General features: G+C 41.0%; 7 protein-coding genes and 1 long non-coding RNA gene across 8 annotated transcripts in view; 5 read left to right on the top strand and 3 right to left on the bottom strand.

Annotated features, from left to right (window-relative positions):
• Positions 1–1532, top strand: part of LOC142931809 (uncharacterized) — a 1827-nt gene extending 295 nt beyond the window's left edge. The window contains exon 2 of the long non-coding RNA XR_012947411.1: positions 935–1532. This is a non-coding gene — a long non-coding RNA (uncharacterized LOC142931809). The remainder of the gene's footprint in view (positions 1–934) is intronic.
• Positions 1533–11859: 10327 nt separating this feature from the next.
• htr7 (5-hydroxytryptamine receptor 7) lies at positions 11860–14352 on the bottom strand. Its single transcript, XM_076075842.1, has 2 exons — positions 13763–14352; positions 11860–12767 (listed from the first exon to the last, which is right to left on the bottom strand). Exons 1-2 carry the CDS (start codon positions 14350–14352, stop codon positions 11867–11869), a joined length of 1491 nt encoding a protein of 496 aa, XP_075931957.1. The 3' UTR covers positions 11860–11866.
• A 3937-nt stretch (positions 14353–18289) lies between these two features.
• prorsd1 (prolyl-tRNA synthetase domain containing 1) lies at positions 18290–20468 on the top strand. The gene is made up of 4 exons (XM_076075838.1): positions 18290–18464; positions 19131–19256; positions 19370–19459; positions 19754–20468. The coding sequence occupies exons 1-4, from the start codon at positions 18384–18386 to the stop codon at positions 19964–19966; spliced, it is 510 nt and encodes a 169-aa protein (XP_075931953.1). The 5' UTR covers positions 18290–18383; the 3' UTR covers positions 19967–20468.
• Positions 20469–36324: 15856 nt separating this feature from the next.
• usp54a (ubiquitin specific peptidase 54a) lies at positions 36325–65822 on the top strand. The gene is made up of 22 exons (XM_076075837.1): positions 36325–36584; positions 40115–40943; positions 47313–47405; positions 47500–47634; positions 47774–47887; positions 48172–48254; positions 48550–48652; positions 48752–48898; positions 49009–49158; positions 50779–50947; positions 51242–51433; positions 51683–51817; positions 52796–53510; positions 53603–53727; positions 54071–54235; positions 55380–55499; positions 56865–57048; positions 58366–59288; positions 59576–59670; positions 60519–60635; positions 61972–62233; positions 62534–65822. The coding sequence occupies exons 2-22, from the start codon at positions 40755–40757 to the stop codon at positions 63139–63141; spliced, it is 4824 nt and encodes a 1607-aa protein (XP_075931952.1). The 5' UTR covers positions 36325–36584; positions 40115–40754; the 3' UTR covers positions 63142–65822.
• Positions 65823–67151: 1329 nt separating this feature from the next.
• mmrn2a (multimerin 2a) lies at positions 67152–92953 on the bottom strand. Its single transcript, XM_076075929.1, has 11 exons — positions 92730–92953; positions 82682–82804; positions 80860–80966; positions 80262–80342; positions 76469–76753; positions 72295–72731; positions 71752–72009; positions 70730–71194; positions 70208–70571; positions 67948–68469; positions 67152–67819 (listed from the first exon to the last, which is right to left on the bottom strand). The coding sequence occupies exons 1-11, from the start codon at positions 92951–92953 to the stop codon at positions 67416–67418; spliced, it is 3270 nt and encodes a 1089-aa protein (XP_075932044.1). The 3' UTR covers positions 67152–67415.
• Positions 92954–95008: 2055 nt separating this feature from the next.
• LOC142931695 (cytochrome P450 3A30-like) lies at positions 95009–101649 on the bottom strand. Its single transcript, XM_076075752.1, has 13 exons — positions 101496–101649; positions 101261–101354; positions 100983–101035; positions 100188–100287; positions 99208–99321; positions 98666–98751; positions 98100–98242; positions 97866–97990; positions 97648–97732; positions 97069–97229; positions 96737–96963; positions 95965–96127; positions 95009–95847 (listed from the first exon to the last, which is right to left on the bottom strand). Exons 1-13 carry the CDS (start codon positions 101564–101566, stop codon positions 95773–95775), a joined length of 1497 nt encoding a protein of 498 aa, XP_075931867.1. The 5' UTR covers positions 101567–101649; the 3' UTR covers positions 95009–95772.
• Positions 101650–102199: 550 nt separating this feature from the next.
• On the top strand, positions 102200–104498 carry mrpl57 (mitochondrial ribosomal protein L57). The gene is made up of 2 exons (XM_076075753.1): positions 102200–102358; positions 103928–104498. The coding sequence occupies exon 2, from the start codon at positions 103943–103945 to the stop codon at positions 104252–104254; it is 312 nt and encodes a 103-aa protein (XP_075931868.1). The 5' UTR covers positions 102200–102358; positions 103928–103942; the 3' UTR covers positions 104255–104498.
• A 2198-nt stretch (positions 104499–106696) lies between these two features.
• Positions 106697–137442, top strand: kcnh1a (potassium voltage-gated channel, subfamily H (eag-related), member 1a). The gene is made up of 13 exons (XM_076075775.1): positions 106697–106769; positions 109914–109940; positions 112220–112343; positions 117485–117591; positions 118112–118240; positions 119608–119726; positions 119956–120348; positions 125054–125211; positions 126023–126294; positions 130159–130358; positions 132024–132276; positions 134564–134760; positions 136573–137442. Exons 1-13 carry the CDS (start codon positions 106697–106699, stop codon positions 137440–137442), a joined length of 2922 nt encoding a protein of 973 aa, XP_075931890.1.
• The last annotated feature ends 6737 nt before the right edge of the window (positions 137443–144179 follow it).

Below are 144179 nucleotides of genomic sequence, written 5' to 3'. Positions count from 1 at the left end.
GTGCTCTGAACTGATATCCCCCTTACATTACGTTTCACGTAGCAGTAAAATGTCATTAATTCTGTGTACTATCTTTCCAAAATCCACCCAAAAGGGGTTTGCACCTGTGTCTTTGCACCCAAGTGGGCCCTACAGTGCACTCTTATGTTTATTTGATGGTAAATGCTGGGGGTCATTGTTTCCTATTGAACTGGGTCTCCGCCATACAGTTTGATTTTTGTTAACGAGAAGGCAGTTATATTAGCTATTGTACACTGAATAGCTCAGTTATTCAAATGCAATACAACTCAACAACAGGATACAGCTTACTGTATTCTAGTTTCTCTATTTATTTTGCAACAGTAATGTAATTGATTTTAGAGATATTTAAAAGGTCTTAAAAGTCATTGAATTAAAAAAATTAAAACAAAAAATGTAGAATTGATGGAATTAATAAGATGTGCAGATACCCTGGTTGTATCAAACATGATGATTGTCTTTACACTGTGTGCACAATTAAAAGGCAAGTTGTATTTTTGAGTATTAATTGTATTGAACAACTACAGAGCTCTCGGTCAATCCAAAATGTTATAAACCTCAAACCTGAATATTTAATAAAGTAAAAGTGAGGTTTTGGCTTTCTTAGGAGAATATATATGTGTGCACAATTATTATGCAACTAAATGAAAAATGTTCCCATCTCACTTGTTTATTTTTATCTGTTAAAGTGAGAATAATAAACAAACAACTCAAAATTTACAAATAAACGTTATTGATATTTAAAAAAAATAAAATAATCTGTGACACTATTATTTTTTATTAAGTATAAAGTGCTGGTTTCTTCTAGGTCATTGGAGCTCAGTTTAACAGCAGAAGGCAGTAAATGTTTCTGTAGGCATCATGTTGAAGCACTGCATCAATCTAACTTTGCCTTTGTTTCTGTTTTTGGGTGCAGAGAGGATCATTCCAGTCCACAGTGAATACCTGATGGTCAACATACGAGTCCTCAAGCAGAACTGGTGAAAATACACGCTTCATGTTCCAGCTTCCTGAACTTCATGTCCATGTGAGACGCTATACCATGTTGAGTGCCCTCTTCAGTCAAGTCTGGACTCAGTGACTCATTACTCTTGATCAACTCAGGGCAAGTGGCTAATCCTTTCATGTTTATTCATGGTTATCCTTCATATATATATGGACACATGCTGTTTCTTCAAGATCTCAACACTGCTTTGTGAGTATATTGTACAAGATATTGTATCAGTTCAACCTGTTTTTCACAGAGAATGTTAGTTTCTTAAGGTATATCAATGATGGTCTGTACCTTGATTTACAATCTGCTTTATTTGATATTTCCTTTGTAATTTACAATAATCAGAAGTTGACTGAAATCTATGCCAACCAATTGTATTACGTTCTATGTTGTACCGTATTTTTGTACCGTGATGTCTTATACATTGTCACTATATTTTTTACGGTAAAGTTCTGGCAACCACAGCTGCCGGTAATTTACCGTTAAGTTGCATTTTTCAATAAAATGCCGTAATGTATCATACAGTTGTACTGTGTTTTTTACTGAGAAAAACTGTAATTAGCTTCACAATATAGTTGCTGTTTATAAGGTTATTTACCGTAAACACGTTTATAACATGGCTGTTATTTCTAAAGCAAATTACCGTAAACAGGTTTATGAAATCTGTTTTTTTTATAGTAATTTACCGTAAACAAAAAACAGTTCTCAACTGTGAAATCTACGGTTGCAAAAATAATATACCGTGATGTATTATACATTCTCACTTTATTTTTTACGGTGAAGTTCTGGCAACCACAGCTGCCAGTAATTTACCGTTAAATTGCATATTACCGTAAACAGGTTTATGAAATCTCTTATTTTTTATAGTAATTTACCGTAAACCAAAAACAGTTCTCAACTGTGAAATCTACGGTTGCAAAAAATATATACCGTGATGTATTATACATTCTCACTTTATTTTTTACGGTGAATTTCTGGCAACCACAGCTGCCGGTAATTTACCGTTAAATTGCATATTACCGTAAACAGGTTTATGAAATCTCTTGTTTTTTATAGTAATTTACCGTAAACCAAAAACAGTTCTCAACTGTGAAATCTACGGTTGCAAAAAATATATACCGTGATGTATTATACATTCTCACTTTATTTTTTACGGTGAAGTTCTGGCAACCACAGCTGCCGGTAATTTACCGTTAAATTGCATATTACCTTAAACAGGTTTATGAAATCTCTGTTTTTTATAGTAATTTACCGTAAACAAAAAACTGTTCTCAACTGTGAAATCTACGGTTGCAAAAAAGATATACCGTGATGTATTATACATTCTCACTTTATTTTTTACGGTGAAGTTCTGGCAACCACAGCTGCCGGTAATTTACCGTATATTACACAGAATTTTTTTTACAGTGCACTATTTCTCAGCCGCCTCCTCACACGCTGACTCATCGTCATCGACATGTCTTTGACTCATCATATTAGCATAGCTAGTTGGGTCACGTCATAGTAATAACACCGAAAGCCAATGATTAAGTGTTGAGTGAGTTTGACAGTGCATCCGCCGACTGTCTCATTTCCCTCTTCATCTTTCCATTGTTCATTCATTTGCTGACCTTTTCTCCTTGTTCCTCTTCCCATCGCCTTCTTCCTCTCTTTCCATCTCAATCTTATTCTTTCTGTCTCTCCCATCTTCACTCTTTCTCACTCCCCCTCTCTCTGTCTCACCAGACATGCAACACCACTGTTGTGTTTCTCTCTAACTCAGGGAAAGCAAACTTCTCACTTTGTAGCTTACGCAAACTTCGCAAAGTAAATAAAGTATTCAAAAAAACACAGAATCTACTTGTCCTTGTGTAAAAGTACACAAGTTTTCAGCTTCTCCCCTGCGTTCTGCTGTGTTTTGAAGGAAGCAGAGTCCCTATGATACTTCTAAGCGTGAACGTGGGAAGGCTGAATCAATAGCGACCGCTCATGTAAACGCCATGGAAAGGCCCAGGGTGGCAAAGTAAATGAGTCAAACTACAAATTGCGTCAGCATGGACATCAATAACAAGTGCACTTGGATCAATAAACAAAATAAAAAATCAATGCAACTTTCTGTCAGAAAAGCTGAAGTGCACTTTTAGTGCAACTGCTGGTGGGTATTGTGCTGAATGTTTTTTATTACATTCTCCACTGTTCTGGTGAGCCACAGCCCAGTATGCAGAGAGTTGCTGGTTTGAACTCTGCATAACCCTGAAGCTTCACTGGTGTCCATGAGTCCAAAAGGGACGTTTTTTCTTCTTTATCTTTGTTTTATCCTGCAGGCGCCTCTTTGAGCGTGTGTGTGTGTGTGTGTGTGTGTGTGTGTGTGTGTGTGTGTGTGTGTGTGTGTTCAAACAAGTCAAAAAAAAAGATCGTCTTTCAAAGGAAAGACAGTTGTAAGGATCCTATTCATGAAGTTACAGGGGGAAGAGAAACGGAAGTACATGACCCTGTGGCTAACAGTGAATGACCTAAACACACACACACACATACGCACAATACATGCATACAATATAAATACCTAAACCCCCTTTTGCTTTCAGAACTGTCATAATTCTTTATTGCATATATATTCAAGGAGGTGCTGAAACATTCCTCAGAGATTTTGTTCCATATTGACATTATAACATCACGCGGTTGTTGCAGATTTTTTTGGCTGCACATCCATGAACTCATTCAAGAAACCAGTTTGAGATGATTTGAGTGTTGGGACATGGCGAGTTACCCTGCTGGAAGTAGGCATTAGAATGATGGGTACATTGTGGTTACAACGGGACAATACTGAGGCAGGTGGAGAGATGGATAATACTTTTATATTTGCAATATCCCTTAAAATAAGTAAAGTTTTGTTTCATTTCATTTATCATCTTGACATTTGGACCTTGAGAGGCAGCAATGTGCCCCAAGGCATCCAGAGGAAATGTCGTTGCGCTTTGTGAAATGTTATTCTCTTTTGTGAAATGTGTTTTGACCCACAGGGCCTCCGTAGTAATGCTATGGTTCAGCAGTTTCAGACATACTCAAACCAACAACCATGTCACATTCAAAGTGACTTAAATAACCTTTCTTATCCATTCTAGTGCTCTGTTTGAACTGAAGCAGATCGTCCTTACCATGTCTACTTGTCCAAATGCATTGAGTTGCTGCGACGTGATTGGCTGATTAGATATTTGTGTTAATGAGCAGGTGTTCCTAAAAGTGACAAGTCATTTGGACAATTTGTATTTTGATGCTTTGGCACCATTGTTCTTGAAACTTTAACCCCATTGAATTTGTATATAAATATGTTCTTGATGATTAGTATTGCTTTGCATTCTTAGACACTCAATAATATCAATATAGTAATATGTTGATGTGTGACATTTAATATTTGAAGCAGTTTATTATCAGCTGCTATGACTGTTCCTGGTTTAGGTTTTTGTATATCTGCAGCAGCAATGTCGAGCAGCTTTTGGCAGATCAGCATGAATTTTAAATTTGGTTGAATGATTACAACTCAGTTTTGGACATGATGTAATAGAGTGCAATGCTCCGGATGAGGTTGACAGTTAATTACAAAGAAAAATATGATGAATGCAAAGCAGTGAATTAGCATTCTGTCTCTTTATGTCGCTGCTCATTCTCTCTCTCTCTCTCTCCCTCTCTCTCTCTCTCTCTCTCTCGGTCTGTCTCTTTTCACAATATATTACAGCAACCATTATCCAAAATGATACTCTCATTTGATTTAATAATAACACAAGTTAATTATTTTTTTGGTGCATTTATACATCAAAGAGATGATTCATCGGTCTTCTAAGGGAGGCTTGGGTGAAAATCTTCATAGGTGTCTGGGATTCACTGCTGTCAGACAAAAGTGTTTTGTTATCTTCAAAAAGTAGGTCTAATCTTTGACGGACTCATAAATCACTGGAGTGAGTCTCAGCTTTTATCTCCTGGGGGAAACTTAAAGAAATGTAAACTAAAAGGTCACAATACCTAAATACCTAAACCATAATTTAAAACATATTACATTACTCTTAACATTGACTAAAGCCGGGCTCAGAGTACATGAGGTTTCTTTCCACAATTGGAGGAGAAATCTGTTCTGGGACCTTGGTCAGTACCGATGTGAAACCCAGACAGTCTGGTAATATGAGGGGATTACAGGTCCAGTCTTAAACCTCCCGAGTAAAACCTCACTGTAAAACATTACCACGTCTGTCTCCACTTTATTTACATCTGCATCCCCATGAGATCACGTGAGGCGGTGTGTAGTGTGTGGTGCCCCATTATTTTTTCATTTTGTAGTGTGCACATTTTTGAGATCATGTGCAACACAAATTCAAAATCGGTTAGGATTTAATGTCAGCTGATAGTGTATGGATGTTGAATTACACGTTTACTAGTGTTTTAAAGGTTTGTTTACAAGTACGGTAGTATCTGTAGAGAAAGGGATGCAACATTCTTTAAATTATGATAATTTTTCCTCTATCTGGGTGACGTGAAGATGCCAACATGATGCGTGCTTCATTGAAAAGAAGCAACACAAACCAGATGTTACTGTTGAAAAGACTTCCAGGCTAATTCAGTATTTTGTTTTAGTTGTAGATAGTCTACAGAATTAGCCTTTAAGCTTCCCTGACTGCTCCCCATGTCAGAAATGTGTAAATCTGTTTCTTTGGCTCCTTCATCATAGTTTTTTATGAGCCAATTAATTATTTGTTAGTAGTTCCCTTGGTTGTTAATTATTTCTGCCTCAAGTGCACCCCTACTGCACGTAAATATTTGTATAACTTAAATTCCAATCAGCGCTATTCAAACTACATTACCATCTGTGTCTCTTTGTCAAGCAAATCTCTCATATCTCCATCTAAACACCCAGCTTTTCAGCCATTTCCCCCCCCCCCCCCCCCCATGCTTGCAGTTTTCTTGGAGACTAATGTTCTATCTTTAAGTGTGTTTTTAAATGTTTGTGTCATGGTTCCAGGCCACACATCCTCAACATGAAAGACAACTGTTAAATACACCACTTGCTCGAAACAGCTATCACAACTTCTTGTTTAGAGAGAACGTCTCTGGTTAATTTATTCATTAACTGTTCCAGAGCGAGGCCCTGAATCAACACCATCGGCCCCTTTGAAGCATCACAAATAAATGTTGTAGTGGAGATACGAGGCATTTGACACTTATTACGTATTTTTAGAAAGTCTTACAATAGCCTTGAAATGTTTTATTTTTAGTACGGTCCAATCAAACAGTGAGCAGTGATGTACAGTAGGTTGCTGAAGTAGAAAAACAATTTAATTTTCCATTTTTACATGAAGCAATACATTATTTCATTCTGATGACGCCAACAAAGCCACAAAGCCAATGATCTATGATGAAAGGTCAATGGGTTTGGGTGTGAGTTTTGAGGTCAAGAGAAGTGCAGGAAGTCAGTTGATGTTTAGAATAATTTTTAATACAAAATTTGGTTTCGCAGCTCAGCCAGAGAATAACAACTAACGTAGCAGCGGCGAGCTGCCATGCAATGCCTATGGAGAGCTGCAGAGGCCAATGCCAGCTCAGCACTTTGCGTCCGTACAAATGAAGTCAGTACATTTTCATGTACAGCAAATGTGCTTTCTTTAGGCGCTAATCAGAACAGGAAGTCCACTCAGAAAAGAAAGTATTCACACTGAAAGAAGTTCTTTAATTTTTCTAATTCTTTCATTTTTAGGTGTATTCGTTTGAGCAAAAGACGTCACTGCACACATCTTCTCATCACGCACTGCCCCGATAAAACAGGACAGACTGTAGGATATATTTACATTTGACACAGGTCTCAAGCCTTCTCATTGAAGGGTAGAGTACTTCCATCACCGTGTTTAAAGTTGTCCGTTGTCTGTTCGCTACAGTGTTAATAGTAGAACACCACATACAATATGTTACCGTGGAATCCTACAGCACTGCTGTCTTTCTTAGGACCTTTCATATTGATTTATAACTTGCATTTTTCAAAGTTTTTTTCTAGGAATTGAAATTGCCTCATAGGTCACAAAACTTTTTTTTAAAGGGTATTAATATCCTGCAATTCAGGTAAAAACCAAACATTTCTACTACTGGAACAACAAGGGTTCACCGGGACTGCACTAACAACATATTTTACAGTCTTGTCAACAGTAATTGTTTGTGGGTTATTTTGCAAGAAATATAGCAATTTGATTGGTCAATGCATTGCTTCCCTCCAGAGGAATCCCATAAAGCTTGTCTTGCTGTGCTTTGTGGGTCCTTAAGACAAACTGTTGTGGTCGTCGGAGAGCAATGGAGTCAACCCCCTTTCTTTCTCCTGTTTCTATCATAATATACAGTATGCACCTCATTTATCACACAATAAATGTGTGATTAACAGCGTATAAAAGGAATATTTCCCCCCAGGACTGGTCTTTGTTGTGTGCACTTTGATGCTGGTGACAGTACAAAGTCCTGCAGGATCAATGTTGTATTTAAAGAACATCCCCTTTGGTACAAATATCCTATAAAAGGGTGATTAAATACTCTGAAACAGGACTACATCGCGGTGTATTGTGGCCTCTAGGACATTCTCAGGCTGAGCATCTATTGGCACAAAAATCTAAGTTGTAGACATTTCTGGCAGACTTATATAGTATCTAGTAGCAGCAGACATGTAGCAGTTAGTTTAAAAATGGCTCATTTCAATCTTAGGTCTTATGTTATCCATCATCCTTAAAAAAGGCAATACTTTTTATTTAAGTGGTATGTTAACAGTAAGTTTCCTCACATGGAGGATACTCTGGAACCATCTTTTGTTTGACAGCCATCAGGTCTGTGCCATTCAATTATTAGATCTTTGGTTGGTGCGTCATTTTAGCTGCCGTCAACACAGATCTCCACATTTCACAGGCTGTTTATCTTTTTGACCCTCATCACAGGTTGCAGTGTTATTTTTTTGGTGGTATATTTCACAATATTACACAAGATAAAAAGCAAAATGTATGTAGCAATATGTTTTTCTACTTCCCTATACCTTGTTAATCATCTTGCAACTTCTTAGATTCATCGTTGGCCCCCTTTGGGAAGCCCTGATCACCAGCTGACACTTAAGAAAGGACAAACATCAAATGATCATGAAAACAATAAAATGCGTAGTCAGAATAGCTTCTCCACAACATTGAGAGAGTACAATTGTCACATATTATAAATCAGGAAAGACTAAATCATTTTTGAGATATAGGCTTTCAAGTTGCACCGTAAAGATCTTAGCAGCTTGGTCTGGCACCATAGTTCAGTTCCAAAATAATAAATAATAAAAGGTAAAGAAGGCTGGAACCTAAAAAAGATCGGGCTGTTGTTCACTTTGGTACTTTCATCAGTAGATGTGATTAGTTTGATCAGATACATTTATGTGGCCACCAGAGTGTTTTCTGGCCGATCACCGAGTGGCACAACGGAGAAGTTTTTTTTAACTCTATTACTTTCAATGGGAGGAAACATTCAGTCACACTCGTCAGCCTGTCTGAGGCTGAGATGCAGCTGACAACCGTTGAATGCGACAGGTGTCCTTCTATCTTTAATATACCGTTTAACACATCTCTCTCCTCTCTGTCTTCCTCTCTATGTGATGATAACATCACCCGAAAGCCATTTGTATGGTATGAGATGTAAAGACAAACTAGATGTTGTTCTTGCTTTTCTTTTGTGATTATCATGACTGTGCCGTTGTTCACTCCCTGGTTTGTTGATTTTTAGTTCCGTCAACACATGAGCTGATATTGTGTTATTGGTAATATTTTAATATGTAGATATTGTCAACTTCACTTCTACATTAGTTTTCATTGTGAATGTATACCATTGTTGTGCTCACACAAGAGGTTTCGGATCCTCTCTGTTTTGAATGCTCTTCTGTGCCCCTGCTCATATCCACTGGCAAAACACTCTCCAGAAATTCTACGCCAGGAAATGGAGCCGTGCCATGTCGGCACCGAGCCCAGAAAAGAGTACAGTTCAGCGGTCCGTAACCTTTTCAGCTCACAGCCCCCGATTCCTTTACTTAAAATGCTGCAGGCATGAATGTGCAGAACCATGAACTATGGCAGCAAAGGATTTTCACACGGTAATGACCGTAGAAGATAGATAGGTAGCAGCAATAGTTCACTTTTTAAAGAACTTTTGTACCCATAAACAGAATCATGGAAGGGAAAAAGGTAAGAACAAAAGCTTGTGTTAGTCTAGTAGACAGTTTGTATTTTGTTCTTCAGTTTGTAACTTACAATGTGGATGAGAACTTCCCACCAATGATCAAAATCAATGCCAGCTTTCTTTTTTGATTATTTTGGCAAACTGGGTGAATCTACAGCATCGCTGTTGCAGTCCCACTTGGTGATTAAGGCTCAGACGCTGGGTGTGTTTAAGAAATCTTCCACAGAGCAGCTTTAATTAATAATTAGAAGGAGAATTAAATTCAGCAATTACAGTGTTCACACTTCCTCTGTAAAAAGAGATATTTATGAAATTGACTAACTGCCCTCGGTTGCTTCTTCTCAGTTAGTTGCGGTACAAATTCAAGTTAACAAGGACACATTTTCAGCAGCACAGACTATAATAATACTCGTAGTAAAAAGTCCATAACACAAAACCAATACCTCGGTGACACCTCTTCGCTACTAATCTCTGTACACAATAATAATCCAAAACAAATGGTAGAAATAGGACTAAGCATGTCCCAGCTGTCATGTCCAGGGTGCTTACACTCAACATACAGTAAGAACGTATTCCTGTTACTATACACAAGGTATGACATTAACATCAAATGACATTTTTATGTGCATACAGTTAATGCACTTGTTAACTGCTCCAGGTCACTTCCCCAGAGCTGAAGCTGTGCTTTACAATAATGAAACTCTGAGCAGAGAGTCTAATCTCTGTGGGAGGGGCTTGAAAGCACCAATGAGGCACCGGCTATCATCTGCTCCTTCTCTTCTTACGCCCAAATCAGATTTCTATTCTGAGCCTCACCCAAGATTAATAGCCCGAGAGACATCAGATCCTGCGTCTCTGTAATTAGTGTCTGTGATCCCATAGAACTCAATAATAGCTTAACAGGTGAAAAGCATGATAGCCTACTTGCCAATGTTGGAAACGAAAGTACTGAAATGATCAGTGTCTCGGGGTATTTTACCAGGCCACACAATCTTCATTAAGAAGATTATCGTAAATTGTTTGTGTTTAATGTTTAATAAATACCAACTAAGAATGTTTTTTTTTCCTTATAAATGTTTCATATTATAGAGAAATACTCATTTATCAAGCAAAAACGCCCACAAATTGCAGGAATCAGCCTCTCGATTGCAAGGAATTACTGCTTCTGTCTGTTTTCACTGGAAATGAATTGTCTTTGGGTTTTGGGCTATTTGTCAGAAGACACAAGGAATTTGAAGACTTTACCTTGGGGGGTCTAATAAGTCTTGATGGACATTTATTTAATACTTTTTATCAGTTGTTAAATTGATAATGACTTGGTGTGAAAGGGATATGGCTTGGGATGGTGTCACCGAATATAAGAACGTACAAGAGAAAAGTAGGTCATCCTGAAAGCTCAGAGTTTTATCCATGATCCACTCCTCCGTTTGCTTTTGTCTGGATAGTGACTGTTTCACAAGCTATTGTGTGACGTAACACACAACAGGGATAAAACTGAGCCACGATCAGCCCAGAGGAGACTGTCACACATTGTGTGAAATCCAAAGCACAAGGTGCATAGTTTGAACAGAGACTATTATGTGCTGCAACCAAACGGCACAATGGGGATCATGGTTCTCCGTACTTCCTCTCTGGCGTGTTGGCTTCCATCCTATCACCGACTATAGTTCCTTACATCATTTCCTAAAAAAGCTTGTGTGTTCATAAGAGAGCGAGCAGCCTGATAACAAAACATCTGATCTTGATTGATCCATAAATAGTTTTTGCAAGTAAGTAGTGGTCGTGTCTTGAATAGAAGAAATGTTTTGGCACATTCAACACAGTGATATTGACCCCCCAAAAAAGCATCTTCAAAATATATAAACTCATATCAGGTATGATAGATCATCAGAGCGAGCCCTTTTGACCTCTGAATCGATGTGGTGATCTATTTGTGTACTAATTTTACATGTCAGTTGAGTTTTTATCATAACTTGTCCACTTGTTGTCACGCTTGTCCAATGAAGGAAACTCAACGTTTAGACGCGGTGAAAAACAGTGTCACTGTGACGACCAGGGACCAAGGTGTGTACATTTGGTGTTTTAGCCACATGGCCTGCCTGAGCTCCAAGAACTCCTCCATTCTTTGTTTGTGAGGGCAAGTTTTCCTTGGCTCGATCCAAAAATACAAGACACTGGCTACTGAGTTAGAAAGTTTCAACTCGCGGTGGTAGGCGAGTACAAAGTCAGTGTGTAGCACCACCGACTTTTGTAACAATGTCATGTGCAAATGACTGTTTAGTGGGCTAGCAATCAGCTTTGAATGCACCAAGGTAGCAACCATCATTACAATTGTTGTACAGTAGTTACACTGTACAGCACTTTACAAATAGTCCACTGCAGCAGCCACAATTCAGACAATATAAATCTTTCACCACTGAGTTCAACCTTTCCTACATTTTTCCCAATTCCAAGAAAATGAAAAGATTTAAGCTTCTTCAGTGTTCCTTCATATGCATCCATTTCATCCCGCCTCCTCTCGCCTCAGCGATCATTGTACAAATTTGAGGAAATAACCATTTTGGCAGCGTGGTGGCTGTGTGCCACAGTCTAAACCCCTCTGGCATTTTCCCTGGCTGTCTCTGTTGATCTCTGCAGCATCGCTGATACTGAACTTTACATATCAGTGTTCGGCTTCTCCACCAGTTTCAGAGCCTCGTGCATGCCAGCCGCTGACAGCTTCCGATTGATGTTCCGGTAGCGGCACCGCAGGAGGTTACTGTATGTGGTCCTCAGATCACGGTTGAAAAATGCATAAATAAAGGGGTTAATCAGGGAGTTGGCGTATCCCAGCCACAACAGAGTTCTTTCCAGCCAGAGCGGCACGCAGCTGCACTCCACACCGCAGACGAATGGCCTGGCAGTGGACACCAAGAAGAATGGCAGCCAGCAGAAGGTAAAGGCGCCGACCACGATGCCCAGAGTGGCGGCAGCCTTCTGCTCCCGTTTGAAGATGGACTGGTTTTTCCTCTTCCGGCGTTGGTGGTGTTCACCAGTCTTGAGGAGGCGCGAGACGCGCGTGCTGCACTCCTCCTCCACCTCACGCTGGAGCTTCAACGCCGCTGCCACGCAGTCCAAGCTCTCCTCCTCTTCCTCGGCTTCCTGCTCAGCCTCTGTCCCTTCAACACTTCCTGTTTCTCCTGATACCGCTGGCCGGTGGGCCTCTTGCCCTCTTCTTCCCCCTCGAGGAGCCGCGCGCGCACCGCGCTCCCCTTCCCTGGGGAAGCAGGTGATGTTGTGCTTGGCGGCGCTGAGTTTGGCCGCACGGTAGATGCGGTTGTACATGATCAACATCACTGACATGGGGATGTAGAACGCCACAGCTGTGGAGTAGACGGTGTAGCCGAAGTCCTGACTGATGAGGCAGACTCTGCCGTCATTGACGTTCTGTGCCCAGCCGAACAGAGGAGGGAGGGTGATGGAGGCTGAGAGGAGCCACACTGACAGCACCATCTTGGCCATGCAGCAGCCGGTTTGCCGGACAGGATACGTCAGGGGTTTTGTGATACCCAGATACCTACAGAGAAATATATGTCCAGATAAATGATTTCAAAAACAGGCAAACAAATTTCATCTGATTATTTTTTTCCCATTTTTATAAGTTTTACTCCAACACAAAGGTATTTTCTTGCATTTTTTTTTTTTTACCCGTATGTGATGCACCGTCCACCTTTAACAAGGTGCCCTTGAGCAAGGTGCTTAACAGCAATCTGTGGTTGCCATATGCAGCCCCCAGGTTGGAAACTGTTCCAAGCTGCCGAGAAAGACCATGTGTGATCAGCAAACCTTTCAGTTTTAAATAAAGCTTATATGTCTACATGTCTGAGCCATGTGCCACTATTATACAGCTTAAAACAATACATTTACATACTTGATTTAACCCACCAGCCCACAGCAGACATGCAGGTGTGTTAAAGAAACGAAGATAGGAATCATTTATTGCAATAATTTTGACTTCAGATTTGGCGCAGTTTTAGTAATTTACTGTGTATTGCTCCTGGATTTATTCAACTCCCACTTTGACCCTTTTGATTCGATTCAAGTGCTGTGTTCAGATAACAGGAACCTGGTGCAGAGTGGACAACGAACCGAGCCAAAAATGTCGTGCCCTTGAGAAACACCCTCAGCCACAGTGAACCTCCGCGCTTTGACCTCCCTATGCAAACCCCACGTTTCAGGACTGAGCAACAAATATATTTTTAGACTGGGTAAAGACATTTTTGTAAGAACATGGCGAGTGGGATTAAAGAAAATGTTTCTGCTTCTGACAAAATCTACCTGCGGAGAGTTTGGTTCCAAAACTGCGATGCGTAAAAGTTGAATAAATCAATGATATAAAATACGGGTAGCCTACTAATGAACAAAGTTTTTTACATCTGCCTCGTTGTCTTTTCTGCCTTGTCTGAATATTGATCAAGTCGCTTTATATAGTGTGATTGTTTGACATATCGTTTCCCTGCATTTAATACAAACCTTTACTCTATTAAAAAGCATAAAATAAGTTGTTCTCACCTATCAATGCTGATTACGCACAGACTCATGATGGACGCGGTGCAGCACATCACATCCATGGCGATGAAAACGTTACAGAAGAACTGTCCGAATATCCACTGACCACCAATTAGATCCGTGATACTGACGAACGGCATCACGGCCAGGGCCACTGACAGGTCCGCCACGGCAAGCGAAACGATCAGATAGTTGGACGGCTGGCGCAGCTTTTTGACAAAGCACACGGAGATGACCACCAGCAAGTTCCCGCAAATGGTGGACAGTGTGAGCATGGTGAGGATCCCGCCAATCAGGATTTTCTCGGCCCAGCCGTAGCTCAGGATCTGCTCGCCGCATCGGGTCCCGTTCGTCTCCATGACCTGCGGCTGACTGGTGGTGGATGGAGACGTCGTTGCTGCTGCCACTTCCGCTGCTGCTGCTGCTTCTGCAGCGCCTTGTGCAATCTTTAGCAGCCGGGGCGCAAGAGCCTCCAAGATCATCATGTTGGTGGAGCTCCCGGGATCTCCGCCACCAACTCTATCGTCTATCATGTACGACGACCTCATGTTGCCACTACCGACGGTTCCGTTACTCGCTCCCGCAACAACCATTCTGCTGCCTTCTGTTCCTTTTTATCCATTGACTTGGAGACCCGTCCGGTGGTGACATAGATGCGCACGGATGTGCCAATGTTGGTGTGAGAAATGAGTAATTCCTTTCCACAGCCCCCGTCAGGGTAAACTACTCTGACATGCTCTCTTTCCCTCATAGAGCCTCAACGCCTTAATTCTTCTATTTAAATACATACTCGTCATTACGCACGTGGCACACTGCAGGCAAATTCCCCAAATACTTAACCTATAAAATACGATTTTCTTGTTGACCACCCTGCCAACCACGCTACTTGTCATCCTCATGTGTAGAAAGATATACACTTAAAAACTGCAGTGCGTGCCTATACATCTCACAGAAGTTGGCATGTGACGTCAAAAAACATGTTGGATAGCCTATAGGCTGCCGAGGAGCCAATCTAAAAAACGTGCAAAAAATGATCCACAATCTGTTTTGCCTTTTTGGAGTTCATTCTCCTGAATGTCTAGGCAAGGACAAACTGTGTCCATGGATGAGCGTGCGTAATTGCGCAAAATTTTTAGTATTTTGGTATCGTCTGTGTTACTAAGCATTTCACCCTCTACACACACTCACGCGCGCGCACATAAGCACACCCTAGAGAGAAACAAACCTGGATTACACAGAACGTGAATGGACAACAAATGATGGTGTGAAAGAGTGGGCTGTCGCCGGACATTTAAGAACATTGCTACTATTATACAACTAATCCATCCAAGAAAAGAGCATTCTGACATATTTTAGATGATAACACTATAATCTCATAGGGCTTTATGTTTTATTTGTTCCAGAGTTAACTTTTTTTATCACTTTAAAGAGAAACGACACAGGATGATAGAGTTACTTTATCGTGAAGACAGGTTCAATCTTATTATTTGTTGGTTCTTATGTAACCAATGTGAGCTGAGGTGAAGTGAATTTCATTTTTGTTAGTTCAAGCGGAAGCATTAAATTATAAGTGTTAGACAAGAGGTGCATTCTACCTTCATCTCACTTCTGAAACTTATGAAATGTGTGTTGCTGGAGGTGAGAGCAGGAACCCAAACTGCTCCCCAAGCCTTTTCATCATTTTTCAATCTGAGCCCAAATATTGTACTATAACCTCATACGTGGGTATGATACTAATGCTGCGGATAGACACGGATAGTAGCGGCATCAAGCGGTCATAAGGCGCTACTGCATGTTGTTGCAGCTGGCTATTTCTACACTATAGTACAGGAATACTTTTTTTTTCTCAGTATGACATCATGTGTTTGTATATTAACTTACAATTTTAGTTTTTAAAATTGTACAATGTAATGTATTTGCATTTCTCTTATGATGCCAAATGACCTTTAAACATGAGTTATCTTTGAGAAATGTGGTTCTCAGTCTGGGACTCGGGACCTTGTAGAGGACATCGAGGAGTTGCACGGGGCCCCAGGGAAATATGGTTAAATTTCACTTTATTTTGATCAACTGGAAGTTGTTTCTTCAAGGCGACCCTCTAGCTTCACCCTAAATGAATGGTTTCAAGCCTTTTTGGCTTGTGCACCCTCACAATAAAGCAATATCTACATATCACCCCTTTATTGAAATTAAAGTTACTCAGATTGTTTAATTTGAAGGATAAAGGTGTAGTTTAGACTGAAGTATCATGTTATTATAACAGGACAACGTGAGGTCATAAAGTTTAAGATATAGTCTGTGACACAACAACGTATGAGAGATCCTGTCTTGTAAAAGTGAAATCTATGTTCATTGATGAGTTTAACAGGTGATATTGTTGCTTTTGCCCTACAAAGTCACATTTAATCATGGTCGCAACAAAAATAGTGCTTTATGCAAACAAGACTCTTCATTAAACAGGTCAAAGTTTTTGAAAGAACGTCTAACTTCAAACCTCTATTTCGACCCACAGCATCAGCACATGTATGCGTGTAAACCACCAAAGGCAACAGATTCACCTGAGGTCGGTGCTCCTGCTGATTTGACACCATACTATAACCCTTATTTATGCAGCTCTGTACGTATATTCAATACATCCTGAGCAATGGACACAAACCCCTGCATATACATCACATCAGCTCAATTTTATGAACAACACGACAATAATTATGGTATTATTTGAGCAACATGATGAATTGGTGTATTAGGAGTGGGTCACCAAACCTCCAGCATTGTGGGAACTTTAGCCCTGACCTTGAGCGCTCTCCTGATGTTATTATTTTTTAGTACAGTCAGCAACTTTAAAATAGTTTGCTGATAGTTTTTGACAGTATTTGCTCTGAAACGGAGGCCGGTGAGTCAAAAAGTCCCCGTTGGGAAATTACAAACTTTGGAACAAACACTTACGGCCCTGACAAACCCATCCAACACCTCTTGGATGGACTGAGGTAATGTGTTCATATGGAGGTTATCTATCTCAAGTTTCTCTATCTGTGGCTTGCAGACAGGAAAAGAAGCAGACTCATAAGACAACACAAATCACCAAATGTAGGACAACAGTTCACCTTATACCCAAAAGAATGGATGAATGAGGGTGCAGTTCTTTTTTAAAAATCATGGTTGGACAACTGCGTGAAAACCTGCGAGTGTTACAGTCACGTTCATCGCTCTCAACTCTTTGAATCAGTTTATTGTTTGACTGTATCTTATGCAGTTTTTCGGCACCTGGGATTTAATATAATTACTTTTTAAACCCGTTCGCCACCTATCAACTGTGAATAGTGCATTCATTTTATCATCTTTTTTGTTTTGTTTTATTGCCCCGTTCCACGATCCTGATAGCAAGTCTACCCAATGAATATATGAATAAATGAATATGTAAATGACTGAATATCAATCACCCCAACCCACCTCTTGCACAGCTACAACTTGTTTTCCAATCACATGAACTGTATTTATGAAGGTCATATTTTTGTTTCTTTGACATTCATCTTTTTGCTATGGCATTTGTCTGCCGGCTGTTCTGATTGACAAACAAAACTTGTGCTTGGACGCAAACTATTAGCAGCATAGACTATATCCTTTGTACTGGTCACTTCCGCTCATGCTAGGGGAGAGTGGGGGGGTCATTGTAACCATTTTTGGGTTTTGACGCCATCAAATTTTGGTGGGGCCACACAATATTCATACAAGAAAATTTGATGACACAATCCAAACATACCATAGATATATCCCATTGAACCATACTCACTATACTGTGTGCGATCCAGAGAGGGGAGACACGATTGCTGTGACCAATGTTTCACCAACAGCAGAGATGACAGAATTCCAGATGAATAATGCCATTTAAAATCCCCCAATGAAGATCTGACGACACATCTTACCATACAAACGTATAGCACCACCAAAGGACAATGTTAAAGAGCTCTCAACATCAAATAACCTACTCTTGACCACCAACGAAAGGTGCATTTGTCATCTGTTGAGCAACATTATCCTTGTAAACATTGTACATGCAATCCAACAGTTCGTTTGGTGTGTGAGTGAGAGTGTGAGTGCGTCAGTGTGTGAGTGTGTGAGAGAGTGAGTGAGTGAATGATTCAAAATCCAATGTATAAGGCCACAAGAAGTGTCAATAAGGAGATATGAGGACACCCGACACTTCTCCAGTGGTTCGATAACAAGAGGATCAGGTAGGTGAGTTTTCATCAGTATAGTTCACTGCAATGTTCAAAAAGTCAGAAACTATTTTCTTTCAACCAGAGTTCCTACATGAAACTGCTCACAACAAGGTCTGTGGAGTATCTTGAGTAACCAGGTTAGGATTTCTGGGAAAAAAAACAAAAAAAACTGTGCTGTGGAGTTTTTCAAATGTATTTATTTGAAACTCGGAGGAACAATATTAGTCCAGAAGATGGCAGTAATGCAGCAGTAAAGATATGAGCTGCTGTAAAGCTCAGTAAGGAAGAAGAGTAGTCTTCTTCTTCTTCTTCTTCTACGTGCAGCTGTTTCTCTACATTAGACCTTGATGTCTAGTCCGCTGCAGTTTCCTCTTCGTTGATTTTTAAAGACATATTCATTGAAAATGGCAGAAGATCTGCGGTCCGAGCTGGAGAAATACCTGCAGAGTTTAAACATCCAGACGACGTGCGTGGAGCACCCGCCGGTAAAAACAGCTCCGGTTTTCTGTTAACTCAGCTAACGTCAACGGAGTCTACACTTTCAAATCACAAACTATATCGCGACTCTTTTAAAGCAAAATAACTTTTATGAAATACGTCATTGAAGCTGGCAGAGGAATACAATGCTGGAAGACTATTGAATCTATTAGAATACGACACATTTCTACGTTTCCTTTACTTTGCCTTCTCTAGAATCTTTAAACACCTTAATGCATATGTGGACGCACTGCATGAATCATTAGGAATTCACACTTCTAATCGAAGTTATCCAATACACTAAGTTGTACTTACTGTAGTATACTTTTAGCGTTGGGAATGGGCTTGTGTTCTCTACAACATTGATGTTAACTTGGTAATGGACACGGACATCATTTTCAGATCCATGTCTACAGATTTTGTAACACGTTTCTGCTGCAATAACTTGCTGTGACCTGCAGGGGGCGCGAAATGATCACTTTTGTCGCACACCTTTACACGTAGCGTCATTCAGCTTCATGCTGAGGCCCTCCACACAGGTAGTTTATATGTCCTGCAGCAAAAGACTGTGTGCGATGTCAGTTCTTCTAAAATGATTTGTAGATTCAGCAGATATCAAACCTCAATGTGTCTTCAGAAAAACAGAAATGTTTTCCCTCGTCCCCCCCCTGCAGGTGTTCACCGTGGAGGAGATGATGCCTCACCTGCAGGACGTGAGTGGAGCCATCACCAAGAACCTCTTCCTGAAGGATAAGAAGAAGAAAGGCCTGTGGCTGGTATCGGCTCGCCACGACCGCCAGGTCAGCTCACATCTGTACATTCACCCTCGCATCCGTCTGAACCTCTGAGCGGTCGTGTTTCTCTGCTGCGTCCCGAATGCACCGTCCCATAATCCTCTCTGTTCCCTCTGCAGGTGAACCTCAACGACCTCGCCAAGAAGCTCGGCGTCGGCAGCGGCAACCTGCGCTTCGCAGACGAGGCGGCCATGTTGGAGAAACTCAAGGTGACATCAAAACAAATCAGCTCAGAGTCAAATGAGACGGAGATTATACATTTAACTTGAATAGCAATGAAAATGTTCATGTATAGTGTTTGTGATGTTTCTCAGTCTGTAAGTGACAATTATTTTTTTAACTTTAGACAGCCGTGACAGCTGCTATTACCATCACAAATACTTTCCATACATTTATTATGCCATTACAGACTGGTCTGGTTTCCAGTCACTGATTAAGACAGCTTTCTTTGCAGTCTGACTTCTACTTTCTTTGGTAATTTCCCTCCGTCCGTCTCCTCTCAGGTGGGTCAGGGCTGTGCGACAGCTCTCGCTCTGCTCTTCGACAAGGACCAGAGTGTGAAGTTCGTCCTGGACCGGGACCTGGTGGAGGGAGGCCACGAGATGGTCAACTTCCACCCCATGACCAACGCCGCCACCATGGGGCTCCGACCGGACGACCTGCTGCGCTTCCTCAAGGAAACGGGACATGAACCCGTCCTGGAGAGCTTTGAGTAGGACTAAACCTGAGAACGGAAGAACTGGACCTGAGCAGCCTGCAGGGATTAAACTGGCACATGAAAATAACCTGCAGAGCCAAATATGAACTTTATTCTGCTTCAAAGATTTTTAAAAAAGGATAACAAATAATCAAATTAGGGCTGTCATCTGATTAATATGTGTATTATTAACATGATTATCGTCAATACTGGTATATTGCAACACCACGAGAACATGAAAAAAAGCTTGTAACTTTAATTTAGTGACACGTGAATTCAAATAGAGCATGAACATAAAGGGAACATTTTTAAAGCTCTGCCGAAGCTCTTTTTATAGAATTGTCAAAAAGTGAAGATTTCTTTAAAGACTATTAGTTGAAGACATTAACTATTGGTTGTTGAATGTCTCTCTGTTACTTTGTGAAGCTCAAGTCTGTTTGTTAAAGGAGCAGACTGTGTTGTTTTCCATGTTTAAGCTCAGTAAAGAATATGCTGTCGTTTTCAAATCAGTTTTACATTCATGCCGTCTCCTTTTGTGAAAAGCAACTTCCAGAGACTCTTGACAAAATAAATGCTTCATCAAGTTTATCTGCTGATGTAGTTATAAACAGGGACTCTTATTGATAATGTGCCATAACTCCTGTTGATATTCCATATTGTGGCTGTAAGGGACACTAGCGGGCGCTATATACACAGTGGGGAGGAATGTTGTACCACTCGCATATAACGCACCGTGTTTATGAGCTCTGACTAATGGATATATTAATGGTTAATAAATCATTGAATCATGATTTATAGACAGTTATGTGCCATTAATAACAACTTTGGAGTTCCCTAATGCAACAATGTTTTACTGTGCAATGAATATTTTATCTTATAATACTTTAAGTACATTTAGTTGAAAATACAAACCTTTACTTAAGGTTTTGAATGCAGGACGTTTACTTGTAGTGGAGTATTCTCACGTCATTGGCCTTTAAGTACTTTTACTTAAATAAAGGGTCTTAAACAGCCTTCTTCCAACAATGAGTAGAAGTATGAAGTTGCATACAATGTAATGAATAGAAGTACCTTGAATTTGTACTTAAGTAAAGTGGTGTACTTGAGTGACTGTACTAGTGATATTCCACCTTTTCTACTACATAACATAATGTAGTCCAAGCTACAACACCATCTTAAAAAACAAAAGAAAATCTCTCTCAGTGGACCAAAGGTGCGTCGTCATTCCTGTGCTTTAATTTTGAAAGGACTACCGGACGTGCTCGGTGTTTGTTGACAGCAGCTTGATCGGTCCTTCAGTCCTCACTCAGCCGTCCCTCAGAGTCTGAAGGTAAGCAGCTGGCTACTGGGGGGGGTGACGCAGCATTAGTGTTTATCGGACTGTTCACTCTTTAACCCGCACCTGCTGCGCATTTTCTTTGTGCATGCGTGCGTGCACGAGTGTGTGCGTGTGTTTGTGCGTGTTGCTACTACCTGCGTACACAGTGACGCTACACGTGCACATCGCATCCGTCCATCTTCCTGCTGGTGTGAAACAGATGCTACTGGTTTAAAGCTGCAGGCAGACAAGCTTTTCTCTGTGGATGTCTCAATGTATGTGTGCCCGCGCGTGTGTGTGTGTGCGTGCGTCTGGGGGGGTGTATGTGCATGCGTGTGGGGGTCATGTGTGGGGGTGTGTCGTATTTCCTGTCAGAATGCTTCTGTTTGCTGTTGTTTTCTGACTTCAGCTAAAAGTGCTAGCATTTTTGCCTCTTCACTGTTTTCTGAATGTAAAATATTTGTGTTATGAAAGTTTCTGAATTATTACATATTGTATATAAACATTTAGAAATGTGGACAGGAATCAAACTTTAGGGTTAAACTAAAGTTAAGAAACTAAAACTAAACTTAAAAAGAATGTCATGATTTACCATTTATTAATATTATATCAAATTGTATGTATCAAATATATATATATATATATATATATATTTGATACTTTATTTATTTAAAAAAAATGTAATTGTAGATATAGTAATAATAATCTATTTGTAGATTCAAAATAAAAATGATTTGATTGTAAGAATATAGTTATAACCTGAAATTTGTAGTATCTGTACTGAGTACTTTTCACCCTGATTAGGTGCGTGTGTTTGGTTGTGTGTGTGTGTTTAATTAAAACCTAACTTATTTAATACATCAAGATCAGTTCAGTAGTCAGAAGGAGCAGAGGTTCTGGATTAATTTAACTTTCTCTTCAGGGCTGACTGACATACACTCTGATGATGTCATAGTTGTGTCCCCTCAGCCTGAGCATAGAGACGTTACAAACTGATGCTGTGTTGTTTGAAAGACGGCGCTGTTTACCAATCAGGGAGGCTGTAATGAAAGACACTATCCAGTTGCCTTATGGGTATTGTAGGAGCCAGTGTTTTAGATGATCATAGTCAGGACGGCACAGATTTAGACTATTCTTCCTTTTCATACTGAATCACTGGAGGACCATTTAAAGGAATCAAATTGATTCAATTTGAAGTTAATATCAGCGGCTTCAGAACAAAAGTGACTCATAAACACAAACTGTGTGTGTGTGTGTGAGGCTCTCTCTCTCTCTCTCTCTCTCTCTCTCTCTCTCTCTGCATTCCTAATGACAGTGTGTATTGTTGCATTGTTGTGTAAAATTAGCAAATGAATAAAACATCACATACTGACACTCAGTTCCCACGCTGAGTTTGTGGGTGTGTTGGTTTGTGTGTGTGTTTGCCCCCCCCCCCCCCCCCCCCCCCTTCTTTAAAATACATTTGTTGTTAAGATTCTGTGTGGGAAAATGTATACATTAGCTGCCACTGTGCCACTGAGCAATTCACGTTTAAACATGTTATGTATTACATGAAAAAAATCAGTACTGCTAAGAAAGGATCAATCCTGATTTATCCTCAGAGTGGAAATGAAGTTGTTGCAGGATCACAAGAACAGAAATAAGTAAAGATAAATAGAGAAAGTAAAAAGAAAAGAATAAGAAGAAGCTAAAATAGAATAGGAGTAAAAATAGAAACAAGGGCAATTAAAGACAAAGTTACAAGGTAAAATGACAGTAATGTGGTTATATTAGTAGTATAATAGTATATTTGTAAACAAGAATCATAAATATAAAATAGAAATTTACAGTAAAAATATGTAAAATATTAATGTTTTAAAAATGATAAGAGCTGTACAGTGTTTAAAAGGAAGAGGAACTTAAGAATATCCAAATATTCACAGTATGATGAATATGTGAAATGTGTGAAAATAATAATTATAATACTTCAGACAAGAGAATTACACAATTTTAATGTGTGTGTAACGTTATCAGGAAAATTAACTTAAAGTATTAAAGTAAAAGTACTGAAGATGCAACCGAAACAGGTTCCATCATATTATGACTTTAGATTATTATTGTCATTGATGCAGTAACATATAAGATGCATTCTGATACATAGAGGAGCTTATTATGAAGAAATTGTTTATTTCTCACTTTCTACACAGTTAGTGGTTTGATTCACTGAATAACGATGTGTTGTGTTTTATATGTTCATTATAGTTTTATTTTAAATCCTCGTCTGCATATTAAAGACAGGTACCTGATAGAAGTAGCAGTATAAAGTACAGGTACCTCAACATTGTATTTAAGTACTCTCTCTCTCTCTCTGTGGTCTCTCGACTATTACTGTCTGTCGGCCGTGGTCCTGAGCTGCTGCTCTATCGCCGTGGCGACAGAGAGCAGCCTGGTCGCCATGGGAGACGAGACAGAAATAAGTGTGTCATTACGTGTGTGTGTGTGTGTTTTCATCTCCCACATATAATTACAATGACACAGAACCCAAAGTTAAAGTGCTGCTGTCACACACATATAACTGAGACTGTGTGTGTGTGTGTGTGTGCGTGTGTGTATACGTGTGTGTGTGTGTGTTAAGCTGCACCATCATGACGTAATTGTTTTTCTGCTGTTTTTTAGTTTTCTGCCTCGTCACAACTGAAGAGTCTTCACAAAACACTAAAGGGTGGTGTGAGTAAAACAATACTGATAACAGCAGTACTAGCTGTACTGTAGTACTAGCTGGTGTGCTAGCTTCAGTACTGGGCAGTATGGCTGCTCTAGTAGTAGTACTGTAGCACTTTCTGCAGTTTTAGTAATACAATGTTTTAGACACACATAAGAAAAGCAGCCGACTTCGACTACATGAGGCCCTTAAAACCTCTTAATGCAGGACTTTTGCATTGTGATATTTGTACTTTCATTCAGATCTGAGTACATTTTTTAAATTGTTACTTTTGCACATGGGAACTACTGCATGCTTGATGGACTAGTTGGACATTTTAGGGAAATGCAGTTAGCTTAGCTTAGCACAAAGACTGGAAACAGGGGGAAACAGGTAGCAGCTAGATGTATAACGTGTGAATCAGGGAGCTTTAGAGGAGCCGGTAGGTGGATTATTTTATTATTGTTGGACAGAGGCTAGCTCCTTTAATTACCCCATGATCTTTTCTCTACTGCCACCCTCAGGACACACATTGCATACGTAGCTGCACTATGGAAGGTATTCAGACATTGACTGCGGTTGTTTTTGTTCCTCTCCCTGCCGGCGTTTCATCTCCAATATGAAATTACCCAGAATATAATCCTCCTCTGTTTTCCGCATTTGCATATTTCATTAATTGGTTGGTTCATCCTGTGTGTGTTTACAGCCCCAGCAGGGTTTCTAGAAATAATAACGTGGATCACATTTAGCTCCCGGAAACACGCAGTCTCATTAGATACAGACAACTATGCAGGAAAAAAAAGAAGTGTTGTCTTGATGTGACGCTCAGATCAGACCAGCACCCAGAGGTGGGAGGGGGAATTCAGACGGCACTACATGTTTGTTTGAAAATTCATTATTAGTTGTAAATGTTGCAGGTGCCTACTTTAATGTGTCCAGCTGTGATTGGATGAAAACTTGAAATAGGGCATCGCATTGGAGCACAAGGACCCGCAGCTGTAACCATCATGTATTACGTGTGACAAATTATCCCTCACACACACACACACACACACACACTCACACAGAGTAAATGAGGTGGAGGCCTCCTGTGGTGAAGTGTCTGATGTGCTTTAATGGGACTCTGTGATGAATGTTGGCCTGTTGGTTCGATTCCAGCCAAAATGTATTTTCCTGTCTAAAACCCAAATATGTTCAGTATATAATAATGATATATAATATATCAGGTTTTATTGTATAATTTGTAGTCTGTCCGTGTTTTCACGCATCTTTAAAAAACCTGTCTGGCTGACGCTTCCCCTTTAAGAGATCCAGGAAGTGCAGGGGAGCAAGGGGGCGGTGGCTGAGGGGAGGGGCTTATTGAGGAAACAGGTGTGTGTGCTGACAGGGATGATGTCATTCTCTTGCTGAGTCACCTGGGAGACAGCTGCTGAGCTTAGTGTGGACAGAGAGAGAGAGAGAGAGAGAGAGAGATAGAGGGATAGAGGAGGAGGAGGCAAAGGGCTGCCTTCATCACTCCTGCTTTTCTCCCTGAGGAGGTGTCGGTGTGAGGAAGCAGGCCCAGCAGAGGAGGAGGAGGAGGAGAAGGAGGAGGAAGAGGAGGTATTTGAATACTGCTGTCAAGGTGAGAGAGCGATAACAGGAATGAATGAGAGCGAGAGAGCGAGAGAGAGAGAGACATTTACTCTTTTATCCCCTCTGTGGCTGAACCATCTCACCAAACTCCATTCTAAAACGGGCTCATTCTAACTCCTCGCTTGTGGTATTTGATTTAAGACCTCAACTCTGTAAAGGACCATGCTGCTGTTTTTGCATGCTTCAGCTCGGTACACTACATGGTCATAAGTATGTGGACACCCCTTGTCCACTCACCTGCGTATACTATTGGTGTGTTTTTTTTTTTTATGGTTTGGTCAAGGCCCTTACGTTCAAATGAAGGGGAATGATCATGCTACAGCATATAATGATAATTGAAACAACAGTGAGCTTTTAGGCTCAAACAATTAGGTGATTAAGTCGATCAACCTTTATTTCTTCTTTAGTTTTTTCTAAGACTGAGAAGTTCAGATGGAGATCCAGCTCATGTTCGTATGTTACGTCTGTGTCTGTAAGCGGAGTAAACTTGCTGCTGTGACCCTGTGACTGAACATCTGTTGCGTGAAGAGTTTCCTCCCAAACTGAACACACGGTTGTGTTTTCGTGCGTCTAACAGGAAGATGTTTTCTTTAAATTGATGGTGATATGTGTGCCGGCTCTGGTGAGGACTGAGGAGGAGGAGGAGGAGGAACAGACAGTCGTACAACAAGCCGTCTGCCTCAGAGCCCAGTCTGTAATTATTCCAGCTGCACTTTGGTTTAGTGGTCAGTTTGGCTTTGATTCATCTTCACTCCCTGTTTTTGGGGTTGTTGTAACTCTGTGAATGAACGCTCTGCTCATTTGTGCTTTTTGTGGGAAACTGTATTCATACTGGATTATTTAAAACAGTTCCCTGCTCTTCTCTTGCTCATGACTGTCTTTTTCTTTTTTCTTGTTGCTCTGACCTCCTGACCTTTAACCGCCGCTATCTGTTAAGTGGCAGCCAGGCAGGTAGCGGGGAGAAACCGTTAGCTTAGCTCGACCAGGAAAGAAACTAGTCTGAATTCGCAACAGCTGCAAACACGTTCGTGCGTGCATCCGTGCGTTCATGCGTTCACACACACACAACCTCACAAACACTTGACCTTCATGCCAACTTTCAGTCTGCTAGGGTAAAAAACGTGGCTGCCAATGGGAGGGACATTTTTCTGTGGATCGTCCGATAGAGCTGGTCGAAGCTAAAAATCCACCTTAGTTGACGGTAGAGTTACATTGTAACTCTACCGTCAACTAAGGTACAAGAAGACTTGTAGGTTGTAGCTCTGTTGTAACTGTTACAACAGAGCTACAACCTACAAGTCTTCTACGAGTTCAGGGCCTGCAGTCACTAAACATCGTCGGGCTCATAACGTGTTAGTCAACTAGAACTTTGAGACTCCTCATCTTAGATAGAAGAGTAATTCACAAAGTATTTCAGCTCAAGAAGTGTCTCCTTAGTCTGATAGAAGTTAGAAGAATTCAGTCAAACAGTTTGCACTCGGCTACTTTGGACTCTGGAGAACTACAGATCTCAGCTGTCAGACAGAATTATTCATCAATCCATCAAACCACATGTTTGTTCAACAATTCATGAAGTCCATATTTAATGTTCACCAACTGCAATAAATACATAAATAAGGCCGATTCCGTGACGATTATCCGGTGAAATCACTGCTATATGTAGAATTATCACATCATAATCTGAGGGTTAAATATATCAGATGCTGATGGTATTTGATGCCAGATACAATCCACTGAACAACTCAATATTTTACTTTGTTTCATCTGTGAAATCTGATCTGCGCTTTATGGCATATCTTAAATTATCTTTTATGGAATCCATCCATCCAGACTCAGTTTCAAGGAGACAACAAATATGTTTGAAAGCTTTGGCAGCGTTTTAGGAGAGTTCACGAAAACATGTCTCGCCAACTGGATGGTTTTAGTCTCACATCTGAGAAACAGGCTAATCGTGGCATAAGTCTCACGCTCTGCACAGCTTTTAGCTGTCAATATGTCCTAATTTGTCACTTGTCTATTTGTCCCTTGTAAAACAACAAGAGTTGCATAAAAATGCTAAGTAGTCATTCTAAAGTTGTAAAGGTGTCAGTGTGTGACAGACAAATAGCAGAGAGAACACAGGTGACAAATTGTCTGTACACCCACACATGCATGCACGCACACGCACACACAGCCTGGGGCCATTGTGTGTGTGTGTGCGTGTGTGTGTGTGTGTGTGTGTGTGTGTGTGTGTGTGGTACCATCATATGACTGGGAGAGTAAACAGTAGATGTCATACAGGGGAATAGGAGGGTGATGTCATGCAGGAAGTGGACATAGTGAAATAAAAGCACACACTCACACACACACTGTAACTGTACCATATGCATGGTGTCACATGACAGTCCATTTAGTGTTCAGCTGCTTCAACCAGAAAGTTTTTGTTTTTTTAATGAAGCCTTTTTCATTGATTTGTGTAATCCTGCCCTTATTGTAAAAAGGTCACATGTGATATTAAATGTGAAGTTGCTTTTTGAATGCAACACAAACGTCCTAAAGAAGACTCAACATTTACTTAGTTGGCTCTTTACCTCAAGCTTACTTTGTTATCTGGGTGAAGTACCTGTTAGCACATCAGAGTCAACACTATGGAGAGAAATGTTAAATGTGTTTGAACATCAGCGTGAGCTTCCATATTGTTAGCCATGTTAGTGGCGCGTCTCTAGGGACTGCTTTGGTTCAATAACTATTTTTCGACAGGCATTCATGTTCCCCGGAGGGTGAATCCTACTGACTTCATTGATCCTCTGAGTTTTCCTCTTGCGCCACCACAAGGTTCAACTTTGTGGATCTACTATTGGATGGATTGTGATGAAATGTGGTTCAGATATTCGTGTTGCCCTCAGGATGACTTGTAGCAACTTGACACCGTGATCCTCTGAATTTGAATCTAGCACCATCATCAGATCAAGACTTTAATTTGTTCAATACTTTCGTTTATGACCAATTAACTAATGACATCAGACTCAGCTGTACCTTGTGTTAATCAGTGATGATGTTTGAACTGTACAGAAATGACTTTAGTATTTCTCCACTGTGATATTACTACTTTTACTTGAGTAAAATATCTGAATACTTCTTTCACCACAGGTTCTTGTTTAAGATAATAACTTGTGCACATCAATTATTATTGTGTGCATACGATTTCATATAAATATAATCTTTCAGGACTTTGAGGGCAACACAATTTAACACTCTTCGCTCAAACTCTGCAAAGTGAGTACTTTTACTTTTGATACTTTAAGTACATTTTGCTAATAATACTTCTGTACTTTTACTAAAATAGAATTTTGAATGCAGGACATTGACATTGTTACTTTTACTTGAGTAAGGATCTGAGCACATGTACCCCTACTAACTTTGAAACTACTTTATGTGCAATGACTTCATGAAAAGTATCAGAAGTATGCATGATAATATCATCATCATCATCATCATCATCATCATCATCATCATCAGTATTGTTTATTGTTTGAAACAATCTTTGAAAACTGGTTCAGTAAACCCCCCCTCCAGTAAACACACGCACACACACACACACACTAATGAGCAGGAAGCTGCAGCAGGTCAGCACCGTTTCCCTCTCGTCTGTTTTGGGCTTCAGAGTCTTTGTATTCAAATCACAGCATCTTTTTGTCTGCGAGCTGGATGAGACAAGCCTTCGCTCTCACTACACTGAGCTCTTTGTTCCTCATCGTAGAAGCAGTGAGAGGGACAGTAACCATCAAACACAACACTGTGAGAAGATGGAAATGACTCATTGTTGTGTTTGGAAACACGTTGTGATAGCACAAACTGTTCATCATCACAAAAACAACCTCACACAGTCATCAGGTTATTATTGGAGAATGAATTAAAACTTGTTTATCTTCCTATCAAAGTACCTGAAATAACGTTAAAAGTAAAGGTAATACATGTACTTTTTGTTTATGTGCAGGTTAACAATAAACACATTCATTTATGTTCATATATATATATATTATAAAACTCACCAGGTTGACTGAAAAATGATTTGCTTGTTTGCATAATAGGATGGAGTATTGGTGGAAAAGGGAAAAAAGATCTGAGATGAAAGTTGAAATACTGTAAGAAAAAGGTTGCAATGTTGTGAGAGTAAATTTCAATTAAAAAAAAAGTCATATCACAAGTTAAAGTGTTAATTTAAAAGGAAAATTGTGATATTTCAAAAAGAAAGTCATAATATGATGAAAGTAAAGTTGCGTTTTTACCATAATAAAGTCATATATCCAAAAGATAATTAAGATATACTTCAATAACCTGTAGTCTGTCAACTAAAACATGCACATAGTCTAATTTAATCATAACATGTAGCATTGCTTTATTTTAATAGCTATTTTCTCATAAGATTACAAGTTTATCCTGTAACATTAAAATAACGTCAAAATATTACGAATATTGTGGAAGGTATTTTATCAGCACTGTGTGTTGTATGAACTTTTGTCTTTATACTTGGATTGTAGCTTTAAGACATTTACTCAAGTACAGTACTGAAGTATGAGTTTCAGATACTTTACTGAATGCTACCTCTCCGGACTGTAATTCTGAAGTGTGGAAGTGTTTTTTACTTGAATACAAGTAGCTCATGAGTAAATAAAACCTGTTGTTGCATCTTTTCTCTTCTGCTTCACCACGGTGATTCAATAGCTCACATTGCTCTTTCAATATAAAAGCGTGACATATTTCCTCAATATCAACTTGTGGAAAAAATACACTTCTTTCTGCTTTAATGCAACATTTTCCTTGTCTGTGGCGGCTGTTTTCTTGCTCATCACTGTTGTCCTTGTGCTGTGACCTCTGACCTTCTTTCTAGAGCCACCCTCAGGATAAACTTCACACAGATGTTTTCAGGTGTTTCCAATGAGCTCTGTTGACTTTACCAGATAACATCTGTTTACACAGATCTGCTCCCATAAACATCCACGGCGATAAACGTCATCGCATCACACTGCAGTGGAACTTCTCACCGGGGGGGCGGGGGGGGGGGGGGTTGAAAACGGGCCAGACCTTTTCCTCTTCTGGAAACTCTGAAAGCTGCTGCTGTGCTTTCAATTTGAAAACATTATCAGGTGACATTACAGTCAATTGAGCAATTTCACCTCCATTCAGTGCAGGTTTCATTCAGTAGCGAATTAAGTTAGTGAGCCTGAGAGCGTGTGACTCTGTGACAGACGGGATTTGAAACCCAAACATGCTGTAATACTCATGAAGTACAAGTATTTGTTCCATACATTTACTGCGTGTACTCTGGCAGATCCTTTCAAAACAAGCATCCATCTAACAGTCACAAGACTTTCCTTCTGTGCTCTCGCTCTACAAACTGTTTACTTCCTTTTAGTTTACTTCAGTGGTGGAAAAACAATATGTAGATCCTTTACTAAAGCAAAGGTACTTTTGCCATGTGGAAATACTCTACAAGGAAAAGTGCTGCATTCAAAAACGTACTCAAGTAAAAGTAAGAAAGTATTATCATCAGATTGTACTTAAGAAGGCCTCAAAATAAAAGTACTCATTTTGCAGAATGGCCCATTTCAGAGTAATACATATGACTGGATTTGAATGACTTTATATGCTGCTGGGTAGCTTAATCTATAATAATGGATAATTTTTTATTACTTGATTTATATTTAGTTGTAATAATCTTAATTTGCAAAGTGACTAAAGGTGTAGTGAAGTACAAAGTACTTCTGTCTGAGTGGACTACAAGTATAAAGTAGCATAAAATGGAAATAGTTAAGTACGAGTGCGTTGAGAAATGCAAAGAACGGTCGAGATAAAGGATAATTAGTAAGGCCTCTTTGGCCCCGTTCAGCCCACTTCAGCCCTGCTTTAATAGAAACCAGGTTGAGCAGTTTCCACCAGAGGAATGTTTGAGGGCTGTGGTTGAGATCTGCTCTCCACCCAAACACTCCGCTCCACATAACACAAACTGCTTCTTCATGTTTTATTTCATTAAACATGAATTTATTTTTAACCACATTTTGACTGCCTGCCATCTCTCGCACGTATTTCATCCTCTTGTTTATACCGCCGGCCTGCTTATGAAGCTCTGTTGCACTCCAGAGGATATTGTGTTTGTGTAAGTAGTATTAGATGTGGCAGCAGCAGTTGGTAGTGAGACACTATGATAATAATCTAAGACGTACAGACAGGAAGCTAACAAATTAATTAGTTTTATGGTTTTGTTGCTTTTAGAGTTCTGAATAAAGTTGATTTTACTTTCTACGTTCACATAATAATAACACTGACTGTTTTCTGTTTGGATGAAACAAACAACAAATGAATTAGAAAAATACATTCACATTCAGAAACGGATGAGAGTCTCTTGGCTTTAACAAACCACAATAATTCAGAAAAAGAAAAAAACTTCACGCTGATGACAAGACTCTGGGAAGTCACTGCGTCTGGCTGTAGTTTTTCAAGATAAACATGTCGTCTGTTCCAACATGTAACTGCATTTCTTTACATTTCTGTTTGTGTCCAGATTAAATAAACGAGAAACAACACGTTAATCAGTGAGCGTTAGAGGTGTTTGTAGGAGTATATTCAAACTAAGGACAGAGCTAGGCTAGCTGTTTCCCCCTGCTTTCAGTCTTAATGCTAAGCTAAGCTAAAAACATCCCACAGCAATGGCCCCCTATAATCTTAACGAAAGTAGTCATTCAATTAGTGACATGAATCCATTCATTCATGTGGTTCCATTAGTGTATATGCAGTCGCTCATGAATGAATATTGGTCATACAGTTTGTAGAGTTACTTCTGGTGGAAGTATTAGTAGTAGTAATACTATGACGTTGACATCTTTGAATAGCTTTTGAAGTTAAGTATTAATATGTTAGAATCAAATATTTATCTGAGAGCTTACCTGCTAATGAATAATGAAACACACTATAATGAATTGTTGTACAGTGTGTGCATCAGTCATTTGTGTAATTTTAATAAACATGTTTATGAACATTATTAGGACCCTATACAGTGTGTGTTTTGGCACACTGCGATGAGCTGGCACATATTCATCCTGACATGTCCTCCTGTGTTTCTTATGCGAAAAATACCATGATCAATACAGTCACACACACACACACACACACACACACTGCTGTTGAAGCACAACTTCAGCTCACTTTAACTCCTGGGTGATTTTATTTTAAACACCAAACTCCTATGATTATCTATTCATTTGCTGATGATTCAATATTTCTTTATCTGCACACATGAACATGATATTAACTAAACGCCTCTTAAATTGCTGAGTTCGCTGCCCCAGTTCTATCTGAAACGAGGCTTAAAGATACGTTTAGATAATAAACACAAGGGTAGAAATCTCTGTTCTCGTTCTGTGATACATCGGGAAACATCATGGTTCCAGCTTCACACATATTAAGATTTTCAGTTTTTCTCTCTTTTAATAATTGTAATAAATGCTATTAATAATAATGTTGAGGTTTGGACTATTGGTTGGACAAAACAAACATGGTGAATGTGTCACTTTGGGCTCTGGGTGATTGTGACGACATTTCTCACTGTTTCCACTATTTGTACAAACCAAACAATCAATCGATTAATGGAGAAAACAATAAGAGCAATCATTGGTTAAAAACGAGCTGCGCCTCAACCAACTACTACGACACTAAAATCCTGCTTCTAAATGAATGCACGAGTAATAACAAATTAACGATATAATATATGATAGTACAACAGTCACAGGGAACATGTTATACTGTTAATACTTTAACTAAATTTCCCTGATACTACTGATGCACACGCTCACGTGTTGACACAGACGCACGCGCTCGTGCACGCGCACAGTGCTGCAGGTAGTAACCCCTCCCCCTCCGTGCTGCCGCTTTAAACACAATAACCACCGCGTCTTCTCCGAAGAGCTGTGGACCAACTTGTCCTCAGGTCAAACGGGATTTCTGTCTCTCCTCCGGGTTGCATGCTGCAGGTGAGCCGCTGTCGGACGTCCATGTTGCGATTTATTCTGTCTGCGTGTCTGTGGATTTTGAACGTAGCAGCCGAGTTCTCTTCATTCACCGGCGTTAGCGTAACGTAACCGGGTTACAAACGCGGCTCGGTACCGCACGACACGCGATAACGTGCTGCAAACATCCAGCCGGATATCGGTGTTTAGTGCTTTTTTTTTTTTCAGTTGAACTGCAAGATGCAAAGTATTCGGTTTGAAAGCAGCAGGGATGCTATTCTGCGCCTCGTTGTTCTCCGTGAAGTTTGATGGAAGTGATGTAATGTTCGAGCCCCGATGCCTCTCCGTGTGTGCAGGGAGCACTGCGCCGGACTCCGGTTAGAAAACGACCCATTTTAAACGCTACATCACCGTTCAGCAACGTATGATAAGCGGGTCATTTGGTCTTGTGTGCATAGTTTTGTTTTAATGCAAACTCAGCTGCTGGTGTTCTTTATCGCTGTTTTGGAAGAAGGGAAAATGCGTGCAGGAATAGCAGCTGAGGTGGTTTTACAAGTATTTTCTTTGTGTGTGAGTGCTTGATCCGATTTGTGAAGATTTGTTCATGAAGGTCTCTAAAAGTAACCGATTTATAATCTTCGGCGAGGTAGCGGTTGCATATAAGAAAACCTTAAAGTAATAATAACTTTATTTATATAGCACATTTCTTAAGTGCTGTGACAGACAAAGCAGCACAAGCAAGGCAATAATAGCAACAGAAAGCTATATATACATCCCATAAAAGCCAGTCTGTAAAAATGTGTTGTAAGAAGTGATTTAAAGTGTTTTGGTGTGTGTGTGTGTGTGTGGTTGAAAGAGAGTTTAACTGAGCAAGATGCTTTGGAATCCGCTTTTTGGCATTCCTGTGTGGAGACTCGCATCTCTCGTGGTTGAGACTCAGACTTGGTTACCAGTAGTTCTCGTGTTTCAAGACGAATCATCATATGATTGGGTTTGAATGACTAAAACAGCTGAGAGGCTGTATTAAACCGAGTAAGCCTGTAGGTCTGGTTGGAGGAGCGCTAGTGGTCTGTTTTTAAATGGATGAATCGGAGTGATGCGTCACTTCTCGGGGATATTTGGGCTGGAAGATAAGAGTTTTTCAGAGTTGTGGTTTCTCTATGAGTGCAGCCACTGAGCTTTAAATTAACAGGCACATTATTCAGCAGTGCTCATGGGAAAATAATGTGTTGAAAGAACAGGAGGAGGAGCTCCTCCCAGTCTGGATGATTTACTGGTTATTCACTCAACTTGCTGGAAGCTGCTGCTGCTGCTGGGAGGAGGAATGTGGGGAGTGAAAGTTAGAACAATACATTCACAACAGGGGATGTGATGAAGTGGAAACAGAGAGGGGCTTGGCTTTTACAAAAGTTTGAAGTTAAGAGTTAGGGAAACCTTAAATTCCCTATTTTGAAATGAAATCATTGCAGCTCCATCCATCTGTGTTTGAAGTCTGTTTATTGGCTACTGTATGATGACGATTCTCCCCATTTACGCCTGGTATATATAATGTAATCTGTATTCAGATATCAGTGGTGGAAGAAATACTCAGATCCTTTTACTTTAGTAAAAGTACATCATAGTCTGAGAATACTTCCTTACAATTAGTATTCATTTCAGGGTTATCATAGGATATTCAATTATTCATTTTCTTTTACTAAGAAATACACGTAGAGACAATTTTACATGTTGTATACTAATAGGTAGTACTGCATTATATCACTAAGCATATTGTATGTAAAATCGTCAAAGTAACTTAAGTTATATGTAGTGAAGTAAAAAGTACAATAATACCCCTTGAGATAGTAGAGTAGAGGTAGAAAGCTGCATAAAATGGAAATACTCAAGGAAAGTGCAAGTACCTCATAATTGTACTTGAGTAAAAGTACTTGATATGTTATTTAAATAATAACGTGGGAATCATGGGTCTTTCTACACATCTGGTGCTAAAATACGTTCTTTCCCTTCAAAACAGGGACCCGGCGCTGCCGCTGATCCGCTCATCTTCTGTAACAAGTGTAACGTTATCGTGGCGGGATCATCGAGCTAACGTTAGCTTTCAGCCCGAGTCAGAGTTCATCGTGTTGGTGTAGAAAGACCAGCCTGTATCTCGTCATGAACCAGCCACGGTCACTGTTCACCACAGCTCAAGTGTCCTTGACTGAGTCAAGACGTCGGCTTGTCTGAGAGTCTCGGAGGGACATGACAAGCAGCTAATTCCTCCTTTCACTGGGTAGAATTAAGCTATTGAAGTGCTCCACATTCCCAAATTCTCTTGAGTTATTTTGGTGCAGTTGCAGCTCTGAAAGGACGGCTGTATATTCATGAGCTCTCCTTTTTAGTCATTAGGCCCCAAATCTTCCTCGTAGACTGACTGCCAACGAGGTCAGCGGCTAAAAGAGCTTCAGTTCCCCCGCCTAGAAAGCTTCTTAGAAAATATTTTACTTCCGTTATTCTCTCAAGAGTTCAATAAAAAATATATATTTGATTTAATTTATATCCCACAGGAAACAAAAAGGTTTTATCTTTAAATGCATGTCTGTGTCATGGCAGCAAAGAAAATAAGGTTAAATGACCTCATCTTCTAAAAACAGTTGTTTCCTCTTCCTCCTCTCTACCTTCTATTTCTGGGATCATCCACCATCACCTCCTCATACTATTGAGTGTTTTCTCCCTCCATCACACACACATTTTTTTTTTACAAATATTGATGTTGTTTTAACAGGTGTTTGTAGCATGGTGAAAATAGGTCTGAAAACGATTGAAATCTGGCATCTGTGAAGTCACCTGACGGGACAGTCTGAAGATCAATACTCTGTCTGTCTGCCTGCTGCCAGGCCCTTTATCTCTGCTGCACCACGTCTCCATCCCTGCTGGCTTCATCCCAGTGTTCCCAGTAGCATCAAGTCTCCTGGTAGTTCTCCTGTTAGCCCTGCAGAGTGGCTGCATGGAGCTGGATCCGAGCCAGCCTGGCGAATTAGAGGTGATTATAGTGTGTGTGCGTGTGCGTGTGTGTGCGTGCGTGTGTGTGTGGCTGTAAAGCCTCTGCGACAGACTGGCATTTTGTTATATAACCGATTTTACACCAAAGCAGTCTCAGTGCTCACCAGGAGAGGAAGCGACCTCTAATCAGCTGAAGTAATCCTGACTCTCTGATTGGTTCGTCTGCTGTCCAGGTACACAGACGGACACCTGGGACCCATTTCATGTCAGAAAAGTGTGATAAACGATTAATCAAGAGAATTATTGCAAGATGAATCAATATTGAAAATAATAGTTGCAACCTTAAAGCTAGGGTTGGTGGTTGGTGTTTTATTTTTGTTGAAATTCTCTTTACATCCCGACAACAAAAAATAAATACAATGCTCTGGGGAAAAAAAGGGAGCTGAAGGCCTGAAGGGAGGGGCTGTAGTGTTGCCGACTTGGTGTCTTTCTCACTAGATTTAGCGACTTTTATAGCTAGTGCTGCTAGCTACAAGGTACACCATGAGTAAAATGTGTGACATTTGCCCAAAAATGTGTGTGTGATTAGCCTCTCTATTCCCACATACCCGCCAGCAAGATTGTTGTCAACCGGTTTGTTTACTGTTTATTTTAGGTGTATAATGAAGAAGTGCGTTAGATTTTTCCACCGAGACTCCCTCCGTGTTCTTGAATTTGAAGCGGTGTGCTGTGCTTCACTGTTGTCATTTAAATGTTCATTTCCCGCTCCCATTGAGCCCAAGGTACATAGTAGAGGAGCTAGGTTTTAGTAGCCTACAGCACTGAGACTACCTTGAGTCTTGTATGCATTGTAATTTTCTAATCCATGTCTATTTCAAATCCTGAAAACTCATTATATTTCTCATTGCTGTGATCCTCCTTCCCTCCCAATTTCTGAAGGTTTGATCCCTCAAAGTTGGTTTAAATCTGTCATCATAATCAAACCAGCTCAACAGTCTCACTTCCCTTTCTAATACTGCTTAACTAAAGCTAACTAAATATTCAGTGTATGAGACCTTGTTGGAGCAATCAAATCCTATAATGCCACTTTGCACTTTAGTTTTTGTCCCACCACTTGATTACTGGTCTGAGTTGTTTCATGAGGATAATCATTTCATTTGGGATTTTGCCATTTATGTATTTTTCTTTCCATTTACCTCAATTCTATTGGAGACGGATACCTCCTAACATGGACAAATATAACCTAAACTATATACTCCATTTAGGGTGAAATGACCCTTTGAAAAATAAATAAGCTTCTCTTCTCATTTCCTGAAAAAGTTTTTAATCCAGATTTTAGTTTTATTAGCAGGAAGCAGAGATATGAGTGCAGTCATGTTTGTGTGCTCATCTCGGTTATTCAGTGTGAACGTCACCAGGGTTTTATTAAGGTCCATTTCTCTAATCCTCCTGGCTCCATAAGCCCCTAACGGCCTCTCACTTAGTCTTCATTTTACACTTCTTTCCTTTTTTAATTAACATTTCCCTGGTGTTGACTCGACCTCGGGACCCTAATGTGTTGCTATAGGATATAAAAAGCTGTAATCATTCAGGAGAACGACGTGTTTCCACCTCACTGCTGTGATGGCAGCTGGAAAATTGCTTCATGGTTCATAAATGTCATCAAGACCCTTTTGTCTCCATAAAGTTTCTCTCAAGACTTTTCACACAAGTTTCTCAAACTCCTGACAAAGAAACCTTCTTTTTCTTTGAACGTATCAAATATGAAACTGTTTATTGACTGATCGTGTTCGTGTCACTGTTGGTTGGTTTATTTATCACGGGAAAAATGTGCTTCATAAGCTTGGTCTTGGTCTCAGATAGTAGCCCACTTCCTGTTGGTGGCTTCTGCATCTTGCTGTTGAAGGTGTTTTTGATCTGTTGTTGTTGTTGTTTATTATCATCTCACAGAGAATAAATTAACAGAAATCTAGATACACACGTTAACATTTTTACACTCAGATTCTACTTTGAACTGATGACCGGCTGCAATTAACAAATGAATGTTGTTAATAGAGGAGTGAGGGACATAAACACACACACACACACACACACACACACACACACACACACACACAGACAGTCTAATCCGGTACAGACAGTCTGATCAGGCTAATCCCTCCTCGCCTCCCTCTGCTCTGACCAGCAGTTTACCTCTCTCACACACTAACTACATAACACACACACACACACACATAGACTTACTTTCCCGCCGCTCTCACTCTGTGTTGATTCATTTATGAACGTACTTTTTTAATTACTGCCGAACTAAAATGAGGTAAAATCCCAGAGTGTGACTTCGACGGTCTCTTTAAGTCTTTCACAACATGTTCAGTCTTTGTTCTTGAGGTTTGCAGAGCAGCATGTGAGGTTTGACTGGTTTGTTTTCACATTTAAAGCTGACAACTTGAGAAAAGGTTAAAGATTTACTGCAGTCAAATCTTTTGAAATCTGTGTTCATGCATTTCACATTATTTAATTTGCAGTTATTCTGATGGTTCAAAAGTTTGTATCTTTTCTTATCCCATCTTGTCGGTAAGATTATTCCTCTGCAGCTCTGACAGATTTTACTGTTGTTAAAATCTTTCTGTGTTTTTAGATTCATTCAATGTGTGTGTTTTGTGTTACTTGGCAAAAAAAGGATTGAAGTCTTTGGCAGCACAAGTAGACAGTCGGGTCAATAAACCACTGAGAGAGAGAAAGCGAGGTATAGACGAGATGAGATGAGAGAGACAAAGAAAAGGCTGTGAATGCCTCCGTCTGTTATTGTGACTGCAGTGTGAAGAAGAGGAGGAGGAGGAGGAGGAGGAGGAGGATGGTTTCCTCTGTCTGTAGAAGTCGTACATTGTCGCTATATAAAGTCTTAAAAGAGATTTAAAGGCTTTAAGGTCTGTTTTTTTACAGAGTAATGTTGGGTTAATGTCTGCATTACTGAACACACTGTGCTCACATTCTTCTTCACAATATTCATCAGCATGCAGCTTATTCATCAGTTTTGTTTTTAATTTAGTGTCTAATATTATCCCCAGGTAGAGATGCAAAGCCCTTTCATAAAGGCTAAATAAAATACGTCTGCTTCTGATCGGGATCAGTAGTCTTTAACACAGATTCTGCAGCACTTGAAGTATTGAATTAAGACATTCACATTCTTCTATCTTTTTATGGTCTGCTGTAGACATCGGTTCAGCTACTCATAAACGCTTAGTAAAGCTGTTTGACTTGCAAACAATAAATATTGACTCATTATTTTACAAGGAATTATTGTTGTAAACAATTGAAGTACTGACAAAAATGTGATAAAATGTATGTTCTTGATGAATGACCATGATCATCTTCTGTCATTGTTTGATCGATAGGATGGTGAAAAAGGTATCGGATTGTTTCCTATGCGGTATTATAGAACTCTTAATATATTTATATTAGGTAAATACTGCAGAAACTGATTGTGTGAAATAAACTGCATCAGCAAAAACCATCCCTGAGCTGTGATGACGGTCTAACAGTCTGAATGTTGTTTTCTTTCTTCTGCAGATCCGTCCTGAGCCTCTGACCTGTGACCCCTGCGGTTGGTTGGTTTTTGGCTAGTGTGATGATGATGATGAAGAGGATGATGATGAAGAGGATGATGACGCGAGGTCACGGCTCAGCTGCACATATTGCCGTGTGAAAGGAGCGCAAAGGTTGTCGCACCTGCAACACTCGGACACGGAGAGGGCTGAGTCCTTGAAAGTGTGAAGAAGAAGAGCGCAGGAAGTTCACACAGAAAACCTTTGGAATTTATGGACCTAAAGCCTGAGATACACACCTGGATATCCTGGGAAGTTTTTCAATATTTTAGTGCAGTTTTTGGAATTAAAAAATGCAGAAGGTAGAGATTAGTTAAAGAACACTGTTCAACTAAATCTTTTACTGAGGACTTTATTTGCATTCTTCTTTTTTGGAGCAGAATTACTTTTTTTTTTTTAGGTTTATTTTTGTTTCCTCCTTCTTGCTCTTGTCCATTCTGTTGTTGGGAGTCTTCATCATATTTAGAATTTCATCCTCCCGTCCGCCGGAGGAAATGTCTCTGTCTCCCTCGACACGAGAACGGAAGACAGGAAGCTGACTCCTGCTAGGAGCGAGGCCGAGAGACCACGAAGAAGGAGAGCGAAAAGAGGAGAGAGCGGGAAAAATGTCGTGGAAGAGGAACTACTTTGCGTCAGGTGGAGGCGGCGGAGTTGGAAGCGGTGCTGGCGGCAGCAATGGTGGTGTGGGGATGCAGGGGATGTTGACGCCTCGCACCATGACGTCCATCGCTCCCAGTAAAGGGCTGAGCAACGAGCCGGGACAGAACAGCTGCTTCCTGAACAGCGCCCTGCAGGTACACTCACACTTTCTGTCATTTCTTTCTCTATTGACTTCTTTCTTTCACGCACATACATGCACATTCTCTCTGACCGGTTGACCCCGTGTTGAGAGAACACGTGTACTGACCACTGACAGGAAGCTCAGTGTACCTGTTGTAGAGCGTACATGCTGACTTTCCCTCTCAGGTCCAGGGGGAAAACAGTGTTTGAAGACATGCGATATTAATCATTTTGAATAAATTATGGCCGCAATTTAAGATAGTTTTCATTATTGATTAATCTGCCAGTATCTTCCAGATTAATTGATATATATATATATATATTTGGTCTGTAACACAGTTTCCTCTGAGCCCCAGGTGATGTCTTCAGTTGCTTTCTTCTGTCCAAAACCCAAAGATTCAGTTTCGAGCTGAAACGATGAACTGAAAATGAATCGGCAACTATTTCAATTCTCAATTAAATACGTAAAAATGCTTTTGGATATTGAACTGTTGATTGAATGAGAAATGTGAAGACGTCACAGAGAGAGTTGTGTAAAACACACGGACGGTGTGTCGGCGTTACACCACAGTTGTATTAGTTGTATTAGTTCAGTGTAATACAGAGGTGTTTGAAATGTTGCTTGAAATATGATAATAGCCCGAAGAGTTTACCAAAGTTGACAGCGGGAAAAATACTCCATCAGTCCCCAGCAAGAGGAGTTTTTCTGTCTTTGACACTTTAACTACTGTCTGTTGAAAATACATGAACAAACGGATTGTTATGCGTTTGTTTCACAGAGCTGCTAACACTGTAGCCTCTCGATGACTGCAGTATATGTGCGTCAGTATTACTCTGCAATGCATCCAATGTAGATGGTGACAGAAAGCTTCACCACTGTGCCTTTGAGCCAGTAAATCCGGCAACGCTGTGGTTGGTAAACAGCAGTCAGACAGATGACCGCACCATCCACATAACAACCAGTTTGATAATCTCCTCCATGCTTATGTGAGCCTGTAATGAGCCTCCTCCAGGAGCCTGTAACACCTCCCAGAATGCAAGTTACACTTATTTATGACTCAGCTTTTTAAATAGGAGTTTGAGGAGGAGGTGTGTTGTGTGCCTCGACAATTAGAGCTGAGACGGTGTGAGAGCAGTAATTATTGGTTTTCAAGCGGAGGCTGACTCATTAACCCTGCAGGGTGGGGCTGCTGCTGAAATGACAGACTCGGCTGAAGAGGAAACACTCATTACATTGTTTAACTGAAGCTCAGTGTGAGCTCAGCAGCAACAGTCAGAGGTCAGAGGTCACCGCACACAGACGCCACGGTGTCGTCTGTCAACAGTAGAAACCCTTAATCTGTATAGAGTTGTAATCCTTAAATAGGAACTGAATTCACACCTCGGTGATATTTTCAGGTGTTGGTGAGTACTACTGCACATGTTTTAAAAGTAGTATAAAGCCTTGTGATGTCAGATAAATGTCCTGTTGCATTGTGGGTTGTGTAGGCGCCAGGTTTTGGCGAGGAGGAAGAATGTGTGGAATGTAAAAGGACAACATCTCTGGTCCTGCTGCATCGATTTTGATCTTTTTTTATGCGCCTCGTGAGTTTGACAGAATGTTAAAGAACAAATTGTCTCCTGTGACTGTTTCACAATAAAGTGTTTCAGTTGAAGTGTTTGAATGTGAAGCAGCAGCAGGACGTGTTTTGTTAGAATGAGCAGAAACTTAATGCAGCTCTGATTCAGCTGCAGGAGAGTAAACGGGGCTGCTGGTATCAATCAGATCAAATTACTAACGCTTGCACTGGATTACAAGCTGCATTGTTTTCTGTCAATCCTTCGTGGTTGAACTACACAAAAAAACCATTGGAGAGGTAATTATAGTACATCGACTGGCTTTTGCTAAAAAAAACAGTGCACTCTAATGTTTCAGCTACACTCATGCCGGACAAACTTCTCATTAACGGATTAATGCATGAACATAAATTAAAATAAAATAACTTTATACTTGTTTTAAGCAAATGTAAGTCACAGTAAAGCCTCAAAACGTGTCTATTCGTAACGGACTGATTGCTTGGCTTCTGACTTGCTTTCTCAACCGCTCATCCAAACAACTTGTCATCACACGGCCCTTCCTTAGGTCCTGAGCAATACACTCGCCAAATGTGATCGGATGAACGCCTGTCGATAGTTGATGATGATTATATCCCGTAGATCTCTCGTCTCTTTCGTTATCTGTTCCCTGAAGCGTGCGACGGAGAGCGAGCTGTACCCAGCATGCCGTGCTGCGATGTAACAGTTGATAGGGGTCCCCTTCCGTACACAAGGCACTACTAATAAATAAGTCCCGTAGATCTCAAGAGCTCGTACTCAACACTGCACTTCCTTGGGTCCTCCGTAATACACCCGCCAAGTGTGACGATGATCGGAGGAACAGTTGTCGACAAAATCAAAGGACAGACAAACAAACTCCTTCCATTTTAGTTAGATTCTTTGAGATTTATAATATGAACACAGTATGCCCACCACAGTAAATCAGAGAGGTAACTCACCCCCCCCCCCCCCCCCCCCCCCCCCCCCCCCCACCCCCACCACTACACGAGACCAGTGTACCGTGAACTCTTACACTTCCTCGTGACTTCTCTGCACCGACCACCTTCACCACCTTGACCCCCTCCAGCTCCTCCAACAGCCCTTCAACTCTCCAACCGTCCATCCGCTCTTCTTGACTTGTCACCGTTGCCTAACGTCAAAACAAAGTGATCAAAAGGATTGTGAGGCTGCGAGCAGCTGAGCTGACGGAAGTGGAGGCGGCATGGCGGACCGGGGGGGGGGGGGGAGTCGTCAGGAGGCTTAGCCGCTCCGACATGTGATGAAGACAAAGCGAAGAGGAAGAACATCGTGGTAACAAGCAGCTGAGGCCTTTAGTTCTGCTGTTCACACATCTTCATCCTCTCATCCTCCCTGCTGCTCACGACATCCAGCGCTCCGATTTTGCTTCGTTTGACTTTATTTAATTAGACAGTAATTCAATTACTCACCAAAACAAACTCTTAATATATTGTAAAGAGGCCTTCCTACAACCTAAAAGCATGAAAGACCATTCAAAAGTATAGAGTAGACCTCTCTGACTGTCCTCAATCAAGCTTTTGTGGCAGGAGATTCATCATTTTTCAACTGTAGTGTAGAAATATAATCCATCTCAGTCGATGTTGAGAAACCTTATTTAGTCCTTTGAGTGTGTTTAAGAGTCACTGGAACGCACCTCCTTCAGATATTTAAAGAATTCATCAGAATCCACGGTGCGGCCTCCCCCGTTCCTCGGTGGTCTACCCTCTCGACGGACACTCCCACCCACCTCACAGCTTGCTGCTCCATCCGTCCTCCCGCTGTCTCATCCCTGCTGCACCAGATGGCTTTGAGTCACAAGTCTTGTATGTTTTTGACACTAATGAGGTTCCTGTTCTGGTGTCAAATGTCTGCATCATCATGCAGTGATTTCATGTAACTTGAATAGCCAACTCTTGAATAATAACACTTGACTGTGATGAATTTTCTCTGCAGGTTGATTTTCAAACAAAAAGAACTGAAACGAGAGCTGCAGCGATTACTTGATCTCAGATGTGATGACTTGATGCTTTTATTTGTCACATTAAAGTGAATATCTGACTGTTGATGTGACAGAAAAACATTTGAAGAGCTCACCTTGGGCTGTGTGAAATGATAACGGGAATGTTTCACTGTTTTCTGACATTTTGTAGATGAAATGATTTAATAATGAAAGTATAAAGGGATTTGTCTTGTACATCTCTGTGCTGAAGGTTCATTACCTGGCTGACCTGCTGAGCGCTGCTGCTTCGTCCTGCATGAATAAAGTAACATATTGGACCTCGTGGGGGGGGCAGGGGCAGGAGAAAACAAACACACCCAAAGTGCTGACACCACAGTATGTTTCACTGAGGACTCCTGTCCAAAGATGTACCAGATTCACACCGCAGGGCTTCTATTCCAACACACCTTCTGTCATTTTTAGAAGAAGTTTATATATATATATATATATATATATATATCTATCCTGAAGCGAGAGAAAAGATTGATCGATAATAAATATAGTTCTGTCGATGGACTAATCGACTGATTACAGCTCTAGTCTTTAACTCATTGTTACAGCTCTAGTCCAGTTTTCTGTCCCTCTGTACATTCATGACTTGTGGTCTTACAACATTTTATAACACACATTCACTTTGACTGTCGCCAAAAAAAATGCCTCAAACTGAGGCAAAGTTCTGTTTCGTAAAATAATTGTTCATCCCTCCAAGGATTCAAGCTGTACCCGACTCTGACCTCCGTACCGCTGCGGCTCTTTTTAAAAATCCTTCTCATTAATAAAGTGATGAAAGAATTCCTCCATGTCTGAATTCCTGCCGATCAGCAGGAGAGTCGTCTCCCAAAGTCTCTGGACAGAAACAAATATATTCTTATGAGCTGTGTAAATATTGTGGGTTGAGCAGACGGGTACAGAATATATACATCAACTGACTGAAACACATTCACATGAAAATGTTAAATAAAATTGTTTTCATCTGCGGCTGGAACTGAGTTTCTGTGCTGATGGTTTCTGATCCTGTTATGAAACCTCTGGCTGCCTTCACAACCCGCCATCACAGCTGGTTAAAATCCTGTGTGTGTGTGTGTGTGTGTGTCATGGTTTAGGAGACTCCATGTGATCTCGGTGCATGCAGACTGTTCCATAAAGGTCCTGTCTGAAACTGATACAGAACTTGAATTTACACACCTTACCTTTTACCTTCTGGGAATCAAGATTCTGATTTTTAGATCTGTCCGATGGTTTGTGACGTCTATGGTCTCCTTCACACGTAGTCACCTTTCCTTTTCTGTCTTTCTCTGTTTATTTGAACATATTTCTGCCCTTGTGCTGCTGCAACACCATAGTAGTAACAATGATAATAGTAATGATGATAGTTATGATTTTGTTTAGATGTGATAGCAGGCTGTCAGACCTCTAAACTAAAGGTGTGGTTGTTGTGACGGTGTTGTGTCGCAGGAGGCTGTTCAGTCCTCTCAGTCTAACACTGTAACTGCTGCAGCTGCAGCTCAGTGGATGAGATAAGATTTTAGCAAGTTTAACAATTTTCCTGCCTTTTTTCTTAATCATTTGTTTATTCCAGAAAACATTTTGCAATCAATGTGGATTCAAATAGCTTGTTCTGTGCGTCTGTCGGTTCAAAACGCAAAGTAAAAAAACACCAAATACTCACATATGTAACCGTACTTTTATACGTGGCCTGTAGCCGAGTTAATTCGCTCCAAACTAGTTGATAGAAATGCGACTTATTCACATTTATTTTCAAAAGTTTGCTTAAAATGCGCTTGACAATTGAATGAAAACATGGCTTTTGTGTCTTTTTTACCCTGTTTATCGTCTTGACACACACACTTTATCTCTCAACATTACTCTCATTTTAACACACTCCATCTTACACACACACACACACACACACACACACTCCTCTTCATCACGCAGGAGGCCAGATGGTTTCCTGAAGCAGATGGAGAGAGTGATGAACACAGTTTGACACACACACACACACACACACTCTTTCATGTCTCTACTTGTGTTTTTCACTAAGTCTCTTTCGCTCTGTCTCTCTCTCACACACATCTCAGCTTGTCCTCGGGTCACTTGAATAAAAAAGCTCTCTGATTGGCCGGCTGTGGTCTCAACAGCGGTGGCAGTGTGACTGTGCTGACAGGTGATTGGCCGGTATCTCGCGTCACATTGAGCCTTTTAGTGGAGGCAGAGCGGCCGCTGCAGCACTGAGACACATCTATTCCGATTTTTAAGGATTTCAAATCTTAAACTCTGACTGGAGAGAATCCAGTTTTATCCTTGTAGTCCACATCATTCTTTTTTTTGTAAACATTTTTTTACGATAGTTTTCTTGAAGTGGTCATCTGGTCTTCTGGCTGAAAGAGTTTTACTGCAGAGTTGTGGACAGAAAGGGTTTTTGATAATCTTTCGAAGTCTTAAACCAGGATTATTTCAAACTGTAAACTCTTTATTTCCTGCTCTTTGTCTGCTGAGATTTTGGGATCAGATCTTGGCAGGTATTTGTTGAAGAAAGATTGCTTTGACTCTGTTTTTTGGGGGAGGGGGATACAGTACACCAGTGGGAGCTTTTTATGGAAGGGTTGTTTTATTATTTTACAATGGGACTGTTTTTATTAAATCCTGAGTGGAATTTCCGATCCTTCCTCCGCCTTATTTCTTTAGTTTCATCTGTTGCACCTTGAATGGTGACCTGTGTGTGTGTGTGTGTGTGTGTGTTTATTTCCTTTGTGTTGTTTACTGACGTCATCCCTCCGTCTCTGTCTCTCAGGTTCTGTGGCACCTCGATATCTTCAGGCGTAGTTTTCGTCAGCTGACGACTCATAAGTGTATGGAGGACTCGTGCATTTTCTGCGCTCTGAAGGTGAGAATCTCTCTTACTGAAATCTGAAGCTGATCCCGGACCAGCTTCCCTGTTTCTAACACTCTCCATGTGTCTGTATCCCCTCGTTCTTCAGAGTATCTTCGCTCAGTTTCAGTACAGCAGTGAGAGAGTTTTACCGTCGGACGCTCTTCGCAGCGCGCTCGCCAAAACCTTCCAGGACGAGCAGAGGTTTCAGCTCGGCATCATGGACGACGCTGCAGAGTGCTTTGTAAGACTACAGACACTTCATGCAGTGCTTCTTCACTCATCACTGTACAATAGTTAGTAGTGGGAGGTATCTAAAGGACAATGGAACTGTTTTTGTTGTAAACAGTTGATGATCATTGCTGTTCTATGTGTTTCTGCAGGAAAACATCCTGATGAGGATCCACTTCCACATTGCAGATGAGACCAAAGAAGACATCTGCACAGCCAGACACTGCATCCCCCACCAGAAGTTTGCCATGACGCTCTACGAACAGGTGAGACTGTGAACAGTGTTCACCAGCCGAGTTCTCCTCCGCCGGAAACAAATGACAACAAAACATTAAACATAAGTTTATTGAAGTTTGTTTCTCAAAGTTTTCAGGTCAATAAAAGTCTTCAAAATAAAACAATGAAATAAATAAATATCTTCAAAATATAATATCATACTATCTGTTGAGGTTTATTTTCAATATCATATCAAGCTCTTGTTGTCAAAATGTCTAAATTACAGCACCAGATGTGATGTTTACGTGTGTGTGTGTGTGTGTGTGTGTGTCAGTGTGTGTGCAGCAGCTGTGGAGCGTCCTCAGACCCTCTACCCTTCATTCAGATGGTCCACTACATCTCCACCACCTCTCTGTGGTAAGTCTTAGTGTGGGACTCTATGTTTAGCTCCTATCTCAGAAGAGGTAAATTGCCCCCCCCGCACACACACTCATGTCGCTAGGTTACACTTCAGGGTCACCTAGGCAACCGACTTATCGCTCTCTTCATCATGGCGCGCACACACACACACAGGTGATTTTAGTCATAAGGCTAATTATGTTTTTGTGTGTGATTTTGCATGTGATGGTAAATGTAACAAATGACAAAGAGAATACCATGAAAGTCATAAACTAGAGCTGTGAAGGTAATATCTCCTCCTCGTCCTCCTCAGTAACCAGGCAGTGAAGATGTTGGAGACGAGGGAGAAGGCGACTCCCGGCATGTTCGGGGAGCTGCTGCGAAACGCCAGCATGGGAGACCTGCGCAGCTGTCCCGTGAGACATTTTCATGACAAATTATTATTAATCAAATGGTTACAGCTTCTCAGATGTAAAGATTTGCACCTGTTACATGTTCCTCCTCCTCTTCTTCAGAGTCAGTGTGGTCAGCAGCTCAGGATAGCTCGTGTCCTCCTCAACAGTCCGGAGATCATCACCATCGGTCTGGTTTGGGACTCCGAGCAGTCGGACCTCGCTGAGGACGTCATTCACACCCTGGGAACCTGCCTGCGTCTCGGGGATGTATGAAGTTTTTAAACAAACACATTGATGTACATCATTGAGTCATCAGCATACAGTGTTAGAAAATCAGTTAAGCTGCTTCATTGAACTCTTCTTCTCTTTGTTCTCAGTTGTTTTACAGGGTGACGGAGGAGAAGGCTCGTCAGTCCGAGCTCTACCTGGTCGGCATGGTGTGTTACTACGGGAAGCATTACTCGACCTTCTTTTTCCAGACAAAGATCCGGCGATGGATGTACTTCGATGATGCACACGTCAAGGAGGTATATTCAGACATGCATGGTGACATAAGGAGGTGTTGGTAGGTTGGTAGTAGGGCACAATGATAAAGATAATTAGTCAATCAAATATTTTTTATTTAGGGCTGGGTATCAAAATATATCGAAATAAACCAGTACCACTATACGGCAAACGATACCTGCAATCAATCCTTTTTGTGCCAAGATCTAGAAGAAAAAAAAATACAATTTGTAAGGTTTTGCTCGCAGCCAATCGCTGCAATCGCTTTGGGATTTAATGCAACATTTGATTGGCCCACTAATGCAGCGTAAGACAAACTTTTTAAAGTTTAACTTTTGTTAAAGGTAGCGTTGGTAATCTTAAACAAATATGTGCTTTATTTGTTCAAATTCTCATAAAATTCACAAGATATCCAGTATATGAAGAAATTAAAATGAGCTCCACCACTGGGGGGTATTTATTGAGGGTCATTGCAGGTATAGAAGCACAAATGTGAGTGTCGGCCGTTTAAGGAAAGGAAATGACCTCATGTTGTAGACGTGATCTTTCTCTCTCTCTTTCTGTTCGTTCTCACACTTCTCTCTGACCTCTTTTCTTTACCTTCTTATCCTCTTTTACTTTTACTCTTTTCTATTATGGCTGTACTCTAATAACATTGATGGAATCATGAGATATCACATTCCCCCACTCCTTCTATGTCCCTCTCTCTCTCTCTCTCTCTCTCTCTCTCTCTCTCTCTCTCGCTGCTGGTTGCGAAAACAAGGATATCCCTCTATTGTTGATCTGTCCAGCTGGACATGACCGAGGGTGTGGTCAACGCACACACACACACACACCACAGCAGACGCTTTTGCTCACACATCTCTTTCTTTCACTTGTACAAACGCACACATTTTTTCACACTGAGCGGTACATGGTTTACAGACGGGTCGGAGTTTTGGGATTTCGGGACGTCCTGTTAGATCTGAGCAGATCTGGAGGTGAACGAGGACTTTTCTTTTTGGTGGTGCTGGGAAAATGGAGTAAAAGCTGAAATAACAAGCGGGAAGATTTGTTTCACGAACAAAACATACAGGAAGACGACGTTTTCTTTTCCAACAGCCTGATGAAACCGCCTCCAAAATTTCAGCTGCCGTCACTGTTTTAGCTGCCGAGCAGTGTTTTCGAGGTGAACAGGACGTCTTTACTGCGGCTGGTAAATTCATTTCCGACAATGGTTTGATGTGGAAAAGCTTTATATATAAAGGATAATACTATTTCTAAACATGTGGTCAGTAGGGCTTAGTATTGTTTGTTTCTACCTAAGTTAAAATATCTTTAATTGGGTACTTTAAATCCCTAATTGAATCTAATTAGGTTCAACCTTTAACAACATTTTAAAAAGTTAAAAAAATGCCTAAAACTCAAAGATTCCATTGAGATCTGAATTTACTCTTTTATTGTCTGTGAAGGCACAATTTGTCTTTTTAGTGATACTTGATGTTGACAACTTTTAACATCAACCTGAAAATGAACTGCGCAGCAGAAGATATGAAATGCTGATTACACATTAGAGGTGTGAGGCTACGCAGAGGTCCCGGTTTCAGCTTGTACCGTGTCCTTTAGGATTCATTGTCCGCTGTGTTTTTGTCGCTCCCCTTCAGATTGGTCCCAAGTGGAAGGACGTGGTTTCTCGCTGCATCAAGGGCCACTACCAGCCTCTGCTGCTGCTGTACGCTGACCCGCGGGGAACGCCGGTGTCGGTCCAGGACCTGCCCTCCCGCTTCGACCTCCACCACCTCAACAAGGCCTGTTACGACAGCGAGGACTCGGGTAACTACAACACAGCTAGGAGTCGTAGTAGTAGCACAACCGCAAACATTCAGGTAACTAAACCAGAAACGGTAGTACTTGTTGTTGTAGTAGTAATAGTACTATGACAGACAAGACTGAGGTAACTAACAGAAAGCTAACCGTTAGAGAAGTAGTTGTAGCAGTAGTTGTAGCAGCATTGATGTTCAGGCGTGTCTGATATGATGTATGTTTGTGTGTGCGTGTATATGAGCACATCCCCACTGACGCCTCGACTTGTTTACTAATCCCATCCCCCTCCACCCGCTCGGCCAGGCCGCGAGCAGTCAATCTCCAGCGACACTCGCACCGATTCGTCGACGGAGAGCTACTCGTACCGACAGCCCTCCCACTCGCACCATGAGCCCCTGGCCAGTCGCTACTCTTCTGACTCCCAGGGAACCGTCATCTGCACCGAGCGCCCAGACGGACCCCTGCACACCTCGCGCTGCAGCCTGGATACCGTAGGTGGGTAGCAGGAGAAAAAGTTGTCCGGGTGAAGTATAGGAGGCTAGAAATGAGATGGTAGTGAGGTACAGGGATGGATGTGCCTGACAATCTTTGGAAGGCAAAGAATACAGTTTGTTTGTATTGTTTTTATTTTCCTGTACGACCTTGCTGTGCAGTCATTCACGCTCTGCCATTCGTCTTTACTTTGTGTCGCATGATGTGGTGACCATGCTGTAAACATCTGTTACCATGCTTCTTGTCGCTAAGGCCACGTGACGGACAGTGAGCAGCACCAGTCTCTGAGGAAGGGAGGCGGGGCCGGGGATAGGAGGCGGAGCTCTAGCCGCCACCGGCGATCTAAACTCGACAACGAAGCCCCGTCGGCTGGTTACCACAGTGAGGGTAGGCAGGGGTGTTTGTGCTAATCAGGGGCCGGGGCACAGGGGCCAATCACAGGGGCCGATCACAGGGCAGAGAGGGAACTACTGGGCAGACTATTAAACATGTTGAATGAAATTCAACCAACACTGGATTTTTGATGTTGAAAATGATATATCTGCTTGTATTTAAGGATCCCTTCAATTTGGTTGTTTTAGGAGCCGTGTTCCATATATATATAGTGTGCGTCACATTTGAGAGCTGAAAAATAAATATATAATATATAATACATAAATTATACCAATACATTGCAAAAATATTAGGAAATGGGAAGTAGGATTCAAACATATAATGTATCTTATTTAACTTCTAATAAATGTGTCAGGCTTGAATGTTGGCTAACTAAAGTAGGTGATCTGGCAGTTTTCCAGCTTATAACATGAACTGGTTAGATCCTATGAAGATACATTGCCTTATTTTATTTTGTTAATTTCTTGCGGCCAACAGCACCATTTCAAAGACTGTTCTTTTCCAACATTTGCTGTGAGGAAACTGAGCTTTTAGGGAAGCTGCAATAAAATGTTGAGACGTTCCGTTATGCTGACATTTGGTCGTTAAATGCTTCTTTGAGGCACAAGAAGATATGAAATACAGTTGTGACCACAGGAGGAGAACTTGTGTTGCTGTCATCATTTTTTATTATTAAATCATTTGTTCTCTCTTCCTTCATTCATTTCTGCAGTCACTCTAATGTAATCTTACTTTTCAACTTGTCTCTATATATTTTGTTTTTTTACCTTTCTTTCGTTCTCACTTGCCTACTTTGTTCCAATTTCTTCCTCCTTTTCTCCTCTTTCTGTCGTCCTTGCTTCTCTCCCTCTCTTATCCTCATTTCCTTCCTTTTCTCACTCTGCTCCTCTGTCTGTTCCTCTTTTCTCCCCTCTTATCTCCCTCCTGTTACTCTCTTAACCCCCTCTCATCTTTCCTCTTTCCTCCCCCCAGGAGAGACGTTAAAGGAGCAACAGGTTCCTCGTCACCTCCCCAAACCTTCCTCCTCCTTCTCATCCTCAACTAGTCGCCTCAGAGACTTCAAAGAGACCATGAGCAACATCATCCACAGCCGACCCCTCTCCTCCTCGTCCTCCTCGTCTTTACCGGCTGCCGTCCTCGCCTCTGAAAGCCACTCCTCCACCGACAACCACCACTATCCTGCCACCATTTCCTCTCCCTGCCCTTCCTCCAGTAAACCCCATGACTGGGAGGCCGACAGCACCAGCAGCGAGACCAAGTCCAACTGCTCGGGTGGAACGGGTTCAGGGAGATACCGGCCAGCGTGGAGGCCCCGCAGGGAGGCACTTAACATCGACAGCATCTTCAATCGCGAGAGGCGAAGGCAGGCAGGATACAGCCCGCTCGGAGCCTCCCTGACCAACGACGGTGGGGCTCCGGCCTCAGAGGGAGCAGATGCCTCCTTCCCGGCCCAGGAGGAGGCGAGGTCTGTCAGGCCAGGCTCCTCCTGGACTCTTCCCACCACCTCCAGCAGCCAGAGAGGAGGTGAAAATAGACCTGCAAGTGCAAGGGGAAGTGCAGGACGTGCAGAGCTGCCTCCTCCTCCTCCCCCTCCTCCCAGGCTGATCCAGAGGATGGAGAGCGGATATGAGAGCAGCGAGAGGAACAGCAGCAGCCCAGTCAGCCTGGACCTGAACTTGGGCGACAGGTGAGTTCACAGAAGGTTCTGGTCCAGAGCAGTTTGTCCACTGATGAAGGCCCTATGATTTAAGTCATATATTAACTGTCTCTTGTCTTCAGGGATTGTGTCGGGAAGAAGCCTTCCTCCTCCTCCTCTTCCTCAGGACCAGCATGGAGGAACATCAGGTCAAAGAGCAGTGGAGCTTTGCTGCAGGAGCTCAGCTCCTCCAGCAGGGGGAGCCTCGGTACGAGTCCGACACATAAAGACCTCACTTCGTGTCTCTATGCGCATCTTTCCATTGACTCTCTATGCAATCGCACCACTTTGTGTTCTGCAGACCTGCAAACTTGTTAAGAAGTATTGCACATGCTTGAATTGAGATGTACACACCTGTACTTGATGTAGGTTTTTCTTTTCATCTGAAATCATCTTGTCAACCAGTCAAACTGGAATCAGCTGACAAATATTGAATCTGGCTGATCTGAATGTCTCATGTGGGGACACTATAGGCTGTTTTGTTGCCATAGTTCCCAGTGATGACTGTATGTGTGTGTGTCTGTGTGTGTGTGTGTGTGTGTGTTAAGCAGCGCCCTCGGTTGGCCGCAGTGAGCTGGACGAGCTGCAGGAGGAGGTGCAGATGAGAGCGAGGGAGGAGGAGCAGCACCGCCTGCAGGAGAAGGAGAAGGAGGCGGCGCTCGGCTTCAACCCCCGACCCAGCAAGTACTTGGACCTGGACCAGCTGCAGATCCAGGGTACAGACACACACACACACACACACACACACACACACACACACACACACACTTGTAATGCTTTCAATTTCTATGTATTAACAATGCATCATTGGAAATGTGGACTCAACTTTCTCTAGAAGAGGGAATATCAGTAAATCAACAGAGATTTAGTCCACCACTGATCCAACTGTCAGTCATCTGGTGTGTGTGTGTGTGTGTGTGTGTGTGTGTGTGTGTGTGTGTCGTGTGTGTCGTGTTGTACAACAGGAATGTTCCTCATTGAGCAACTGAAAGGGCCCGACTTAGCCGCCACACAAAAGACGGAATGACCCACGCAGTAATAAAGCCTGTTTGTGTGTGTGTGTGTGTGTGTGTGTGTGTGTGTGTGTGTGTGTGTGTGTGCACACCCAGGCTGCTCTCCACTTTATACTTGTGTTATGTTGTTTGTTGTTTTTGAGATTTTTCAGTTGATTTTGAGCCGATTGCGAGTATTAATTGCCTTTCTTTAAGGTACATTTCTGTCAATCAACACAGTCCCTCAACATCTCTCTACAAATAAACAATGAATGGAGTCTTAACGGATGTGATGCTCTGTCGTTCATTCACCGTCTTCCGCTGATGTCAGTCTGAGAGCAGATTGTCAGAATTATTGGACCTCATGCAAGAACATTCTTCGTATTCTTGGCTTTACTTTCTCTTACTTCTTTCTCGTACGATGGGCTTGTACGAGTGTGCCGTTGCTATTGTTAGACTATATGAATACAATTAGAAGTATATAATCCTATAATTCAAATTGAAGAGACAAACAGGATAATTTCAACATAATTATGAAGTGTAATTTATATACATGGTGTTTTCATTCTCAAAATTTCTACAAAGTAAGAAATTCTAATCCAGTGGTGAAAAACTTAGTTGCACATGGCTCCTACAACAGGTCTGGCCCAGAAGACAAGAGGAAATTCAAAATAGGAGAACATTGGGGAATAAGGAGAGTTTTGTACAAACTACTTCAGAACAATTTGTTCCTACGAGTGGTTCTCGCACGAGGCCCATTGTTCCAATTAGAAAATGTAAAGGTGCATTATGACACTAAGCTGTACATTGACACTTTCAGAAGGAATTGGATGCAAAATCATTAAGTGTGCATGTGTTTGTCCTGCAGGTAAAGGTGATGGCTTTGAGAGATGCGTGTCGGAGGCGGAGCTTCTGCTGGACCAGTCAGTGCGTCTGGAGCAGGCGGGCGAGGTTGCTTCCGTGCTGTCGGCTGTCAACGAAGCCGTCTGTAAGCTCCTCCCACTCCCCCCTTGCCACACATGCAGACACATTCAGTACCTCAGACCAAATAAACACTGTGAATGAGGTCACCACACCCCCTGCCCACCAACCCTCTGCTTTGTTGCTCATGTCAACCAGAGCCAGCACAGTGGCCTGCTGATGACTGCTTGACATCAGCCAATGAGATTCCAATGTATTTGTGTCTCACTGAGGATTGCACACACACGCGCACACACACACACACACACAGCCCTGTTGGTGTTGTTTCTGCAGCACGACACACAAAAACCTGACAGCTGGTTAAAACAACAAAAACATGAAGAAATACAAAACTATGCTGAGACATTAACAGACAGATTGAAAAACATCAAATATTAGAAATCTAAGGGATCAAAAATAAAGACGAGAAGAAGTTCTGTGAGTTGAGCTTTAGACGATCTTGATTCGTCCATCTTGCCCGTCAGATCCACAACTTCACTTTACCAAGTTAATCTCTGGGAACACGGAGACATCATTAACTGGAAGTCCAGTGAGCAGTCGTACAATTAGATCAACAAACTTCCACCTGCACAGCTGACCAATCTTTTATGAAGAAAAATTGCTGAATTTTTGGACACAGCCCCCCAATTGTGACGACTGAATGAAGGGGTTTCCAAAGCTGTTTAACCATTCAACAAGCAGTTCTGATTCTGCTCTGTATTACTGGTGCAACACGCTGGGTGAAGGCTGGCCCACACTAAAAGATTTTTCAAATCTTAACATATGTTGAAAATGTGAGAGACCCCACATATAACAACATGTAATGATACAGTTAACTGTTTTGTTCCTATAGTGTGTAGAGAGTATCGCGTTCCCCCCTCACAGCAGGATATCGGACCTTAAATATTGAACATGTTTAATATTGAGGGTTGACTTCAGAGTAGATCGAGAGATGTTAAAAACACTCTTTAGAAATCTTTAGAACCATCAGAACATCATTGTCAGAAGGGGGAATCAGGGCCCAACGTCGGTTTGATTCTCGTGTAGTGTTTGAGTTAATTTTGGCCGACATGTTTCTTTCTAATTTTGTTAATTTAACATTTTGTCTAAATATAATTTCACCATTTCATCATTGAGAACCAAACCTGAGTTATTGATCTTTCTCATGCCCACCATACACACACACACACACACACACACACACACACAGTCATCATGTCTGATATTTGATTTTCTGTCAGGTGTATATTTGCTTTTTAAGATTTTTGCATGAAATCATCATAACAAGTTATTTTCGACATCTTTCTTTTGTTTCCTCATTTATTCTTTCCTCTCTTTGTTTTTTTGTTTTTTTCTGTTTTGTATGTTCTGTTGACATGTTACCCAGCTGCAGCCAAACTGCAGCTGGTGGCAGCTGAGGGCGGAGCTAGTAGTCACAGCCGGCTGCAGCGCTGCATGAGGAGAGCCCGCAGCCTGCAGCAACGCATGCAACTGCAGCAGCAGCAGGACTCAGAGGCAATCAGACAGCAACCGCAGCAGCAACAGGAGGAGGGGCAGCAGCTGCAGGAACAGCCCAGGTACCACCTGTAGTCTGCTCAGCCAATCAGGAGTAGCATTAGCGCTCGGCAACGTCACGTGTATAAAATATAAAATTCGTTCTCTGTTTTACAAACTGGTAAAGCATCCAAACAACGCTCATTTATAATGACATTTTAGAGATGCACTTATTAGCTTTCTTTCGGAGACTGAGATGATGGATTTCAACCTCATGTCTGTGTGTATCCATCCGCCCTGTACTCTAGTGCAGTGCCTCCTACTATAGTGCAGGTTACCACCTACGATTGGTGAGCACAGGTTCTGGTCTCAAAGTGGACTTGCAGTCTAGGGTGGCAGGAGCTGAATGTTCTTCTTCTGAAGAGTCAGCGAGAGCCGAGGTACCACAGAGTTCTGGTTTTCGTCTCTGCCCAAGACTTCATGAAGCTTAACCCAGCCAGTGCAACAACTGTAATGAGACATATTCAAGAAGACTGATGCAATCTGACTGCAGCCAATCCCATTGAGCGTTCAGATGACACCTCAGATCGTCACGTTGTGGATGTTGTGGGAAAAAACACCAGCAATATGCAAAACTGAGTCAAATGAATTAAACACCAAAGACGCACCTAATTAGTTTGATTTTAAATAGTGTAAAGTTTATTTGTAAGTGTTAATTATTTATGGTAATTAGTTAAACTACTTTTATTGGACCTGAACTTGTTCTTGGCTTTAAAGCCAATGCTTTATCTATTTATTGAAATGCTTTATCTCGTCATGTTAGTAAATAGGAGACTACAGCTGTGCAATCGTCTTTGCTGATGCATATTTTTGAAAAGGTGTGTCACTAAAAAGGAACGGATACTATCACTACCTCAACCGGCATCAGCCCAAACTGACCAATCACAGATCTTTTTGTCTCCAGGTGGTATCTCTGTAGACACAATGTGAAGTTAGCTGTGGTGTATTCACGCATACCGACTGAAGCTACGCAGTAATGACATACAACCCCTTTTAAGATAATGAAATCAGCAGCATTCAGTATGGTGTTTTTTTTTCTATTCTGGTCCAACATTTTTAAGTTGTGACTGTAATGAACACTGCAGCCTGCAGGGGGCACTAGCAAGAAATAGAGTTGTTGTCGTGACCACTAGCTCATGTGAGTGTGAGCCATGGTGAGAGATTGTCGACACTCTCCAGGAAACAACCTCCGAAACACACACTGACACACACAACGAGCCCGAGCTCTCGAATGAAACCATCTGTTCCAAACATACTGCAGGCCAACACTTCCTCACCCGCTCTCTCTCTCTCTCTCTCTCTCTCTCTCTCTCTCTCTCTCTCTCTCTCTCTCTCTGCAGTGAAAAGCCTCTCTCGCTCCAAATACTTTTGACAGAGAGACATGGCGTCCAGTCAGCTGCCAGTCAGGACCAACAGGCCCCGCCTCTCTCTCCCTGCCTTGTTAAGCCCCTCCCTCCCAAAACAAACTCAGTGTCTGACACCGCCTCCAGCGCCGGGGCCCCTACAGGTATACCCAGAGACAACAGCAGGACCGGAGGCCCCTGCTTTCTCTTTGGGAAACCCCTCACCAACACCAAGTCCCTCCCTGCCCTGTGCGTGGACACCTGGGAGCAGAGCCCCCTGGGAGACTTGGCTCCACCCCCTCCATCTGAGGAGGCGGAGCATCCTGCCCAGTGGACCAGAACGCCCCCTGTCTCCATCCCAGCACAGGCCCTGCCCCCACCCAGGCCATATTCTCAAACCCCTTCACCTGTTGACACCAATGACAGGTGTCATCTGATGATGGAGGAGGCGCCTAATTCCACCCGACATCCACAGACCACGCCCCCTACCGCTAGCCCCAGGGTTGCCCCACTGCCATCGTCCTACCCAGTCAGGAACTGGTCCTGCTTACACCTGGACCCACGTGATGTTGTCGATTCTCCCGTTGACCCCCCAATCAGCTCCCCTCTTTACTCAACCCCAGACTCCCCTTCCAATGCCCTCCCTCCGCCGGCTGTGAGCTGGCCCGGCCCGCCCTCCTCTCCGCCCCCCAGTCAGGACTACAGAGCAGCCCTGCCTGTGGAGCGCTGGGCGGAAAACGTCAACAGATACTACGGCTCCCAGAATGCAACAGGAGGGGGAGAGGCGGTGCGTAGTGAGGAACTCTCGGAGCTCTCGGAGCTCTCGGAGCTGGACTCTCTGTACCAGGCCAGTCTGCTGGCTCCCAGCATGCACCGGGGCAGTCGTGGAGTCAGTCCTCAACCAACCAACAACAAACCAGGTAGTTACTGCAGAAATACGTTAAGTTCAGCTCAGGCATCCAAACCTCCAGCAACAGGGGTTCATATTTTATATATTATGTTTTAAAGTAATATCTCAAGTTAACTTGATATTCCTAATTGATGCTAAGCTATCGTCAAAAAAACTCAACACTAATAAAAGCAGGGGGATGATTTGTCCGGATTATTTCCCTGTGAGATCTGCAGCTACAGACTAAAGAAAAAAGTAATTCAGTGGTGGTGTCGCACTGCTAATAATAACGTGTGTGTGTGTGTGTGTGCGTCTTAGGTGTGAGGAGAATGCTGTCAGGATCTGGACGGTCCAAAACACCAACGGCTGAGCTCGAGAAATACGCCTACAGAACACCCGTCACAACTCATAAGGTACAACTGACTGAGTGTGTGTGTGTCTGTGTCTGTGTGTGTGTGTGTATGTGTGTGTGTGTGTGTGGCAGTTTTACGACTGCTCCATTATCGCAGTTTCTTTTATTAATGTCTTAACATGCCTCTCTATGGTCTCGTTAGGGATTTGTGACTTAAGTCTAATTACATTTTAGGTCTTGCCGTTTTGTCGTTTTTCTTTCAAAGAACAACGATAAACAAAAGGGAAACAAAACACACACTTACCAGACCTCGTAGCCCGCTGCTGATCTATGCTGCAGGCTAAAGGTTCCAGGCTACATCAGCTTCTGAAGCATACTCTGCTTTATGGCCTATTTTACTCTGAATGGGACCATGATTTACAAAAGTCATGCTGCATTTAAAAAGACTTGAAACTAGAGATTGAGACAATAAACTCGGGTAGAATGTTAACTGAGGTAAATAAGTGAGGAGTAGAGTCATTTTTTTCATAGACTTCCATCAAATATGACTTATTTTTGCAACTAGAGGAGTCTCCCCCTGTTGGCCATGAGAAACATGCAAGTTTAAGGCACTTCTGCATTGGCTTCACTTTTCAAACCCGAAGGTTAACGCCTGGCTGGAACACACCGCAATGTCCAACTGAACTGTGGGTAGTTGAGTTGCATTGTCGATAATATAGGAGGAAGGTTCTATGACGAGGAAGAAGAATGAATGGGGTTTCATTTTGTCGGTATTTATTTTCTGCTTTTTGGTTGTAATTGTTTATGGATGAATAAAATGAACCCTTGATACCAGGAGGAAAATAATTATCTTGATAAAGTGAAGTTTGTAAAAATGTTATTCCCCGCTGCCCGCTTACCTCTGTGCAGTTGCCGTCAGGTGAAGATGAGAGCTACAGCGCAGCTAACCTGCGACGCATCGCCCGCAGCCTAAGTGGAAGCGGCATCGGGTCACGACCCCAAAACCTCAGCCCCTCCGACAGCTGTGTAAGTTACACACACAAACACACACTGTCGACTGATTTTCATTTAACATCCTGCTGCAGTGTTTGTACGATGTAACTGCAGCCTGGTTCATTTCCTGAGCAGCAAAACACATGTTAGACACTTAAAAAGGACCACTTATATACATTTGTCCACAGCAGTACATTGTTTTGTACAACTGCAAGTAGTGCTAAATGCTAAATATCAATCCGCCTGTCTGCTGCTGGAGTGCTGTACATGTTCATAAATGCCTCTACAGCAGTAAAACGCTTCTGTGTGAAACCCTGTGAACATATAAAACTCTGTACAGCAGCAGCCTCTGCTGCTCTACAGAACCTCTTTCTCTCAGACTGCCTCTTCTCAGTTGCCGCTGGCGTTCAGCCATCTTGTATTCAGCCCTCAGGAATCGCCTCGGGCCAGCGCATTAAAGATTGATCACTGATTTAGTTTTACATTAAGCTTTTAACCTCGGCACTCGCTGCGAGGCGAAGCCGGCCAGATCTGAACCGACAACTGAGGTTTGACTCCAGATATCCAACTGTCAAATCCTCCGTCTGTGGGAGGAATCCTGATGTTTCACTTCAGCCGGAGGATTTTATTCCTCGGTGTTGGAGGGTCGATTGTATCTGTTAAAGGCCCACTGCAACATTGAACTCACATGGGGGGAGTATTAAACTAAAAACAAGGTGAACTCTGACCTGCAGTCAGTGAGCCAGTGAGAATGATTTAACCGCTGACATGAAGAAAAATCGTCTCTGTTTCTTTAATGCAGTTCTGAACAGTTGAACGGAATTAAAGCCCTCACTTATCACCATTTACTGCTGATGCCACACAAATTGACCCGTCAGTTATCCGTCAGACCTGCTTTATAGTAACACCTTTACTGTTCTGGTTCACTCTCAGCGCTCTCATTGCGCTGTGTTCTGAGAATTAAACAATAAAAAGCCAAAACAAAGGGGACAAATCAGTTATTGCAGGTTTGAAGTAAAAGAACTCCTCCTCACCTTTTTTCCATTTCTCAATAAAGAAACTTGCATCTTCAAGATACAAGGTTTTCACAGGTGTCTGGATTTTATTTTGTGCCATTTTTCACAGTTTTTCCCATCATGTTAACTTGTTTACATTTTTTATTCCCTCCTCTATTTTTTGTTGATTCCCCACCATCTTATTATTTACTTCTCTCCATCCTTTTGACATCTGTTTTCACTTTTTCCATGTTTTACTCCTCCATCTTTCTCCATCACATCTCCTCCTTATTATTCCTTTTCCCATTCTTTATTCTTCCTCCATCATCATTTTCTTTTATCATCTCTTTTTTTCCATCCTCTTCGCCCTGAAGGAGCCCCCCGTGCCCAGGCCCCCCCTCAGACACTCTTCCTCTTCCTCCTCCCTCCTCCGTCACCCAAGCGCCTCCTCCCTGCACGTCCCCTCCTCCTCCCCCTCCTTCACTACAGACCCCTCCTACCACCACCACCACCACCTCCTCCAACACCACCAACCCCGACACCACGGCCCCCCAGCTCCTGCACCTCCTCCACAGCACCCTCCCATGCAGACATCACGGCCCCCGAACTCGGGCCTCTCCTCCTGGGGACACTCAGGTAACATACTGGCCCTTCACCTCCACCTCCACTCTCCACCAGCACCACCCAAACCACAACAACCACCAAATAAATGTTGTTCAAACGTTTGAAATTCCCCAAGCATTAAAACATCAATTGACTGACGTATCTAATGTAACTTTATTTACTTAGTGACCGCAACACCTTTCATTACCTCTGTACTGGCTGAGGATGGACTGTGTCACTGTCAATGTTTTGTTAACAAAACTGATTTTCTGCATTGTGTTTTAAATTGCATTTCCTCCTCCTCCTCCTCCTCCTCCTCCTCCTCCTCCTCAGGAGCTGGACCGAGCCTCCAGCAGCAGTTTCTGGTTGTGTCTGACAGGCATCCGGCTGTCTCAGGTCAAAGCCTCCACAGCGTCGCGTTGAGTTACGGCACTTTGCCCCGGGCTCCTCGCCGAGCGCCTCCTCCCTCCTCCTCCACCGCCTCCCTCACGAGACCCAGAGCCGGCTTCGGTCCTGCCCCCCCGCCGCCAGGTCCACAGAGTCTCTACGCCACCCTTTCCCACCCTCGCCGTTCTGCCAACACCACCACTAACGGTCACTACCGGCAGCCATCGCTGCCCGGTAATGTCAACGGATCCACCCGTTACGCTCCACACCACCTCAGGGGCCCGGGGGAGGCCCCCGCCCAGCCGCTCCGCCTGGACGTGCCCCCTGAGACCGACTGGCGTCGTGACGCCGACTACAGGACTGTCAGCTCCACCTGGGACCCCCGTGCCTCCCGCCACCACCAGCTCCTCCAGCGGACCGACTCCCACCAGCCTCCCCGGCCCCGCAGGGACCCCCAGCTCTGCTCCCTCTGCCAGCAACTTCCTGCTGAGCTACCACGCCCCTACTGTCAGTCCTGTGGCGCGTATGTGGCTCGATTCCGCCAGGTCAGCTGATCCGGCCTGAGGCTCACGTCCAGGCCCGCCCCCCCAGAGTCCTGTTCCAAATGTATCCATCAAGATGAAGATTGTTTTTTTTTGTATTTAAAATGTGCCAATATTTCTTTAAATCCAATGCTGCCCATAATCCTGTCATCACCTTGGTGGATATCTCACTTTGGAATAAAACTCTTGGTTCTCTTGGTCTGCAGCATCATCTGGGGAAACAAACCGATCGTCTCTAAGACTTTTTCACAACAGTCTCCGGTATAGTTTCTTCTCTCCTGTATCTGTTTCCCCCCCCGAGAAGCAACTAATTCACACCAATTCAACCGTTATCCTCCATGTTTTGTTCCCGGCCCGTCTCGCCCGGTCCTACCTAGTCTGGACGCCCACCACAAGGCCACAAAATCAAACATTATCACACAGACGGATTTCCTGTTTCCAATCTATGAATGTCTGCTGGATTTAAGCACATATTAGATTTGTAATCCAGAGAAAGCACCGTGATGCATACCAGGACCACGAGAAGAAGGCTGACGGATGATGATGATGATGATGAAGGACAGAACTGAAAGAACAGCAGTGTGATCATGAAGACATTGCTGCTAACATACTGTCTGTTAAAACTGATAACGGTTTGATCAAAATATGAGGAAAAACTTGCATCAATAATCAATAACCAGTTAGAGTTGTTAGTCTTCATCTGCTGGGTGTCAGATTGATGATACACGTGAGCAGCATGTTTATTTAATGGTAAGAAGAAAAAAAACCTGAGAGCAGTTGAGTTTTTTAGTTGAAAAAATAATGGTTTAATAATCCAAAACTATTTTGATAATTGATTAACCATTTAAGTTACTTTCCAAGTCAAAATACCAAAACAACTCATCATTCCAGGTTCTAAAATGTGAGAGTTTGCTGCTTCTTTTGGTCTTACATGATAATAAATTCAATATATTTTATCCAACCGGCCGTCCGGAACACATTTATTTAGTCCGGAACTACTTTTAATACTTATTAACTCATAATTTAGTGACTCTGAAATCTGCACAACACACTCTTCAAGTTATGTGGATCACATTTCAGTTTCTATTTCAAATGTGCCAAAACATTTATTTTGAAAGGTTATAAGCATGTTGCAGATGTGGCATTATTTAGTTTTTAACTGATTACATTTCTTTGCATTCATCACAATTTTTATAATACAGAAAATCGTGATAAATGCTTCAGAACAAATAATTACCAACATTCACTTTGACGAAGTGTTGAGTGTTTGTTGATTTCAGTTTATGCAGAGCTGCAACTTTCGTTATTGATTTAATTATTTTCCCAATTAATCGGTTAATTAGTTTAGTCTATAAAATCACAGAGGACTAGCAGATATTCACATCAGTGGAGCTGGAACGAGGGGATTTTGTTGTGATAAAAATTACAAAAAAAAAACGATGACGTGATTATCAAATTGCTGCCACTTGATTTTTCTGATTGATGTCGTGAAATTGTAGATACTCAGCTAATCATTTGAGCTTTAGTGACTCTGACACCTGGTGGGAGAATAACAGTCTGAGATAGTTCAGTTGAAGATCGATGTGTCTGTTTTTGTGATATTCTGATCTTCGATGCAGCCGAACAGACGTTTAGTTTTAAATGAAGGACATCGAGGCACTAAAAGGAAGTGCTTGTGTCTCAGAATATAAATCTACTTATTACTCTATTTATTTTTGTAGGCTTGTCAGACTGAGTTGTGCATAGATGAAACTATTCTACCTGAATATACTCTATTACTATAGTCTAATTTTCTAAAGGTAGTTAGTCGCCTTGTTTGGGATGTGGAGCCTTCTTATACTGTACACAAGGCTGTTAGTGATTAATAACTAAAGCTTTTATTTTGACAGCTAATATTTAGCATGATGTTTTATTATAGCCTTGAGAGACTTTGGTGTACATTTACTGTCACAACAATATATGCAGATCTTTCTGAGCGCAGCAACTCGACTGCATTTAACCCTAATAACTATTTAGTGCACTTCAGAAGTGTTGAAGATAGATTTATTTCATGTGCTTGTTGCTGGTTTCTGTCGACAGTCTCCCGTTGTTGAGGGAGATGCTCTGCGTTTACGTTCACGGGCTTGTTTTTGTACTGATGTCTTTATATCGGTTTAATAGATTCATGAAGGAACACCTTTAAACGAGAATGCTGTTTTCATAACTTCTGCAGAGCTAATATGTCCTACTGCCAAGAACTCAGAGGCTGCTCCAGCTCGTCCGGTGCTCCAGCTGAGCGGAAAATACACAGAAACTGGAGTCAAACATTCATTGTGAATCATTTCACCTGAAGACATTGGTAGTTATAGTTTAAAAATAACAGAGAACTAAATATTAACTCAGTTATTCCTGATTTATTGATTCTCCATCGCTGAAGCCACAACGTCGCTCTGAACTCTCCTCTGTATTTAGACTGACAGGATGTCTACGTTACAGAATATACATTTTAATTGAATTGAATTAGCGTTCAGACCAGTCCTGAGTTCATAATGATAGTGATGAAGTTATTTTTTCACCATGTCAAAGTTGACGGGCTGTTTGTTTTTGCTTTGCCAGATTTTATTTTGTTGATTTTTGGTATATTTTTTATGCTTATTTTTCTACATTGTAGACTTAACAGAGATGATACGATGATTAAAATGTTTAAAGGAAAAGTGTCTGATTTATTTCAGGAGGAAATCATCAGCTGTTGAAGCTGCCGAGTCACAATTTACACATCAAACACCTGAAACTAATTATAATAATTAGAAAACGCTATTTTCCAAACACAGCTTGGCAGCAGGTGCCTCAGTGTTTCCTCCACATGTTGAATCAGTGTTTATGGAAGAAGTATTCAGATGTTTTTACTTCAGTCAAAGTAGTTTTACCACAGTGTAGAAATACTCTGATACAAGTAAAAGTCCAAATCTTACCCCCAGACTTATGTTGGCATACTATCCCATGACCTTTTGACCTTTTTCATGACAAACTTTACGACGTACTATACTATACATTATTTTCACTTCACCTTTTTTGACATAGTATACTACGTTTTTGCGACTTCTTTTAACGTACTATACTATGATGTTTTTCGACATACTGTTCAATTACTTTTTACAACAGACTTACTGTGACGTTTTTTGACATACTGTACTATGACTTTTCGCAAAGCTATACTATGACTTTTGTACGACTTTTTTTTCAAACATGCTATACTTGGCTTTTTTCATATTTTACATTACTTTGTATCATGGACAATACAGCAACTTCTGTAGATAAAACATTTTTATTAAGTTACACACTGAGTTTAGATAAGAATGTTCTATCATCTGACTTTTCTATAAACACATTCATGACTTTGTTTACACCAACAAACGGCTCAGCTGTTCCTTTATATAAATATATATATAACATATACTGCTCTGTGTTTTTACCTTACTATATTGGTACTTTACAAACATTACACATACAGGTGACTTTAGATACAAACATGTCTTTATGTAAAATAAAAAAATTCCCAGACAGACAATGTGATGACTTTTACAGATATGTTTAACTTTTCTCCTCCGCCTCAGAGAGAAACTGTCGGCAGCAGCTGATCTGTGGTCAGATGTGTTTCTGAAGATGAGCAGAGGAAGCTGAAGAATAATTAGGACTTCAGGTTAAAGTGACACTGCAGGGTCAACAGCACGCGAGAGTCAAGTGTAACAGTAAGCAGACCAACCAGATAAATCAAAACACTTCTGACTTATATTAAACCGTTTTGTCATTGAGTTTTTGACATTAAGTAATGTCATTGTTTTGGGGCTTGAGTCAGGATGTGGTTAGCCTAGCTTAGGATAAACACTGCAAGCAGGGGCAAACACCGAGCCAGGCCAGCTGTTTTCTATGTGCTTCTAGTCTTTATGCTAAGATAAGCAAAAAAAACTGCCTGACTCCAGCTCTGTACTGAACACAAAGACACCGAAACAAACAGTTCGAAGCTTTGCTTGAAGTAAGTGGCAATGGGAGCGAGTCGGAAGACACAAACGAGGAAACTGAGAACATGCAGTTGAATCTCAGTTTAATTGTTTCTTTGAATTTCTTTCAGACCTTTCCTAGTTTGACAAGTTGGAGGTATGGCTATCAAGATTTCAGCCTGCAGATTCATCAGAGCTGAGTGGTGGTTTAAGGGTTGAGGGTGCTTTGGAATAAACCTCCACTAACTGGAATATGTTTGAATATGTTTTAACTCCCAGAGTCTCTGAGCAGTGTCTTTCCTCCAGGCATCAGATGGTCCGGTGGAGCAGCAGTATGGTGAACACATTGTCCTCTGACTTCGCCCATACTGCTCCCTTCAGTTCCAGCCTCACCTCTTCCCCCTCCCTAAGCGGCAGGAGGCCCACATCGGTGACCGGCCCAGCAACTGTCACCTCCCGGCGGTGTAGAGACACTGGAGTTCCGCCTGAGCCCCTCCTCAGGACCACGTGGGTGGGGCCAGGCCTCAGGTCCAAGGTGAGGACGAACAGGTAGATCCCGTTCAGCGGAGCTGCGAAGGTGCCGGTGTCGGAGTAAAACTGACCCCGGTTCAGTGATGCTTCAAACGCGATGACGCTGTTCGAGATGCTCAAAGGAGATCCAGCCACAAGCAGCAGGGAGTCTCCCGATAGGCTGGGCGGGACAGGAGCAACACCTGGAGAGGAAAGGAGGGTCAGGAGTCTGTACAAGGTGGTCTCTTGATGAACCACAAGCAAAAACAAGAGGGAAAACCTCACTGAAAAAGTAAGAGAGGTTTAGGTGGAGAAACCAGTCTACACTCACCTGAGGTCTCCCTCCTGCTCCGATGGCTTCCTCCTCTTCCTGATCCTCCTCCTCCTCCTCTCTTCTTCTCTTTCTTTCCGTCTTTGTTCTTCACCAGCTGCCACAGTTTGTCGAGCTCCAGCGTGGCGTCTGATCCCACCAACACGTCGGCGTTGCTGAAGACGTTCTTGAACACCCTCAGATGTTCCTCCAGCCCCCTCTTCAGCCACATCACCTCCACCTGCAGGTTAGACTCCACGTCACCGGGCGGCGCCTCCTTCTCAGCTGAAGCGTTACAGGATTTCTCCTCTAGCCGGAGCACCTTCAGCCTCAGTTCCTCCACTGTTTTCTCCAGTTTCCACAGATCACTGCCGTCTCCTCCGTGCTGCGGACGCCTCCCCTCGGGATGCAGGAGGAGCTGGCGCTCACGGGCTGGAACTCCACCGCTGTTCACCCTCATGTTTCCAGGGAGCCAGTCGTCAGAGAGAAGATGGGACGAGGAGGAGGAGGGCTGGTCAGCAGATGGCACCTCCTCTCTATCCCCTGGGTAGAAGAAGGAGAAATAAATGAGTCCTAATTAACAAAAAGAGCTGGAGATGGTGTTTGCGAGGCCTAATAAAGGCAAAACATTCCTTTAATCTGCAGCCTTTGATTTTATTTCTCCAGGATGTATAGCGTTGCAGGGGAAGTTGAGAATTTTTGTTATCATTTTGGTTGTGGAGTTGTAGTTTCTCCCCGCCGCCACTAGATGCTGCTACAAAGCTGTATTTGACTCACAGCTCAGACTAATTTAACACAATACTCACATAATGTACATTAAAATATGGTTGTGAAGAGACTAAATAAATGTTTTTATTAAAATATATTTATTCATATTCCTCATGTATGTAAATGTTTACTGACATTTTTCTTCACTCTTGTTTTGTAATTATAGTGTTTGTTACATGTTGGGAATAAACTGAAAACGCTCTGTATGCAGACTACAAACATCGCTGTTGTATGCCTCCGCCAAACAGTCAACTTTCAGGTTACATTCGTGTCTGTCCAAAAATCACTTCATAATTTTATTTTATTAGACATTTGTGTGACTTTGTCATAACTAGCATATCAATTCTTGAGTTTTAGGATGTTTTGCGAGGTCACAGTGACTTTTGACCACTAAAATCCAATCGGTTCATCATTGAGTCCAAGTGGACGATCTAGTCTCCGATAAATATTAAATCTCTGATAAATATCTCCGATAAATATTAAATCCGATAAATATCTCCGATAAATATTAAATCCTTCAAAAATTATTTTAATGTCTATTTGTGAATTTGGCATTCATTTGCATGAGTAATAATTAATTTCATGTTAGTATAAAACATTTGGGTTTTATCAATACTAACTGCAATGACAGCATAACACAGTTATATTATAGGTACATACAGTATGGAGTTAGTGTTTAGTCTGGATTCAGGACACAGCGACTGTTTCCTCTCTGTTGCATGTAGGTTTGTTGACACGACTGTCAGGACAAAGACTGTTAGCTCTTGATTTGTGATGTGTTAATTAAAGCCTCGTATTAATTCAGCTGAACTGTAGAACTCATTTTTACATACTGTTGATTTTGTCATCCATCATTTTTAGTGTAGTTGTGTTCAACATACAGACATACATATATATACATATGTTTTCAAATCTAAATCAAACCATTCAATGATTTAGTTGTGGGAGCAAATCACTAAATTGAGTGAGCGATGTACCAAATCACAGTGGTGGAAGATGTACTCTGATCTTTTACAAAGTATAAGTAGTATTACTAAAGTGTAGAAATACTCTGTTACAAGTAAAAGTCCTGCATTCAAAATGTAACTTAAGTAAAAAGTAAAAAGCATTCGCTTCAAAATATATTTAGAGTACCAAAAGAAAAAAATACATATTATACAGAATGGCCCATTTTAGGATATTATATACACAATATTATTATATTGTAATTATTGACACATTCATGTGATGATCACTGTCATGTTGCAGCTGGTAAAGGTGGACCTCATTTTAATCATTTTATATACTGCTGGGTAGCTTTATCGATAATAACACTTCTACTACATCTATTTGATAACTTGAGTTCCTGTGTAGAGTCAGATTAGGAATACAAAATATAATCAACTAATAAAATCTGATTTGTTAAGTACAAGTACATCTAAATTGTACTTGATTAAACGTACCACCAAAATTAAACTCTTTGTAAGTTTAATAGCTGAAGTACAAACTAAAGCTTCCTCCGGGTGGTTCCTACCTGGCATGTTGCCCAGCAGGGAGGTGATGCTCAGGTTGTGTCCTCTCAGTTTCTCCTTCAGGAGCCTCAGCTGCTCCTTCAGAGATGGGATGGAGTGGGCCTCCTGGTCCTGGACGGGCCACTCCAGGAACTCCAGCACCTCCTCCCCCAGCAGCAGCTCCAGCACGTCGCTGTGTCGGATGGCGTCCATCAGCAGAGATTGGAAGGAGCCGGACAGGTGTTGCATCTCCACCACCACCTTCCTGTCCGCCTCCTTCAGGCCCGAGACCTCGGCCAGAGCGACCATCACCGAGCTGCTCAGCCGGGTCAGGCTGTGATCCAGAGTCTTGGCCCTGTTGTGCTCTGAGACCAGAGACTCCTTCACCTGCAGGATGAGGGAGAGATGCTTAATTTCAATTAGTATTATTCTAGTATTATTGTTTTTAAGTAGACATTAAATATAACTAGACATATTTAAGTAATGAAAACAAGGTTATGCTCTGCTCTGTCTCTGATAGGGGTGTAAGGACTTTATTTTCATACCTGCTGGAGGCCATATTGGAGCGTCTCCACTGCCGGCTCCCAGTCGCCTGCTCCGCCCCACTGCCCCGCCCCCCCTTCGCTTTCCTCGTCCAGGGCTAATCTATTCTCATTGGCCAGCTCCGTCACATTAGCAACGCCCCTCTCCAGTCGAGCAATGGCGGCCTTCAGCGCCTTGCAGTCGCAGCCTGTGGAGGAGTTGTGCTTGTAGAAGGCTTCGTTCAAATAGTTCACGCCCACATTCATCTCATGCAGCCGCTTGCCCTGGTGGCTGAGGTTCCCCGCCAGCTCACCCACCCGCCCTAACACCGCCTCCCTTGCCGCCTCCACCTCCAGCCCCGTCTCCATGAACTGGATCTGACTGGTCCTGGCCGTCTGGTTGATGTGCTTCTCCAGCTTCTTCAAGTCTCGCCTCAGCTGCTCGATGTCCCATGAGTTCACCTCCACGTCCTCCATCAGGCCGTCCACCTGCACATCAACATGTGATGAGGAACTTATTTATTTATCCAACTCAGCTTTTAAACCTTTTTCTCATTTCTTTAGTAGCTTGTTTCGTTGACTCAAGAAAATACAATTTGTATCTTGAGCACATAATTATAAAATAATAAAATCTATCTAATTTGAGCGAAAAATGTATCTAAATCTGTTTTTCAGGATGTTGGGGGCCTGTAATGATCCCCAGAGCATGAATACTGGTGAGTTTTGCCTCCACTCCCTTGGTAGAATTTCCATGTATTTCCCTAATCCCCCTCCTGCTCTCCAGAGGATGAACCCTTTAGATAGCAACGATCCCAAGATTGTTTTCTCTAGCACCACCCTTAGGACAAACTTTACATTTTTAGATCCAGTGCTGGGAAAGCATCAGGGTGTTATTTGTTTGTGAAACACGTTCTAATCGTGACCATGTTGAACACTGCAGTCTGCTGGGGGGCGCTATTCAACAGGACTCTGCACTGATTGATCATGGCTGACAGTGACTGTGAACAGAATTATGGGTAACGTAGATCCAGAGGGATTCGACCCACCTTCACTGTGTTGTTGACCACCATGTTGTCCAGCTGCTCGACGGCCTCCCAGAGCGCCGTGGTGTATGAGGGCTGCATCGGCGGGTGAGGGGTCAGCGGGGAGGGAGGAGGGGGAAGATCCTCCAGCTGATCCTCAGTGGTCTGATCCTCCAGCTGATTCTCAGTGGTCTGACGCTCCAGCTGATCCTCAGTGGTCTGATCCTGGTCCTGGTCCAGCTTCAGCTCAGTTAGTGTGGCATTCATGGCCTGCAGGCTGACCTGGGATCAGAGACAGCAGTTACATGGCTGTGATGGTGTTTAATCATCAATACCAGTTTTTCTCTTTCATATTTTGAGGTTTTCTTGTCTGCTAACCAGAGAAAGATAAGACCTTTTAAACATTTAATCTGTTTTAATTTCTCTGGAAACATTTGATTAAAATTGGATGAAGTAAACAAAGAATTCATTGGTTAAAAAAGCGACAGGGAGATAAATAAATATGAAATGAAAATAATTAGAGAATAAAGAATCCTCATTAGAGAGCTGTCCCCGTTGTCCACCGACCTGCAACATCTTCTGGTGGCATTTCAGCTTCATGTCGATGTCCGTCTTGAAGCTGGTGAGGTTGTAATGTAGCATTGCATGCTGGGAGTGCAGCCTGTTCTCCATGTCTGTCCGCTGGCTCTCCATCTGCCTCCGGACCTCCCTGACATGCTGAAACGCCTCATCCAGTTTGGCATCTAGGCGCTCCTCTGCTGCATCATCGAGTTCGGGTCTGTCCGGGGGCTCTGACTGCATCTCCACCTCCAGCTGGCTGCTCTTCAGCTGGGCCACGTCACGGGCCAGGTCCCCTACCTGCCGGCTCAGGTGCTCCAGTGAGCGGTTGAAGCCCTCCAGGACCGGCTGCAGCTGGGACATGACCAGGGCCATCATGTGGGGGACGGGGAGGGCGGCAGGAGCGTTTGGGTATGGAAGGGAGTCAGCATCCACCTCCTCAACTGAAAAAAAAAAGGATTATATGACAATTTAAAAAAAAAAATTTATTTGAGGATAAAAACAATCCACTGCTCACCAGAAACCTAAAAAGTTTTTTCAGTTAACATACTTATGAACAAATATATATTATGATAAAATATTGATTCACAACAATGCTGAATTGCCATATTTTAATATTTAGAGAAATCACCAGAGTCATGCATACAGTTAGCATGGTAGCATGCTATGTTATCGTTCAAACTCTTGGTGTCGTAATACAGTGAACAGCAGAGCATAATATTAGGATTCATCCTCTGAGAAAATATGAACCAGACTTCCGGATTTTTAGCCGAGCTAAAATAAAAATACAATAACGAAATGCTTTTCATGCATCCGCCCACACTCACAAAAACACAAAGCTAATCTTAACAAGACAGAACACACACACTGTCTGGTTTTTCATGGCTCTCTGGGGACGGGCAGTTGGTTGACTTCGCTATAAAATGGAACCACTTTAGTTTCCAAACTGGAATATAAACACAGTATAACCATCCGCCTGGAAAATGCTCCAGCGGGGAAACATAAACGCCTAAAACGGCGCCGAGGCCTCCGTAAAACACTGACGTTGACACACAGAAGAGCTGTCGGAGATTCAGTCAAAAAATGACACAAGCTGAGTTTCCAGCAGGAGAGATGATCAGAGATAAGATAAGTTTTCACAGTTTATTTCTGTTGGTTCAGTAGAGACCGACAGAGTGAAGCCAGAACACACACTGACCGCAGGACGCTGCCGGTCCTCCAGCTGGACCTCATTCATCGGAGGTCTGAGACGCCTCGGGGCTCCGTGGATCCATTTGATCCTTTGTGTTGTTGTTATTTCTGGAGTTTGAAACAAACCCAACTGTGCTGCTTACATTTCCTGCTATTTATCTGTATCCTGATGATGTTTGAATCCAGAGCACCATCAATCTCCTCCCAGTGGACGATCCACCAGATTTCAATCACATCTACTGTTTCTTGTTAACTGAGGAACTGGCAGGTGAAAGCATGAAATCCTTTTAATCTTTAGCGGCATTCTGCTCGGTATCCCCCTCTTTACAACCACCAGCAGACAATAATTGTGACCAAAGTGAATAAAACGGTATGTCACGTTATAAAAAAACAAGTTCAAATTGTTTTCTTTTGTCTCAATAGACGTGCTTCCAGCATCAGGGGGACAGAAAACACAATGGAGACGAAATGGATCTTACTATCAATATATGACATAGATAATATAGAAATAAGAAAAGAAACCAATGAAGATTTTTACTCTTACTTAAGTGAAGGATCTGAGTATGTCTTGAAACTACTGTGGAAAAGGCCTGAAACAACGCTCAGCACTTCAAAAAGAACACACACAGCATTTGATGGGTTAAAGAAAAATATTATACTGTATACAGCATATTATGGAGCCCACAGAGCCAAAGTTGTCCCCTTCTCGCTCAGAAGAGTGAGCGAAGAGAATCAGTATTCATGGTTTCAGCAGAATCCCAGAAGTCCTTCAGCTTACATAAGATCCTAAAACAGCCTACGACAAGCTTTAACCAAAAAAGGGAGATGCCACACATCTTTCACAAGGCCCTGATGTAGTTTCAGCATCATGCTTGCATCATAACATGACATAGGCTACACATAAGACATCTTCCATAAGGCCCTGACACCGGTGCCAAGAACAGTGTCTTCAGATAACTTCTGTAATTTGACTGCACACACACACACACTGTGTTGTTTCTCTGTCGATGAGTCAGTATTTGCATATTAGACAGCATGGGGTACATTTGATACTTTTTTAAAAGTGAGGATATTTATATTTTTCCAGTCTTCACTTTTTCAAAGGGCTGTTTCAAGGTTCAGACTTCACGTCAGGTTTAGGTTCAGTTTAGGGTGGGGGGGGGGGGGGGGGGGGTCAGGAATGTATCAATGTATCATGGCAATGAGGGTCCCCACAGGTATAGAAATACAAACATGAGTGTGTGTTTGCCTCGGGTCACTGCTGTCACTCTCCTCTGGAGACGCAGTCCAGACACAACCACCTTAAACACACACACACACACGCTTTCATCACAACCTGTTTTCAATACAACAGACCAAACTCAACCACATGCTGCAGGGTCCTGAGAGGTCTACGGTCACAGTACAGTGAGGCCACGCTGCGACAGGAAGTTACAGGTCACCTCCAGTTGAAATCCAACACACCCCTGTCCCCTGTAGATAGTGTTTCTATCTAATGATTGTGTGATTTACGGACCCGGAGACGAGTCGACTTCCCGTCCGGACAAAACGTCGTCTGTTACACAACTGTGGTTCTGTTTTCTTCTTCTGACGTTTTGTTGTAAATGTCAAAATGAAAAAGGTAAGACAACACTTTAATGAGACACGTGGGGAACAGAGACAACACAGCCGCCAGCTGAGCACAGGACGAGGAAACTGAAGAGAATAGAAACCTCAGTATTTATCACCGGGTTAGTCCGCCTCATGTTTAAATGTATTTCTGCTTTTATAACAATTTGTCGAAATAAAGATGGTTTGTTTGAAGAATAGCCTCCAAGCTGGATTGATATTGATCAGTCCTCGCCTGCAGATTTACAATAATCGAATTCCTGAGTAATATTTAAAAATAGGTTGTGTGACTTCAGACAGAAGTGATTTAAAAAAAAAAATTGTATTTGTTGTTTGCATATTCAAATATTTTACTTTTACAGGAGAAAAGGATTTGAGGATGAAGAATTACTGATGAGTTTGCATTTTTGCACACCAAAAAATCTGCAGCTCATTATCTTGGATCAAAACTTTTGTGTGATGCTCATATTTTTAGACTCAGTGTGAATTACACTTCCAGAGGATGTCATCATCTCTGATATCCATTGTGAATAAACATCCATAAATCTGCTTAGAAATCATAGATTTTTTTTCTTATAACTGCAGAACTTGCCTGAGAATCATGATGTTTTTAGGCTTTCTTCAGTATCAATGTAATCCAGCGATAGTTGTCTGTACATCCATGGGTGCACCGTAAACAGGAGCTGCTAACAGGTAATTTGGCATATTTTATATACTTTATATTACAACACACACACATTTAAGTGCATGATTGTCCTCCAATAAACATACATGCGGGGTTTTCCGAACAGTCCTGCCAGTAAGGAAGGAAATCAATCTAAAAAACTGACGTAGGATTTGAAGGGACTGGTGGAGCTGCAGAATGTTCCTTTAAGGATGATGTAATGCTGGCCGGTGGGAGGTCAAAGGTCAGACAGAACTGAGCACTGTGGGAACCTGAGAGCGAGGCCGATCCCCAAACAAGCTCCACACAGGGCGGAGGAAGTGTGTGTGTGTGTGTGTATGATGTAATGTACACGCTGGTCTGGTGACACAGGAGGTGTAATATAATGTCATCTTATAGTCCACACACACACAATGTATGGGAGACAGAAGAAAGAGAGGATGTCCTGTGGAGGAAGTGTGTGCGCCTCTCCAGTGTGTGTGCGAGTGTATGTGCATGTGTGTGTGTGTGTGTGTGTGTGTGTGTGTGTAGTTACCGGAGGTGTCATTGCAGAGGAATGGAGCTCAGTGTGTGTGTGTGTGTTGTAAGTCCTTAACTTTAAAGATGCAACAGGTCACAGTTTAAGAGTCACATTTGATCAAAACTCACCAGGAAGGTGGTGTTCCTGCTGCCCGTGGTGCTGATGGTGCTGGTGGGGTTGATGGGGCTGATTGGGTTGATGGGGTTGATGGGGCTGATGGGGGTGATTGGGTTGATGGGGTTGATGGGGCTGATGGGGGTGATTGGGGTGATGGGGGTGATGGGGGTGATGGTCATACGTGGTTTGGTGTGGTGTGGGATGGGGGGGGTTGGGGTTGCGGTGGTGGTCCGGATCCAGGGCCGGGTGTGTGGTGTTGTGCTGGTTGTCCTGGTAGCCGGTGTCATACAGCTCCTGGTGGTCGTTCTGTTCGCTGTTCGGGTCGTCGCGCTGCTGGTTGAGCCGCTGCTTGAGCTGCTGCTGCAAACCTGAAACACACACAAAGGTGGATAGATGAAGAAAGGAACATTCTGATTCTACTCCACTACATCTCAAAGGTAAATATTGACTAAATATAGAAATAGTTAGCATCTGCTTTGAGTGTGTTTAAGTGACAGTTTAAAGGTGATCTGATATGAAACAAACCACCACAAGAAAGCTAGAAGTTCAATTTTTTTTAATGTCAAATACCTGAACTGCTTCACCAACGTGCACTACAGTTACAATAAATATTGGCCCATATATGTGGTCTGGCAGTCTTAAAACCTGCAGCTCAATAAATATTGAATCATTAAGGAGGTTTATGTTGAATATCACATCCTGACCATGAATAAAACTAAACACAACCAATGATAAACAAGTTATCATACAATATAATGAACATGAGTTCAGAGGCAGCGGTGGATGTCCACAAACAGGTTTGGTTTCCACAAACTCAAACTTGTCAAAACCATCACGTCTCCTGTGAAATCGAAACATCTACTGACGTTTCCCACAAGATGAACCCTCCTGATTCAATGAAATAATAAATTCAGTATTGACAACGGCTTACTTCTTATAATCCTTTGTACTTACTGTATTTATTATTCATGTTTTTTCATCATAACAGTAAAGCTTCATTAAACTGAAATTAACTGAGAGAGCGAGATCAACAGGAAGTCAGGCAGACGGCTAGAGTGAGACAGAGGGGGCTGATGGGAAACATGCTGATGTATTTGGGGATTTCTGAGTTCATTGTTCAAACTTTCAGTCAGAGCGACAGCAGGAACAAGGAGCTCCATAGCAGTGACCTGCAGTCAGCGTGGAGGGCACAAATACGCCATGCTGCCTCTGCAACACTGGAGATGAAACACAAAGAGGAAGAAGTCCTGCAGAGTCATCAAATCTGTTTCCTTCAGCATTTTCAGCTCATCAGCTGAGACGAAAAACAGTTTTCCTTCAGACAAAGTGAAGACGTTCCCTCGGGCAAAGCAGATTTTAAAGATGTCTATACTCAATAATTTGATACTATAATAACGATGAAACAACAATGTGCTGTGTGTTGTGTGAGGGCTGAAAGTATTTGGACTTTTATTTGGACTAATATCTCCAGCCTCATCTTTTGAGCCTCATCAGTGAATGTTTTGCAGCATTGATCCAAACTGAAATATCTCAACACCTTTTGGATCGATGGCCATGAAAGCATGTACAAATATGGAGTATGTTCACGTTCACATTAGTATCCTGGTCTTGATCAAATCCAGGATATAATGTTTATATGGAACACGAGACACTTGGTCATACAGGTGCGTCTGAATTCCTCAACATCTCAGCCACTTATTTCTGAGAATGAACACAGTTTGGTCTTAAAAGAGTCCACCACTGATAGATCATCACAATCCTATAACCAGTATTAGTATCTAAGTACATTTACTCAAGTCTTGTGGTAGTGATGAACCTCCAGAGAAGCTTCATATCAGCTCTAAGTGAACGTGAATACATTAAAGAAACCTTGAAAAATGCAAATTACACGCGGAGACGGCCGAAATGCAAAATAGCAATTTCTTACTTTTCCATTCAGCACTTATATTGTAACCGTCACTTCAACTTTTAGTATTTCAACTTCAAACATAAAATTGTTTTCTTTCTCATCTTCAATTTTAGTTTTTTACAGCCACAAAAAGCCATTTTGACTCAACATGTAAAGCTATTAAAATGTTTTAACTGCAAACTTCAGCAGCAAGTTTCTGTACTCTCTCTACACAATAACAGAAACACATCTATTGTGTGAACAGGTTGTAAAAGTTGATTGTGATGACTCACCTCTGAGGCGTTTGTATTTTAAGGTGTTCCTGTTATTGTGTCCAATCTGTTTCTGCTGGGCTGCAGTTCTGTTGATAATTTAATTACGTTGACTTCAGCTCGCAGGAAGTCGGTTCAATCGGAGGCGTGGTGGGAGCGGACTGTACCATTGGAGGTATGTGTGTGTGTGTGTGTGTGTGTGTGTGTGTGTAACTGCCTCTTTGTTTGTCTTTCTTTGTTAAATCAAGCCTCTAAAGGCCAAAGCTCTATTTTAGTCTGAATTCTTTCCAAAAACATATTGTTTTGATTCTCGGTGGCACTCATGGTACAAATATTTCATGCTGTGTACACTACCGATGTTATTTTGTACATGGAGGACAAAACGCTGCACAATGGTTCAACCAGACTGACAACCGTCTAGACACTAATGGGCTGTAAGGCTTCGCAAAACACATCATTTCATTTAAACTAAAAAACAAAAAACGATGGATTCAAGTGATCAACTTCCAAGTCACCGTATAAGACACGTAATACAATCTTGCCAAAACAAACTTGAACCCAGCAAACTGTCTGCCCGCGTAGCAGCGGCTGAGTGGCGGCAATGTGCTCAGCATGTACTGGTAGCTCGGTTAGCTGTTAGCACTATTGGAATTGGATTAAGGGACTATCAGCTGACACTGTATCCTCATACAACAGTTCGTATGATGTCTTACAAAAAGTTACTACATTTTTTGTACGTTGACTACGAAAGTCAGCAACGTGTGTCAATTTCTACTCGTTACATGCATACGGTCTTTTCAAAATGAACCTCCATCTTCACAGGAAACTACACAGTTGGGTTTAGTGGAATATCTATGAATTACAGCGCATTATTTTTCGTAGGTATAGCTTTGAATTCTGAATGAGGACTGACAAATTACTGTTTAAACATCTTCAATCCAACCACTTAGTATGCAGATGAGGGACCATTCAAAATATAGAGTAGTCTTCTCAGCCATCGGACTAAAAACGGTCAACATATATAAACACTGTTCATCATCCACCTCTCAACATCTGAAACGTCCTTCACCAGGATCCATGAGCAGAGCCGTCATCTAACCCCCACCCAACTGTGCTGAAGTTAAAACAAACAAACCTCCTGTCCGCTCTCTCCTCCTTTACTTCATCAGGTCACAGTAACATCCATCCACTGTCAAGCTGCCGTGACCTCTGACCTCTCTATACAGTGTTTAACCATATTGGTACACTCTCCCACTCTTTCAGCGTGTGAGTCACTGTTTGTTACAGGCTGAGGATGTGTGTGTGTGTGGGGGAGGCTCAGCGACCACACCTTTTTCCCCGGGAGAGGGAGGCGGAGGAGGTTGGACCTCGTCCTGACATGAACTAAAAGTTTATCAAAGCCGAGAATCACTCTACTGCTTCACAGCTTCCTCACTTTGTTAAAGAAGCAAGAATGAGTCAGACTGCTCTGACACCGTTAACCAAGGAGTGCATGTGTGTGTGATAAAAAACAAAACAAAAGGAAATTTGATTTTCACAAGGCAGTCCACATCGGTGGAAAACCCCCAGATTTGACACCTGTTGGTTCAGTCTAAAATGTCTCAACAACTATTAGATGGACCGATATAAAAGTTTGTGGTTCTCCTTGACCTAAGGTGAACTGCAACAATAACGCTGAACGTTGGACACGTGTGGAGGTGAGCAGTGTCATCGTACCTGGAGCAAGTAGCTCTGTTCTCACGTTTTCAGATCCTCCAATCAGAGCTGAGCTTCCAGAATCCAGCTGTGCACCAGAGACTGTCAGAGGCAAACACAACAAGCTTTAAACACACTGGAAACACACACACATATATATACACATGTTTATGTGTATATGTATATATATATGCATACATGATAAAGGAAATACTTTTGTATTTTCATAGATAAACTTTGAGTTTCAGTACAAACAAAAGGCTGAGAATAGAAGAGAGGACGTCCTTCTTCAGATAACTTTTAAACACTGCAGTTTCACACACACACACACACATTCAAAATCTGGACTGAATTAAGTTCCTGAGCGATACCAAAGTTTAGCTGTTGTGTAAAAATAGACTCCTGTAGAGCAAATTAGAACAGGGAGAACGAGAGGTCAAGTTTCTATTCAGAAACCAGTCTTTGGATCTTTTCCCACACAAGTATCTCTATTTATTGTGTGACATTTACCAATAACATAGTATTCCTACACTGTGGTATTACTACTTTTACTGAAGTAACAGATCTGAGAACTTCTTCCTTCGCTGGTAACGACAAAGCGATGCTCCTGCTGACCCACCTGCATCCTCACAGTTGTGTCCTCCGTGTCCCGGACAGCAGCGCCACAGCAGGGCGGTGGAGATCTGCTGCCTCTGCCTGTAGATTAGCCGGGTGGACAGCTTGTACCTGCACATTTACACACACACACACACACACACACACACACACACACACACACACACACACACACACACACACACACACACACACACACACACACACACACACACACACACACACACACACACACAGACACAGACACAGACAAATACGTTGAAGCCAAAACTCACATTTGAAACTGAAAAACACCTGAAATTAAATTTAAAAGATCCAAAACATTGAAGAGACAGAAAACCGCTGGAACAAGTGGACGGAGATCTGATCTCAGATCAGAGTTCTGCTGCTGTCGGGTAAGAAAGTAAAACCCCAGAAACTTTACAGGAACTGGAATCCAACTGGAATCTGTTTGACAGTGTGGATCAATCATCTAATGGGGTTAGAGGGTAAAAGGGTTCCCTAAGTGCAAATAGTTTGTATAAACTTCTCGTCATGTCCATCTGATCCTTCAGCTGAAGTGGACACAAGAAAATGTGGAAAATCTAATTTACAGTTAAAGAGGTTATTAAATGAGATGTTGTGACTGTGGATCAGGTTTCAGGAAATGTTCCAGACCCTTAGTTTGTTTTATTAACTGTTCCAGTTAGTTTTAATGCATGCACACACTGTATATAGACATTGATACCTTCTCCTGTACATTAGCTTTATTTATTCTTCCCCACATTAAAAATAATCAGCGGTGGACGAAGTATTCAAATCATTTACTGAAATAAAAGTACTAATCCCACACAGTAAAAGTCCTCAACAAGTAAAAATATATATGTATGTATATCTGAGATGTAGTGGACTAGAAGTAGAAAGTAGCATACAACGGAAATGAAAATGCTCAAAGTACAATCACCTTGAAATTAGTTTTGGTTATTCATAAATGAGATCTGACTGAGAAAAATAGGTTTAAGAATCTAGAAACTGGTGGTTTGTAATGGAAATAGATCTGAACACATTCCTGCTTTAACTGAGAAGAATATCTGTTAAGTCCTCATTTCTAAATGAGGATTTGATCCTCGACATAAAAAGGCTTCAAGTCTAATTCCTCAGTCCACTGGATTGTATCTATTCTCAAAACACAGGAATTACTGAGAAGAATAAGAATTCTAATGAAAGGAGGGACGTGTTACAGACCACTGAGGAACAGGAGCAAGGCTGTATCCTGTTGTTTTGTACATTTAGCATATTTGATAACAGTGATAAACTGCTCATGTTGTGATTTCATGTTTTTATTTCACTAAGCAAAACATGAAGCATAGTCTAACAGCACTGACTGACCTGTAGGAAGCGTCCAGACTTTATACACCATATTCAACAGCATTTTAGGTGAGTTAGAGAAGCAGACAACTCACAACCTCTTTATACCTCACAAGATGGCTGAATGTTCAGCCATTAACCAATGAGAACTGGACACAAGCCTGACCCCGCCCCTACAGGATGATACACCTCCAATGAAGATATTTCAAAATAAAAGTAGAGTAATTATGTGTAAATTCAACATATTTTATTTCATATATTCTACTTTATTCCTATATATTATTTTATGTCTCGGATTCTCATGATCTGAATACAAACCAAAATACTCTCAAAATATTTTAATAACCGGGATACTACTATGCCTGTACTCAAGCTCATAAATGACTGTAATAGGACGACTCTAGTGATCCCCTTCAGGACTTTTCCTGTAGTACTTCCTCATTCCCCACTGACACTCGTTGTTGTTGTTGTGTACTCACATGACCAGCTGACAGTCGGGCGTCCCACTCGGACATGGGCTCTGAGACTTGATGGTGTACTTCTCTGTTCCACACGCCACCGCCATGGTAAGCACACGCCTCTGCACGAACGCACACCAGTTCCTGCACAAGAGTCAGAGTCAGGATCCTGACGTGTGTTTCAGGAAGACGGATGAGATCATTTAGAGTGAGAATTTGCTTGTTTGCAGTTTGTTGTTGCCTCCTTCCTGTTTGGGGTCAGAGGTCAAACATGGTGTCCTCTCCCCACAGACCACCAACATTTAACTTGAGGAAAAAATTGACTTTTCTAAATTCGGACGGAGCACAGGTGAGCTTGTTCCCCCTATTTTCAGTCTTTATGCAAAGCTAAGCTAACCAGTTGCTGGCTGTGGCCTCACATTTACTGAACGGACAGAGTGATATTGAACATCTGACTCTCAAAGAGAAGGCGGATTAGCATTTTTTCCAAAATACCAAACTATTTATTTTACAATACAATAATATTGGGACAAACAGGAGGACATAGTGCATTCTTTGGGGACTACTTTCAGCAGTGGAAGTGGTGATCTGGTGAGTATTTTTATGCCAGCTCCATGCACAGATATATCAGACTTTTGATACACACTTGTTTGATTAATTCACCGTTTGTTTCTAAACATGAGACGTAATGACAAGAGGTTATACTCAAATTTAATATAATGAATTCACACACACACACACACACACACACACACACACACACACACACACACACACACACACACACACACACACACACACACACACACACACACACACACACACACATACAGTGAGGTTTCAATCAGTCAATGAGCAGCTGTGGTGAATAAAGCCAACTGTCAACATCTGTGTGTGATGAGGTCATAGGGTTACAGACATCAGATAAGGTGTGTTTGGGGTCACTACAGACCACCCGTGTGTGTGTGTGTGTGTGTGTGTGTGTGTGTGTGTGTGTGTAAACACACACCATGAAGTCACAGAGAAGAGCCCAGAGGGCTTTTTCCTTTATGGGGTTAAGAACATTCAACATAATCACAAAAGATACATTTACCACTTCAAAACTCATTAGATTAACTTTGTCACCAAACAAAAGGGGTGGTCAGAGGTGGCAAGTCCTGAGGCCCCCTGTTGGAAAGTCAAACAACTGCAAAGAGACGCAAAATTACTACAAAGAGATGTAAAACAACTACGAAGAGATGCCAAACAACTACAAAGAGACTCAAAATGACTAGAAAAGGATGCCAAAACGAAACACAGAAAGACATGCAAAACCTCCACAAAGAGATGCAAAATTACCCCAAGAGATTCAAAACCACAATAAAGAGGCGCGAGACCACCACTCTTTCGGTCTGGGGTTTTTACTCCAATGTAGGACAGATGGAGAGCTTTTTATATGTCTTGATCCAGGGGACTGTTGCCTCATAATCTGTCCACAGTTGTAGAACATTCAAAGTTACAAATAGCAGTTATTTATTGATGTTATTTCATGTTAGAATGTTTAAAGTTCTTTACTTGGCATTCATTTATTGCCAAGGCTTTAATAGCGTTCTGTTTATGTGGTCCGGTTTGCTCTTGTCTTTTACCTCATACACCTTCCGTCTAATCTGTTCAAGAAGCAACCGTGCATGGTGTTGTGTGTTTACTGTAATGTTGTAGTGTTAATGTTGAGCTGTTTGTCTCATCACTTCCTGTCGGCTTAACTCTGGTTGAGAGTGTTACCACCAGCTCTGGGAGTTCAGCTCCACTTTCATGTTTCACAATCACTCCTGCTTCTGGAAGTGACTCTTTATACAAACACATTCATCCAGTAAACAAACTCACATTATCTCATTTATAGATCAACATCCCTCTTTTCTGTTCCTGTATAACGGTTAACTATTCATCTTGAACCAGTGTGTGGACACATTTGTGTAGTTACATGTGATTTGGATAATCGTGTGAAACCATTAATGTTCCAAAAGAGCTTAGTCATGCTCTAGTTTCTACATTTCTCCCGGGACCTTCTCATCTAGCTGAGTGGGTTGACCAAGAACCGTTTTTTGTTATCGACAATGTTGTAGTGGACTGGGGGAGCTAAATACCAAATCGAATTGTTCTCCACATATTATCAGTACACTGCAGGATAAAGTCTCTGTTAGCATGTTCTTAAACCATAAAACCTTTGGTTCAAGCTTTTTACCAACAAATAATTAAGTCTCGATACAGAGTTCGAAAATGGTGAGAAAAAGCTAACTCAAGACAAAACTGATACCTTTATTTGCTGAATAAATAAATGATAAAAAACCTCTCAGCAGTGTCTCTGTGCAAAGATTTCATGTCCTACTGAATGATGAGAGAGGTGATGACTGACTAGATACCGCATGTCCTGTTACTTAAATTATAGATCATTATATTGTGTTTGTGGGTGTGACAGAAAGTGATGAGGACAAATTTATATAAACTTTATTTAATCGGGTAGTGTAAAAGTTCCTTATTTTTGCGATTAAAATTGTTTACCAAAGTTGCGAGCTGGCAAAATGTCCCCTCAGTCCCCAGCAGGAGCATTGTGTTTTTGACTCCAAGTTATGATATCTGCTGCTCTGAACTCGCACCGACCCGTGTGACTCCTGTTTACCAGATTGCAGGTATTACACAGTAATCTAATTGTAAATCCATTGTTTCTACATGTGAACAAAATCCTCTGACTCAGAAAAGCCCCATGTAGTTTCCTGTGGAGAGCTATGACATCACCGGAGAAACACACATACCCCCCCATGCCAGGAAATTGCTCCATATCCTGAGCTGCTATAACACACTCAGACACACACCAAAAATACACACTTTGAAATACATAAAACCTTATTTTAACTACCGGAGACACTTCTCACATTGTCATTTCATACTAAACATCTATTATAGTCCTTCTGCTGTTGCCTGGGTCCAGACCTGAGTTCTGTCAGATATATGGCAACTTCTCCTGCACCAGTGGTGGAAGACGTATTCAGATCTCTTAATTAAAAGAAGTAATACTACAGTGTATAAATACTCTGTTAGGCCCGGGCCACACCGCCTACCTGAGCAAAGCGTGTGCCTCGCCGAACCTCATGCTTTTCCTGGCTGCATTCTCTAATGCAGGCTCGGCCCAACTGCGACATGTCTCGGAATTCTGAGTCTCGCCTATTTTTTTCCGCGTGACGGGTGTTGTTCATGGCGAAAATAGACAGAAAAGGATCTGGCTCACGCAGGCGGTGTGGCTGCTCTAACCTGTTAAAATGGCCGCCGAAATAAAAAGCAAGAGGTTCTGCGATGCACAGGCACTGCTCATGCAGAACGTGGGGCCTGCATGAGCAAAACGTTGCAGCTGGTAAAGGTGGAGCTCATTATCTCCACAAGTAGTAAGTCTGGGGGGAACATGTGTTTTCGTTGTGTGTGTGTGTGTGTTCATGCATATGTGTGTCTGTCTGTCTGTCCGCAGTTAATCTCACATACTACTCGACTGAGCAGCATGATATTTTATGTTCTCATTTAGGACTGTATGCTCAAGGACCTCTCGTGGTTTCGGGGAAACCCATTTTTGAAAAACTTGTTTCTTGTTTCATACCATCACTGACTGCTGACTCCTCACTGCTCTTAACCATCCGCTAGGGCCCGCAAGGAATCAACAACTGCTTCAGAAGCAAAAGGCATGTGTCGTCAATCAGCCAAAAGTAGCTGTCAGATACATGTAGTTCAGTAAAAAAGTACAATATTTACGAGATATAGTGGAGTATAAAGTAACAGTAAATAGAAGTACAAGTACCTCACATTTGCACTTTATACACCCACCATTCACCCTAACCTTTGACCTGTGACTAGTGTGCAGTAGATAAATATTTATACAGGGTATAATTATTAGGCTGTAAACAGGGTTCGCTGCCCAGACTACTTTCATGCACAGGTGAGTTTGAGAACATCGACAGGCTGAGTGGAAATGTAGAGATTTGAGGGGGCTGGAACAACATCAGAGAATACATCTTTAATCTTAATCTTCAGGTTTAGTTTGTCCTGTCAGACTGAACTCACATCAACTAAAGCCTTTCTCTTTCTGTTCATGTTTCTTCTTCACATGACGCAGCTTAAATCTCAGATATTATTATCTATTATATCTGTCCTCGTTTAGCCTGCAGCTCCATTTTTGTAAAAGCAGAATTAGACTGGGGCACACTATAAAAGAGAGCGGGGCACATTTGTAAAATGAATACAAAATGTGTTAAGACTCACATTTAAAGTACTGTTGATAAATGAATGCCAAAGTAACAACTTTAAATATTGAAATATAAAATCACATCAATAAATGCCATTTGTAACTCCAAATATCCTGCAGCCATGGACAGAATATGAGACAACAGACTCCTGGCCAGACATGTAAAAGGCCACCAACCTCTCCTTCTGTATATAGGAGCAAGCAGTGTTCGAATTACACCGTGGTTTTAGGAGGACCCCTTATTTGGGGGGATGGGGGTTGGGAGGGTACTATACACATGCACACACACCCACTACGTACGGTACATGATGCATGGATGGCCGCAGCAGGAATAGTTTATTAGACACAAATGATTAGAAATTGTTATGCACAAATAAACACGCACATTGACAAGTGCTTTGGCGTTATCTTGTTATTCTTATAGGGAACTTGAATATACAGGAAAATGTATACATTTAATAAAGAAACAAAACAGTCGCCCCAAAAATGTAGATGTTTGAGAGCTGCCCCTAAATTTCTCAAATGAGGAATTTTAAACCTTGAGAGCAAAACTCCCCAGACTGAAAGTTGTATGTGTTGCTGTGTTAAGTCTCTTTGCAGCCGCTTTAAATCTCTATTGTCGTGTTTTTGCATTTAAAATAAGGCCCCGACTTACAAAACATCACAAAATAACTGCTGGATTGTGTTGATCGTGTCAGACTGAAGAGATGGAACCTTTCCAACACAAACAGCCAGCCACTCGTTTCTAAAAGGAGGCGTCACTTCGTTGAAACAGCACAGAAGACATCTCTTCTTTATTTGGGGCTGAACCTCCAAGTGTCACAGGCACACAGCTGTAATGTGTAAAACTGTCCCTTTTTAGCTGTGTTTTTGTGAGCATTCGATAAAGAGATCTCTTTCAGAGCGAGACCTCCACTCATCCTGAGAGAGATGGAGAAAAACAAGCTGTGCGGTTTCTGCTGCGGGTCCAAGAGTTCAGGTTCAGATGTTTGTGAGTCTGAACAATGAGACCAAAGGATCCCTGATGACCAAAGACAGAACAGAAGACTAGAATGATCTGTTATGACGAGTGATCAGCAGGTTTCGTTCAGATATCAGCACGTTATCTATTCTTAGTAGTGTTTGTCCTCAGGGTGATCATGGGGTCATTAAAATGTAAAGGGTTCATCCTCTGGAGAGCAGGAACATCTGCAGTGAGTTTAATGGAAATGGGACCTGTGGCTGTTGGGATATTTATCTCTTGACCAGTGTTTGACTCTGCTGTTTGTTTGTTTTTTCTTCTATACTTAATGCATACATTTCTGTTTCTTCTGTTTCTGCAGAGTTCAGAATATCTCATATGGAATTTAAAATAAATTAAAGTGCAAGAATTAATAAATCCTGCTCACAAATGAATAAATGTGTCGTGTGGATCAAACTTCTTGCGATCAAATCAGTTATGGTTGCTCACCGGGTGTCGCAAACAAAGAACAAGTCACGCTCTTAAATGTATAAATGATGTGCACATAATACAAAGATAACAACATATTAATGCAAGAGCTTTGCAGACTCTGAACAAACCACAACAACAAAAACAACGGAAGACAGTTTTTTGTGGAACATGAACGTCATTATCTCAACATTAAACAACACGCGGCATGTGTCGCCATGTTTACTTTTGTTTATGTTACATTTGAACTTCTGGAGGGAATATTTTGGTGTTGGTCAGGATGATTGGGCTCTGATCTGCTCCTTTGTGGATAGTGGGAGAAGTAAGAAAACCTCATTCAAAATCCCATTGACATTTGTAACAATTCTAATAAACATCCAGTCATAGAACAGAGACTCTCGTCATGTGAATCACCACATTCTCGAGAAAGAATACCTCCTCTGACTGATAGACCATCTCAGCAGAATTGATCCACCTGCATGATCATCAGTCTGATAACAACACCACCTTTGAATCCTGTTTTTTTTACATCCACTTTTCTTTGGACGCTGAGGGTCGTCCTTTCATCTGCCAGCTGTGTGTCTCCTGATAACGGCTGAATGAGCAGTAAATGATGCCTTCATGGTCACGTTATCTGAAGCATTAGCTCTCTTTGATCTGAATCTGGCTGCTCACGGAGCATCTTCTTCTTCCTCTTTAGTTCGAGTTGGGTAAACTTTTACTTTGAAAGGATTCCAGTGAGGCCTTCGATTATAAGATCAGCAGCAATTCAAGCAGCCGAGAAGGTTAAAGGTCACAACAGCAAGACTAAAGAACTAACGTTCCTCTTAGCCTTGAAGGCCACCATGCCAGACTGCTGCCAAAGAAATAAGAGGGCAGAGACAGGAAGACTTTACTTCAAAATAAAAGCATATATTTCTCTCTCTTTCTCTCTGCAGCAAGTTTCAAGTAGATTTCAGAGCAATGAAGTGAAACAAACGGCTAAAAGGAAAGACGGAAATTAATCTAAAAACTACTTTAATGATGTGGAAAATGATCAGCATGTAAAGTCAATGGGATTTCTAATCAAAATATGTTATGTTTCTTTATTTGAACACAGGCAATGCATAACGAACACTAACTTGAAGGAGAGATTTAAGGCACCGGGTTTTGTAGCATTTTTTCCCCACCATAGTCACTGGGCTGGTACGGGAAATAATGAAATATCTAACATAAATTAGACATCAAAAGAAAATTTGACATTAAAAAATTTACAAAATACCAAATTCGTCAACCGACTAAAACATGTAAAAAAACAAAACACCACAATACTTCTCTAAGTTCCTCCGAAGCCTCAGATCTTCTCTCCTTTCAGCTAAACAACAACAACCCCCCCCCCACTTCATCAGCACTTAACTACCTGTTGACGTCTGACCTCTGAAGTATGTATATCCCCCCTACACTGCAAATGTGGAAAGCTGCTCTCCATTACAGCAAAACAGCACAAAGAGCTCCGTTTGTGAACGATGTCATTAAAGCAGCTGTTTAAAGTGTGTGTGTGTGGGGGGGGGGGGGGGGGGGGGGGGGGTCTTTGAGCTAATGGAGGGTTGTTTTGTTAAGAGCCCTCAGGGATCATTTCATCAGCGAATCTGCGGACGAGTCCTGCAGTCTAATGCATGGATGTGGGTCAAAACAATGACGGAGGCCTGTATGGGCGCACTCGAGACATTTAATCCTCTTATTTGGTCTCAGAAACACATTTCTAAAAAAATCTTTTTCTGAGTATTATTTATTTTAAGGTTCAGGAATGACTTGAGATCCCACAGACAGGGAGCGCATGTAGGTGACGTCTGTGATTTCCTCTGAAGCAACATTATCCTGCCTCAATTAATGATGCAAACATGTAACGACTAAATGCTAAATTGGCGAATTCTATGAACAGAAGCCCATTTCACCTCCATAAAGAGAAGTGAAAAGGTGATTATTACTGACAGGGTTGCTGAATGTGTGGAAGAATTTAACTGTTAGTTATTGGATAAAAGATATTTCAGTCTAGACCGAAGTGGCGGGCAGACTGACATTAGCATCCATACAGCCCTGCAGCTACAGGATTTATTTTTACTTCACGCATTAAATAATAAACTGCAGATTGTTTTCTGCTCAGTGTGAAACCTGTTAGGAGCGGCTCAGTCTAATACCTGGAGGACAAACACAAAGAGGACACATAGAGTCTGTCTGAGTCTCACAAGACTCATAAAATCATAAAATGAATGTGTGGCGTCTGTGTGTGTGTGTGTGTGTGTGTGTGTGTGTGTGTGTGTGTGTGTGTGTGTGTGTGTGTGTGTCAGCAGCAGCCTGGGTGGTACCAGCCTATTATAAGCATGCTGGCAGTCAAAACATTTGAGCGCTCCCTGCTTCGTACTTCTGTATGCAATAGGAGTGACTGTGTGTGTGTGTGTGATTGTAGTTCTATCTTTGTTGGGACCAATCTGAGTTTTAGCCTTTAATATTTTTGTAAAGTGGATTTCATGTGAACGTTAGAGAATCAGGTTCAGATTGGGCAGTGGTGGAAGGTATCTAAGTATATTTATTCAAGTACTGTACTTAAGTAAAGTACCTTGAAACTTTACTTGACTATATATATTTTCTGCTACTTTATACTTCATCTACAATACGACATTTCAGACGGAAATACTGTACTTTTTACTGCACTACATTTAGTTGAACGCTTTAATTACTTTTGCAGATTGAGATTAATACTAATGCATGATGGTTATTATTATGTATTAAACTACCCAGCAGTATATAAAGTAATCAAATGCAATATTAAAGTGATAAACACATAAATACATCAACATTTAAAATCCAATGAAATATATAGTATATTATTCTGAAGTGGGCCATTCTGCATAATGAGTACTTTTACTTTTGGTACTTTAAATACATTTTGAAGCTAATAGTTTAGAGGAGAAATGTCTCTTTGGTGGAACTGACAACAACTCAATGACATCTGAAATGTGACAAGGAGACAACTAAAATGTGTTGTATTTTATTGTATATTTTTGTATGTAAAATTAGCTGTAAATAGTACTAACTACTAGTCTAATGACGTAAAAAGTACAATATTTCTCTCCGAGATGTAGTGGAGTAGAAGTTGCATAAAATTGAAACAGTAAACAGTAAGAACAAGTATCTCAAAACTGTACGTACTGGAGTACTTTGTCACTTGGTTACACTACTGGCTCCCATCATCCCCGATGTTAACTCGGTGAGTATAACGTTATCATTACTGACAGGAAGGATGAACTGGATCGCCAACACAAGTTGTAATAAACCAGAATTATAACTACACATGTGCAATGTTGTATTTGGTGAAAATACCAGAAAAAACCCCAGAACAGTACAATTTAAAAATAATTCATCCATTCATCAGCTGATTATCTTCTCGATTAATCGTTGTAGAAAAACAGTGAAAAATGTTCATTACAGAGACGTCTATGGTGATGTTGTCAGATTACTTTTGTCTGACCAACCGTCCAAAACCCCAAAATATTTAGTTTGCTGTGATACAGTGTGACTCACAGGATGTAGACTCTGCCTGCAACATCATGCTCCCCGTCCGTTATCTGCGTGTTTCTGTCCTCAAAACACCCGTTTCACTTCTAGAGCACCGACGAAGATCAAATCATGTTTTCCCTGTTTTATCAGAAAATGTTGCATCACATGGTCATTTTAATGCCAGGGCTCCCTACATGCAAATGTTGCACCAAAACAAGTTCCCTCCCGACGCTATTTTTTCCTGAGCACCGTCGCCACATCTGTGATTGGTTTAAAGGAAATTAGTAGAATTACCACCTCGTGGTTGCATGACTGCGCCAACCAGTCAAGTTGCAGTTTAAAAACGAGTCTGTACAAAATGTCATCATTTTATCCTATTAGACATTTGTGTAAAATTGTCATAATTAGCATTTAAATTCTCGAGTTGTGGCCAAAAACTGTGAGGTCACAGCAACCTTTGACCACCAAATTCTAATCAGTTCATCCTAAAGTCAAAGTGGCTGTTTGTGCCAAATTTGAAGAAGTATTGCAAAGCATTGCTGAGACATCACGTTCACGAGAATGGGATGGACGTGAGGTCACAGTAAACTTGACCTTTGACCTTTTGACAACCCAAAAACACAATGCCCTCAAGACTACCTGTGATATAAAACAATGAAAATCAGCACATTTTCACATTTGAGACCCTGGACATGTTAAATATTTGACTGTCATGGTTCATCAATTATTGAAAGAGTGACAGACTTTTTTCTATCAAGTTATTGATTAACTGACTTGACTTTCTTCATTGAATGGTTGAAAGCAGAGAACAAAATGAATAAGTGGTGCTTTGGACTCACCCGGTTCGGGCGGGGTAGTTCCCTCTGTCTCCCAAAGGAGGGGTCTCTGATGCCCCGGGGTGAAGCCTCTCGAGGTGGGGGGGAGACGCTGCTCCTCCTCCTCCTCCTCCTCTTCCTCCTCTTGCTCCCAGCTCCTCCTCGTCCTCCTCCACCTCAGGGTCTCGTGCTCTCACCTCACAGTGAGCGCTCACCAGTAAGCCCAGTACCAGCACCAGTTGTCTCATCATGTCTGCTCTCCTTCACATCACCGAGTGGAGGGGAGCACGACCACCAGCTGCTTTTAAAAGCCTGGGCGGGAGAGAGGGAGGAAGGAGGGAGGCCACACCTCCTGTTTCCTCTGCTCCCCCTCCCCATTCTCTCTCAACAGTCTTCTTCTATGTCTGCATTGCATTTTATATATTATCTATAATTTTGTCATCCTGATTTTCCACAATGTAATTTAGTTATTTGGTTCTACTCTGTTCCAACAATATTAACTGCATGTCTGGAAGAAGTACTCCGTTCTTTTAGTGAAGTAAAAGTAGTTATACTACAGCGTAGAAAGACTGTTAACAGTAAAAGTCCTGCTTTCAAAATCTTTCTTAAGTAAAAGCACTAATCATGCAGATTGGTCTTTTTCAGTGTAACATATGTTATTGGATTATAATTATTGATGCATTAATGTGATCATCACTTTAATGTTGCTGCTGGTAAAGGTGGGGCTAATTCTAATGTGTAATTCTGCAAAGTTATTTAAGTATTTAAATAATTTTAGTGCAGTAAAAAAACAAAAACACAATATTTGAGTGTGAATGAGGCAACAACGAGGTTTCACCTCTCTGAATAAACTCCTTTACTCTGTCTGTCTACATGTTTACCCTGTGGAAGTGATAAGAACAGAGGAAATCCACCGAGCTGCAGGAGAAATGACCACCTTCCTTTCTGTGTGTGTGTGTGTGTGTGTGTGTGTGTGTGTGTGGTTGTGTGCTGCTGTGACGACATTCTTCAAAGGGCTGTTTGAGGGTTAAGACTTGGTTTGAGGGTTACAACAAACCTATGTAACATTTAAATGTTTAAAAATACTCATTCAAGATAAAAGTTCAATTATTTTAGCAATAAAAAGAATACACCCTAACTTACATTCTGGCTGCTATAAGACGTAAAACAGAAGAAGGATGGCGACAAAAAGAAACAAATGTGAGCAAGATGATGTTAGCTTTAAAATCATTCAAGTTCATCATTATCCAGTTTGAAAACGTTCATTCAACAAGCAGATCTTATGAAAGAAACATTATACAGAATTAAAATTGTGATAAGTATTGGAATTGAAACAAGAACCACACTGATGAGAGGATATTTGACCCCGTAACAGCATCATATAATCTGCTTCAGTTGTTTTTATCTTTACATTCGGTCATCAATCAAACCAAATACTGGAGCTCAAGTTGTCAATGTTTTTTGTAAACCGATGTGAGGGTGAGAATATGTCTCAGTTTCACTCTGACTCTGTTATCCTGTCACATGTTATTTTATTAGTTAATTCACAACAGTGAAGCGGATTACGGTGAGTTAAAGTGAACTGAAGAGGAGGGTGAAGCAGAGGGAGGAAGGCTGACGGTTCCTGTCCAGGCTGAGAGAGCCAGGGACTTTTCCACTGGGAGAGGGAGGGGGGGGGGGGGGGGGGGGGCATTTCCGAGGATTGTTGTAGAGCTGTGTGGAGATGGAGGAGGGTTGAAATATATTGCAAAGAAAGCGAAAGTGTAGAAGGACACCGAAGACTGACATGACAGACACTTAGAGGTTGTGGTTTTGTATGAATGGTATTCATCAGCTTTGTAGATATTTATCAAACCTATAGTCAGAGACAATTGTCTTAAATATTTTCACCACAGCCAACAAGACAGCATTGGTGGAAAGTAACTATGTGTTCAAGTGCTGTACTTATGTAGCATTTGAAGGTACTTGTACTTTAATTGAGTAATTATGTTTTCTGCTACTTTATACTTCTACTCCTATATACTAAAAGGATCTCCATCTTTATCATCTGCAAAATTAAAGTGCGGAACACAATAATCCATCAATAATTATAATCCAATAATATAATATCCTAACATGGGCCATTCTGCATGAGTAATATAACTTTTGGTATTTTATGTATATTTTGATGTTAATACTTTTGAATGCAGCACTTTTACTTATGTAATAGAGTATTTCTACAATTGCTAAAAGTACTTCTACCACCACTGTGTTTATTAACTCTATTTTTCAGGCAAGTAACAAGAGAACAGATAACCCAGGCAGACAGGAAGAGCTCAGTGATTTATTGAAAAAGTGAAGATACATAAGCATACTGACAGCATGGTGAGAATAGAAGTAAAGGAACAAAGCAGTACTGACCATCAGGCAGGAGAAAGTGGAGATAAATACTGAGAGGGCTGATTGGGGAATGAGGAACAGGTGATCAGGAGGGTGAGAGAGTCAGGTGACTGGGACAGGAGGGATAGTCAGAGGACACCTGGTGGACGGATGAAGAGTTGCACTCAGGAGGCCAACTCTGTCCTATTTAGGACACTTCACATTCTTCTAGTATAAGACATAAATATTCATCACGTGTCTTCATATACAAATATATATTCTTGACACTTTCTCTGCGTCTAAATTATTAAAAGGTAAAGTTTTAATGGTAAATTATTACAGTGAAAAGTTTTAAAGGTAAATGTTTTACAGAAAAGTTTTGCAGTGATGAGTATTGAAGCTAATAGTTAAAAAAAATACATTTTTACTAAATATGAAAATTTTTCGAATCAACCAAAAATGTTATGACCCCCCTGCAGGGACCCCCTGTTGAAGACCTCTGCCCTACATGTTACACACTTCCTTTACATTAATAAAATGCATTTGATTCATCAACATTGCAAGAAAATTCTGATGTTCTAGGTGCATTAAAATATGAGTGTCAGTATCATAAAGACTTGATGTACAAAACTTGAATTCTTATCCTTTCAGCAGTTGTTAAACTGAGCCACACAGAAGCAAGGTCTACTTGGAGAAGCTCCCTTTTTAACTAATGTTGTCTGGGAACAAACTTGAGTTTTACTGGCTGTGTCGGCTGGCCCACCCAGTTAATCTCCAACGGAATCTAAAGGGAGAAATAAATATAAAATAAGGGACATGACAACAGAGCAGGACAGTCTGAATGCACATGAATGTGTGTGTGTGTGTGCGTGTGTTGCTGTGCGTGGAGTGTTGCTCTTACCACGGTGTCTTTGCATGTTTCCACGGTGTAACTCTGCAGGATACGGACAACAACCGTCTTCATGGTGAGGACAGCGTAGCGCATCCCAACGCAGTTACGAGGACCGAGCCCGAACGGCATGTACGCGTACGGGTTCACCTCCTCCCCAGCGTCTTTACTGAACCTGCACAGACGGCCACAACGATACTCTTTGAGCTGTGCATACTTCAACACATTTTTGGGAGTAAAAGCTATCATGGTCCCACACAGTATTATTTAATGTACTATTTAATTTGTACTGATATCTGAAAAACAACTATTATACTTTTATGTAATTGCAACAGCCATCCAGTCACCAGTAGAGTGGACCTGTCTTATGAAAACTGATCATTGGATAGATATTAATTCCTAATTTTCATCACTGAATTAGTATGACAGCACACTTGTTGCATGTCATCTACTTTTTCACTACATTTTAAAAATGAATCAATATGCCATAATGTCGCATGTGGCCACTGTTTACATGTTATCAGCTGCTGCTTCCAAAGTCAAGAATGAACTTTCACTCCAAACTATTAAGCCAACATGGACGAGAAGGGGCCAGTAAAAATGGAAACTTGAACATCGACAATTTCACAACAACTGTTTAACTCCATCTTCTGAAGAAGATTGTGTGATTTGACCACAAACTGCACAACAGCTAGTAGTGGAATTGTTTTGTCCGAAGTTACATGTTCTCCAGAGAGAGCGTTCTCAGATTCGTGAATGAAAGCTTAGTACAGTGTATGTTTACCTCTCGGGTCTGAAAAGCTCAGGTGAGCTCCAAAAGCGTGGGTCCTTGTGTAATAAGTGAACTGCAATGCCAACCAGGGTTCCCTCAGGGATGGTGAGGCCGTGAACCTGGGTAGTCTTTTTGCACATCCTCTCAAGCCGAGGTGCAGTGGGAAGCAAACGCTGTGATTCACTCAGAACCTGGTCCAAGTACTGCAGACCGACCACATCCTCGTATCGAATTTGAGCCTAAACGGGCAAAAGATAAACAGGTGAGGATTAGAATAATATACAATGTCAGCTATTGAAAAGTTTGTTACATATGGCAACGAATCACATGCAGAATGACTTTACATCTCTCGGTAGCTTGGCATCGATTTCTTCCTGCAAGGTCTTCATCGCATCGGGGTTGATGGCAAGATGGTAAAAGATGTAAGAGAGAGTGACACTGGTGGTCTCAAAGCCGCCTAAGATGAAAATGAACGCCTGGGAAAGGATCTCGTGCTCAGTCAAACCTACAACAAAATAAAGCAAAATGTTCAGCAAGAAAACTACTTCCACAGGCGGAGACTTTGACGTTTATCTTCACGCGTAACACATACAGTGCATTTACTCTTAAAGAGAGTTTAGACACAAAAAAATAGGCAAACATGTAATGCTTACGTCCGACATTATCAAAGCCAACATCAAAATGATCAGGATCACTTAATCCGACATTGATTTTCTTGACTAATCAGTAGTCGTTCGCTCTATAAAATGTCAGAAAATTGTGAAAAATACAAGAATTGCTTCTTAAATGGACTTGTGTGTTTCTCCTGAGCTGAAAGCCCTGAAGCAGGTGGAGAACAATTCAAATGTAAATGAAGAACAGAGTGTTTAGAAAGCAGAGTGTTACCTCGACCTTCATGAATTACTGCTGTGGTGCAAACATACCTTTACTCGGCTGATCTTGTTCACTCTTTATGTCCGTTTCTGGTATCTCGTTCTGAATCATCACCTGCAGGAAGTCCGCTCGACTCTGGATCAGAACATTCCACACAAATTGGAGAGTGGTATCAATCGTTCCATTTAACTCTTGCAAGCGAATAAACGTATTTCTGAAAATGTCGGAATGTTCCTTTAATTCTCCTTTGTACAGATGAAATGCTTACAGATTCCTCTGCCCCGTGCTGGTCTTTAAACCTCTTGATGAGGTCGTAGAAATAATCCACACTTGGTCTGGGCATCATCTCAATTTTCAGGAGATTCAACAGACGGGCGCCAAAGGGAAATACCACTGAAAGAAGACCAAAGGTTTGTTTACCAAAATTTGCTTACTCGTGATTCCAAGGTACTGATGCGATTAAATGATCTCTGCCTATAACAGAGGTGAAGGGAGCACCTACTTATTATAAAGATAGGCCACATTCTGAAGTTGAGGACCTTCTTGATGTGAACATTAAGCGGGTCATCTGGATTGTTTATGGAGTTTGCCTCAACACCGAAGGATGCACTGGTCACAACATCTAAACTATAAGGGGCCACGAATCTAGGCAGAGAAAAAGAGAGGTGGTTTATTTGAGGAATTAACATGGATTAAATGTTACCATTTTTTATTCATTTTATGAGAATATAAAAAGGTTACCCCTTCTTAGTTGATTAATCAACTTATCGGTCATTTTGGTCTTAGTCGACTAAGATTTCTTGAGTAGATTTGTCATTTTTTATGCTTTTTTTGAGCTGAATGACTTTTTTTTTCTCCAAGAAAGTTATGAACACATCTAAACAAGATTTAAAGTGGTGCGTTTGTTTAATTATTTTTGGAGAAACTCAGTTTTACAAATCTCTCGATTAAATAAACTAATAGATTAGTTGACAAATTGTACGAGTGTTAGTCGACTAGGAACCTCTCAGGTCGAGGACAGCCCTACTATGTAATGATACGATGGCATAAAGCAGATTAACAGCATACTTTTTGACATCGAGAGGTTCATCCAAATGTGTTTGTCCAAGTTTTTCAGCGAGCCGGTCTGCATAGCGAGCAACGATGGGAAAAATCTTTTAAAAAATAAAAATAAAAGTCGTTTAATGTTGATAATGTACATATGCATTTCTATCAATGATGCCAACTTCTGTAGACACACAATTGTGGACATATACTGTCTGCACTAGCAGGGTTCCCACTCTTTTCTAGTGATCATTTTTCAGGATTCAAAAGATGTGCTACTATGGCTGTAACGTATCTATGACATAATCTCTGCACGCTTAGAAATTATAGTTAGATTTAGAGTTTCGGCCACTTCGGTTGTAACCTGCATGTGCTACCATGTGACGTGACTCGGAGGTGTGTTCTCAGCATTTCCACAACATAACAGCCAGTCTCTCACTTTGTTTTGCATGATATGGAAGTTGGTCAACTGTTTTACAGCTTTTCCAGGTCATGTGGGAACCCTGACTAGGTCAAAGGAAGCAGACTGGAGAAGTGGTTATTGAGCTCGGAAATCAAAAACCAACCTGTTTCAGTCTTCCACTGGTGAAGCATGGTGATAAAGTGCTCCGCATTCTTTTCCACCTCTCATCTTTAACTACTGTAATTCCATCAGCGAAAGGTCCTTCCACTTGATTATCCTGTAAACACGACATCAGTTAAACTGAATGTTTAGATTCTCGTACAGAAGACTTCCTCCGACATGTCTCCTTCTTATTTCGTCTGCCCCGATAATGTAACTTCCTGTATCAGAGCTGAATCATCATATCGTACAGAAATTGAACTTCCTTTTAATAGAACAGTTTCTTCTTTATTTGATTTGAATATTTGAAAAAGGATAACGTGTATCTGATCCTGGCACGTTTCTTAATAGAGATTGTTTAATGCCCTGTTTTGACATTCATGAGCCGAAGGGATTTTCACCAGGATCAGTCTAAGTTGTACATTTTTATTAAAACCACAGACGCGTCTTACTGCTCACTTGTAGAACAGTGAAGAGTGTTGTTAGAGTTGTTTTTTTCCAGTTGCATAATAAATTGTGTGTAATCCTCAAGAATAAATCTCTGACTCTCTGAGTACCCTCCAAGATATTACGACAAATACAAACTTCCTCCTGACTTGAATGAGGCATACTTAGCAGCCTTTTCTTCCTTTATGGTTCAGCAAAATAAGTTTGAGCTTTGAACTTTTCTGATAAGGTGGATATAATAAGATCTTCCTAACCATGTCGGTCTAAGAACAGACCATTTGCCGCGACATTATAAGTATCTATCTTTTCTTTTTAGTCTTTCTGTTATTCTTGCATCATTGCAGAAAAAAAGGGTTGCTCAATACGCCCACCTTCCCTGCAGAGTGCTCAGGGACCTTTCCAGTGTTGTGTAATTTGATAAATAAAACACAAAGACATGAATAATAGAAAAACTGACTCCAAATGTTACTATGTTACTTAACATGATATGCTGATTTTCCATGTTCTCCGGTGTACGATAACAGATGAGTCTCTTACCCTTCGGTTGGTAAACACAGAGTAGCACTCCTTCACCAACACAGTTTTAACAATCTCAGGGTCTGCCACCATTAACACTGGTACTCGTGCATCAAACAGCCTGCACAAAACAAATACAATGTCACAGTCTAAATGATCAGTTATTAATTAAACATCAACATTTTAAAAAGCATCCATGTGAGCTCAAAGGCAGAATTAAATTGATGATGGTCAACATTTTAGCCAATTCCTACAAGGAAAGAAATATCTTTATCTTTCTGTGGCAAGTTTTCCTTTCATGATAAACTACGTCATCCATTGGTGGAAAGTTATGAAGTACATTTAATCAAGGACTGTATTTTAAGTACAATTGTGCCCTTCCACTAGGGGTCTGTGTCCTATTTGCTGTCTATTCTGCCTTTCAGGTTGTTAATCGGCCACCGATGAGCCACACCCAAGCCTGGTGTGATAAAGGCTATAAACACGCACCATGCGAACAAGGTTCGGCCCCCCTTCTTTGGCTCCTAACCCTTGGCCGACACGGTTGCTGCTTTGTTTTGTTTAGTTGATGTTCTTTGAATAAATGTATATTTATTACTTTTACCGCTCGTCTCGTCCCCCTTATGTTGGAGCCTTTGAGCCGGGTTGTAAAAAAGCACCATATGCTTGGGCCCATTGACAATTACCCTTTGATTTGTTTTAGAGGGGGCACGGCTACTTGGTTGTACTGGTACTTTAATATTTAAGTAAAGGATATGAGTACTTCTTCTACAACTGACGTCACCTGTAGGAGGGAAGATGAGATAAACAACTCACCTCCAGTGGTCCCCGTACTTGGCTTGGCATTCACGGTCAAAAGAAAGGAATCCCTACAAGGAATTTCATAGAAACGTCTTTGAGTGTTAAAAGATTCAAAAACAAAAAGGTACACGAATTGAATGTATAGATAAGTAAAGCAATCCGTACAGCAGGCTACTGGGACTGCTGAGTTATGTTTTAGTATAAAAAAAAATCTATTGGAACCAAATAAGAACATAAACACTCATTATTATTTCCCATTCGCTATAAGGTTTGTGTTTGTTCACGTGTGTTACCTTTCTCAGGTGTAGAAGTGTTCCAACAAACGGCCACGGCTTTGGTCCCGGTATTTCCACTTTTTTTAAAAACCCATATGGCCAAATGCCATACCTATATTATTAAAAAGACAAGAGTTATAGTTGTTTCACGAACATGCATCCATGATGCAGCAGCTTAACGACAAAAACCGTTGTTGTAGGACAGATCAAATCGCAACCTAGTACTACTTAGACAGTGTTAGAAGCTACTCACAGCATTAAAAGGGTGAAAACGAGAACCAGCAAAGTCCAGGTAGTTGCTGAAAACAAGTCAAATACAAACATGTTGACTTCTTGCAGGGGGAGAGCTGGACGCGAACGAAATACAAAATGACGAAAGACGCTGTGAACCAAGCGACCTTAAATGCCTGGAGGTGGGTGGAGCACACAGACTACAGGAAGTAAATAATGGTATTTGTGCACATAGCAATCCAGTGGCGGTTCTTTATTGTCTACCTGAGCACCGAGGGAGACTATAAGCTTTTAAAAGCCAACAACTTAGTTTGTCTACTTAATGTAAATAAGCTCTTTTCTCATCAAGCAGGAACGTGCATCAGCAAACAAAGCCAATTTAAAAGCTTTAAGTTTACAAGCATTTAAACTCAACTCAGATTCAATTACAACAACTTCTGCTACTGTGATAGTTACAGCAATGTAAATATGCAGTTATATATAAAACGTGTGGTTATGTGCAGGTGTGTGGCCACTATGTAAAGAGGAAGGATATGAAGTCGGAGCTCAGAGTACTGCAATGCAAAGTACTGCAATATGTAGTCCTTGTATTCTTAACACACTATTTTAACTTACTCCTTGAATGAGAATCGTTAAAAGTATTTTCTTCTCTACCGATAAGCTACAAAATAAGTGACTGCGCGATAAAAAAACAAACACGTTTTCACAAGTTTGAGCTTTCTCCTACACCGTAGATAACCCGGAAATACAACTCATTACGTCAACAACCAACAACCATTAGCTAGCTCTCACGTTGGTCTTCGTCTTTTTAAATTGTCTAATTTGCGGCGTTTGTCCGCCTTGTCGTCTGAAGGTGAAATACATTTATCATAGTTAGAAGTCAAGGTAAGAAACAAACGCGTGGCTCACAAATATATGTTTGTTATGACTATTTAATGATGCCCTTTTCAAGCTGCCCTTGGTTTGTAACGTTAGCCTACAGCTAAGCTAGCTACACCAACCTGGCTAATGTTAGCAAACACACTGTTTATTAGCCTTCTGCACACACACACACACACACACACACGAGTTTGAAATCAACAGAAACATGACACTAGTAATCAAATTATTTGCAAATAACACAAACACTTAAAGGAATCATGGTGTTGACTGGCAGGGAGACTATAAATGGCCTGTTTATTCTGTCTACATATTTGACAGAACATTCCTAAAACCAAAAAAAAACTGAAATAACAATGAGTGTCTGTGGGTTTGTCACCTCCAGCGACCCAGTTCACATACATGTGATCCCTTGCTAATAATAAATGCTGATAATAGCAGCTTTAAACCGGTTTTACTGTTACACCTTTGACTTGTTACACAATAACCCACGCAACCTCGGGGAGATAAAGCTGTCTATGTGATGCCATGCACTGCTGTAAAACTGGCACAATCAATGAGTCGTCATGCTTTAATAACATTAGGTTACTGATGGTTGGTCATTGTACTAAATTTCGATAATGGAAATACAATTAACAACCACATGAAGTACAGACTTATCTGAGATGCACTCTAACATTAGTGTTTTTCATTTATTTTATTTCCTCTCCGTTTCTTTTGAATCCTCCGTAGCCGTGTGTTTTATCTACTCGTATCTTATCTGAATTGCTGCAATCACAATTTCCACATCAGTGCTGAAGAGCTGGACTTTTATGACACAGATGGGGCAAATTCCTCTCTGGTTGTAGTAAACAGTAAATGTACAGTAACCCAGAAAGAATGTAAAGGGTAACTATATTTGTATCATCACATACGCACATGAAAGTTGACCTCTGCATTCAACCCATCCTTAGTATTAGGAGCAGTGGGGTTCAGTGTCTCGCTCAAGGAGAGGAGGAGCCACAGCCACCCTAAATACCAATACAATAACATTTAGCATTACATAACATTACAGCGGCAAAAGTATTTGTTTATGACATGAAGGTCTCTTAAAGGCCCTCCGCTGATGATCCACCCACACGGGTTCACTTACACTGACTGCTCTGACCTTCTACCCAGAGCTCTGTGGGCGATACAGACCTTACACCTTCGTCACTCTCAAAGGTACAGACTGAAACTCGCCTTTCCAGTTTGCAGGGCCAGATGTTGTTAGGGTTGCAAAGGTATACCCAGCCTTGATTGCTTTGCACAGAGTTCAAACTGAATTAGTTTTCGGGGTTAAGCTGCTAACCAATTCCAGCCGTGAACCTTTGTTGCTCTGCTCTCCTCCCCGTTTCCTCTCAGTTCTCTACTGTTGTTGTACATGCTGGCTCACTGTCGCAGCTTACTGACACACTTGAATAGGACAGAGCCATCGTTAATGTTATTAGTAGCATGTGCTTTTCCTATAATGAGTAGTCAAGGTATCTGTGCGATATGACTAGAGCATAATACCTGTTTTATGTATATGTTATAATAACTGTTTTGTCCTTTCAGAAATAACTTGCCACCATGTTCCTCACCCTCACCCTGCTGCGGAAAGGCATCCCCGGGAAGCAGTGGATCGGAAAGTACCGTCGTCCACGACAGATCACATGGCAGATGAAACGCAACACGGTGAAGCATCTGGAGCGCGAGGCTGAGAACGAGTACTGGATCAGCCGGCCGTTCATGACTCCGGAGCAGGAGCACTGTCACGCCGCTGAGCGCAGAGCACAGACCTGGCTCAAGATCAAGGAGGCCAAATTCGTCAATTTTCCTGAACACAAGCGCATCACGGATCACCTGAGTCATCTCAACATCACCAAGACGTGGTCAAGTTAATGTGAGCGGAGGAGTAAACATGCGAGGACTGTGACAACGTCACGTTTATTTGTGCAGGAAAGCTCGGTTTTGTTGTTTGTGTTAATGGGAAGCAACACTTTGTATGTCAGCTGAGTTGTTGACCAAATCCATAATTGACTGTTTTAACTCCGCCTGCCTCCATGAAGCAAATCTGTAAACTGTTTGTTTGTTGTACTGTATCACAGACTGAATCCACACCACTAAAAACCTGCTTTCCATTCTCCAGCTGATCTGTGGGTCCTTCTTTTAGCTCTCATTAAGAAAACACACTTTCAAGTTGAGAAAAAACGCCGGCTTTAAAATCTCTATAATTATATGAACTGCTGAAGTGTGCTCCACCAGGGAAATGTTGGAGGAATTATATAAATAGTCTGGGGGAGGTTGGGGCAAAATGATGTAATGTTATGACAGGTTAATGTCTCTAATATGCATTTAGCTGTTTTACATTTAATATATTAAAGGGTTGGGACTGTCAGTAAACCCAATAGCTGAAACTAGAGCGTTCAATCCCTTTGAAGTTAGAAAATCCTGGAAGGTTTGCGTAAACGCGCACACTTAATTAATGGATTCTCATGAAATGTGATGTTTTTTTCCCCATAGTGGAGAGCACTGTGATTCTCTCCAATCTCAGCAAGCTGCTTCTGTTTGGGGGGAAAATCGGCTCTGCTGTTGGTGTAATACCTGTTAGTCAGTGGCTGTCAGTGCACTGTGCAGGAAATCGACCTTTATTGAAACCTCAGCTTCCATCTGTAATCTGTTCACACGCGAGATAGCCCACTGTGTTGATGAGTTGTCTGATAACAGTTATTGCCATTACATCATTCCAACACTAATGCATAACTACAGGAAGAGCCAGCAGGTGATAATCGTCATCTCCTGAGTTTTAGTGTTATTATGAAGCTATTTGCACCATAGAACACAAAGCAAACACTGACTCAGCGATCATTAGCCCTTAAATAGAGCCGTGAACGCGAGGCTCTGTTGTCTTTTATTGGCCATGAACCAACGTGTGCACGACTACCACCATGATAAAAAAACAAAACAGCATGGCTTAGCTACTTCTTTTAAACCTTTTGTTATTGGTCAAGCATTAAACTGTCATATCCAGTGCTTCTCTGCAGCACACAGAGCCCTGATGGTTAGTTACCATAGTCTGATATATACCTGTGACAACAGGTGAGCCCAATTACCAAGACCAGCAGAGAAACCACAGGTGTGACAAACTTTTGTACCTGTTTTTATATAGTGTGTATTTGTTTTAATTTTCTTTTGGAAATGTTCGTTGTTACTAGGATAATTCTTTGAGGTCTCTCTTAGTGCGGGCACTGCGGGGTCCAATGCAATTGAACAGGATTAATGAGCCTGTGGGGGAAATGCAGCCTTTGAAAGGGCCAATTCTCCTGCAGGAGTCAAAGAGAAAAAAAACTAGACATCTTGTTATTGCTGCTCCTTTGGGACACCCATTTCAACAACCTGACTGTAAGAGATTAATCCAGGAAAAACTTTCCAACAACCTTCCTGGGTCGACTGCAGGAAGCTTTCCCAACTGTTTCTTTTTCTCACAGCTTTGTTATTTACTCCAAAATGATATATATCATTATCATTTTGTCATAAGTATTAGCTGTTTAACACAGTTCTCAGTTTTATTCTGCTAAACAAAAAGTATATAGATTGCGTTAGCTCTACAAAACAGAACAACTCGCATAAATAAAGAGGATGATCTTGTCAAGTAGAATAATAACATAATTTACAAGAAAAATACTTCATAAACTATCTTAACCTTTTTCTCCAGCATTCATGATCTTAATCAATACAAATACAGAAATCATATCAGCAAAATTTACTTCAATTATCAGTTAATATAAATTAAAGTGCTTGTTCTACAGAAACATGTCTAAAAAAGTTTAACAATGTCTTTTCTAATCTTATAATAGGCCCATGTTTTTTGAGTAGAATCATAATCTGTTGAACTCTATCTGTATAATCTACAATAGCCCACTCTGAAGTGAGTAGAAGTATAATTTAGCAGAAAAATAATCGAGTCAAAGTACATCAAAATTGTACTCAAAGTATTTGGACTTTTTCGGATGCGGGCACTACTCGGAACTGTCGGTGTGCACATTGTTCCATCCGGCAGATGGCGCTCCGGGTCCTGTTGTTGATCCGTGCAGAGCCCCGGCCCCTCCTGCGCGGTTCGCCCAGGCGCTGTTTTCGTCTCCTGGATGATGAGGTGCGTACACAGACGCGCCAACGCACCGCACCGGGCTGAGGAGGCAGCTGATGAGCAGACCAGACAAACAAGCTCCTCTCCGACGAGAAACGACCACGCAGCGTGCCGGAGCCGCAGAGACCATGACGACCGGCGGCACATCGAGGAGTGAAGATTCACCTGCAGACCAGACGACCGAGTGAAGAGGCGGGATGGCGGGGGGTCGGAGGGGACTTGTGGCCCCACAGAATACTTTTTTGGAGAATATTGTCAGACGGTCGAACGGTAAGGATGGAGATTGTTACAGTACATTGGGCTGAAATATTTAATTATTAGATTTAAATCTGTCTTTTTTTTCAGCGTGTCGAATCAAGCCAATCAACTAATTAACGAAATTGAAAAACGAAGGAGGCCAATTAGTGATGGATCCCTCGCCTTCATGTGCATGAAAAAAAGTTAGTTTTTTCATTGAGCTGCGTAGAAAGAAAGAAAAACAACTGGGTTGGTAAAAAAAAGAAAAATGTAGATGAAAGAATTTTCTGACAAGGCTCCTGTTCCCAATCCGTGCAGGAGTACACGAGAGCGAAAAAGACAGCAGGTTACGATCATTAAACGTATACCAGCCTTCTGATTACATAAGGCCACTGGAAGTCTGGATTGTAAACAATGATATGGACCAGAAATATCTTGTCTGGATTATTTCAGTGTTAATGTGAACGTAATGTCATTAATGTCTAAATGCATGTAGGATTATGTCAGAGATCAGCTCAGCAGATGTATGCCTTTTATTATATATTCACCACGATTCCGATTGGTTTGAAATTAAACTATCAGGCTTTTGTTTTAGCCTTTAAAAAACATTTCATGCATTATATTACCCAACAGAATCTGAATAAGTGTTAGCAGGAGGCCAACCAAACCTCAAGCTGGGCCTATAATTAGGACTACTGTTCATTTAGTGGATAATAACACCACTGAAACTGTATTGAGGCCTGAAAGACTTTGCTCCATCTTTTATATTTCTAGTATGAACATAAACAGACATGGCATTACCAACCCAACAGAGAAGATTTTGATGTATTATGGGAAAAATTGATTAAATAGTTTTCATGACTATAATGGCTTTCATCCAATACTGTTTATCACAACTTATCAAATATCACTATTTGATAATAAATCAAAACAACTGGATTGGTATCACTATATGATAAGTTGAAATATGTTGGCCTATAGTTATTTATCTTTATATTATTGTTTGACACCTTAATTTGCAAAAACAGTGCGTTAAATGAGATTTGTTTTGACCAATTAGTGCACAGTATGCTGTGCAGGTGAAGACAATTAACCTTGTTTGAAAGCTGAAACTTACCCAACGCTGATGTAGGTCTTACAGTATTTGGGTGCTATCCTTCAGCCTTTCTCTATTATTAGATCCAATAGAAAGTGACAGATCAGACTGACACTGGACAGCTAACTGTGAAACAGAACCAGCAGCGCTGTGTGTTTCTGTCACGAACCACACGTGGGGCCAAACACCAACTTAATTGGTTTGAGCTATAATTGCCTCTTTTTTTTAATGGTGTTTGGTTAAAATTAGGTTTGAAGTTAACTTGTGTAATTTATGGTCAGCTCCCCCAGAGGCATGCCTTGTGTCTGCACTCCTTGTTCCACACTGTCAGTCTGCCCCAGTAGCACATTACAATGTGTTTGTGACAGAAGGGAACAACGTGTTCAGAAAGGATGAATATATCTTTCCAGAGAGGAGCTTTCTTTATATGAACAGTGCCAGGATCTGGATCCCTAAAGTGCACTATATGATATATTGTAAAGGAGGAAAAAGGAAAATCCAATCTTTTTAAAAACAATAGCATGCATATGTTTTCTTATGACCTTGGGCGGTATTAGTGAGCAGTAAATCTCTCCCAAACTAGAAACAAAAGAGCAAAGACTATAATCTGCAGGATGAGACACAATGGAGTGACTTGTGAGAGACACAGTGCTGTTGGGTGGGCGTTCACAAACAATGAGATGTTCTCTCTTTTGTAACTTTCAAAGTTCAAGATTAGTGTTTGCTTTTTTGTCTCTATTTCAGATTTTCATGTTCATGTCTATACGTTGCCACCTAAATTTAACTTTAATTATAAGTAATAACATGCAAAAGTCTGTTTTGTCTCTGAACTTTCACTTGATGATGGCTCTGTGATTAATACCAGTGAGCGAACATGGACAATACCAGGGACCTAATGTGAAATGTATACAGCCAATGAGCAGAAATAACACCTCAAATTTTTGGTGGGTCTCATAAATCATGCTAGTCATATCCTATGTAGCTGTAACGTAAAGTTCAGCTGCATGTTGAAATGTTAGGAGGTGAGCAGCAGCAAAGAAGATGTGGGCAGGTAAGGCACAGTTAATCTTACTGGTGAAGCACCTGCTACATGGATAGCATACTAAGTTGTGCTCAGTTCTGTTACACTGCTGCCTGTTAGAAAAAGTTCATTCAAAATATTTCAACCTGCAATAACAGATTTTGCCCCCCCCCCCCCCCAAACACATCTGAAACACATAGGTATTTACATAGGTAAATATTATACCTGCAACACACAAAAAGACATGATCTTCTTGTAAAACGTACTACTACTAATAAATAAGTCAATTTGTGTATAAGTATGTGAGTGTGTGTGTGATGGGTCGTAGACCATCATGGACACTAATGCAAATCTTTTTAGTGCTCTTGAAGGCAGAGTTACTCAGTCTTTATAAAGATAATTACAAAACAAACACCTTTTTAGGCAAGAAATATGTTTTAATCAACATTTTAGGTAAACATAAATAGCATGAAGGGACGTTTTGTGGCCTCCGTATAAGCGCTGAAGCACTTTAATCCTATAAAAAAAATGTTGGGGTTGTAAATTTGTGCTAAGAATCTATCAAGAAATCCACAAACTGATCTGCTTTACCATACATCTTTTTAAGATTAGACACTTAAACATTATATTTTAAATATACTTTAGACTTCGTAGCTGCATGGTGAATTTTAGCTTCATTTAGCTCATTATTTTGGCCAGCCCACTTGCCCAGCACCAAATGGCGGACAACGATTAAGCCGCAACGATTAAGGCTAGCAGAGTGTCTGTCAGCTTGTTTCTGAGTTTATCTGTTCCTATATTGGCCAAAAAAATGATGAATGCAACTTTAGCATACGTCTAGAGTAGGCTAATGGTTACACCTGTTTCTGTATTATGTTACAAATTAGCTGTCATGTTTTTAGCATGTAGCATTGAGGTTAGCAACACAGTGAGGTTTGCCTTATTCACATTGGTGCGTTGTCTCTTATTTTGGTTGACACGTCCCATCTTTTTCGTCTGACGTTCAACAGATGTTTCTCACTGTAATCTGTTAACCTTCTTTCCTTTTCAAACATTTCAGTTTGGACACTGTCACATAGACAGACAGGTACTATAAAGTTTAGTTTGGTGTGCTGCTTATGTTTTCTTTACGGTATATCTCTTTGTAATGTACCACAAAATGTTCTATACCAAATGCTGTTAATTTACAAAGCACTTGACTAATTAGACATGTTGACATCATTCAAAATATTATTGAAAATTTGCTGCAACACAGCAAATCCAGGGCTAATAACAATAATGGAGCTTTGGACTTTCTTTATACCGATCAACGTTCATGTGATCATTGTAAAATAACACATTGGCATGGAACGTCTCGTGCATCATATTCAGTGTTCTCATGCTTGTAGTTGTCTTTTAAATGTGTTTTATTTTGACATGATCAAAGATTTTTTTCCCTGTGGGTGTGTTGTGTGGTACAAAAAAGGAAATTTGTGTATGCGTTTTGTGCCAGGTATGTTTTGATTCCTTCTCGTGTCCTTTCACCCCTGTGTCGTCACATTGTTGTAGTCTGTGTTCATAGCAGGGCTGTTTGCTTTGAGGTTTGCCATAAAGATTTTCATTTTTTGAGGTTTTATGCCCAGTTATCATCACTTCTCCTGTCCCATTAAAACTATTGCATCTGCTCTTTTTTTACCTTTTGCCAAAATGATGTGGATGGATTTGAGATTGTTTTTCTTGTCAAAAATAATCGTTAAAAACAATGGTTTGCAATATCTGAGTTTTTGATCCCAGCCATTCAACAAAATGTTGCTTTTATACAAACGCATTTTATTCACATTGTTTTGTAAATTGATTTTCTTTTGTATATGAAATGTCAAAATGATAACATGCAGAAGCACAAATTAGTAATGTCTTGTCGAGGCTTGTTGACAGGCTAGGGTAATTTCAAAGTATGAATATGTCGTTTTTAAGTGACACTTTATTTCTTACAAAACAAGGCAAACATTGATGGCCTTTATTTCATGTTCAAATCATAATCAGCTCAATAATTGCAATGTATGTCCTCGCCTTTAAAATGACTTGATCAGATATTTGAAACAAACCATTATTTGTTTTAAGCCCAAGCAAAGTTTCACATATTTTTCCATGGCAAATACTACAGTGTAATCATTTGCACGTTTGTTTCGATCATCCTTAGTCCAAAGAGCGAGCTGTTAAGAATAAAAACACCAGCCTTATCCTTTAATGTAAAACAGCATGCGATAGGTGCAGTATGTAGAATGTGGCGTCAGCTAGCGGCGAGGTTGCAGATTGCAACTTACTGAAACTTCTCCCGCATGCTAAGCCTGTAGGAGAACTACGGTGACCGACGCAAAAATGCAAATGGCCCTGTCTAGAGCCAGTGTTTGGTTTGTCCGTTCTGGGCTACTGTAGAAACATGGTGGTGCAACATGGAGGACTCCATAAAGAGGACTCGCTCCGTATGTAGATATAAACGGCTCACTCTAAGTTAATGAAAACGCAACTCGTATGTTCAGTTGATTATACAATAAAGAAAACATACTTGTTAATATTACATTTCTGCCAATAGATTATAAAATTGCTGAGGTTTAAAAATAGGACAGAAACAAAATAGGCCATTCAAAATGTACATGTAACTAAATAATTACTATGGTTTATTAACATTTTGACCATGAGTAAGTTTTGCTTGGAGGCTTTGTTAACGTTTGAATATGCAAAATATGCATTATGAGAATTAATGTACATCATTTTCCATGACATTTAAAAATCAATGACTACGGATATTAATATCTGTAAAGTTTACGTGCCAATGAGGAATAGCTAGAAATCGGACCGTTTAATTGATGACAAACACAAGTACTGTTTTCCCCCAAAACATGTATAACAGCTAATATGCCTGATACAACATCTACCTAAGCAACACACCTAAAGGACACCACAACATGTTCTTGTGAAAAGTACTACTAATGAGCAGATATTTGGATGTTTTCTACATAAGCAAAGCATTTGTGTTTGGCCTACATTTGTGTGTAAGCACCATGTGTGGAGTGTGTGACGGGCCGTAGACCATCATGGACACTAATGCAAATCTTTAAAGTGTATTTGCTCTTAAAGCTATATTTCAAATATACTTTAGCCTTTACATTTGCTTTGTAGTTGTGTAATAACTTTTACCTCTTTGGTATTTTTTTTTCAGTGGAGGCTCCACCAAATTCTTGACTTTAACTTAGACCAACAGTAGTCGGCCTCAACTGTTTCCCAACCCAGACTATAGTTTATGTATTTGTATACTGTTGTTTTTTTAAGAAAATACTGCAACCCTTCGAGTTTATTCGCCTTTCTTCCCTGTTTACTTTCAAACAGATACCAACTTTGTCCTGGGAAACGCCCAGATAGTAGACTGGCCCATCGTCTACAGCAATGATGGTTTCTGCAAGTTGTCGGGGTACCACAGAGCAGAAGTGATGCAGAAAAGCAGCACCTGCAGGTAGGCAAGAGGCTCTATGTGTCTGACATGTGTTAGGATTACAGTTTTCAAATGCTAAAGAAATGAGATACAGAAACATGATGAGAGAACATGTCTCACAGCTTGTTTTGTTTAACTCATTCCGAAGATAATATAACAAGCTATTATTTTTTTTTAACAAGCATATTTTGCTAGATCCACGTTCAAGATTAGCCAGTGACATTGCAAGAAGTTGTTACATCTACAGCTATCTTGTCAATCTGGATGAGCTTCATCTTGGCTGGCAAAGCTAAAATAATCATGCTGCAGTTTGAGAGCAGTCACAGAGGATGACTTTCTCTACAAGGGCTTTTTTTTATGTCATAAGATTACTTTTTAATCAGCTGCAGGTGTATACAGTGTTTTTGGTTTTGAACACAATGGAACATTTTGGCTTATTTTAAGAGAAAGGGAAACGGTGCTGCAAATACTCACTATACATGCCACCATTGCACACGTGCAGTGTTTTCAGTTTTGATTCTTTTGCATGATTCCTTATTGATTATTTTAGCAGGTTGAGAGGAAGAGTTAATGCATCAAAAGGATTTAAACTATTTTCAAATCAAACTGAGATTTCATTTTGGTTAGCGGGCTGCAGCCATGTGGTCATTGAATCAGTCTGTTGTGGCTAAGAGAGTCTACATTCATGCTGGCAGCTCTGTGAGGCTGAACTTAGAAGGTATGATGTTAACCACATTCATCCGCTTAGTGTGTTTAGATGGTAATATTTGCTAATTTCCAATAGCACTTAACACAAACTATGTCTGAGGCTGATTTGAATGTTTTGCAGTTTTGCAGCTATTTAATCATAAAGCAAAGTATTGTACAAACTGACATTTTGAGGATGAAGATGTACTGATAAAGTCAAGGGATCACCAAAGCTATTTCAATTAATCCTAAAGGGGAATATTAATATCTGTACCAAGTTTTAGGAAAATCCATAGTCGTTGAGGCATTTTACTTAAAAACACAGATTTCAACGTCATGGTTGCACTACAGGAGAAAAGTCAGGTGATCACCAGTCATCAGGATTCATCCTCTGTACCAAATGTGATGTAAATTCATTGAGTCGTTGAGCTATTTGGACTAAAGTGCTGGACCAACCAACTGATAGACAATGTGACCCGTATAACAATGGCGCTCGCTACAAGGCTATGAATGAGGAACCACCACCAAGCTTTTGATTTATGGTTCTTCATTGCAAACATGAAATAAAGTTATTAGCTCTGTGTAGCAACCATAATGATGAAAGTGTGGACACGGGTGAGGTTACTTCATTGGCTCAATCACAATATATTCTGCTATGTTGAAGTGAATGAGAATACCACTCGCACTTGGAATGAATATAATATTCCCATAATTTAAGACAAAGATAGAAACCAGATCAAAGACAAATCCGTGATGTAATCGGGTTGTAACGATTGAAAGTGCTTCCACATCACCGACTGCAACGGTGAAGCTGTGGACAGTGTCCCCGGGGTGCTCGCTCCAAAACTGTTCACATAAAGGAACAAAAAGGAACTCTTAACTAATTTCTGGACCTGTGTTTATTGTGTAGTAAGCGTGCCAGTAAGCACTATATTAATAGAATCACATGGAAACAGTTGGTGCTGCCAGATTTTAAAAACCGTGGGAGATTTCTTTTGTTGTGGGAGATGCAGTGTGTCTCAGCCAGCACTGCGGCTATTACTGATTTAGACCCTCGGGTCCCCTAAGCATAAGCTTCGGAACACTTGCCAATACAAATATTGAACCGTGTGTATGCCGATTTGTCATAGGTCTATTTTTAGGTTGCTAGATGGAGTGAAGTCATGCGTTTGTAACAGGAAGGAAAATCTTCTGACTTTATTTGAGATCCAATAGAAAACATGTAAATAGTTTAAATGCAATTGGTTTAATATGTATAAATAATACCATACATTTCAGTCAATGAACTATTCAGCAAGTGAATAAGCCTTTGTAGTATTTACTGGATGCAACAGCTAGACCCAAAGGTGTTGTGAAAATAAGTGACATTTTTATAGGAAGTGAAACGGTAATTAATCAAGTAAACATACCCATACATAGAGTCCACAGTCATACATGCCTTTATCTCTTCACGCGTTGATTATTGTAACGCATATTTCTCCTCCCGCAGTGCATCTGCTCTTAACCGTTTGCTGATAATCCAAAATGCTGCTGCCAGATTACTCACTGGGACGAATCGACGGTCTCACATCACCCCCATACTCCGATCCCTTCACTGGCTCCCTGTAGAGTATATGATCCACTTTAAAATGCTCACTCTCACTTGCACTACACGGTCGGACTCCTGCATATGTAGCTGAACTACTTCACCCTTATTCACCCACCCTCTCAGCAACACCACTCTCAGGTCAAACGTGTTAAATTATCTGTCTGTGCCACGCACTCGCCTTAAGACCCGAGGTGACCCAGCTTTTGAGGGCGTAGCACCAAGGTAGTGGAATATTCTGCCTGCACATCTACGTTTTGCTGATTCCATGAATTCATTCAAAAAGCAGCTCAAGACATATCTGTTTAGACTGGTGTTTGACAATATTATTTGTTATAAATAGGGGGTGTGACATCATGATTGACGGCTGTAAATGACAGCTCCATGTGTGTTCATCAGTGCTAGCAGACACATGATGTTTCTGAAACACGAATCGCAACTCTGTCTTATAGAACATGCATCAATGATCATAAAGGTATTTCTAAAGATATATCGGTTGGTTGTTTGTTGTGTCTTTCGAGTGGAACAGCAACCGGGGTGTTAACGTAGCAGCTAGGTGGCTCACGCTAAAAAGCTGTGCCTGTGCTTGGATCCTGATTGGCTTGGGCGGATGTGTGGGCGGGACTTCTATACCCCGGCTCCGGCCTGGAGGTATAAAGAGAATTGGATACAGTGTTGGATGTGGCACCACATTCATTCCTATAGATACATCAAAAAAAGTTCCGGCGATCTTCCGCATCCATGGGCCCATTGAGCAAGCACACTCAGGAGCCCAATGAAGGAGTCCAGCCCTCGGTCCAGCCCTCGGTCCAGCCCTCGGTCCAGGGCTCGTTCACATTAACAGAGGAAGGAAAATAACTCTGGATTCAGGCCTATGAGGGCTATTCAAGTGTTGGTGCTGGGAAGTTGGTTTACGAATGACAGCAAAAGCACAAGATGGCAGCTGCTGTATCTGGAATATTTTGGCTTAGCTGGGAAGCAGTGGAGACACGTTGTTCATCTAAATATACAGTCTTTGGCTCCAACAAGTGCATTTGGGTAGCAGAGGTGCTTGGTAAAAGATTGGACAAAAAATGGTTGTAACAATGTCAGTTAAACTGCCAGGGAACTGTGGCGGTAGTGGTTTTTATAGCGACAGAATGTTGAACTGAAAACAACTGCTGGTGGCAGAATAGTGACGCCACAAAATAATATCAAAACTACAGTCTTAGAAATATGCAGTCAGGGTGCAGTATGTCTGATTTTCTAAAATCAAAAAACGTACAAAAAACACGTGTTCTTCGAGTGCATCTCCGGTCTCTCTTTCTGTTTCCTCCATCTCTCTTTTCTGCTCTCGAATATTCAGTAGCGACAGAGCATCTCCCACCTTGGAGCTCAACAGTCAGGAAATTTAAGACGCAGTAATGAGAAATGTCACTGTTACCTCACAAAACCCATTTTAGGCAATAACTCAATAGTTGAAATGCTAATTATGACAATTTACACGGATGTCTAAGAGGATAAAATGATGAAGTGGTGACGTTTAGGACAGACATGGATGTAAACGGCAACTTGACCGTGAGACGGTAATCCTAGTGTTACACGAGTCCTAACTCTTTGATTATAAATCATTAACATTCCCCACATGATATTGGCCTTCTCTGTTTGAAAAACATTTGTTTACTTTCAGATAAAGGTTTTTGACATTATACATGACTTGTACCGTTTTAAAATGTGGGTTAGTTGGTTCATGATAAGTAGTTTCAATAGGTATCACTACCCCCCTTTCATTGTTATTCATACCTCTGTCTGTTTTAAACATTTGGTCTTTTTTTCTGTCAAACATCTCCTTGAGCCTGATTATGAGGCCATAAAACATTCACAGAGTTTGGATGTCTGATGTTTTTGAGGATGACTCAAACATAAAATGTATGCTCATCTCCCCAGAGTGCTGCGTCTAATATCTGAGCCTCTTTTGCAGCAGACGTGTGTGGATCAAAGATGTTATTTCCATCTCAGCTGCTCTTACCGTGTTCTGTGTCGCCTCAATTATGCGTATGTTTTTTTTGTTCTATACTGGATCCTGTAAACATACAGTGACAAACCTGTGGGAATTTTTCACGCATGACGAGAGTCGGTTGAGGAATATTTTTTTCTTTCACATTCCTCCTGGCTCAGAGGAAGAGAGAAGAAGAAGAAGAAGAAAGGACATTCATCAGTGATATTACATCAAGCACTGGTCTGAAAAGTCTCTGCAGCGTCAGGATGTAGTCTCATTAAATTTAGCCTTCCTTTTTTTACATCATAACAAACTCCGAGTTATATTTAGATCGTGCTGGAACAGGCTGCTACTGAGTGTGGCAGTAACAAGCAAGGTGAGATGAATGTCTCTGCAGCGCGGTTTAATGTGCTCATGGTTGCTTGACCCATCTTCCGGTTTAATTTGTTTTTGAGAGGTACTGCATTTGGCCAATAAGACAGTGGGCTGCATTCATCTATATTTAATGCTTTCAGGATTAATTTCAATGAGTTTTATTCTACTTCTACCCTATATTTGATACAGTCTAATTTTGCAGTGTACACACCGAGAGGTCTATAAATAGGAATCTGGTCTGCACAGTTTAGGTGTAAGCCTGATTAACTGCATATCATTTTGGGTTGTTTTTTTGCTTGAAAATATACCGTTGAATTTAAGAGGAAACCATGGATAAAGCATAAGAAGTTGCCATCTTAAGAAATTGGAGAACAGGACTAATCCTTGAAACCAGCGAATACTTAGCAACCAACGCATTACGACGATCACACATTCAAGCCTTCCTCATCACACTCGTTCAAGAACCGAGCTCGCTCGTCCAACGTGCCCCTGCCTATTAAATATTCAAATTGTTTTCTCTCCCCTTGTGTCTTCCAGCTTCATGTACGGGGAGCTCACGGACAAGGACACAACGGAAAAAGTGCGACTAACATTCAAGAATTATGAGATGAATTCGTTTGAAATACTGATGTACAAGAAAAACCGTAAGTAGCGAGTCGCACGTCAGGAAAAGAGTAAAATTTGTTTCCACTCTCTTGTCGTGCAAATCTATTCAGAGTTCCTGTAACATAGTTGAGTTCAAAGGCTGCCCAGAACATTTCTACCTCTGTAGAAATGTGCTAATTGTTGAGAGCCAGAGAAACCTTCCCCAGAAAAAGATGTTTGCTTCCACTAGCAGGTATACCCTCCCTCTGCTTGCAGGTGTTACAGGAAAACATTGAAAGTTTTGCAAGTCCAGAACATCTCAGTTTACAGTATGCAAATGAGATTTCCTCTAAAAATAAGGTGTGTGTGTGTGTGTGTGTGTGTGTGTGTGTGTGTGTGTGTGTGTGTGTGTGTGTGTGTGTGTGTGTGTGTGTGTGTGTGTGTGTGTGTGTGTGTGTGTGTGTGTGTGTGTGTGTGTGTGTGTGTGTGTGTGTGTGTGTGTGTGTGTGTGTGTGTGTGTGTGTGTGTGTGTGTGTGTGTGTGTGTGTGTGTGTGTGTGTGTTCTTTTTATACTTTCAGGGACGCCTGTTTGGTTCTTTGTGAAGATTGCTCCCATTCGAAACGAACAAGAGAAAGTGGTCCTGTTTCTTTGCACATTCAGTGACATCACAGCCTTTAAACAGCCCATTGAAGACGATTCCTCTAAAGGTTAGTGGCAGCAAATTCAGTTTGTTCAACTTCACGCCTTCGATCAAAAATAATGTATTTTTATGACGCCGCCAATGAAAGTTAATTCCGCTCCGGAGTGATTCAAATAGAAAGAAATACAGTACATTAGATCCATACTTAAATAAAATCCGTCAAAATGTTTTGCACAGTGAGTGGCAGACACGTAGGCTCTAAAACTCATACAGAGATAATATAACGAGAGAGGCAGAGGTAACATTACTCCGCCAGTGATCGCCACCCGACCCTGTGCGTTGTGCATCTGCTCTGGCTAACACCCACTCAGTCAGATACCCATCATGATGTCTATCGGCACACAACACAACAAATGATTCATTGGACTGTACAGCTGCTGAAGACGAGCCAAAATAGAACATGAATCAGTGCAACTACAAACGAGCACCAGTGACGAATATAGGATGGGAAATTATCATGAAACTGAGATTGTAGTTGAGCATCAACAGGTAGCGCTCTGATGTAAAGCATGTCGCATTAGTAAAGCTTTAGCTCTAGCCCTCTTTCTAACAATCAATCAATAACGAGCATTGATTTGTGCTGCCTGAGTAGGAGAGAGGGACTGAAGGCGAAGAATCCTACAAAGATAAATAATGTAGCGGCCCACATAAGCGAGGTTAGGAATTGTCCTCACTGTTTACTCATACCTGCAGTCTCTCTTTTTAACCTCAACCAAGTATTTTAAACCTACAATAACAGACTTTCTTGGCATCAGACACAAGCTGTATACAGAACATTGACATATTATCACCTTTTATGGTGAAGGTTTTACACATTCAGCTCTGTTTTTAGTCTCCACCACTTTTTTTTTTAACAGATTTGTTTTATTTTATTTACAGAAAACAGCTGCCCACTGCAGCCAAGAACGATGAGATCAGTGAAAGTGAAGTAAAACACAAAAGCTGCAGCCCAGAAAATAAAAACCTCAGCTGATAGATGCTATGAAGCTCAGTAGAGTTGAAGGGAAACTGCTTTAAATTGCCCTAAAAAAACCTCAACCATGTGTTTGGAATGAAAAAGATGATATTTCTGGTTCTGCTGCATTGATTTTGATTCTCTTTCTGAAACGGTCAATGACAATATATGACAGGAATGTAATGTTTAATTGGTTGAGTGCTCTTTTAATCGACTGGTTAACAATTATAATTATTTATGGTTCAGTAAGCAGCAGTTAAAAGTTCTTGAATATACAAGAAAGATAATTTAAGAGTAGGATAAAAATGCAGAAACAAGTTATAGAGTATAATATGGTATTAAAAACCTAAATGGACATGTTGTTAATGGCTTAACTGCTCTAAATGATTGTGCATACTTTACCTGTTTGTAATCCTCAGGCTGGGGAAAGTTTGCCCGACTGACTCGAGCTCTAACAAGCAGTAGAGGAGTCTTACAACAGCTGCAGCCCACCGTTCACAAAGGAGAGAATGTCCACAAGCACTCCCGCTTAGCTGAGGTACGGAGGAATATATGCGATTTCTATTTCTGATTTAAATTCAGTAAATATAAGCACTGTATACCTGAGAACAAACTCTGGACAGAGGAATCTTTTAGATCAGGTCTACAGCTCTTCCTATGAGCAGGTGAGCTATAGTTAGTCAGGACGACGTCATTTCTTTTTTTGGCCTCCCTCTTTGTATATTTATTCATCCATCTGGGTTTAGCTGACTGGCTGTTTTTGTTAGGTACTGCAGCTCGGCTCAGATATCCTACCTCAGTACAAACAGGAGACCCCCAAAACCCCTCCCCACATCATCCTGCACTACTGCCTCTTCAAGACCACGTGGGACTGGGTCATCCTCATCCTCACCTTCTACACGGCCATCATGGTTCCCTACAACGTCTCCTTCAAGACGAAGCAGAACAACGTGACGTGGCTGGTGGTGGACAGCATCGTGGACGTCATCTTCCTGGTGGACATCGTTTTGAACTTCCACACCACGTTCGTCGGACCCGCCGGCGAGGTCATCTCAGACCCCAAACTGATCCGAATGAACTACCTGAAGACCTGGTTTGTTATCGACCTGCTGTCCTGCCTGCCGTACGACGTCATCAACGCCTTCGAGAATGTAGATGAGGTGAGTGCGGTGGTCTGCTGTTTTCTTCGTCTTAGGTGATTGTAAACAGATATTTTGGCGTTTTGGACTGTTGGTTGGCCGTAACAGGCAATTTGAAACGTTAATGTAACTTTGCGGTAAGTTTCAATCTGATATATCTGCGGTGGATATGGTGTAGCCAGGCCTATCACCTCTGCTAAAATGGAGGTGGGTTCCCAACTTTGAGAAATATACAGTAAATCAGCAAATCAATAGCAAATAGTGTCTGCTTCTTTACAAATACAGTAAAAAATAGATGTATTTATTTTACGTTTCTTAGGTGATTGACAGGTTATTAGATTTCCACGCAGGAACTCAATAATGACATGACGGTGACAATCACGTCCTGTTCACTGGTTGTTGTTTTGTATAGTGACGGCGAATGAGCAACATAATAATATGCTTGTTTGTGAATTCAATAATGTTTGACCGTAATGAGGAGTGTTTGCTGGAGAGATATCACAGGATCTTGAGATAATTGGATTTAATTGGGGAAGGGGAGTTACATTTATAATCTGAGGCACTCTTCAGCGCTCCGCTGTGTCACTGATGCCCGAAAACCATTAACACCTAATGACAGCTGACAAAAGGAATGGATCATGCGCTGTGATTAAAACTAAGGTGTGTTGTCTTACCAAACGACCATTTTGAGTCATTCACATTTAACCGGATGAATTATTTTAACCATCTACTTTATATGAATAAATTAGATTGTACAGTTGTGTTTAAAGGTTTACTGAATGTCTCAGTTTTGTTGTAAAGAGGAAAAAGTCAGTTATGACATAACATTGCTCGCCTACATTTGTTTAATTTAGGGGGGAAATAACTTTACAGAATGCTTACATGTAAAATATTGTATGTTTACTGATTAAATCTATTTACAAAGTAGTTTTATCTCTAGCTGCAACTGATTAAAAAATATCTTTTTATGGTGCAACCACAGCTTCTGAATCGGCTCCAAATGTTCACACACACACACATTGATTAAATGGAGCCGTGTGTGTGTGTGTGTGTGTGTGTGTGTGTGTGTGTGTGTGTGTGTGTGTGGTGACAGATTGCGCCTGTAAACTGCTGTGAAAGCATTAAACGGCGTGGTGCGTCACAGAGAGCAGCACAATGGCTGTCGTGCCGCACACACAATACGAGGTAATATGAAATGCTTAAAAAAAAAAAAAAAAAAAAAGCTTGTTGATGGCCCGCGAGCACAGGGTTGTATTTGCAAGTCCAGCATTTTTGTCCCCTTTCTAGTCTTTCAACGTTTCAGCATCCTAAATGCTGACAAGTTCAAGTGGCTGGAGCAGAAGCAGTGGGGGGTCAGCAGGAGGGAAAAACTACAACCTTGTGTGATGTAAAAGATAAGGCTGGTGTCATTTCATCTTTTTAGTATTATCAACGAAAATGAACTCATTTTTCTAGAATTAAATTGTCTGTATTACTCGTGTGTTGTTGTACAACACCTATTAAAAAGAGCCACACTCTTACTTTTGGGAGACAAATTCTGCCGGTTTGCTTTTGTTGTTCTATCGTTGATGTCTAACGAAGGCCTCTGTGTTGAAAAGCGAAAGCATTTCCCTCCTCATAAAACATTTGCAAAGCAGATTTTTCTTGACCTGTGTTGTTTACATCCATGTTTAGCTGTTAATAGTCTTCTTCTTTCATGCCTTTGCTGGTGCATTACTGCATATGTTGGCGTGTTACCGCCACCTGGAGATCAGTGGGATAGTGTGAAAATATTGCCACTCCACTTAAAAACTCTCCCATAGCGCTACTAGATGTAAAAAATGACATAAAAACTACAGTAGGCTCAGTAGCTGCCACAATCGTATCATTAAGGGTGATTGATTTGTTTCACTGAGGCGTCAGCGGGGAGGGTGTCATAGTGTCATAGTGGCCTATTGGTGAGAATTACAATTATTGAAAAGATCTTTAATAAAAGACCTTAAAGCCCCGTCTGCGATAACCCTCCAAAATAACAGCTCCAGTTACACTGCGCATGCGTTACACCACATTTTCACTATTTTCTGACATTTTATAGAATTGACTGTAGTTGAAAAGAAAATCAACCAAAGTGAAACAGATTTTTAGTTGCATGCCTGCACTTTACAGTACAGTTTTCTGTGAGGTTCAAGTGTACATTTAGTCTACGATAACAGTGAGGACCCACTGGCTGTAAACCAACATGAAAGATGACCGTCCACTTCCAGGATCATCTTGCAGTGTGTCTCTGCAACAACTCAGTGACTCCAAATTGCTCCAAATTGCTCTGAGGCAATCCATGGCACGGGTAAATGAGAGCGGGTAAACAATCGCCCGTGTTATTAAAGCGGGAGCCGAAACATCTTGCTGCTGCTACAGACCTTAACGACTGACATGAATAACTTTGATGGCTGTTTTACCCCACACAGGTTTCCAAATGGGGCGGGTAAGATCATTAACGAGAAGCGGCTGTCAAAGTTGTTCTTGGCAATCTTAAAGTGGCGTACGTTACCTCGAGACTGACTGAACCACAGACGTCGTGTCATTTCACTTTCTAATGACCGATAACTCAAAACAACAGCAGATGAAACCACTTAATGTTGCTGCAAAAAGTTAATGGTGCATTCTTTGGTCATGCTGTACAAACACAACACAACAGTTTTATGTTTCCTTTTAATTTGAAGCCTTGGTTGAGTATTGAATTTGTCATGTGTTTATTCATCGCTTACTACTGATCAAGTGTCTTCTCTCTTACTTGTGCTTAGTTTTTGTTTTTCTTCTTTTTCATCCGTTCTGTTTGCATGGCCTTCCCCCCCCCCCCCCCCCCCCCCCCCCCCTCTTCTGCCTGTATTCATGCATGGGACGCGATGGGAAGAATTGGAACCACCGAGCTGTCACTCAAGTAGGCTTCAGTTTGATTAGAATATGATGATATTACAGTTTTGTGTTTTTATTTTTGCGTGTAGACACTTTGACGAACAGGCTTCAACAGCAATAGTCACACACGCTCAAACGTTTCCTGTGACATTTATTCTTGCCCCAACATTTCAGCTGTGGGGCTCAATGAGTACGACAGCAGAAGCATCAACGCATGAAATAAATGTCACAGAAAACAAGTTAAGATTTGTGCTGCTTGTTTTTTTTTTTTGTTTCCTTGCTGAAGCTTTTCAGTGCCAGGAGATAACATCTATCGGATTATGTTCTCCAGTACCATTTGAAAATGGACAACGGCGTCATTAAAGCTGCTTGAGAGCCGATTTAGTCCTCACGTCAAAAACATGTTATCCAATGAGCTTTAAAGATGCTGTAGGAGTATTTTTTAACTGATTTCGCTTCACATTTAAGGTACAAACATCTCATTTAACTCTTGGCAAATAAGCATATTTCCAGGAATGTCCATCTATCCCTTCAATGAAATATCTATAATCTATTTCATGTCTATTGAGTGATGAACTTTTCTCCCAACTTGTGTTCGCAGAGTTTGCAGCAGAACTCAAAAACACGATTGCACTGATTATCGAATTCTGTTGGAGCTCAGGTCTGTAAAGTGATTTGAGGGAAGCCGAGGTGTCTGGCAGGCAGCTAGATCAGATCAAGTGACAGCCAGCGCTGCAGTTGTACTCGCATTGCAGACCACAGCACATTAGCAAATCAATAACCCTGCCAGTGTGTGTGTGCGCGCGCACACACACACACACACACACACACAGAACCAGCAGCAAAATGATGGGACTGCAATTGTCTGTTTTGAGTGGGTGTTTCAATATATTCAGTTAAGCTGAGTAGACATTTAGCTGCTGGTTATGTAACGGCTAGAAGTTGTAAAATCTCATCACATTGTACGGGAATGTTTTTCAAATCAAGTCAGCATATGTTCCCTCTTTGAATCTTGTGTTTTCTCCCCGTCTTGTTTGTGGTTACTGTTCTCTTCACATCTGCTGTAGGTTCACACACTTTCATATTGATTCTTTAAAATGCTTTGAAGTGTTCTGATATAATGTGTTTTTTGTTCAATAGCTGGTGTGTAAGTAAGACCCTGAGCAAACACCGAGGTGCATAACTTCATCATACTTAATGTGCACAGTTTCATTGCTACTTTAATGTGATGAATACAGAAGTTTAAAGTGAAAGCGGATTAAGGCAGATAATCGTGACAGTTTGTGTGATATTCGGCTGAGGTTTGCTAACTGAAGTTTTTTAATTTAAACCATTACAAATAAGTAAACGTATATAACTGTTTGAAATATATTTGTCAATAACTATAGCTCCTGCTGTGGGGACCCATTAGAGTCTTGTGATTAAACATATAATGAATGATAATTTAGCAAAACACAGCTTTAATTATGTATTACATGCCTACATAGGTCAATTGTTTAATTGTTGATAAACACTGCACATTAATAAACACTTATAAATGTCTTCTTAGCTACATACAACTACATAATGGGGTGTAATAAACAGTTTAATAACTTTTAATATAGTGCTAAATAACGGGGACTTTAAGTGTTACTATGTATCAAATCAGCATCATCTTGGTATTAATATAATTTCAGGTGTAACATTCAATTTAAATCACAAATAGAAAGTAACAATTCCAGTATTTCAACTTTTTCATTTAATATATAAATGATAGTTTTTGTCTTGTGTGAATATTGTTTCTGATGTCCGCCTCTCTTTGTGTCTCTCTGTGTTTCTTTCACTCCTGTTTTAGGGGATCAGCAGTCTGTTCAGCTCGCTTAAGGTGGTCCGGCTTCTCCGTCTGGGTCGGGTTGCCCGTAAACTGGATCACTACATTGAGTACGGGGCGGCTGTGCTGGTCCTGCTGGTGTGTGTTTTTGGACTGGCCGCTCACTGGCTGGCATGCATTTGGTATGTTCAACACATTTATTTTTTATTGGTGGCAATAGACAAGTTTTTGCTTTAACTTAAAAATATAAAGTAAATGTTGATTGCATAATTACTTATGCATATGAATTACATAACAAGTTGTGATAGACTGCCTTCACTGTGATTAACACATAAAAACTGTATGTTTCTAGTACCTTAAAGCCTGAAAGAGTAGTAGTGGTTTCAAGAGAACTATATTTTCTCATTAATATGTAAATTTGTGGTGCGCAGATCATCTACTCTACAGGGAGCAAATGTGGTGGAAACATTGAGTTTCCATCATGTATTGATTTACTATATTTATGAGAACGTACAAACACAGACAGATGCCATAATGACGAGTTATTGTATTATATGACTTTTATGATGTTTTATGTATCGCGATGTACTTCCAACTATGCAAAATAACCAGTTGCACACATTTTCACGTCATGACAGACGCCTGACCCATACCTCATGAATCAGGATTACAAGACATCTTCAAGTAATATATTCATAACCACAACACATCGACAAGACTTCAAACAATGTTAACATGCCAGCTATCGTGTATGCTTAATCTTTTGGTTCACAAGCAGGTATCCCACAAGAGGCTTTGGCCAATATCACAAACATAAACCTCAGACTCAAGACACCATTAGAAATGTATAGCTCCTGTATTGTTTAATTTCCATGTTGAATATGTACCACACATTTTCAGTTCCTCCCTACGATTGTTTTTGATAAATTCACCCCTTCAACAGAAACGTCCACGACATGACTGATTATTTGTTGCCTCCTCTCCCCGCTCCAGGTTCAGCATCGGTGATTACGAGGTTATCAACGAAGAAACCAACTTCGTGCGGACGGACAGCTGGCTCTACATCCTGGCCGAGACGTACGGCACACCGTACCGCTTCAACGACAGCGGTTTAGGGAAGTGGGAGGGCGGGCCGAACAAAGACTCGGTCTACATCACCTCGCTGTACTTCACCATGACCAGCCTGACGAGCATCGGCTTCGGTAACATCGCCCCGACCACAGATGGAGAGAAAATCTTTGCAGTGGCCATGATGATGATTGGATGTGAGTGGAGGTGTTTTATCTTTCATCCAATGTAGCAGATACATGATACATGAGACATTGAATATGCTCTTTAAAGCCACAGTCCACAGAAGCAGGTGAATAAATGAATTATGAATGGAGCCATCGAAGTTCAGAAAATATAACTCTACAGATGATTAGCTGAGCAATATTTCCAACTATGCTGCTCAGGTTGAATGTAGTTCAGTGCCAGAACTATGGACAGCAGTTTTTATTTGATGTACAGTATAATAGGCCGTTGTTGACTTTCACTGCCTGCTACCTACAGCGCAGTATATTCCTTGAACAAAAAGTCACACTTGAAAAACCATTGAAAAAAATTGTTCGGCACAGTTCAAGTTTACAAATGTTTACATACTGAAACTAACATGTTGAATGATGACGTGCGTTAAATACAGCTATTACGTTTTTGTAGCAGGTGACATTGAATGTGGCTGAGTTTTGATGTGAGCATGTGTTGATAATGAATGGTTGCATAGTTCATTTCTTATTACATTCATTTTGTAAATTTGAAAAAGAGAGAAACATAATTTCTGGCCTCTGTGGATGTGTCTTTTCATCTGACGTCGTGTTCACATTTGCTGATTTGGGAGTTTTTTTTGCACTAACCAATAAGTAGTGACCAACTCATCCACATGCGTCTGTTCTAGCTGACACATAAGTCAGGTTAGCAAGAGATCCGTATGTCACTAAGCTTCTAAAACCAGATGTTTCAATACGCACAGATGAATTTCGCTGTGTCACTTCTGGTGTGACTGAGTCGTTGACCTCAACCACGAGTGACTCAGTTTGAGGCTATTTTATGTTGCTATTTATCAATATTAACTATTTTTCTGGGTCTGCAACAGGAAGCTGGCGTCTCCATTCTCACTACTACAAAGCTCTGATATTCTAAGTTGTCCGTGAGCACAACACAATGTTTATTTGAATCACTGAAAGAATCCCAGATGTGTGCACATTTCAAAGCATCACTGTTGTGACCAGTTTTACAGAAGAGCTTCTAGTGGAAATACTGAGAAACTATTAATTACCATAGTTGGTCAAACTGAAGCGATATAGAACGAAAGTACCCTGAGACAGTATAGCAATGTATGTGACATTTAAACAATGTAGAAATAAGAAAGATTCAATATGTTTCAGATTGTTTTCAAAAAACTAGCTGTAGCTTTCTCCAGTTTATTTCATCTGCAGTCTGTCCACTATACTGTGACATACAGCAGGAGCTTTGCTATTCTTGCCTTCATTAGACTCATTACCTCAGTCTTCTGTGTGATGTTGTGCTGAATTATTCAGCTTTTCTGGAGCGTGATGCATTTCCTCACACAAGGTTCCTGTCTGAAATGCCTCAGAAAAGCAGCTGAAACAGCGAATAAGACAGCTACTCCTCAGAGGCTGGAGTTTAGTGGAGCATTTTTTTTTTTTTGAACACATCCTGTGGCTTGCTGTTAATTTGTAAGGCTGTGTGTGTTTTGGTAAAACATATGAGTGGTGCATTTGGACAAAAACGGCCGTCATATACGTTGGTATCTGAAAAAATTGGGCTAAAATGACATTTACAGTCACCTATTGTGGTTTATCATTAACCAGTTTTGCTGCAGGCATTAATAACAATGCAGAAAGCTGCCTCCACTAACTAACACAACATCGTATCTGCTCGGAAGGAGGCATATTCTCACAGCTTGTCCTTCTTTCCACATCTCAATATTAAACATTTAAGAGGAATCTTCTACTTGTGTGGCTCATAATACAGTGTACACCGCGGCGCATTTATGTGTGACGGCACGAATAGAGAGCAACACCTCCAAGCAATAACCGACCGCAGGATCAATTCTGCACAGTGCTCCCTCCGATCCCTCTGCAATCACACCTCACCTCTGTTTCAAGCCAAAATCTCAACCCTGAGACGAGAGGATGATTGTCCCCACCCCTCCTCTCTCTTTCTACCTTTTGGCTGCTCAGGTTTAATTAAGGATACACTGTTGGGGGGGGGGAACTGGCAAAAAACTCATCTGCAGACTTGTAGATATTTGTCATTGTTAGATACGAATCTAAATATCTAAAAAAAACAGACAGCCTCGGGATGATTCAGTTGTAGATGTGATCTACTGTAGTTCATGGCTGTGCTCTATGAAATATGGATGCTCTGATACTGTTCTATTTTTACCACCAGCACTGGATCGGTGCTGGCGGTAGAAGATCACAGTGTGACGAGGGATTGGGAGGGGGGGCCTGGGAAACGGGGCCATTATACATATGTCCTGTTTCTATAGCAACCGATGGCCTGGGGATTGAGTTTCTGACAACTGTCTTATAACTACCCCGCAAACGAGCCAGCTGTTGGATGCCGAGCAATCGCTGCGACGAAGTTGTGTACGTCAGCATGTTGGGGACGAGATGAAGCTCGGCTCCACGGGGACAGATTGAGTTTCCTTTGTTGCAGCATTTTTCTGTTTATCGGAGAAGTGAGCGTTGTGCCATCTGCACTGAAGCTTCAGGAAGCAGTCACAGTCATCCCGGAAGTTTTGTTAACTTAAAAAAAAAAAGAGATGATTGTCAAATCATCTGATTTAATTGACTCAGACCTTACTGACCGTGTTGATCTGTAATAAACAGTAGCGTGTTCTTTGCGTTGAGGTGATATCATACTGGTCGTGATAACATGGCGGTGCAAGTGAGTGATGGGGATGAAAGGATGAAAGATGTGGTTGTCCTCGCCCTTGAGGAGTTTTGAGCGCTTTTTAATTAGTATTATTCCCTGCGCAGTTTGTCTTTGATTGTGCGCTGTGAAATAAACAAACACGCGCTAACGCATACACAAGTTACTGTCATCGTCTGCGGATAATTGAAATGTGTGCCTGGTATGTTTCCTCTCCTTCCCTTCTAGCAGGGCTAATTAGGGCTCCATTGCCAAGAGAACACTACTCACATAGGGCAGACATCTGATAGCTTTGATCCACACATACACACACACACACACACACACACACACACTCCAGCTGTTGCACCAGTTCAACCACCCAACCACCTCAGAGATGCACTGCAGTACTCTTTCTTTAATTCTTCTATCACAAGACACGTTAAGAAAAGATGTCCTTATTTAGTATGCTGTAACTATGCTAGGATGGATGCCTCCACACACACACACACACACACACACACACACACACACACACACACACACACACACACACACACACTTAACACAAAGCTGTACTTATTGTTCTTATTTGATGAGAGTTTTTAGGATTGTATTTGAAGGGAATGAGTAGTAATTGTTAATTTCCCACGTGATTGATTAAAATTCTCACCACATAAAACAATATATATATTGCACATTTGGTCTGATATATCATGTGATGTAGATTATATTAATGCCAGCTGTGTTTTGAAGCTCATAAACCACATTTTGGAGATTTATGTGTCCCCATAAATAACGATTTTGAGATTTTTATATCCTTGTAAATCAGGTTTGTGGACGTCTTTATGACCCATAAACCAGGTATCTGAGATGATGATTTTCACATTTATTTTGTGCTTCAACTGTTCCAACTTAAAATGTACTGGAGTGTAATGTGACTGTGTGTTATATGCCTCCTGATAGGTCTTTCAAAACCCACAAGATTAAAATACAAAGCATCTACTTTACAGGTGTTGAGCCAAACACTTAATCCCTATAACAAAGGAGACCAGACCAGAGGCTATCGGATTATTTACACAGATTCATTTTATGTTTTTTTTAGCACACAATTTACCATCAGGTCCATTCAAGCAGCTACAAACTTGATGGGTACCTGTATGTCGTATCAAAATAAAACTCCTCCCTTCTTCTTCTCTGTACTTCCCCAGCTCTTCTTTACGCCACCATCTTTGGTAATGTGACGACAATCTTCCAGCAGATGTACGCCAACACCAATCGTTACCATGAGATGATTAACAGCGTCCGGGACTTCCTCAAGCTCTACCAGGTGCCAAAGGGCCTGAGTGAAAGAGTTATGGACTACATCGCCTCCACCTGGTCCATGTCGCGGGGAATAGACACTGAAAAGGTGCGTCAGACGGCATCTTCTTTAATGCCTCCCCTAAAACGTGTCATTACTGGTTGTAATCCTGGTATTTCTTATCCTCCTCAAGTCTTTTGGAAAGCATTGGAAACCAAACCAATGTTGACATAATGTGTTAATTGCAATATTGTTAAGGTTTTTTCTGTTAGCTAAAGAACCAAAAAGCAAACACAAACGTATGATGTTGATGCTCCCTAACACTAAAATAAAAAAGTCATCTTTTCATTCTTCATTTTTGTATAAACTCTCAGGCTATTCTGTGGCTGAATTTAGCAGCTTATTACGAAAATCAGACAGTGGTATGCCGTTTATTGAACAGTTATCACCAGCCATCCTATCCAATTCAGATGATGCTGAAATGATTTCAGTGTGTGGGAATTAAGCATTTAAAGCTGGCAGCAGATAAATTGAACCGGTGTCGCTCTGATTGATTCGAAGCAAGGCGGCATTCATATCGCTGCGTCTCGTTTAAATCCACCTGTCCAAAATCCAATCATGGAGAAAGTTGTATTATTTTACCTCAAATTGGAAACACGACTTCATGCAGGGATTTTTGTCACCAGCAAATCTGTAGTCATAATCAAACCGTGATGCTGATTCTGTCCTCTTTATATGTTCGGGTTGCGCTGCATCTATGTTTTATTTATTTGTCTGGCTTCAGGCCACACTAAAGGGTCTAAAAATGGCATATAATCCCTCTTTGCTTGACATTCATCTTCAAAGAGATTTATTTTAAAGGCAGAGCCCTGCGACGGCCTGGCATCCTGTTGATTAGGTGTACTTCAACAACATGCTGCCACTCAGTGGCACACAGCAGAGAGGTGGGTGGACATGTGAGACTCCACCATAAAACATAATTCATACTGGACATAATTAGTCCCAACCAATGGATAAGGTTGAAGTGTTTACCAAACCTACTGAAAAAGAACGAAGCTCCGAATCTGTGATCTGTATAAAACACACACCAAAGTCTTTTGATGACTGTTAATTCATTTTTTTTATTTACATACTTATAATGCAGAAATTAATTTGATACTTAAGACATTTGTTGAATGAGCTTTCAAATCAGTACGTACTGACTATTATGCTGTATTTGAACAACCAATAATAATATAAAACAATAAAACTTTAAGTACTCTAAACTTACTAAAGAGTTTAGTTTGTTGACTTTATGACTTTAAAAAGGTTCAATGTGCACAGCTGTTAACGAGGCAAATATAGAAAGTGATGCTGTTGTGTTTAATTGAGTGGACCTGTGACCTTTTACGCTCTGGTGACGAGCAATATACCAAATGAATCACCTGTGTGGGTGTAACGTCGCCTTCTGCACACTATACATAAGCAGTGAAAGGTGATGAATGGTTCCACTCGCATTTTAATGCATTAAAACATGTTGACATTCATTGTTGGTGCTGTCAAGTGGAACAGTGAAGTCGGTCGCTGGCAGCTTACCAATCATATATACATATATTATACATATAATACATATATATCTATGTATGTGAAAGATTGTGAAAGATGGCACGCTATGGTTGTATTCTAACATGTCTGATCAGCTGAAGACTGACCACCAGCTCTAAAGTTTAAATCATTATCTGATGAAAGACGAATCCTCATACAGCTCTTCTCTCCGCTCTTGTTTCTCTCCAGGTGTTGCAGATTTGTCCGAAGGACATGAGAGCAGACATCTGTGTTCATCTCAACCGGAAGGTGTTCAAAGAGCACCCGGCTTTCCGGCTGGCCAGCGATGGGTGTCTCAGAGCGCTGGCCATGGAGTTCCAGACCATCCACTGTGCCCCCGGTGACCTGATCTACCACGCTGGTGAAAGCGTGGACAGCCTCTGCTTTGTGGTGTCGGGATCGCTGGAGGTCATCCAGGATGACGAGGTGGTGGCCATTTTAGGTGAGTTTACAATCCATTTTTCACTGTTCCTGGTGCGTGTCTTTTCACTAAATTACACTGAGCATTTATGACATAATTAGAAATGCAATTCACCGCTTATATTTATTTCATGAAAGAGGCGGTCAAGGCTTCCGTTCCTCCCAACTGTAAACGGGTCTGCCCCACTTCTGCTCAAGTTTTCAGATTTTCTGATTTCTTGAAGCTTAAATTAAAAATGTGACAGTGAAGCAAATATTTAAGATGCAGATGTGCTGCTACAGTATCTCTCTGCTGTCAGTGTGTTATCTTAGATCACATCAACGCCGAAAAATATGTCAGGGATGACAGTGTACATTTTTTTATTTGTCACACTGGCCTCCGGTACTGTTCTAACAAAACGGTTTTGCATTGTAACAATATATTTCTGTTGCTGGAAATCCTCCTTTTCTCACTTCCTGACTGCAGTGAAAACAGATGTTTGGGGATCGTTTTTCTGCTGAGTCATGAACTCAGATTATTGAACAAATCCTGTTTGTCACAGACTCCCCTCAGTAAGATTTGGATACGGTCTGGATTATATTGACATATTGAACTGTACACCCACGCATAGTGTACATTGATAAGGAAAGAAGCAGACCAATTGTTGATATTTGCGAGCCCAGTTATTCTTCCATTGCACCTTGATGTGATTTAATGATGGAGGCTATCTTTATTTATCAATATATAGAATAAATAATCATTTTTCTTGCCTATGCTGGCCTGGTTAAATCCCAGGAGAGTATTTCTTTGAAACAATTTCATCATTTTAATTTGCCAAATAATTGATTTAGTGAATAATAGAGGGAATGCTCTGGCAGGCCCAGAGACACCGTTGTGGCCGTCTTGCCGTCAATAACCTGCCATCGGTTCCTCTTTGCAACAATCAATATACTGTCGGGCTAAACCCATTGACCTGGCTGCAGACTGTAATGGAGCCTGAAGTCATGATCAAGTCTCTACAATGAAACTGACTCATTAGCCTAATGGCACTGTATCTGAAACAACATGTAAAGTACACAAACAAGACACACCATCCAAGGATTCATCCTCAGACTGGTGCTGTTTGAGTCCTCATCCGTCAGACGGCTCTACAAACAGGAGCTCTAAGTTCATTCATTATTGAAACTCATCTGGAAACGGTGATAGTTTGATTATTGCTTTTGCGACTTTTTTTTTTTTTTAAAGGCTGCATTGTGTTCAGCTTTTTCATCCCGTAGTTTAAAGAAGTAATCAGATGTTTTCATCCAAAAATTAATGCTTGAATATTTTCTGCAGTCACACGGTGTGAGAAGCTGTTGATTTAGATGTTGATAACATAACACTCCATGGTTCATAGTTAGATGGTCACGTCGAGCCTTTCAAACTTGAAATAGTGCTCTCTCTATACCACCCACTGGTCAGCTTCGACTGTGCTGCACAAATGACGGCATGTTGAGCACTTCTAAATACTTTGTTTCTTAGAATATCTAATAGGCTTTTTACAAGTTTATACTATAATGAATAGCTTTCATCAGCTATTCTATAAGCTAGTAGATTTCCTGTTGCTCTTTTCCTGATGGAAGGTGGTCAAACTTCCGTTTTTGGGGACTTCTGATGAATTAAAGAGCTAAAGAGACAAATGTTTCATGAAACACCGTGGTTTGTGTTTTGCTTTGTTTGGATTGTTTTGGGGATCTTCACAGACTTGTCTCCCCACTTTTGGTTGTTTCAACACATGAACAAATCAGATATTTGGACCATTTCACCGAAGCTATCTGTCCCACCCTGTGCATGACGTAGTAAACCCTCGTGGGGGTGCGCTCGTGTGATTGGTTGAAAATGGCGGAGACATTTGATTGGCTACAGATAATTCCCTGTTGGAAAAAATGCATTTGTGAATCGATCGACTTCAGCGGTGTCTCAAAAAACCCAAACATGATGCAGTGAAGTTCACACACGACAAGCAGTTTGTAAATGCAGGTTCAACAGTTTGCATATAAATATAACAACATCCAAATGTGTTTTTCATGAAAATTTCAAATGTTTTTTTACTCTGAAAGGGAGACCTGCCTTAAGAACTGCAAACACAACCTGGCAACCCAGAATTTGTTGTAATAAAAGGTCCAAAACTAATTTTCAAAGCATTAAAATGATTTATCAACCATTATTTAAGCCATTAAGTAATTAATAAAACATTAAAAAGGGGTAGTGAATTGACGGGTGATTTATTTCTCTATTACTTTACTCTTTACACGAATCACCTGGTTTAATCAGTTTCCTCTCTCTGCAGGTAAGGGAGACGTATTTGGGGATGTTTTCTGGAAAGAAGTGACTCTCGCTCAAGCCTGCGCCAACGTCCGAGCTCTGACCTACTGCGACCTCCACGTCATTAAACGAGACGCCCTGCAGAAGGTGCTGGAGTTCTACACGGCGTTTTCCAACCACTTCTCAAGGAATCTGCTGCTCACTTACAACCTGCGGAAAAGGGTGAGTGACTCTTCAGACGGCACCAAGATAGAGAAATGCACTTAGTTCAAATGTCTGAAGACATTCTCTCATTTCCACAACAGCTGTGTACTTTGAGCTTGTTAGAAATAAATGTATTAACTGAGTCGATTCTCTTCACGTTTTACACAATATGTGTTATGAACGGAATAGAAATAATGAAAATATTTAGAAATTTCCATTTTACCATTAGACTGACAAGAACAATTGCTAGAAAGGGGCCACTACAGAGAGAAAGTAAAAATATGTTTGTCTGCTTCTCAAAATAACGTTAATTGGATTTTCAGCTCCTTTTGATCGATTACTTTTCCTCTGACCAGACCATCATTTTTAATAAGAGCTTGAACTTTAAGTGGACATCCATCCTGCTTTTATCCTGGTGACAAGCCATAATTGCCGTGATATTTTTGCACTTGGCCTCCCAGAAGTCACATAGTAATGTGTGTGGGCGAGTACAATGATTTTCTTTCTACAGTTTCTACAGGTACAGATTGTTCTCTCTCTGTTTCATGTTAAAGGAAAAGGTTGCTATTTTGGGAAATATCCTCAGTCCTGGTTTTGCTTGGCGTTAGATACGAAGATTGATGAACACTGTCAGTGTCTGTCAGTTAAATATGAAGCTACATCCAGGTGATGGTTAGCGTAGCTTAGCACAAAGACTGAAAACAGGGGGAAACGGCTAGCCTGGCTCTTCTGTCCAAAAGCACTCGTATCCACTTAACAGCATTTTGAAAGGTAAGCTAACTGTCTCCTGGCGTCATATCTAACTGAATACGAGAGTGGTGTCATTCTTATCATCTATCTTTGGGCAAGAAATCCCAAAATGTAGCTGTAACCAGGAACATCAAATATTAAACATACAAATCCTTTAGAAAATGTAAATTTGCTATAAAATAGAAGTATCTCTGGGCACAAGCTCATGAACAGCGAAACAACCAATACTACACTTCATGCAAAAACACAGTTCCATTAAACCGCCAAAGTATATTAAAGCCGCTCTGATGTCCTTCCTTCAGAAAGGAACAGCTGTGATCAACAACTCAAGTGTGGCCACCAATCTATACTTGATTCAAAGAGAGGTTAGCCTGCCCATGAGAGGACATGTAAGATGGAATTGCTTGCATATAAAGAAGCAATCTCATCTGCTGCCTTAAACACACTATTCACCAGGGTCCAATACTCTCAGGGAAATGCAGAGAGAGATTGAATGAGGAGCCAAACGCTGCCTTCAAATGGAGCGTGTGAGGTTGTTTTTGACTTGGGAAATTTGAGTGGTTTAAGTTGATGCTATGAGACTGAGAAAAAAAATGTATGTTGGCTTCCCTTTTTAAAAAATGATGCTTTTGTGTTCGTTGCCCGGGAAAACAAAAACTGCCCGAGAACATAGACGTATAGAAAATGTATTTTATTTGTTTCTTTTAATTGACATAGGCTCATTATGATCTGTGTGATGAGCTAATAGTAGAACAGTGTGTCTTCACCCACTGAAGCCAGAGGCATGATGGGAACCCTCCCTCTGTGTCGTGGGACCAGCCTCTTTAAAGGTGACATTTACAAAGCACACACATTTTGAAACGTTGTCAGTGTTCCTCACACAAACTGTACAATCAGTAAGATGGATACACCTGCTCACCTAAACGACTTTGATCAGGTTTTATACTTTTATTTCTTCACTTCATTCGATTTTAAAGAAGAGGCATAACAATTAAATTTGCTTGTGTGCTTTCATCATTCAAAACAAACCTGATGGTTATGATGGTGTTTTACTCATAATAACTTTAAATTCTCTTGTAGATCGTCTTCAGAAAGATCAGTGATGTGAAACGAGAGGAAGAGGAGCGACAGAGACGTAAGAATGAAGCCCCTCTGAACTTGCCACCAGATCACCCGGTGCGAAAACTCTTCCAACGCTTCCGACAGCAGAAGGAAGCCCGCCTGGTGCCCGAAAAGCCAGAACTAGATGATCATGATATCGAGAAGGGCCCTGTGTACGTGGACATCCCGATAGCTAAAGCGGCCATCACAACTACCAGCATCGTCACAGTGACGGAAAGCCCAGCAACACCCTCATCTTCAACGCCTGCATCTTCGACACCCCCCAACTGTCCTCCCTCAGACAAGGCGAAGCTGCAGGTACCAGTACCCGTTTCTCTGATAGGAGGCCGCGCTAATGAACCAGTCAAAATCAAAGGCTGGGGTCTCTTCAAGGAGTCCGTGGCCAAAGCCGACAACTGGAACAAAGTGTCCAAAGCTGAATCCATGGAGACTTTACCGGAACGGACCAAGGCGCACGAGTCACAGATGTCTCTAAAGAAGACAGACTCATGTGACAGCGGTATCACTAAAAGTGACCTGCGCCTGGACAAAGTGGGCGAATTCCGCTTGACGTCACAGGACCGCAGTCCCGTCCAGCCTCCGGAGACCAGGCACGCCTTCTACCCCATCCCGGAGCAAACGCTTCAGGCGTCGCTCCAGGAGCTCAAGCTGGAGCTGAAGGACGATCTCAAGAGCCTGGATGACCGGATGTCCGGTCTGGAGGCGCAACTCACAGAGGCACTTCAACTCCTCAAGGCGAGGAGATCAAGTGCTGGCTCTCCGCAGCCGCTTTTTGACATTTCTAGACCTGCGTCACCAGAGCTGGACAAAGAGGACATCTTCTCTTGAGGTATGGAAGGTTAACTCGTCAATATAACTGTGCACTCTGCAGGAATCCAGTAATATCCAGATTACTTGGATAGCTGAGGCTGCATCGGGCACACCTTTTGGATTAGGCAACAGCGTGGTCTTAAAGACGCACCGGCCTTTGTCACAGGGGTGTACCTGTCGCTTAGCAGAGGAAACGTCGAGGTCGTAGCCCAGATTTTGCTGTCATAAAACTGAACACTCGGAGGTTAAGAAAACACTGACAGCTCCATGTTTGTACATAAGTTCGATTTATTTTTCCATCGCACTTAAATGGAAAAATAGCTCGAGCGGTTTGATTTTCATCTCGATTTTAGAGAGTGTTATAACAGAAGAACATAGTTGTATCTCTGTTGGGAAGAGAATAGAAACCGCATGACCCACTGGTTTGTGATGAATCATTTGAATGAGATTCTTTGCATGTCACATAAAATAGACGTGTGCCTCAAATTGCTGATTGTGCATATTTGATTGATTGAGGCCACGCGGCGATGTCATTTGCATTATTTCACCATGACAGTGGGAAAGGACAGATGTTGACACAGTCTCAGAGTCATTTCCTTCAAGAAATTGATGAACTGTTCTTATTATATCAACTGCCAGGATCATTATGAATTATACAACTCTGGCCAAGCAATCAGATTTTCAAAGACATTTTTCAGCAGAGCTTATAATTCCCATAAACCATGGAGAGATGGGCTTGATGAAAAGGCAGCAGTGAGCAAGTTATCCATCTTTCTGGATATCTAGTATTTGTTCTACACAAACACTACAACCACACATGATACATGTAAATGATACATCATGTATGAGAGCGATGCATTTTTAGCTTTGGTGATGCATAATTCAGTGATGCATAACTAGGTGATGCAGATGGTACTGATGGTGGCTGTGCCCCTTGCATTATTTTAAAATTGTCAAGAACATAGTGATGAATTCCCTTTTGCACAATATTTCTAAAAATGAAATGTATTTATAATTAAAATTTGAAAAAAAAAAGTGCAGAGTTGTTCATGTAAACAGACCCAGATAGTCACTGGAACTTGTTTTAGTCATGACTTTCGCCTTTATTGGCCACTGAGGTACATTTTTATATAACAGCAGATAGCGTGCATGATTTAATGTTTCTGTGATAGCATTCACTGGAGAAAAACAATCATCCCATGACAACACCAGATACAAGTTGACTATTAATAAGGGACACAAATCAAAAATGATCAGGCGAAGAACAAGCGATCGCTTTTACAATCAACACTTGAAATGATGAAGGCACTTGCAAATGGCATGGTAGTACAAAATGTAAAATGTGCTTTATTTAAAGGAACACTTCACCCTCAAAATGATTATTTGTGTATCAATTACTCACCCAGTGTTACCTTGAATTTGTGAAGAAAAAATTCTCGCATCCCTTTCCGGTTAACAAAGAAGCCAAAAACTTGATTTAAACAATATAATGGTAATTGGGTAATATTAATTGCAAAACAATGTTGAAATACATCAGAGTTTGTTAAATGTCATAACTTTCTCTTTAAATTGTAATTTTTATTTTTTTTACATTTTAACATAATTTCAATTTTAACAAAAAGGAAAACACAATTTACAGACCAGCGAACAAAAACAGAACGATTTTAGATGAGTTGTTCCAGATCAACAATCCGTCTTGCCTGTACTGTATGGCAACATTGTTTGACTGATGGAAGGATTCCTCCTAAATTATATTGTTAACCGAAATAAATCGATGTAAATAAATTAGTACTATATTGGAAAGACAACAGAGAATAGGCATCAGTATGGGGGATAGTGAGAAGACAGTGTAGAGACAAATGTGCTTTTGAGCATTTCTGTGGGAACTGAAATCAATCATTCATTACAGAACCCAAATAAGTCCACAGAAAAAGATGCATCAAACATCAGATGAAGCAGAGTTCTGTCATCAAGCAATAATTATGTATATTTAGCTGTTACAGTAGAAATTTAAAATCAGTTGAGGCTCTTAAAAAACTATGAATAATGGAAGAAAGTCAGTAAATATGACTAATTTTTGAACCCATCAAAGGTTGTTTTCTTTTTGCCAGTGTTATGAAATCCAGAATAAAATCATTGCTAGTCATAGTCAGGATCTTAAGTATACAGTCTTTTACATGGCACAAAAATAACCATCGTTCTATATAGTTTATTATTCATATGGATAATTTATGTTCACTGCATGCCTTTTCTCTTATCAAGACAAAAGACGAGCTGAGACAGACACGGCCGAGAGGGAAAAGACGCCGAGTTTTTCTCCCAACACATTCTGTGGCTCCATTTTCATCAAAAATTCAGCTCACTTAAAAATGAATGGGCATGTCATCACAGAAGTGAGAAGTCATTTTGTTTACAGCCAGTGGTTGTGGGTCTTTATGGGTGTGCTTTTACAAAGATCTCGGCTCTTTGAGAGGGAAACGCACTAGAATCATCTATGACCTCTCTATTACAGAGAATCCACAAATCTGCTGCTCTCACACGAGTTCGGAAATCAAACGGAGGCAGAAAAGCGGGCCGACAGTGTCCGTGAGGAATTTGGTCACGCTAGTAAATATGATGCAATGGCAAACAGGCTTTATCAAAGCTTTCACATCTTTACATCTACAAACCCATTTAGTAAAAGGTGATCTTATTACACAATCACTTCTCCAGTCAGTATGATTGATACAATTATTAATCTATTACGACATCATAGCTCTGTGGTAAAACACCTTGTAATAATCTGTTCTTACTTTATAAGTGATGACTTTTTACATTTAATATCACATCACCCAAAAGACGTGGATAGACTCCTAAATAGAATGTCCTTTACATCTGGGTACTTTTGACTATTAAGTGGGTTTAAAGCTTTGATTTGGCTTCTTTGCAATAGTCAAATCCGGCAACACTGACATACATGACATGTTCAACCAGGTTTACAACTAAAAGTTAAGGTTGTGTCGAGCATCAAAAGTGTGCAAAGCTAGAATGCAAGTTTAAACAATTTAAAAGGTAGTTATTGCTTTCTTGCAGAGGGTGAGATGAGAAGATTGATACCGCACTTTAAAGCTACTACGAAGACTTTGTGTTGATTTTGGCGGCCCCTGTGGACAAAAGTGGTAGTGTTTCTGAGCGCCAGAGTCCCTTTAGAAAACCTCATTTTACTGCAGTTTCCGGTGAACCTGCATGGTTTAGTCTGATTTTGTGGTGGCACCGATGACAAGTAAGACCAACTACATACAAATAGTCAATGTTAGCATAAAGCATAGCTTAGCATAAAGACTGGAAGCAGAAGGAAACGGATAGCCTGGCTCTTTTTCAAAGTTCTGTCATCTCACACATCTCATTTGTTTAATCCGAAATGTAAAAGTTATGTTTTAACTGGGAGTCAAGTACCAGTGGGCGTTTTTGAACTTTGGTCAGAGCCTTGCTAAGTGTTTCCCCCTGCTTCCAGTCTTGATGCTAAGCTAAGCTAATTGACTTCCAGCTCTAGCTCCATATAATGCAGGTATGAGAGTGGCATGTATCTTCTCATCTAACTCTGAAAGAAAGTGAATAAATGCCAAACGTCCTTAAAATAATTAGTTATGACTGTGTAGGGTCAGTGTGTTTGTTTTAAAGAGAGAAAGTATTGAAAGTAAGATGATGCTTTTGACTTTTTCCGAACAGAAATTGGTGCATTGTGAGCTGTAGTGTGGAGTGGTATGCATGACGGCTCAAGATTACACTTTAAGTCAAGTTATGTGGAGTTAAAGGTGAATCTTTGAATGTTACACAACAGTTTAACTGTTTCAAATAAATTTAAACAAATGAAAAAGTTTTTAGCCTGCGCTAACTTTTAATAATACTAACAATGAGGTGCTGTTTGTCATTTTTAATATTGTTTATGTGATTCAACCATTCTAAACCCGCATGTAAAATATGTATCTTCTTCAACAGTTGACAATTTAATTGTTTTCTTTGAAGTAACTTAAGGTGGAATATTGTCATGTTAGCCCAAATAAACCAATGTCCCTTCACCAACGACACATGAATGACAAAACTGGTAATATTTGTAAAGTATTTTTCAAACTTTAATTTTGAATGACACAAACTATGAATCTTAAGCTTATTTTTTTGTTGGTACTGTACTGTTGCTCATTATGTTACACTGTAAATGTACAATTCTCTTTTAGTTTGTTCAGTAACAACAGAACCAGATCAAACTGATTATTTACTCTATAAATCAGTAGAAAGATCAAATGTACTTCAGCTAAACATCTGATTTTGTGCCGCTATTTGAATGCAGCCTTTTAGGATACAGTATGGCGTGTGGAGGGTACTCCCACCTACGCCTGCTTCTTCTATTTATTTTTACCAACACAAATAAATATGCGTTGACTAAAATGGAATGTACAGGTGCACTCTAAAACTCGGACAAGATCCTTGAAAGCAATATGAAGTTCTGTGCTGTAACATTTATAAACAAAGGTCCAAATGGTGACAGAAATAGGAGAATCCTTTTATAGTACTGCACTACCACTTCCTTACATGTACCTTAATATCACTACAGTCATTACCTTTGAATTGCTACTGAGAAGCATGCAACACTGTGCCTTCATAATATTGCCCCGTAATCCTTTTACAGGCCTGCAGTGAGAAAAAGATCCAAATTACTCTTTTTGAAACGATTTGAACACATTATTTTTGTGGTCAGCTCTAAAAAGCTGCCTAGTTATAAACCCCTACAATATCTCTCTCTCTCTCTCTCTCTCTCTCTATATATATATATATATATATATATATATATATATATATATATATATATATATATATATATATATATATATATATATATATATATATATATATATATATATATATATATATATATATATATATATATATATATATATATATATATATATATATATATATATATATATATATGCATAAATTATATTGCAATGTTTAGATTCTTAAAGGGAACCGTTTGAATTTGGTGTGTGTGTGATTTACGTAATATGCACATGCCTCAATGTTCACACACGTCAAATGATGAGAAATGTAACTATTTCAAGCACAATGGCAACTCTTTGTTATGAACTGTGACATACTGTACTATTCATAATAAATATTTTATACATACTGCTCTGTCTGTTCTCTTTGGGTAATGCATGGCGCCGTAGAGCATCCATTCATCTGTCAGTCTTTGTGTTTTAGCTCCCCTGCCAGTGATGAGGGCACTTTACAGAGAAAGTGTAACTCAGCAGGCTTGTTCTGCTGCTGATCTACTTACGTTGGATAAACAGTTTCGTCCTCATTTAAGCGGATTCCTCGCTGACCCCTCGCTCACATTGATCCTATTTAGGTGCCACAGATGTGATAATCCCAAGAACAGAAATCAACTAATGGAGACACTCGAGGCTCACAACGAACAGACTCCAGATTACACAGTTCTGTTACTCACCGAGATACAAATAAATGAAAGTACAGACCTGTGCAGGTTAGACAGTTCACCGTTTGAAACCTTGGGAACAGTCCTTTTTTTTTTTTTTTTTTAAGCTACGATAAATATCCAGACGACCAACGGCAAAAAGAAAGTTTTATGTTAATGATGGATCTGTCGGCGATAACACCTCTGACTTACAAAATCACTCATTCTTAAAGTAATCTCCTTGGAAGCCGTACCCTGGAGCTGATTGCTCTCAGCACTGAGAACAGTAAGAGGATCACACAACACTTTCTAAGCTCAGATGACAAAGAAAAAGCACATAAGCCTTTTATTAAAGTAGCTTTCTTTTACTTTGTCTTTCGAAACTGGTAATGAACTAGTCATCTGCAACTGGACTGCAGAGTAAATAATTCATTGTGATCTGAAATGTAAAGCTTTAAAGATGTGTAACTTTTCACAAAGTTGTTTGTTTTTTTGGTGTGAAAATAAACAGTCACATTGGTCTGACTATCTAAAAGCTTTTTCTCTCATTGAATCGGGTCATCCAACTCACTGTGGGACAGCCTCAACCTGATGACCCTAAATACAGCTCAAATATCAGTTATTTTAATTATCGGTTCAAATGCAGATGTTTTCCCGATTAATCGATCGTTTGGTGCAAAACCGTCACATTTGAAAAGCTTGAACCAGAAAAGATTTGGCATTATTAGTATTCAAAATATTTAACAATGAATTTCCTGTTAATCGACTAATTGGTTAATTGACTCACCACTGCAGCTCACTAAAGCTAGTTGTCGTGTGAAAGCTTTCCAGTAGAAACTCTTTGGCATCTCTTAAAGGAGAAGTCTGACCATATTCTGGTTCTTCTTGTCAATATATCCCATGACTCAACTGATCTCACTAAGTATTGTCTGGTATCTGTGTCTCTGGTTGTACAAAATCATTTTTTCATTGTGATCTCGCATAACTGTAAATACTCACTAAGTCACCAAATGTGTATTAATCCGCAGCTGAAAACAGTTCCAACAAATACACTATTGTTGTTTGAGTAACGTTTGCTAAGAACTACAATGCCCAGATTTTTTAGGAAATCAATAAAAAATAAAAACATTTGTTTTACCCATTTTTTAGGAGTAATGAGAGCAAATGATCTTCGGGCAGAGTGTCAAACACAGAGAAGGGACGTCAGAAAGTATTGAGACACGGACAAAACCATTTTTAGAAAAAGTGCAGTCTCACCCTTTAAATATATTCATATTCATAGAAGTCCCTTCAAAACTCT

This window comes from Anarhichas minor, unplaced genomic scaffold, assembly GCF_050575085.1.
Source record: "Anarhichas minor isolate MPS153535 unplaced genomic scaffold, ASM5057508v1 ptg000054l, whole genome shotgun sequence".
NCBI lineage: Eukaryota > Metazoa > Chordata > Actinopteri > Perciformes > Anarhichadidae > Anarhichas > Anarhichas minor.
The sequence above is the reverse complement of the archived record's forward strand: the minus strand, read 5'-3'. Positions and strand labels throughout refer to the sequence as shown.

What these genes read in the sequence shown, in the direction of transcription:
- usp54a (XM_076075837.1), top strand. Translation starts at nt 40,755, where the DNA reads ATGTCGTGGAAGAGGAACTACTTTGCGTCAGGTGGAGGCGGCGGAGTT. An exon ending in ATCTCCACCACCTCTCTGTG is followed by an intron (nt 48,255 to 48,549) that starts GTAAGTCTTAGT and finishes CGTCCTCCTCAG; the next exon opens with TAACCAGGCAGTGAAGATGT. An exon ending in CTCCTCCTGGGGACACTCAG is followed by an intron (nt 62,234 to 62,533) that starts GTAACATACTGG and finishes CCTCCTCCTCAG; the next exon opens with GAGCTGGACCGAGCCTCCAG.
- prorsd1 (XM_076075838.1), top strand. Translation starts at nt 18,384, where the DNA reads ATGGCAGAAGATCTGCGGTCCGAGCTGGAGAAATACCTGCAGAGTTTA. An exon ending in CGTGCGTGGAGCACCCGCCG is followed by an intron (nt 18,465 to 19,130) that starts GTAAAAACAGCT and finishes CCCCCCCTGCAG; the next exon opens with GTGTTCACCGTGGAGGAGAT. An exon ending in CCATGTTGGAGAAACTCAAG is followed by an intron (nt 19,460 to 19,753) that starts GTGACATCAAAA and finishes GTCTCCTCTCAG; the next exon opens with GTGGGTCAGGGCTGTGCGAC.
- mmrn2a (XM_076075929.1), bottom strand. Translation starts at nt 92,953, where the DNA reads ATGAGACAACTGGTGCTGGTACTGGGCTTACTGGTGAGCGCTCACTGT. An exon ending in AACTACCCCGCCCGAACCGG is followed by an intron (nt 82,805 to 92,729) that starts GTGAGTCCAAAG and finishes ACTCTTGTGCAG; the next exon opens with GAACTGGTGTGCGTTCGTGC. An exon ending in GAGCAGGAGGGAGACCTCAG is followed by an intron (nt 67,820 to 67,947) that starts GTGAGTGTAGAC and finishes TTTCCTCTCCAG; the next exon opens with GTGTTGCTCCTGTCCCGCCC.
- LOC142931695 (XM_076075752.1), bottom strand. Translation starts at nt 101,566, where the DNA reads ATGTTTGTATTTGACTTGTTTTCAGCAACTACCTGGACTTTGCTGGTT. An exon ending in CTGTGTTTACCAACCGAAGG is followed by an intron (nt 99,322 to 100,187) that starts GTAAGAGACTCA and finishes TCGTGTTTACAG; the next exon opens with GATAATCAAGTGGAAGGACC. An exon ending in GAGCTTTTCAGACCCGAGAG is followed by an intron (nt 96,128 to 96,736) that starts GTAAACATACAC and finishes CCGTCTGTGCAG; the next exon opens with GTTCAGTAAAGACGCTGGGG.
- kcnh1a (XM_076075775.1), top strand. Translation starts at nt 106,697, where the DNA reads ATGGCGGGGGGTCGGAGGGGACTTGTGGCCCCACAGAATACTTTTTTG. An exon ending in TGAAGACGATTCCTCTAAAG is followed by an intron (nt 118,241 to 119,607) that starts GTTAGTGGCAGC and finishes TGTAATCCTCAG; the next exon opens with GCTGGGGAAAGTTTGCCCGA. An exon ending in GGCCATGATGATGATTGGAT is followed by an intron (nt 126,295 to 130,158) that starts GTGAGTGGAGGT and finishes GTACTTCCCCAG; the next exon opens with CTCTTCTTTACGCCACCATC.
- htr7 (XM_076075842.1), bottom strand. Translation starts at nt 14,352, where the DNA reads ATGGTTGTTGCGGGAGCGAGTAACGGAACCGTCGGTAGTGGCAACATG. An exon ending in TGCGTAATCAGCATTGATAG is followed by an intron (nt 12,768 to 13,762) that starts GTGAGAACAACT and finishes ATTTCTCTGTAG; the next exon opens with GTATCTGGGTATCACAAAAC.
- mrpl57 (XM_076075753.1), top strand. Translation starts at nt 103,943, where the DNA reads ATGTTCCTCACCCTCACCCTGCTGCGGAAAGGCATCCCCGGGAAGCAG.